The sequence below is a fragment of the Notechis scutatus genome, chromosome 4 (genome assembly GCF_049901735.1).
Source record: "Notechis scutatus isolate UNSWTSFEM ecotype Mainland chromosome 4, rNotScu1.2, whole genome shotgun sequence".
Taxonomy (NCBI): domain Eukaryota; kingdom Metazoa; phylum Chordata; class Lepidosauria; order Squamata; family Elapidae; genus Notechis; species Notechis scutatus.
Window position 1 is genome coordinate 46123185 of NC_142012.1, and position 144179 is coordinate 46267363.

At 36.4% G+C, this 144179-nt stretch overlaps 3 protein-coding genes across 3 annotated transcripts; 1 reads left to right on the top strand and 2 right to left on the bottom strand.

Moving 5' to 3' along the window:
• The first annotated feature begins 5852 nt into the window (after nucleotides 1–5852).
• Nucleotides 5853–54336, top strand: VEGFC (vascular endothelial growth factor C). Its single transcript, XM_026667194.2, has 7 exons — nucleotides 5853–7131; nucleotides 35069–35285; nucleotides 40631–40821; nucleotides 44753–44904; nucleotides 46289–46398; nucleotides 46695–47028; nucleotides 53838–54336. Exons 1-7 carry the CDS (start codon nucleotides 6985–6987, stop codon nucleotides 53950–53952), a joined length of 1266 nt encoding a protein of 421 aa, XP_026522979.1. The 5' UTR covers nucleotides 5853–6984; the 3' UTR covers nucleotides 53953–54336.
• Nucleotides 54337–58247: 3911 nt separating this feature from the next.
• LOC113411879 (protein Mis18-beta-like) lies at nucleotides 58248–59447 on the bottom strand. The gene has a single exon (XM_026667195.2). It carries the CDS (start codon nucleotides 59219–59221, stop codon nucleotides 58502–58504), a length of 720 nt encoding a protein of 239 aa, XP_026522980.2. The 5' UTR covers nucleotides 59222–59447; the 3' UTR covers nucleotides 58248–58501.
• Nucleotides 59448–130536: 71089 nt separating this feature from the next.
• SPCS3 (signal peptidase complex subunit 3) lies at nucleotides 130537–137640 on the bottom strand. The gene is made up of 5 exons (XM_087963323.1): nucleotides 137247–137640; nucleotides 135968–136043; nucleotides 134303–134377; nucleotides 132412–132527; nucleotides 130537–130948 (listed from the first exon to the last, which is right to left on the bottom strand). The coding sequence occupies exons 1-5, from the start codon at nucleotides 137387–137389 to the stop codon at nucleotides 130816–130818; spliced, it is 543 nt and encodes a 180-aa protein (XP_087819449.1). The 5' UTR covers nucleotides 137390–137640; the 3' UTR covers nucleotides 130537–130815.
• Between the last annotated feature and the right edge of the window lie 6539 nt (nucleotides 137641–144179).

Here is a 144179-nt window from a genome sequence, read left to right on the forward strand (position 1 = left end):
CCCATGCCCATGCCATCCACCCCGCCTGGGATGAGGACAGAGCAGGCCGCCAGCAGGTGCCTGGTGGGTAAGGAGTCCAGGGCTGCGTGAGGTTGGGAAGCCCAGGATGGTGCCCAAGCGGGATCAGAACGGAACAGCCAAACACAGAGGCCGTCCATGATTAGGAATTCCAAAAGCGGTGGGGGGGCAGAGAGAGAGAGAGAGAGAGAAGGTGAAAAGAGAGGAGGCGGGAGAGGCTGGGCAGCCTGGGCACGCCGGGAGCAGAAGCATGTGAAGAAGCCCAGCCCCAGCCTGGCTCTGTGAGAGGAGCGAAGGCACCAAAGACCGTACGCCACCAAGACCAGAAAGAAGCTCTGTGTGCCTCCCGATTGGTGACAGGTGTGGGAGCACTTAAGGCCAGGTGACTCCAGGGAAGAGTAAAGTGAAGGAAATGGAGCCTCCTCCAAAGGATTGCTGGGCCTGGTACCATTCCAGCCTGGGCCCTCGGTCGCCTCGTGGTTGGGTGAAAGCCCGTCTCCACCAAACACCAGCAATTACCAGCAAGGGGCATTGCCAAGGAAACACAATGTAACATGGACGGCTGGAAAGAGGCCCGGAAGCAGCTGGAAGCAGGAAGAGAAGCGAGTGGGGGGAGCTCCCCTGGATAAGCAAGTGGGCGAGAGAAGTGAGTAGGGGTCAAAGCGATGGGCTCCTCTCCCCCCTGCCTTCCTTCAGAGGGGAAGGCAAATGCTGCCTGGTCGGAAGGGCGCCCAGCCACTGAGGTGATTTCCTTTCAATTCATCAAAATCGCCTCCTGCCACTTTGAGGCTTATTCAAACGCCAGTCCTGGCTGACTTCTGACTATTAAAAACAGACCAGTGGAGTCACCTGCTAATACAAGAGATGCTGTCTCTCTGAAAGGAGCTCCCACTTTCTCCCCCTTCCCTCCCCTAATTAATCACCGAGGGCAGCAGCCCTTCTGTAGGCAGATGTGTGCTGAGAGGCCCCTGGAGTGGCAGCCAAGGGGCGCTGCCCCCAAGGAAAGCAAAGCTTCCTTTCTGCTTCTGCTTCTCTCAGCGGCAGTTGCCCCGAGGCCCCACAGCTCTCTCTGTGTGTGACTGTGTGTGTGTCTATAGATCCCGTAAAAATCTTACACGGGAAAAGACCCGAACACACAAATATATATATATATATATATATATATATATATATATGTATGTATGTATGTATGTATGTATGTATGTATGTATGTGTATGTATGTATGTGTATATTTATATTTTATATTTTATATTATTTTATATTTTATATTATATATATATATATAATTTGTTTTCTGAGGTTCTCGCGGGTATTTGTATGTGGATCTTTGGTTATTCGGGTTTTCTCCCGCGTAAGATTGGAAGTATCTAGGCAACGTTTCGATGAAGTCTCATTCATCATCTTCAGGCTTCTGTCTTCAGCTCTGTGCTTCTCAGAGTGATGTGAGCTTGCAGCTGCTTCTTCCTTTTAACTGCTAGTGGGGGTGTGACTTGATTGGGTGGGGGCTTGGCTGTGTTCTGATTGGGTGGGGGTGTGTTCTCATTGGTTGGGGGTTTGGACATGAGATTGACTTTAAAAATACCAGAACTATCGCCAAAACCGAACACTTCAACAACAGAATAATCAGAGAAGCCATAGAGATAGAAAAACGCCCACACAGCATGAATAAAAGAGATGACACCTCCCGCTTACCAGCCATTTGGAAACCTGCCCTCATGAACAGACGAGTACCTAACATGATGAATGACACCAGACCCACACCCACGAGGGCCACACAAGATGCCACCACCACACTTCCACGTAAAAAGCAGACTCACACCCACACAGAAGATGAGACACGACCACAGACCAGAAGCCGCACTGCAGCTGCATCACTACCCACTTCAAACCCCTCTGAGCCATACATGAAGCGAACTGACCCCCACCATGAAGATGCAGCACGACCACGAACTCGAAGCCAAACAGCAAGATCACAGCTCACCAGCTCAAATCCCCAGTAACTAAGACCAACCTGAGCACAACCAAGCCCCCCACCTGAACAGAACACACCTCCAGCCAATCAGAACATGGCCAACCCCCAACCAATCAAAACACAGCCAAACCCCCAACCAATGAGAACACACCCCCACCCAATCAGAACACAGCCAAGCCCCCACCCGATCAAGTCACACCCCCACTAGCAGTTAAAAGGAAGAAGCAGCTGCAAGCTCACATCACTCTGAGAAGCACAGAGCTGAAGACAGACGCCTGAAGATGATGAATGAGACTTCATCAAACGTTGCCTAGATACTTCCAATCTTACGCGGGAGAAAACCCGAATAACCAAAGACACACACACACACACACACACACACACACACACATATATATATATATATATATATATATATATATATATATATATATATATATATATATATTATTTTCTTGTTCGGTACTTACATGTATGGTGTTGGCTTGGTTGGTATTTCCGTCATTGTAGTTCCCAACGTTGCTACAATAAAGAACTAAATACGTGAAATCAACAACAAACATACATATATATATATATATATATATATATATAGTATTCAGCTTTGTTGGTATTTTCCCAAAATCCGAACAAAGCTGAATACCATACATGTAATGTTTGGGTATTTTCGACAAACACAATACAGAAGCCTGATGATGGCAGATGAGATTCTGCCGAAACGTTGCTACAACTTTAAAAGCACAACTATAATGACGTGGGAAAATACCCGAACAAAGCTGAATACCATACATGTAAGTACCCTGAAAACTATATATATATATATATATATATATATATATATATATATATATATATATATATATATATATATATATATATATATATATATATATATTATATTTAACATATTTTTTATATTACATATATTAGCTTTAAGAAATCATATTAGTGGTCCTTGGGATTTAAAAGTATGAGTTTGGTGGTCCCTGAGGTCCAAATGGTTGGCCACCCCGGTACAGAAGAATGTACTTGACAGTTGCCTACTGTACAATATAATAGTAACATGATTAAAAAGTTTGGATTTCAGTAGTGGTTCATAGTTTTCATTGATATAAACTCTTAAATTATTTTGGTTCAATCTTATATTAAGCAAAGTAAGACACCATATGCACAGTATTTTTAGAAATGTATTTATTTGGTTTAAGTACCAAAGTGTGCATGTGTTACTAACTTCCATTGATCTTAAAAATCATTATATATATGTAAATAGATTAGATATTCACCTTACGAATTATGACAATAAGTTAACTATGTTTCTTTCCAAACCATACTTGAAATATGAAATATTTGTTATTTGAAACAACATTCTTTCTCTGAATTATATAGGTAAGTTTGACTGATATAGCTCTATCTTCTTGTACAGTAATATATAAATCTTATTGGACTATTTAAATGCTTTATCTTGACAATAGATTTATTCGTGATATCTATTTTTGTCAAAAACAATATGAAATTAATGTTTTTAAAAAATAATTAAAAAAGAAAAATATTTTAAAAATCTTAAACCAGATACCATCAAAATAAATTAGTCTGGATTGTATCTACTTATTTGGTATAGTTTCTTGTCCCATTCCAAACCTTTATCACTTCACTATTGCAATTAGTATTAAAGCATGGAAGTAATTAGTAATTTATAAGAAAACTTAAGCCTAGGCCCTAGACCATTTATGGCTTTATTTAGACAAAACCAGCACATCAAATTGAGTGCAAATGGTAGAAAGTAGATAAAAATTATCTGGTGATCCCACTCCTTCTGAGACACGCAACAGGATTTTGTGCTAGCTGATGTTTCTCATCTAGCAAGAACATTAGAGTGCCAAATACCTGTGGTCCTTTAAATCCAATCACTAAGGAAATGCATGGACCCATATATTTGTCTAACAGATGATCTGTTACCTAAATCTTTGGTTCCTAAAAGAATCAACAACCCCGCCCCCCTTTTTTTAAAAAAAAGGAAAAAAATTATACCGTCTGTGGTATAATTTCTTATGAAGCTCTGTGCTTTCTTTCCAAAATGAGCCAACTAGACCCTGAGCTAGGCCAGATAGATAAAAACATCCATTGTTTATAAGATTGTGGTTCAACTTTATGCAAAAGATGCTATTCTGATCCAAAATAGCACTAAAATGTAAATATTATCATTAGGCTGTAAATGTTGTGTCCAAGATCAGTATTTTTGGTACACAGAAAAAAAATCACATAATGTGCAACTCTTCTGCGCATATTCAGAGAGGGTCCGGCACTGGGCAGCAGAGAAAGAGGACATGCCAGTCTCAATGCTAAGCGCACTGAGGCAAATGGAGCTGAACATCTCAGCAATGGGTTTCCGAGGCCAGAACTGAAGCAGCCTCTGAATTGCATAGGCTCAAGACATTGTTTGTATAAATAAATGCTTGTATAAATTATTTGGAGTATATTTCTGGTTTGAGCCTTCGCAACCTCAATCACTGCTGAATGCCCAGCAGTGGAAAATATTGCCAACAACTCTATTTATAATTTGGTTTTATAACTGAATACTACTTTGATGGAACCCAGATACTTATAACTTAAATGATGATGCTTAGGATATTAAACATGAACAACCTTTGCCTTACATTGGAGCAGAGGACTTTGAAATGAATCTTGCAGGATTGCTTTTTGTTATATTGTTTGTCTCTGATGGGAAAGGTACATTTCCTTACCAAACGTTTCAGGAGCTGCCATATATGTTCCTCAATCCAAGAAGATTAGAATAATTTCTCCTGTTTAATCCAGTGTGCATTTTTCCCAAAGAGGAGACCTTTTACCAAACCAACTATAGGTATTCCTCGGACCATTTGTTTAAATGGTTCAAAGTTACAATAGCCTTGCAAAAAAGGGACTTACAAGTTGTATGCATATTTATGACTGTTGCACCCCCCCCAGTCACGTGACTGCAATTTGGGCACTTGTAACCAGCTTGCATTCACAAGGATTGTAACATCCTGCAGCCATGTGATTTGTGATCTTTTTTGCCAATTTCTGTCAAAAGAAAGCCCATTGGAGAAGCTGGATTTGTTTAATGGATACATGATTCACTTAACATCTTCCATAAATATTGTCATAAAATGGGGCCTAATTCAATTATGATTCACAACAGAAATCCCAGTCCCAATTGTGATTGTAAATCCACAAGTCCCATATTTCATGTAGGACAAAGTGAGAGATTATTTCTTTTTGCTTTTATACAATCCTTGCAGTTTAAAAAGAAAAAAAAATGAGCAGAGATAATAGCATGCCTTCCATTGAGTCAAATATTCTGGACAGCCTAGTGGACCAAATATCCTATCTAAACAGAAAGCGTGAATGATCTTTAGAAAGCCTCATTATACCACATGCCTATCACCTCCTGCCATTTCTGCAGCTAAAATCTTCCTTGTGAAGAGGGTAAGGGGAGTTGTGTCTTACTCATGAGTGGGCATCTAAAAAGGTCTCAGGAAGTGATGTTTGTCTACATACACCCTTTAAAGTTTAATGTTTGGACTGCAGAGTTTGGATCTAACAGCGCTTTATTTGCACGAATAAACTGGATTACTATTAGAAATTATAGAGGTTAAAAATCGCTGTCCCAAATGGTTCATTGCTCAAATCTTACTAAGTGAACATGCAGAAGCTTCCACAACATTTTTTTAAAAATCAGTCCTCTAATTTCTCTTGCATGGCACAACACAGTAGCTATAGCCTGCCCTCACTATTGCACAACGCAGAAGACGACTATTCTTGCCTAAAACCAAATAAAACTCGTGTCCTTCAAGGCCGTGCTAAAAAGCAAAACCCTGGAACGACATACAGAAGAAGGCAGAAGCATCTTCTGAAATTGCACCCCTCTGCTAAGCTCCAAGGTACAGGTAGCTCTGCCGCGGGCGGCGCCAGGCGGTCCAGCGGAAGAAAGCCTTGGATCCTGGGCCTGGGAGAGGTGCTGGCCCAAAGGGCGAGCCTCTTCTTTCCTCCCCCTCCTTTACGGCGGCGCTCTTTAAGGTCCCAATAAGTTGAGAACCGGCGGAGTCTGAGCAGTAGAGAGAGATGGAGCAGCAGCAGCAGCAGCTTCGAAGGAAGCGCGTGCACTTTCAGCAGCGCGTGGCTCGGGTTTCTTGACTAGCCTTGGCCCGGGCCCGGCGCGCGAGCCTCCCGTCTCGCGTTTCCTCGCGTCTTTGGGGAAAAGTCTACGAGGCGAGCGGCTACTTGTGGGAAAGTGCAGCACAGACGAAGGAAGAGGAGGAGGGAAAGGCGGTTGAGGCAGGGAGGGGTGAGAACTCAAGAAACACACGACCCGGGCGCCTTCCGTCCTTTCTCTTTCCTTCCCTCCCTTTCCTTCCCTCACCAGCCACTCGCTCTCAGGCAGAGGGCGCTTTAGCCATGCCCGCCCGCCCTTGCGGTTACCGCTGCCGCACGACTCCACGCGTTGGAGAGGCTCCCGCTGCCCGTCCTCTGCTAGCCCGGCTGCCACTGACAAGGCACCCGGAGAAGCGAGGAGGTAACTGAAGCCGGCTGCTGCCCCTACCCAGCTGGCTGGCATAGAGCCCCCTGGCGGGGCCGGGGGGCTGAAGAGGACCCTTTTCCACCTTTCTTTTGCCTCGGAAACTCCGTTGACCTCCCTCAGCTACCGGCGGAGCCCGGTTCGGATGTCCGGTTTCTTAAGGTCCCTTTTTTCCTAATCGACCCCACGTAACTTTGGAAGACGCCAAACGGGAGGACAAGAAAAAAGAAAACGCGGCCGCCGAGCAAGCGAGCGAGCGGGCCAGCCAGCAGGCGAAGGGGCGGGAGGGGATTTCGTGGCCCCTTCCTTTGCTCCATCCCGGGGAACCCGCTGCTTAAAGGTCTGCCAAGGGAGTGCCAGGAGAGGAGGGGAGCACTACAGCGTCAACCACACGCTGTCTTTACGGCTTCTGCGGTCGCGCTTGCCGCCTTTTGCACAATGCACTTGCTGGGATTATTCTCTTTGGGTTGCTATCTGGCTGCTGCTGCTGTCGTGCTGTTAGTCGCTCGCGAGCCTGCGATAGCTGCTGCCTACGAATCCGGGCAGGGCTACTACGAGGAGGAGCCCGATTTGGGGGAGGCAAAGGTAAGCGGGGCCCCCAGTTACTGGCCTGCCCCAGGACGAAATGACTTCACTTCGCGCTAGCTCCCCAAGAATCATGTGATGCGATCACTTGATCTAGATTAAGCACCCTTTTCCAATACATACCCGCTCTGACAGCTGTTTTAAAACCACAACGATCTGTTGGTTGCAACTCCTGCTGGAACGTGGAATTAAGATTTAGAATCCTCTACACAGATATTGAATGTGGCTCCGAGGTCTGAGTCTACTCACATTGAGTTGATATTGAGTTCAATATTTGCCACATATTTTAATTTGATAATTCTTTGCTGTGTTTTTGTTAGGAGATTATAAAGGTATGCTCAATGAAAGCAAACAAACATTACAGTTCCTGAAGATGTGAGGATCAGTAACCCTAGTTATTTTTTCTCTTATCTATTGTTTGCATAAGACTGTAAGTATTAAAGATCCAGATAAAGTCTTGGAAGTCCCATTACTTTCCAAAGTATGCATGAGATGGTTTACACTAGTAAAAGTATGGGAATGTACTAATGATACCTCTGTGCTAGAAGTAATTGCTTGATGATAACTTTCTAGTGTCTTTATCAAGGGCAAAGCTGTAAGATTACATGCTGTTCCTCAAAGTAAAGTCAGTAGCTGCTGCTGACTTAAATTTGTAAAAGCTTTGGCAGGCTAGCATACAAAGCTAAATATTGCAACTTCAATAACAATTTCCAAACAGGAAAAAGTACTCCAGTCCTATACTGGCCTTCACTTTTTCCAGAATGTAATCAAAACTATGTCCAGCACGTTAACCTGACCTGTACATTTGACAGTGATACCCATCTAATTCTTGGTTACTCTGGTGTTTATTGGTGTTAGATAAAGAGTTCTACTTCATTGAACATGTAAGGACATTAAGATAAAAAGATGTGAAATTATATAAGTACATTTTAAAATGTGATTAGATTGTCTGCCAATATTAACTTTAAATATAGACTGATAATGATCTTTTCATATTTACATAAAAATAACCATCCAAGAAATCTATTATCAAAGTTTGTTTAATTTTTTCAATGTACATATTTTGCATATAACCCTCCATGTTTATAAAATAGGCATGTTTTGTGTAGGCCTGTTACAATTGTTAAGTGTTCATGAATACAGAGCTTTTCTTTTAACAGCACATTTCCATACCTGTGGACACTTCATTTGCTGTTGCTCTTTCCTATCAGTTTAAAGGTGATTTCTGAACTAGAGATATTGTGATATTTTTATACAACTTTAAATTATTTCAGTTCTAATAATAGAACAGATAATTAATCCACTTAGTTAATGATCAATCTAATTTACCAAGTTCCTAAATCTGAAAGTTAAAAATAAATTCTTTTTTACATAATTTTACAAATCAGTTGACATAGATTGTGTTTAATTACTAATCAGAGATTATCTTTTTTTAAAATTATATAGTTTATGGAATTTTTAAAACCAATTGGAAGCTGAAAAGTATCAGAGGAAGAAGGTGTTATATCATAAATTTATGTCAACAAATATTGTAGAAAATCTCCATAATCTGCCCTGTACTAAAGTGACTGCAATAAATTTAGTCTAATCAAAGACACTGAAGGAAGATGAATGGTAGACTTAAAATAACATACAGATTTCCTGGGTTAGGGATAAGAATTAATGGTTAGAATCCAGAGAGAGGAGGAATGTGTTTGAGGGGTTAAATGCCCATTTTTTTCAATTGTTTTCTAGTAGGCCGTTTCTTTTTCCATCTATTAACTGCCCATATCAATGACTTAAGTAGAATTTGAATGAAAATAATTTGAAGAATTAGCCATTATTGATTTTCCATATTTGCCTCTCTAAGATGAGAAATGACTAAAGAAAAATTCTGAAGGTATTAGAAAAGATTAGCTAAGTACACTGTAAGTAATAATTTCTTTTTTGAAAGTAATAAAAATGAATGCTTTGGTCTTCATCTTTTGTTGAGTTTATACTTTCCTTACCAGTTTCTCTTCATATATCCATTTTTTAAAATAGATATGACTGTTTAATTGCATTGTGTCTTCCATAAATGGATATTATTTTTATATAAGATATTATAGAGTTTCTGTGTTGTTTCTTAATATTTGTAACTACTAGGTATGTTAAATACTCATTGGACAGCACCTTTGCATAGCCTCTACAGTATATACTGAATGTAAATCATATTCATAAGGATAGCTTACAAATTATAATACCAAATTCTATCATTACAGTACCACATTCATTTAATCAGTTTTTAAGATTTAAAATAAAGTAAGACTCTTGTAAGATATCAGCGTTGTGTGATACTTTGAATGCAGGAGTCACTAGATTTTTCTCTGGAGTGTGTTATTTTTGTACTTTCAGGTCATGCTTCCTTTAAAAAGCTCACAAATCATGGATTTCCCAATAATTTCATTCTGGTATTAATATGATCCATGCTTTATAAGCTTCAGCAATGGTACTGTATAAAGACTGTCACAAGCCAATTGATGGACCTTTTCGTTCTTATTTTCAGTTGTTTTGTTGTCTTGTAGCAGAATGCCTTCTAATCATATTTGTGGATATATAGGTCGAGTAATTATATAGCATGAACTAAAGAAGTTTTTATCCTAATATAAAACTTTATTCCGTAGTAGGTTCAGTATAGCAAACAAATAAAAAACCTATAGCTCAGGAAGGGTCAAAGCTAGTGTCTTTGAGGTATATTTGACCAAATCTTCTCAGCATACTTCATCATGATACCTCATCATACCAGCCATGTTTCAGGAGTTGACGTTCAATATAACCTAGAAGAGAGCAGAAAATACATTTGCTTTTCCTGGTACATTGAGTTTTAGCAGATGACTTACCTTGGGACTATCTCTTGTTTGAATTATTATGCATCAAAGGCCCAAGAAGCAAGTATTGACTTATATATAACTTTGTGTTCTTATAAAACAAGCAAACAAACATCAAGCTAAAATCAACTACACTTGGTTTTATAATTCCACTGAGTTTTCCTTTTACTTAATTTAACAGGTTTTACATTTATAAAACATTAGCACATTTTTACAATTACAGTGATACTCACCTAATTATTTTTCCTTTTGCCCAAGTACTTTTCATTTATCTAGACAATCTGGAAAGAAAACAGGAAGGATTGGCCTGTGAAGAGCAATGGAATAATCTGGAACAACTCATATGTATTTTTGCTTTTCAATAAGGCATCTTCATACTTTGTTTTATGTATTATAGAAGCTGATCTCATGTAACATTAAGGCTTGTTCTATCATACAGGATATGCAACTCATGATCTTCCATATAGGTTGAACTTAATGTGATTTCCAACCAGGTGGAATATATTTCTTGGAGAGAGAAAATTCAGGAAAGGTAGCAAATGTTGTTTCAGCACTTCTGTACTGTCCGGTGGAATTTTGGAAACATCAGAATATACTGATATTGGATCACTCCAACTATCTTACTTTCTAATAATGATACTTTCAAAAGATGAAACTTCAAGTGGTCTTCAAAGGTGATATAGAGTGCACAGTGCAGTAATCAAGAAAATTAATGACTAAAGGATAAATGATTGTGGGTATGCCCTCCAATCTAGGGACTGGTGCAGTTGGTACACTGATGCATTTACTATCCATCCACTAGGCAGATTTGTGCAAAAGCCTTCCTGGCCACAGCTTCTGCTTGCTCTTTAAGCAGGGGCTGTGAATCCAGGAAAGTCCTCAAAATACATACCTGTTTGGTTTGGATGTGTGTGATTATGTTTAGACTTAAGGATAGAAAAACCCTGACAGTGTGAGAACGACCATGAACATAGAGTTACTGAGTTTTGTCAGGGTTGAGCCTATCCTTCCCTATCCAGACACTCCTTGGTGCTTTGGCACTAAGGCAAGATTTTGACAATATCACTCGGTCAACCAGGTTGATATATACAATCAATACATCAGCTTACCAATGACACTGACCCTGTGCTGACAAGTAATCTCATCCATAGCCTCATGTAAACAGGGAAAAGTATGTGTGAGCCTGCTGCCACACATACTAAGGAGATAGAGTCAAATTCCTTTCCACCTGATCAATACTGTCTGGGACTGACCCCTGAAGAAAGGAGAATCCACTGCCAAATCATGCCTCTCATTCCAACGTTTGTAGTCAGTCCAGAAAATATTGCTGCATATTATCCTAATAATGTCAACAACAACAACAATAATGATATCCTAATGTTTGGCATTTCTGATTCTGTTTGAATTCATTATTGGTTCAAGTGTAAACACTTTTCTTCAAACAAATGACTTGGAGGGTGTGATATTCAATCACCAGCAAACTTTCTATTAAAACCTTGTCAGAAATTTAAGATTCATCTTAAGTTAGTTAATTGATTCTCCCCTCCAAATTATTTATTATCCAAATATGAATTAATGGTTCTTATAACAAATTATAGCACTGCATGTTTCAAAAGAAAATACAAACATTGATGTGTATATGAAAGCAAGATGTAAAGGGTGTCATGATTTTCTTTCTTTAGGAATGTTGCAAACATATGAAAAGCCCCTCTCATCTTTTTTTTTTGGGGGGGAGGGTGTTCATTGCTTACAACTGTTTAGACAAATGTGAAGGTTCATAGATATCCCTGTGTTTCTTTCAAGGCAGAAGGGAGGTGGAAATATGCCATCCTGTTGAGGAAACATTTGAGAGGGACTAGTACTAGAATTTGAAATTCCAGCATCTTCAGTAAGAAAATTTTGCTGTTTGTGTACATTTGTATCAAAAAATTTCCACTTCAAGCATCCATGTAATTTTTTTGAACAGTTGAATGGAATATGCAAACAGCTTTTATGTCCCATGGTGTTTTTTCAAAAGGCAACTGGATGTTCTTTGTTTTAATATGTTTTCTTTTCATGTAAGAAGCTTCTTCAATTTGAAAAGCACCCTTAGAACAATCATGACCTGGATGACTGAGGATCAATTGACAATTTTTATCATTTGAAAATAAAGATATGAGACATTAGCTAAAGATTGAGTGTCTGTGGGGTTGTGTAGAGAAATCAAGAGCAATTCTGTTATTTACATAGGTTACAATTGTACACAACTTATCTGAAAATAAATTCATTAAATTTAGTGGCTGACTTGTGAGTACACTTTAATAGATAATTAAATATTTCCTTTAAGTCCAACTTGACTCATAGTAACTTCAGGAACATATTGTTGTCATTGGCAACTATGTGAAAATATTTTGCCATTGTCTTCTAAGTAGGCAATATAGAATGTACTTATCAAGTTCCTAGCCTTGATTTTTCTAGTGACCATACATTCAAATACAAGTTGATTTAGATGTTTGAGATTAATCAGGTCCTGCTACATGCTTTAGGCCTAACTTGTAAAGTATTATACTTTATTCTCAGGAGTTGATAGAAGCAAAAGTTTAGATCCTGCATGCCAGCCAATATAAATTAATAACTAATATCACATTTCCAAATAAATCTTACTGTGATTGTTTTCTTGTGTACTGAAATTACTTCTTCTTAGTTTGTAACTTCACTTCTGATTTCATAGATTTTAAGCTTCCCTGAGTGAAATACGCATATTAAAAGAATAGTATACATTTTTACATAAATAATATGCAATGTTTACAAATTATCAATTCCAACTGAAGGCCTGTATATTCATTCATTAAATCCTAATGCATTGCAATATGTGCAGTGCTATTTAAGCAGTGAATATTTTGTCAGTCTCTCTGTATCACACCAGTGCATGCAAAAATGATAAATCTTACTATTATGCAAAAATATAATTATCTGGCTGAACCTTTTCAAGCTACGTGTTATTGTTTAATATTCCAGTAAGGTTTTCTTCCCAATATGCTTTCCTGAAATTAAAAAAGGAATAATATCTCCTTCACCTTTTACATCTTTTTTTTTGTTTATTCTTAACAAGAAAATAAGTTTGATATTTACAACATAGTTATTTCTTTTCTGTCATCTTTGATTCTGTGTTCATTTAAGGATTGAATAATCTCAGGCTGAAATCACACATTGAACAGAAATGTATGTTATTCATTTTAACAAGCCACTTTGGCCAAATTCACAATTGTTGCTACACCAAACACCAGTTTGTGTTAATTGAAGCTTTGAATTACTATGGGGAAGAGAGAAGAGTGTTATATAACACATTTAGTAAAAGCTGGGCCAATCCATTTTAATTTAAATATATTTTGTTTGTAGTTGCTCATCTCAACTTCCCTTATTTGTGCTGTGATTGGTATCTACTTCCATAGGACCTTTAGTGTATATTTCACTTTATAGAGTTACATAGATCATAGAGATTTGTGAGTAGCTTTTGAAGAAACTAGAAGAAGACATGACTATTTAAATTATTCAAAGAAAAGTACTTTGCACATGCTGAAATTCCTGTAAAGCACTTCTTTGAAAGGATTTGCACAGACTTATGCAACTTTATTTTTTCTTAGCTGTGAGGATCAACTGGTCCCTAGTGCATAAAACATTCATTTAAAGTTAAGGATTATAGGAATTTATTTTGAGAATTAGAACCTGACTGGGACTCATAGTTCTTTTCCATATATATCTGCTCCAGTTGCCACAAATGTATTTATTTCAGCAATATAATTTTAAAAGAGTAGATTCTTGCCAATCTGCCATAAATCATCAAAAGGTCTACTAGTTTCATATTTTCCTAGTCCTGCAGTATCCTGCTAAAATAAATATTTTCTATTATTTTTTCTTTTGCTTTGGGAAATGCCAACTATGTTTTGTAAAGTAGCTGTGTCCTATAGGAATATATTTACATACACATGCATCTTTAAATTTTGTATTTAGATAAATCCATCATATGACAGTGCATAAATTCTGATATAACAGATATTCTTTTTGAATTTTTAAGTCTTGGTGTTTTTACGTAAGATTATTCTTACTGAAATATGTTTTGTTTTGTACTATATTTATGGTAGCAGAAAAATGTTGTAACCAATACAAATGCTATATGTTCCAATATAACTGTAACATATTTCAAAATGAAATCTGCAGGTTTTTAGTTAAAATGTTTAGCAGATATTTTGCCTTTATCTTTGATTTCTGTCATATCATAATATCATAATAATAAAAAATAATATAATAAACCATATCTTAATATCATCATTCTGGAATGTAACATATATAACCAAAATAAGTTACTGGTTTTATTCCAATAGGGGTAAAATGAAAAAATAACATCTAATATTATTGAAATAATGACTTTTGCTGGAACAATTGTACTGTTCGATTAAGTTTAGGAATCTTTACTACATTGTTCTAAGGTTTCCTGTCCAGGCTGTGTAATGCAGTGATTGTTACCAACTTTGGCTTTCTCTAAAACTGTTAGCAAAATATGTGTGGTGAAAGAAAGAAGTTTAAGCCTGACCATCATAGTGTTGTGCTCTGCTTATGCTAACAAGAAAGCTTAGCAAAATACCATCTGATAGTGGAATTTTAAAATGTTAAACTCAGTTCACAGATTTGGGTTTCAGCAATAGAAATGATGTACCCTTAGGGTAATCTTTTATTAGATGAAATGGGTAAATCAGTAGCCCTGTCCTATAAATTATATGGGGAATTGTGCCCATTTGAAATGTTGGCTCTATTATGCCATAGTAGGGGTGGGTGTATAAATGTGTGTGTGTGAGAGAGAGAAAGAGAGTGTGTGTATATACATACACATGTGTGTGTATGCATGTACACACACACACACACACACACACACATATATATGGATGTGTGTGTGTGACTAGGTAGGTATGTGTATACAAAATGAAGCAGGGCACAGGCTGATAGAATTTTGTCAAGAGAAACCATGGTCATAGCAAACACTCTTTTCCAACAACCCAAGAGATGGCTTTACACATGGACATCACCATACGGTCAACACAGAAATCAGATTGACTATCTGCTCTGCAGCCAAAGATGGAGAAGTTCTAAACCAGGGGTCTCCAACCTTGGCAACTTTAAGGCTTGTGGACTTCAGCTCCCAGAATTCCTCAGCCAGCAAAGCTGGCTGAGGAATTCTGGGAGTTGAAGTCCACAAGCCTTAAAGTTGCCAAGGTTGGAGACCCCTGTTCTAAACAGTCAATAAAAACAAACCAGGAGCTGACTGTGGCTCAGATCATGAGTTTCTCATTGCAAAATTTAGGCTTAAATTGAATAAAGTAGGGAAAACACTGGGCCACTCAGTATGAACTAAATCATATCCCTGATGAATATACAGTAGAGGTGACAAATAGATTTAAGGAATTAGATCTGAAAGACAGAGTGCCTGAAGAACTATGGACGGAGGTTCACAACATTGTACAAGAGGTAGCAACTAAAACCATCCCAAAGAAAAAGAAATGCAAGAAAGCAAAATGGCTGTCTGAGGAAGCTTTACAAATAGCTGAGGAAAGAAAGGAAGCCAAAGGCAAGGGAGAAAGAGAAAGATACACCCAATTAAATGCAGGATTCCAGAGAATAGCTAGAAGAGATAAGAATGCCTTCTTCAATGAACAGTGCAAAGAAATAGAAGAAAACAATGGAATAGGGAGGACCAGAGATCTCTTCAAGAAAATTGGAGATATGAAGCGAACGTTTCTTGCAAAGATGGGCATGATAAAGGACCAAAATGGCAGGGACCTAATAGAGATTAACCAGTACAAATGCTATATATCCCAATATAACTTTCATATTTCAAAATGAAATTCCCTGCAGGTTTTTAGCACAGTGGGGGGAAGAGGTTGGTTTGTGAGGGGCAGGCACGTGTATATGTGTGCATGCAGCTTCATTTGTGTGAGCAGTGTTGCAAGTATCAGTACATGAGTAGGGCTGTGTGTGCCAGTGCCAGCCTGCCAGTTGTCCAGTTGCAAATAGGCCATGGTCCACAGGTTAGGGACCCCTGGCCTAGGATATATTTGAATAAGAGACATGCCCCACGGTTGCATAATGTGTGGAGAAAGAGACTCAGAAGGGATGCTGTTTAAGTTTTCAGACTGTAAAGCAGGAGATTTGTACTTTCAGACTTGCAAGATGCTGTTGATGTAGCCTTATAATAACGGTAGAGTTATTACTCATAGTTGGGCTTCTTATCTGCACTACAGCCCAACAGTACTGCATTGAATACTCACTTCAGCAATACATGTATTAAAATTGGAACAATTTTATAGAAAAAATTGGAACATTTTTTTTGGAACAGAGAAACTTAATATGGTTCCTGCACACTGAGCAAAAGGTGGGATTGAAATCTGACACATCCATTAACAAATAAACTTTTCTTGGGGGTAATCTTAAAATATTACCATTTTAAGTTCCTCTGCATATATGTTTTTGTCAGCTTTATGATATTGCAAGTTTTATATATAACTTTAATAAATAATTGACAATTTTTTCTTTGCATTTTTGATAAATATTTTTTTAATATTTCTAAACAGATATTTGAGCCTATCAGTTTTTCCCCAAAAATGTTTTTATAGCAGTGTGCTTTTTATTGAAATGCTTCTCAAATGTTAAGAAAATTTATAAATATATTATTTGGCAATAAATTATTTGATTTGTGTCAACCAAGGATTTCAATATTCAATAAATATATTCTCTATTTCAACTGATTCAAGTAAAAATACTTGAACATATTTGATTTTCCTCTTCGTTTTAGTTTTATATTTGGGTAGCCAATGACGTAGGATAAGCTTTTTTTTCCCCCTTGCAGAAAATAAAACACTTCTGGTTAGACAGCTTCTTGAATATTCCAAATGTTGATGTTTGAATCATGAAATCATAGAAAGAAAATGGATTAAGAAAATAGAATTGTTTGGAAAAACTATGAATATTTACGCTGTCATTTTCACTCCTGAAATAACATTTCATTAAATATATAACTACTTTTATCCTATAGTGTACAGGATATACGCGTATATATCCTCTGCAAACCTATAAGATGTGCACTGAAGATGGTGTTTGATTTCATTGTACGAGGTGTAGTGACAATAAAGTAAAACTAAACTAAACTAAGGCTGTCCTTCAGATTAAAAATTTGTAATGCTTCCATATTTTTAAAAAAGATATTTCAATTATCATGAATCTTTTACAGGTAATCCCCAAGCTATGAACGTTCCCTTAGCAAACATTCAAAGTTACAAAATAAGCACCCCCTAGAATTTACGAACAAGTGCCAAAATTATGAATGTTGCAGCACCACAGCTGTTGTTCGCCATTATGAACGACCGCAGTGGCTCTGCAACATTCACCCTGCCTATTACACCCCACCGCACCAGGTCTCCACAGGCACTAGGCCTATGGACACTCACCTTGTGAAGATCTAGAGAGCCTTCATTTTCTTGGCCTGTTTTGGCACTTCAGGACTTCGGTGTGTATAGAGATAATAATAGAGGCCTAAAGTACTACACAATCATGCGAGATCAGTAGGACGAGATCTCACGCTACTGATCTCATGTAATCTCACAATACTTTAGGCCTCTTCTCTAAAAATGGAGGCCTGGACAAGATCTGCAGCAAAAGGCTTTTGCAAATGGAATGCCTGAAATATTGAAGCTTTTTCTTCATTTGCAAAGCCACTTGCCATGTTTGCGAAAAGCTCTGGGGGCTGCCTTTTCTTCAGCAAAAGCCTTGAGGAAAGTTGTTTCTTAGTGAAAACAGAGCCCCAGAGTGACACATGTTTCCTCCAGGGCAGGGATGGTATTCTACCAGTTCGCACCTATTCGCTAGAACCGGTTGTTAACATTCTAAGCAGTTTGGAGAACCGGTTGTTAGAAGAAATTACTGGCCTAATCCTGTAAGGAGGCAGGAAAGAAACATTCTGGTGTTGCTTACAGAAACTGCCTCTCCATTAACCCTTATTACATTCTTGGCAGGACTAGACTTCCTGTCTCAGGAACTTCTCTGGAGTTTTTTCCCCCTCCTTTGCTGGTACTTTGCTTGTGTGGAATGACCATTTAAAGTTACAATGGCACTGAAAAAAGTGACTTATGGCCATTTTTCACACTTACGACTGTTGCAGCATCCCCACAGTCATAAAAGGCCAGCGAGGAGATGTGTGCCTCGATGTGAGTGATATTGAGGTGGCCATGCCCAGCCAATAACATGACTACCAAGCCACGCCCAGCCAGTCACATGACCACCCAGCTACACCCACCAACTAAGCCATGCCCACAGAACCAGTTGTTAAAAAATTTGAATCCCACCCCTGCTCGTTGTTTTTTTCATGGTTATATGTGCCACTGTCAATTACAAAGCATATCTTATTCTCTTCAAATAACTACAACTCTGCATGGGTTCCTCTCCATGCACATTGAAAGTGTTGCAGGAAATTACAAGACTCAGACCTTAGAATCCAAAAATAAGTTGGTTTTATTTGTGCAAACAGGTTCAGAGTATTTTAGTGAGGGTCACTTCTGAACAAATTTCTTATAGAACAGCACATGCCTATATACTTCTTCAGAAGGGGCAAAACACAGTCAGTCATTCATTGGTTACTTGAAACACAGCTTCCCCCCTCCCCTGTTGCTAGGCTAGGATGGCTGGATGGCACAAACCCATCTTGCTAAACTCCCTAGCTTGTGGTTTTGTTACAAACTAGACTAGGTTTCTTGGCAAATGTGACCGATAGATGATCCTTGTGGTTTGGCTTTTCACACTTCCTTGTTCTTTCTCTTGCTAATACCACATATTTCACTATCTATAAAACTTGTATCATTATTTCTCTGAAATTAATATATTTTTATGTCCTGCCTTAAAAGTGCATTGCTTCTTTGGTCCTAGTATTTAATAGGCCTGATACTTCCCTCTTCCTCTTTTTATTTTTAAATTTAGGGAATACAGGCAGCTCTCATTTAGTTACCACAATTGGGAGTAGTAACTTGATCTTCCTTTTTTTTTACACACTTGTGAAGATTGTAAATGTGATGATGGATCTTAAAAATACTTTTTCATCAATGTCCTAACTGCAGTCATTAAAGATCCAATCATTAAATAAGGATTACCTGTATAGAAAGGCTAATAACATCTCTGTGTTGGCAATTTTTCAAGCTCTACATTTTTAGAATTAAAAAAACCCAAATTCTTATTTCAGTAAAATTGAGCATAACTATTTTAATCAATGTCTTCTCTTATCTAAAAAGGAATCTTTTTTTCTTTAGACATTTCTTTTCTTGTCTCTCCCCATTCCTTTGTAATAATGTTTAGGAATCTTTCCTTCCTTTTGGAGAGCACTTATACTGCTGAAAGAAAGGAAAGTTGATTGTCTATTAAACAGTTATTGCTATTTTTTAATAGATCTGGCACTCAATTCGAATTCTTGCATTCTGATTACAATAATGACTTATAACATTACTAAATTTGGAGCACTATTCACAAGTGCAGCAGAAAGGCACATTACAGATGTAAAAATGACTATAAGCAGACCATTTCTGAAGTGACGATTTCTACATTTTATTTTTTTAAAATCCTTTTAAATTGTACTCCACCCCTGTCTTATATGTTATGTTGTCAGTTGTTTCAAAATTAGGAATTCTTCTTAAAAACCCAAGGCAATAGAATAATAATAGGTCAAGGCCAATACTTTCTTCGTTTTCTTCTCTGCAATATATAAATTATTCACAATCTGAAAATGAAGGTCTGGTTGGACCTCTGACATCAATAACACTGCCTGACATGGCTTCTTGCACTTGTTTTGTAGCTAGCGCTTGAAACAGAGTACTATTGTAAATAGTTATAGAGAATTTCTGTCAAATGCTCAAAATATATCACAGGGGTATTGCAATCATTTTGCAACTTTAGGGTGGGTTACATTTCATTCCTTTTCATACTTCAGTGCATTAATCACTAAACTACACCAGATCTCATTTAATATGCCTAAGCCTAAAATGTGTGAGCTGCAAATTAAAAGCAAAGCTTCATAAGGAATAAAAAAGAAACAACTACATAATCTTTAGGAATTATTTTTTGACATCTGGCATAGTATATATGTCAATCCATAATTGTCAAAAAGCATAAGCTAATTATATAAAACAAGCCAAAATTGACTGATTGATCAAAATCTGCTTTCTTCATAATAATAATGTAGTTTTGATAATATGTCTGTATTTCTATCCTACTAGGGGAAGGGAAAAGAAATTGTTTCTGAATTATAGAACTTCCTTGATTTTAATTCTTAACAGCACTCTGGCAGTCCAGCAATATGAACGCTAAATAAATTTCAAAAAGTTATTCTGTATATTATTTATTCATGTATTACCTTTGTATAATATACTCATACATTACTTTAATATCTTAATATGAATAATATCTGTACAGAACAAAATGGAATTCAGTTAAGCAAATTGATATCATTGTAGATATTTCTAATTGAGTTTTTCCAGATTTTTTTTGCATTTTTCCAAGTTTATGTTTTTTTAAAAACTTTGTAAAATTAATTATCTAAGTTACATATTATATCTGCTATTGAGGTGCTTGTTATGAATTAATAAATTTATAAAAACATCCTTTAAAATATTTTTAAAAATTAAAAGGTTTTTAAAAATTCATACAAGAGAAAAGATTGGATTTTTTTTTTTGTTCTTTTGGCATTATACCAATAATGAAATTAGTATGTTGGGGGAAAAGCAGAAAGTTTCTTTTGGCAAATATGGTCTCTTATATTTTGTTTGGATTTCCCCAAAAAGTTTTTTTCTGTTGTATTGATCACTTATTAAGCAATGTTTGTTGTTGTTGTTGCTGCTGCTATTGCTGTTGTTAGTTAGATAATGAGTATATTTCTGTGTTTTGGTCTTTTTGTTCCTTTTTATGTTATTTTTTTAAAGACCATATGTGTCATATGAAATTTGAAATTAAATAATTGTGGATGGATTTCAAGAAATAGATAAAATAAAATCCAAGTAGCATGGAAGGAGTATAATTAAATGTGCCTTATTATATGTATATAAAGGTGTAAATATAAAAGCAAGTGAGCCATTGCTTCAGGAACAGTAGTGATTATCTTGATGAACTGGATTGTGGACTGAGTTTTCTGTTTTTTACTGATGGTTTTATTATATGATTTTATGTTGTTTTCTTTTTCTTATTTGTAAAATGCTATATTGCTCTTTGTTTTTATATTTGCTTTAATTAATTATGAGCCACAATTATATGTATGAGATGGGCTGCTAAATAAATTTGCTGAATTAAATAAATAAATAAAAATAACTGTAAATTAAATTATATCTGAGCCAATAGATCTAATCTTATGCAGAAATAGACAATTGGAAAACTAAATACAGGTAGTCCTCAACTTACAACAGTTTGTTTAATGACTGTTCAAAGATATAATGGCACTGAAAAAAGTGACTTATGACCATTTTTCACACAACCATTGCAGTATTCCTGTGGTCACATTCAGATGCTTGGCAATTGGCTCATATTTATGACGGTTGCAGTGTCCCGGAGTCATGTGATCATCTTTTGTGACCTTCTGACGCGCAAAGTCCATGGGGAAGCTGGATTCATTTAAGTGTTACCAACTTAACAATGGCAATGTTTCACTTAACAAATGTGGCAAGATAGGTTATAAAATGGGGCAAAACTCATTTAACAAATGTCTCACTTAGGAGCATAAATGTTGGGCTCAATTGTGGACATAAGTCGAGAACTACCTGTAAATCTGTATTGAGGTAATACCTTTTATCAAGCCAATTAAAGATGCACAAATTTCCTGGATGAAGTCAAACTACATAGGATTTTATAACAAACGTAACATATGTTGTAGCACTGTATAAACATTTTTATATGGTTTGATTGAAAGTTTACAAACATGAAAACTGATTTAGGAATGATGTTACAATGATAAATAAGATCCTAAGTTATTAATATAATGTGAAGTTGAGAAGGCAAAAGAGATTTGGTAATATTGGAGAAATCTCCAATCAAAAACATTTCAATAAAATTCCTGAAAGGAAAAAAATAGACTTAGTTTTCACATAAGCAAAACTAAACTCATATTTCTAAATAGAGATAATATGCCATCTTAATATATTTGAATTGCCAATTTATAATTCTATAGGCTTTTAAAAGAAAGGTAGGATTACTTTTGTAGCCATTAGAAACATGAGTGGTGTTTATTAATAAAACCTTCTGAAATAAATCTGGCTTTTCCAGAATCAGGCTTGAACCAGATTTGAATTTGATTCTTTTCCGTCTTCATTTGGAACATATACAGACACTTGATTGAAATGAAGCCACAGGAGATTAAAACCAGGCAAATATCCTGGAATACGGACAGAAGCTTTAGTCTCTTTTGAGTAATATTCTTGGACATAGTACAATTCCTGACATGGAAACAATCCAGAATAATTGTTATCCCAAAACTTAATAAATATCCCTAAATCTAAAGTTCAGTTGTCTAGCTGCTTTGTTAAATCAAGATGCTAAGCCCATGATAAAATCTCCGACAAGATAAATTAATCTATTCATTTCACTTATTGCTTTCTGCTAAAACAACATTCACACAAATTTTATTGAAGCCTCCATTAACTAAACAAATTTAAAAATTATTACATTCTAGGTATTGGAAAGATGAAGAGCTTTTTTTAGCACACATGCAGCTATTTTGTCCAATAGTAGCAGATTTGTACAATCTGATTTTTTTTCATAAAATTGCTGCAAGAGTGATTTATTACAAAATGTAGGATTTAAGTTTTCTGAATTTTCAGTGATACAAATGAGGCACTTAAGTTTTTTTTAGCACTTCATGCTTAGATAATGAATTTAGGAAAATAATATATCATTTGCAAATTCTTGTTGATTGTTTATGGTCTATAATAATCAGACTCATCACCTCAAGAACAATCCAATTTAAATTCTGGACAAGTGCCATTTGTATAAATAAATGAACACTAAAATACTTTAGGTCTCCCCCTGGAGATTTCCTTCTGCTTATTTCAGTCTGTAAAATAAAAATATAGTATCAAAATAATTGAATTCCTTAAACAGAAAAAAAAAATACTGTTTATAGAAGATGCTATGGTTGCAACTGTCATTTATTGTGAGAATGATGTTTAAAACATTGGAATCATTATCTAAAATACTATATATGTTATTCAGACACAAAGAGAACACTGTCATAATGTTGACAAGTTATCTATAACAAAGAAAATATTATTTTAGATTGTTGGTAATATGCTATTCATAGCTGTTATGTTAGCCCTGGGTTCTTTTTCAGAAGAGGATGTGGTGATATCATGAGATGAGAATAGATGTCTGTTTCAGCTCACAGCTCATTTAGGGATCAAAGCTGAAGTAGAATCAGGCCTTGCAACATTCTTAGACAAACAGTTCCAAGCCTAAGGAGTGCCACACTACTGAGTGAAGGGCTAATTAATCATAGGGTCAGGCATCTGAAACAATAGCCTTCTTGAAAGTCAAAGCCATGTTGAGTTCCAGCTCAACCTGACAGAGGTAGGTTGCTGTGGACTACTGTATGTAAGTCAATATGAAAGACTGAAATGGTTATTAGAGTTAGCGTTCATTTCATCCTACATTGAACTCCCATATTCAAAAATATTAATGTGATCTAGTTTTTGGATATATCAAGCTGCCTAGATGCAGTGATTCATACCTTTGACCCCTTATCCAGTACAGTACTTTTTGGCTTTCGATCCATAAAATAACTGGAATAATTCTCTGGCCTCTAGTGCAGATATTAGCTTATTATTCACTTAGTTCAGTATCTAACAATTGCTGCTCTCTTGGTCCCTGCACCTTCATGGGACAAAACAAAAACTAGGAAAAATGGGTAAGTTTTGATATATAAATCGAGATATTAGTACATCCAGTAAAGATTTTCCTGTGTTTGTGTGTTTCCTGTTTTACTATTTCACATATTCTCAATTCATAAGAATTAAATTCCAATGAGATTGTTCACATTTGTCACTTCCATAATATATTTGTATCAAAAACATGAATAGTATTTAAGTGTCTATGCTTGCACCTATCCAGTTATTTCAGTTGTCGAACTTTTGTTAATAAACATTAAATTTTCTTAGATATATGTGGAAAAAGTCATCATATAAATTGATTAAAAATAAACCAATCAGTAAATTTGAAAGACATGATGAGACTGGCATGTGGTGTAATCACCCATCAAAAATGGATCAATCCAATTTTAAACATTGTTTTATCAAACAACAATTCTATATCAAGCTATTAAATTGTTCAACAAGGAAGTATTGCGTTTAAAGATGGTTGTTTAGAGTAGGTATTAGATTATTGTTTGTAGGATGGCATATAGTAATTCAATTTGTTTAAATAATTTTAAAAATATTGTTTAAAATGCACAGAAGAATGTCCTCTAATTAGGAAAATAGAGAAAAAAAGGATTGAGTGGACAATAACTTTCAGCAGATGCAGAACATGAGTTCTTTGGAGAACAACAGAGGACATTAGCACTGAAGGACTACTATGATAGGCAAAAATGTAACTGTTCTTTTTGGAGAGTTGGGATCATAAAGTATAATATGTACTGTATATTTAATGTATGTTTTAAAAAGGGAAAGTGGGTAGAATCTTTTAATGGAAAGAATTAGTATTATATCTACTAGTGGCAACATCATTTTGAGAACATTGCAAGAAAGATAAGGGTATGATTTTAGAAGTATGTAGGCTAGGACAAAGGAATCAAGGAATCATAAGGAATTTTATAAGGAATAAGGAATGAGGAATTCATAAGTTCATAAGGAATTTTATGCTGCATTTATGTCGTCCAATATTATTATACTTTGGACAGCTCCACAAGTGGAAGGAAGCACCTTAATTGGGGTCTTGCTTTTGTCAATCATTTTCTTTCATGCTATTGACAAGGCAGTCTCTCAGTTAGAAACTTTTAAAAATCTCATGTTTGTAAGCAGTGCATTTTGATTCCTTGTTTAATATAATACAGATATTTAAATTCAAGTCACTTGGTTCCTACAGAATTAGTCACAAGAATTTTCATGCATTATTCTCAGAGGCCAATTGTATTGATTATATTATGTCCTTCTTTGCTACTTCAAGCAAAGTCAACATTGAAATATATTTCTCTTCAAGTTTAATTGTATGCTAATTTAACTTTATGTTTCTAAATGTGTAGATACTAGACCAATCAATTATTCTACTTAATATATAATTATGTATTTTAATGTTAAATGTGGCTGTTTAGTAAAGCATTAACTTAAAAGACAAATATCAGATACATATAAGGTAATACAACAGGAAGAAAATATTACTTCGTTTCTAATTGGGCTTAAATTTTATTCAAAATATTGAGTTTATTTTAGATAATTAAAATGTACCGTAGCGATTATTAAATATCTGACAGAGTTTCTATCTATTACCCTGTAGTAAGATGGACTACAAATAAATTTAATAAATAATAATAATGTATCACACTTTATATCAAACAAATCAACAATAAAAGAATCAAATATTATTAAGCTTTTTGAATAGACAGGAGACTGGCAAAAGAAATGATAGAAAACCACCTTAAATCCCCCTTTGCAGTCTTAATGCCATCTTGCCTAGATGTGCCTGCTTCATAGAGGAACATAACCACTGTTCACTGTTCTTTAAGATGGAACCATGAGAAAGTCAGAGAATCGAGGAACAGTGAACTCAGGACCTTTGAAAGGCAGGTTTCATGATAGAATGCTTGAATGGAAGACATGCTATTGGAGGAATGCAGCAAGTTGTTATAAAATAAATTGCAAGGCAATACATTAATTGTTATAAGTGATATGGTAGTGCAATACTAGTTGAGTAATGCATTTATTTTCTCCATCTGTCTGTCCATTCAATTATGGATGATGAAAACATGACAGACCTTGGAAAAGGAGTCTGGTATCACCAAATTGTTGTGTATCCATGCACATCTGGAATACTTCTATTAAAATATTTTATGGATAGCACTGAAAACATTCTATTTCCTTTGGTAACCTCTGGGATGAAACGAAAACAATCTTGCTCACTAAGAATAAGTATCAAGATCAACTAAAGCTAGGTATCCAAGAACTCCACAGTAAAAACATAAACCAAAGTTCCTAACTTCATCGTTTTTCTACTGCAGACAAGGACTTTTTTGCCTTTTCTATTGATGCAACAGAATGCATGGATGAACTTGGGAATGAAAATAAGAGATGCTTCTTAGGAAACAATGAAACAAGAAAACCAGGAGGCCCAGTGTCTTAATAGTTAGAGAAAGAAGCTTCAGAAGCTGCCCTAATCGAGCAGGCAATTAAAAGTGTGTGTGAGAGGAGAAAGTTTGTACTTTCAGGCTTGCAAGAGTCTGTTAATGTACCCTTGCAGTAAAATAGAATTAATTCATTTTGTTGTGTTTCCTGCCTGCCTTACCTGGGATGCCTGATAATTTGCAAGAGTTCTATAAGGAGGCAAAGGAAAGCAGAGAAGTGAGTGTGACAAAAGGCTGTAAAACTTTGGGACTTCCGGTTTGTCGGCTTCGCTAGCGGCAGGGATTTGTGATCCTGCGCGATCCCTGCCGCGCTAGCCGCTTTGGTGCCTCCGATCCACGGATCTGGAGGCTAAGGCTGCCACGAAGAGGCAGCCGAAGATAAGGGGGAGCTAGTGAGGGGTTTGGGGGTGTTGCAGACCCCCTTCCCAGCCGGCAAAACCCCCTTCTCCCAAGACGGTCGAGCGGCGGTCTGTAATGGCCGCCTCAAAGAAGCCGGCAGCTGGGTAAGATTGAGCAGGAGGAAGAGAGGAGAAAGTTGTCAAGAGAAAGTTTTTTGGCTGACCCAGGATTTTAAGAGGCGTTTAATCCTGAGAACTATGGTTTTTTGAACAACACTTCGTTTCCAGAGGAGGATTACAAGCGGCAAAATTGAGTGCTGAAAGGGAAAGTTCACTCTCCTTCCTTATGGAATCAACAAATGGCCATTGAGAAACCTTATAAAAGGTAAAAACTTGGCTTCTTGTTATAAGTGGGAAGGAAGAGGAATATATATATATATATATATATATATATATATATATATATATATATATATATATATATATATATATATATATATATATATTAATTAAGATTTTGTTGGAGGAGATGCCTTGAAGATTTTGAGACCAGAAATTAATTGCAATAAGGCTTTAAAGTATAGATTGGAGGTTTTTTCCTTTCCCTTTGATACCTCCCCAGGAAGAGAAAGTGAGAACTTTGTGTATTGTTTGGACTGATTGACTCTCTCTGGAACTTTGGGGAATTGCTCTAACTTTTGAAACATTTTGGTTGCTTTAAGAAGAAGAATAAAGAATGGCTTTATCTGTTGATGAACTTAGAGAATATGAAGAAAGAAAGGACGCTGTGAAAGAAGCCTTCCTCTTTTTAGAAAAGGCGCTTGTTAATTATCAAATACAACAACAGATGAATGAAATGGAAGGAGAAGAAGAAGAAGACGCCATCTTCAATGAATCTAAAAATTTAGTTAAGAGAGAAAGGAGAAAGAAAGGAAGGAAAATGAAGGACTTAAGACTTAAAAAAATACTTAAGAAAGGAAAAAATAAGATGCAAAACCAACTCAATGTTAATGTTACTGAGCAAAAGGAGAAAGGAATACAACAGAGAGGGGAAGCTAAAGGGGGAGGAAAAAAGGTTAGGTGGGATAAGAAAGGGAGGGAAAAGGGAGGGAAAAGCCACAAAGGTATAAAACAAGATGGGAAAAAAGGAATTTTGTTTAGGGATAAAGGGTAATGTATAATTTCTTTTAAAAAGAAGATTCTGCAAGGTACATAAGATGGTATTGTAGTATTTGTATTAGAAATAGAAAACTAGAATGTTATAAGAATTAACAAAAGATTAAAATATTGAAATGTTTAGTAATGATAGATTTAAAAAATTAATAAAAGATTAAAAGGAATGTTTAAAATATTGAGTTTAATTAAAAAGTTTAATTTATTGTTTTGATTTTATTATAAACTTATTATTGTAGCACTTGTTTCTTGAAATAGACAATTGGAATGTTATAAGATTTAAAATTTAGATTTATTATTTAATTATATTAATTATTATGGACTTATTATTTTCTCTCTTTAGAGGTTAGTAGGTTGAATGTACTAAGCGGAATCAAATTGGGTATTATGTGTTATTTTAAATATTTTTAGGGGGAGGATAGAAAGGCATCATACCTTGATCAGTGATTTCAGGAGAAATTCTTTTTTTTTTTACTTGCTGTAGGGAATGAGATAAATGGATAATTTGGAAAGAATGGAAAAAAAATATAAATATAATGATTTAAGTTAAAATGAATTAAATAAAATAGAAATAAGAAGAGTGAAAAGCGGGGAGAAGTTATATAGAAGATATAGAATGGTAAATAAGATAGGTAATGGTATATAAGATGAGCACGAATTTAATTGACAAAGAGAGGTAATCTGGGGCCAAACTACTTTCTTAAAAGAAGTTTTATATTTTTGTGTTTTGTGTGTCTATGTTTTCTTTGAGAATTAATAAAACCTCGGAGGAATGTTGGATGAGAATAATGTTAAACAAGACAGAGAGGAATGAAGATGATATTGAAAAGGTGAAAAACAGAATTATGTTGTATAAAATAATATTTTATTTGACTTGTAAAGTTAATAATGGAGAGGTTTTATGTATTTAAAGGTTAACGATGGTTTGTTTGTCTTTAAAATCAATAAAATTTGTTTCAAAAAAAAAAAAAAAAAAAGGCTGTAAAACTTTCTCCCTTTGTGACTTCCTCCATGTCTCAATTTTCCAGTCAGCCATCAATTAACATGAAATACTGCAGCAGTTCTTCCAGATTCTTATAGGCCCTGTTTTACTAATTTAATAATGTTGTTATTTCACCAGAAAGTCCTTCCCAGTATTGATTTATCATAGCTTGATTATTCTAGTCTTGAATGTCTAGCACATAACTGAAAATCAACTCACAAACATGAAGATACCCTAATCTCAGATTATGAAACTCCTGATTTGTGATCACTGTCCTGGTCATACATAAAAAGCAATTTTGATAATTGTCTAGGACAGCATTTTTCTCAATGAGTATAATTGCCATCTGGCTGCTCCTTCATAGCAGATTGAGGAGTGATACAAGTTTGGTCAGATTGGTAGAAAAGAGTGCCATCAGGCCCACCATGAACAGTTTAAACAAAGTTGTAAAATCCAAAAATTGGATTGTTCTCCATCCATCCACTCCCCCCTCCAATGTTTTCTAGGAACATGGAACATGACTGGCTATGCAGCAATTTGTAGATGTAGAGCAGCCATGTAGGTTGAGTAATGGACACTTTGCATTTCAATCATAACTATGGCTTTCCTGTTATATACATACCACATGACATCTGGACCAACTAGTGTTTTTCTATTGTATTTTATTCTTATGTGGGCTAACTATAATTAATCACAGTTTATAAAAGCTAACAACAGAACTTGTTTTGTATTTTGATAGTATTTTTAGATATTAATAACAATACAGTAGATAAAGAATCCTAAAAAAAAAAACACCCTGGAAGCAGTTGGTGCAGGTTCCTAAAACCCCCAGGAATCGAGCTTGACTCAAAGGATTCTTTATCTTCATTTGTTCTTGTGTTGCATTTTAATTCTAAAATGGGTAAAGAAAACAAAAAGCACTTTAGACTTTGGACATGAGCCATATGTAATGCCTCCTCCAGGCCCAACTCAATTTCTTCTATACAATTTGTAGCACATTTTGAATTATGTTTTAGGAGTTCTACTACAATTGCAAAGGTGATAGAAAAAATATATTGGCCAGGATCACCAAACACCCATATCTCTGAAAAATATCACTTTAAAAGAACAAACAATAACTTCAACCAGATAGTTTGCTTTATAAATAAACAATAAACAATAAACATTGTTATTCCAATAATCATTTAGTTCCTGACTCAAGTAGGAAGGGAAGTGTCATTCAATATCATTGATCAGAACACTAAGGATCTCAAGTATGGCTATTCTTGAAGAAAAGTAGACAGTTTTTAAAAAGTGTGTTTGATTTGGAATATGAATTTGTTCATTTAATAAAATTATGGTATGTGACTTTTTCAAAACTCCCAACTTCAAAATTTCCAAATCTTTGTAATTTAGGGTTATATAGACTGTCAAATTGCTTCATTAAGGATATGTTATTCTTCAGACAACAATTGTCTATCATGGAGAATTCTTATTCAAGTAGATGTTTGACTGTCAACTTTGTAGAAGTGCTATAGAAATAGTGGCTAGTGGTATTTCCCCTTCAAATAAATACTGATTTTTTAATGAAAAAAATAAACTGCTGAGTACAAGTGTAGTTATAAATTTGTTAATAAAACATTTTATCAGAAACAGTTCTAAATTATTATTCTGAAGTGTATGATCAGACACTTAAGTAAATAGCCTTTTTTGTTGAATTAATTAGCTATAGTTTAAGATATGGATGGATGGATGCATGCATGCATAGACGGACAGATGGATGGACAGGCAAGGTTAGGATTAGATATTGCTACCAGTACACTTGAATCTGTTACTGAGATTAAAAAAGTGATTGTTTTGCATACTAAAAGGCTGTCTTTGAAAGAAAAGACAAAAGATTAAATCCTTGCCTATGTTTGTTGTAATGTTTATTGTCTTTATGTTATTGGCAATAATCTATTAATCCCAACTTGAAAATTCAATTCTACGTTGTTTCTCTTTAAAACTCTAACATTCCCAGTTATGAGTCTTGCTATCTTTGAAATGTTCATAGAAAAATAAAATGATTGTTTTGCACAGGCTCTGCCTCTTACTCTCTTTATCTATATTTAGTTTTATTTGTGTGGGGGATTACTCTTGCATTTAGTAACTTTTTTGGCCAAAAGATTTTACAACATATGTGATCAAGGCAAAAATGTGAACTCATAGTTGTTCAGAAATCCATGTCATGCAACTTTGTAGAAGAATGAATTGTGGTTATAAGACAATTTGGCTTTCTGCCTGCTACTGCCTAATTTGTATAAGGCACATAAATTCAGCTTTCTAATCTATGTTTGCCTTAATCTGCTTGCCATCATTGTTTATATCTGCAGATAATAACACTTCAGATGCATAATTGTACAAAATAAATAATCATTCTGAGCAGTACAGATTGCTTTGACTGAAATGTACCATGTTGTAAACTTATGTCTTCTTTTATTGACTAACTTTTTTATTATTTATTTATCAGTTTCTTTTTTATTTCTGTTGCCACTTTAAATTCTTAACTGTACTTGGCATCAGCATCTGGTTTCATATTTATACTTTTAATTACTTCCAAATGTTAAAAAGTAACCTGTACTTTCTATTTAATGAAACTGTATGCTTCTACCCTCAACGTTTTATTTTCTAAAAAGATTACATTGAAATAAAGTTTTGTTTTGCTTTATATCATTTACTAGCAAAGCAATTGGAATGTAATGGTGTCAAAATAAATGAATATATATATATATTTAAATACACGGAACATTATTATAACTACTGTATAATTAAGATTGTGATATAGATTGCTACTACACAGTTTAGTTCTGGCCAGCATTCTTGTTTCCAAAATATAATCATATCGGTTATGTGTCATGTTTATTTATTTATTTATTTATTTATTTATTTTTATTTATTTGATTTGCCAATTGTATACAAGATAATAAGTATAAGTGTATACATAGTTGTGAATACATGAAATGGGTACATATAAGAAAAATAAAAGAAGAATAAGAGAAACAATAGGACAGGGACGGTAGGCACGTTGGTGCGCTTATGCACGCCCCCTACAGACCTCTTAGGAAAGGGGTGAGGTCAATAGTAGACAGTCTAAGGTTAAAGTTTTTGGGGTTTGGGGAAGAAACTACAGAGTCGGGTAGAGTATTCCAGACATTGACCACTCTATTGTTGAAGTCGTATTTCCTGCAATCAAGTTTGGTGCGGTTAACTTTGAGTTTGTATCTATTGTGTGCTCTTGTGTTGTTATGGTTGAAGCTGAAGTATTCATTGACAGGTAGGACATTGCAATGTATGATTTTATATACCATGCTTAAATCAGACCAAAGACGGCGTAATTCAAGGTTTTCTAGTTCTAGAATTTCAAGTCTGGTGGCATAAGGTATTCTACAACGAGTAGAGGAGTGGAGAACTCTTCTTGTGAAATATTTCTGGACTTTCTCAATTGTGCTAATATCAGATACGTAATGTGGGTTCCAGACTGATGAACTGTATTCGAGTATTGGTCTAGCAAATGTTTTGTATGCTCTGGTTAGTAGTGTGATATTACCAGAGAAAAAGCTACGTAGGATTAGGTTAACAACTCTTAATGTCTTTTTGGCTATGTAGTTGCAGTGGGCTCTAGCACTTAGATCATTAGAGGTGAGTATTCCAAGGTCCTTTACAGAGCTTGGGTCATCAACAAGATCTTGACTATTCAGCTTGTATTTTATTTTCTGATTTTTTTTGCCAATATGTAAGACAGAGCATTTATTTGTTGAGATTTCAAGTTGCCATTTGTTTGACCATTCTGATACATAGTCAAGATCTTTTTGTAGGGTAGCAGTATTGTCTGTGGTATTGAACAGCTTTACATCATCAGCGAAAAGAACGCAATTGCTCTTAATATGATCACAGAGGTCATTTATGTAGAGTATGAAGAGAGTTGGTCCTAGAACACTGCCTTGGGGGACACCACTATTGACAGGTACAGAATTTGATAGGACGCTCCCAATTTTGACCATTTGTTGTCTGTTTGCCAGGAATGCTTCTATCCAGTTATTCAGTTGTCCAGAGATACCATAGGATTTTATTTTTAGGAGTAGTTTGTCGTGTACCACTGAATCAAAGGCTTTACAGAAGTCTATGTAGATTGTGTCTATTGCTTTGCCCTGGTCGAGTTGTGTCGTCCATTTTTTTTTTCATTTTTTTATTTTTTATTTTTATTTTTTTGTTGTCAAGAGTGAACAATAAAAGTCACATATGAAAAGTTCAGTTAGCAATTTTATTACTCAAAACTATAATACAGAAATCTTCTCAGACTGGTGGCTTGCCCCTGGGTCAGACTTTGCTTTCTTATGCCCATGCAAACATTCCAGATAATTTCCCATTTGACTTTTTCCGTTGACTCGGGCAATCTCTGTTTGACATATTCATACAATAATATATAATTATTACATTTTATTATAGCAATGAATAATAATATGTACAATAATTTAATAATTTGTCTTTAACTGATGGAAGGACAAAGTGCAGTGAATGATTCTTTTCCTTTTTTCACCAACTGATCCTTTATTTCTTCCTTCCTTACCAATCTTGCTAAAGCAAATAAGGTTTTAATATCCTTGAGAACTGTTATATCTGTCTGCATATAAGCAACATCCAGTCTCAGCAGGAAGCTGTTATTTCAGCACTCTGTTATTTCAGAGTAGGCAGTTTCAATTAGTTCCTTTACTTATTCTAGAAGAGGCATTGAAATAATTAATTTCCCTTTTGTTTCTTTGCTTCCATATGGTATGAAATAAAAATATTAATGACCTCAACCTGTAGCATAATATGTAAAGGTATTCTTCATCTTCAAATATATTTTGCACCTTCACAATGTTCATTCTATATTGATAAAAACAAACCACAACTAATATGTTACTTATACATTCTCAGGAGTCAATAGGACTCCTGAACATGTATAAGTAACATATTTTATATTATGCATAATGTATGTGTATGTGAGTATGTGTGTGTGAAGTCCTTGACATACAACAGTTTGTGTAGTGACTGTTTGAAGTTACAATGGCACCAGGGATGGGCTTCAAAAACTTTAGCAAAGGGTTCTCTGTCTGGTTGCTGGGTGGGCATGGCCTAGTCGGCCTCCTGCACCACAGCGGGGGGCTCCGGAGGCTTTTCTTGAGCATCCGGGAGGGTGAAAACAGCCTCCCCGGGCTCCAGAGGCTCTCTGGAAGCTGGAAATGGACCCATTTCCAGTCTTCCCGATCTTCCGGGAGGCCCATTTTTCACCCTCCTCGAGCCTCCACACACGCCCTGCACTTACCTGCAGCCAAAACAGGCCTCATGGTGACTACTGGGAGGGACGGGGCAGGGTGGTAAGGGCTAGCCAGGAGTGGGATTTGGGGGATTCTGTGAACCCCCAGCAGCCCACCCCTGAATGGCACTGAAAAAAGTGACTTATAACCATATTTCACATGTATGACCATTGCAGCATCCCCATGGTCACATGATCAAATATCAGATTTTTGGCAACTGAGTCACATTTAGGACACTTGCAATGTCCTGGGGTTATGTGATCATCTTTTGAAATGTTCTGACAAACAAAATCAATGGGAAAGCCAGATTCACTTAATGTTGCCACATTAATAACTCCAGTGATTCACTTAATGGCTGTGTCAAGGAAAGTTGTAAAATAGGGCAAAAGTCACTTAACAAATGTCTCACTTAGCAACTGAAAATTTGGGCTCAATTGTGGTCATAAGTCAAGGACGCAGAAGCAACACAAGACTAAGCATTGTTAGCAGTTTAAAAAAAGTCTAAATAACATAAAAGCTAGATGCATTTTATTACAGTAAATGTTATTCCTTCCACTGGAATAACATAGTTTGGAATTTCATACACAGTAAATAACACATATAAATTTTCAACATCAGAACAAAACAAAAATTTAATTTGAAAAGAAACCTGAGATATACAGGAAGAACACTACAATTATTTTTGCCTAAATCTAATTTGTGGTCTGTGTTCGTATCTTAAAGGGCAGTTAATTTATAATAACACTAATAACATAAATGTTTTTCTTTGTAATTGAATATGTAACCTTAAAGGAATGACTTTATTTTATGTAAATTAAGCTATTAATTTGATTAATATTATCAATATTGCCCTAAAAATACAAGTCATTAAGTTGGCTTTTTCTTAATTTTTTTTTTTTTACCAGAATTATGCAAATAAAGAGTTGGAAGATCAATTGCGATCAGTATCAAGTGTGGATGAGCTCATGACGGTACTTTATCCAGAATATTGGAAAATGTTTAAATGCCAGCTGAGGAAAGGGGGTTGGCCACACAGGGAACAATCCAACTTTGATGGAAGAACAGGGGATTCAAATCCAATAAAATTTGCTGCAGCACATTATAATACAGAGATCTTAAAAAGTAAGTAATGTAATGTCTACAGAGTTTTTTTAAATCTTTATATAAAAATGCATGTGTTCTTTCAAATACTTTTTAAATTGTGTGTGTGTGTGTATTCATATATGATTTAACATGGTCAGAATAATACATCTGCTTTAATGACTTAAATGTTAATAGTTTTTAAACATAATTTACTATGATAAAGTATGTTAAAATATAAAATATAAATATGTATGTTATGAATGTATCCTGGGTTGGACTGTCAATGGACTATAGGACAAGAATAATCAAAGTAGGTAAATATCAAAAAGATATATAGGGAGCATCCAGTGGTTGGATTATACCAGTTCGGACCAGTTTGGGCGAACCAGATGTGAAAGTTACAGCTGGTTCGCAGAACCGGTATTTCAACCAACTGGCTGGCCCCGCCCCTCCCTCCCAGGAGTCTACACGTGGCCCATTTTCAATGGAGATAAGTGCAGGGTCTGCGCAGAGGCTCTGGGAGAGGGAAAACCTGGCCTTCTGGAAGTCCGGAAACTGGCCTGTTTCTGGCTTCTGGGGAGCCTCCAGAGGCCAGGGGAGGCTGTTTTGGCCGGAAGATGGAAACAGGAAGCTCTGACAGGCCACGCCCACCATGGCCACACCTACCCAGCAACCGGGCGGCAAACTGGTTGCTGGGATTTTGAATTCCACCCCTGAGAGCATCTAAGCTAAGAGTTAAGAACTAAAAAGAGAACTATGCCAGTTCCTTTGGCATAATTAACAGATTGTACAGTAATGAGAAATGAGAAGAGTTTAGACCAGTGTTAACAAGCAGTTTCACTTTTAATAAGTTTAATAATCTTTTGATCCAAGAGATTTAACAGTTCCAGTTTCTAATGAAGCTATCAAAAAAGGAACAAATTGGGGATTGTAAATCAGGGATTGAATACCCCTGATTTGAGGACAGACTAGTTTTAGGGTTACCAAAAGTAACAACAAGAAATGTTTATCTGAAAATAAGCACACCTTTAAGTACTTTCATTCTGGTGCTGTTTTTGTTAACTTGATTGGTTTGGGTTAGTCTTTTTTTCTTTTTTCCTATTTTTAGTATGTGCAAAGTACATTTACATGGGGTTTAGAACAATATTTGGAAACTTTCTAGAGCTCAAGCCAAGGAGATATGGTCATTTTCCAACTTGGCTTCTTTCATACTTGCCTTGAGAAACAGGACGTACCTTCTTAGTTAGATCTGGTTGACACCATGGAAAATATTATTAGGGAAAATTCCACGTTAATGAATTTAGTATTTGTGCTTCTGATATTCACTTTTAGACAATAATTTTACTTATCAGGTACTTATCTTTTACTTCTTTATTCAAAATAGATAATATATTTGTATTATGTAATAGATTTGCACTTTTAAAATGTGTTCAAAAAGCAGACTCATAGTAATCACTGATCTTATCTATGTGCTTTCTTCTGGAAATTTCAGAAATCACAGAAATTAGAATCGCTAAGATTTCTTCTAGGATGGAAACATCATTTTCCCATTATCTCAGCTGTTCATAAAGAACATCTAAAATAGGTTGCATGAACTATTTCTAAACTATATTATTTTAAATCCTTAGCCTACAGAAGCATCTATGGATGAAGTCTGAAATAGGAAATAAGTCCAATTAATAAATGTTACTTTTATTTTCAATGAAAAAAGATGATTATGAAGATGATAACCTACTAGCTAAACAGCAATTTCTACACTATTACAAATTCAATGTTGTAAGAAGTTTGCTAAAGTTACTCATATGCAACCCACTGTCTTAACTTCATTTCTCCAGGACTGTTAAAAAAATGTTTCATTACAAAAATAAATCAGTCCATCTATCCTTCCTTCCACAAAAGTATAGCAACTGGTCTGATTTGGATATACAAGTTAGATCTTTAGAATCATACTAATAGCAATTCTATTCTAATTTTGTCTCCTGAAAATATAAGACTCTACTTAGAGCAATCCCCCAATTCTGATTTTATGCAGATTTATGCAAATGCTATTTGCATTAGCATTTGGCTTGTAGTTTGTCAGTTTAACTTCCGGTCTCCCAAATGTGTACCTACACAGAGACTATGAAGAAGAAAAACAGATAGCTTACCTGTAACTGAAATTCTTCAGATGACCATCTGTGAAGTCACATAGTCCGTGCTCCTTTCCCGCTTGAGGTATCTTCTTTCTTCCTTTCTCATAAGATCCACGAAGGAGCTAGGTAGGAAATATACATACTGTCCTTGCAAAAGAAAATTATATCTCTTTGAATTAATGACACAAGCACCAATTTTGCTTTGAATTCTAGAACGTTTCAGGTAAGCAACTTCTATTTTCCCATTTGAAATTATAACAAGTTTAGAACTTCATTAAAGAGCAATTTAAAAATAAAAGAAATATGCTACACGATGAAACATTTCATTGGCTATTTCAGAATAATTTGTGAATTCTCACTGCTAAGCTCCAATAAATGTATAACACTCTGCCATATCTACTTTTAGGTTTTCAGTTTTCCCAGGCATATATCTGTTTCGTTATTAAGCGTTATTTAATTTACTCAAATAGTATTAAGTTTTGAGGCTGCAGTCTAGAGTCCTGCAGCTGTGGCATCACAACCATTTCAGGTCTATAATGACCTGATGCATAAGACAGCTTATCTAAATATTTTATCTTTCTTACAACATCACATGCTAATTTTAACTTAAAGAAGTTAAATTATTCTTTCCTACTTATAGGGGATTTGTGTGATACAAACCCATTCACTGATGCAAATCTCCCATAAGAAGGGCAGAATATTCTTTGAATAAAATAATTTTAGGAATTGTTATAAGCATTTTTAACTCTATGCCTATAAATAATTAGATGAAACCCAGACTGAATCCTGCAGATACTCTCACTGATACCTTGCTTAATTTGTTCTATTCTCTGAAACACATCTGCCTAAACAGGACTAAGTCTGGATTTCACCATGAATTATTTTATAATCAAAGATTGATTATGACTCTGATTTAAATTATTAAAAAGAACTATTTTATAAACTGTAAGCTTCTGACTTGACAGGTATTGATAATGAGTAGAGGAAAACTCAATTATTTTGGCAAATTGTTGCCAGGTCCTTGCCGGGTCATCAAGAACTCCCTCTCTGCTGTATTTCCAACAGAGATTGGGAAAACCATTTCTTGGCAATTTTCCAGGCGTCAACAAGTTCGACCGTGCTTGGGCCAGAGCTGCCTCCTGTAGTTCCTGACTGGCAGCCCGTGACTCATGCTGAGATTACCGAGCTTATCTCTGAACTCAAGTCAGGAAAAGCCCCTGGCCCTGATGCTATACCCCCTGATTTGCTAAAATCCAATCCCGAGTGGTGGATTCCTCTCTTAGCAAGACTCTTTATGCATATCAGTATCTCTGGCAGGATCCCTACCTCCTGGAGCTTAGCAATTATTGTTCCAGTTTTTAAACGAGGAAATAGGAACAACCCAGCCAACTATCGCCCCATAAGCCTGCTCTCCATCATTGGAAAACTGTATGCTAAATATCTCCAACGTAGACTCCTCACTTGGGTTGAGCAGTCCAATATTATTGGTGCTGAACAGATTGGGTTTAAAGCAGGCTGTGCCACACTGGATCACTGCTTTGTCTTAGCGCACCTGGTCGATAAATATACTACCATACCAGGTGGCAAACTTTTTACTGCTTTTATCGACCTAAAGTCAGCGTTTGACTCAGTCCCTAAGGGACTGTTGTGGTCAAAACTGCTCAAAAGTTCTATCAATAGACGTCTTCTGTTCCTAATTAGATCCTTGTACAACCAGACCTCTAGTCAAGTGAGGTGTGGTTTGCAGGGAGAACTTTAAAATTCTATCCCGATTAAGAACGGAGTAAGGCAGGGTTGTGTTCTGGCTCCTCTTTTGTTTAATTTATTCTTATCTGACTTGGCCTTTCACATTGGACGTATTGAGTCCCACGCCCCAAAGCTGTCAACTACGAAGATCCCGCTTCTCCTTTATGCTGACGATTCGGCCCTCCTTTCATTGTCAAGGCCAGGTCTGAAAAGATTACTTTCTGCATTTGGCTCTTATTGTGCTGAGAACCACTTGTCCATTAATTATGACAAATCCAAAGTATTGGTGTTCTCTAGAGCCCGGAAAGTGTATAACTGGGCTATCAATGGTAATGCTGTTAAGCAGGTTTTCCATTTTAAGTATTTAGGTATTCAATTTCAGAACACCAGTGCTTGGACAAGACATCGAACCCAGGTGCTGAATTCGGCCTCCTGTAGTCACCAGCAGATTTTAAGATTTTTTTATACCCAAGGAGGCCAGTTTATTCCTTCCGCTCTGCGTATTTACAAAGCCAAAACTTTGGCTCAAACTCTTTATGGAATTCCCATATGGATACGGGGCTTCAAGGATTGTATTGAAAGAACCCAGGCTGTCTTTCTTAGAAAACTTCTGGGTCTTCCTCCTTGTGTTGGTTTTGCTCCAATGTACCTGGAACTGGGCACTCAATCAGTCGAATGTATGGCGTGGATTAACACCTTTAAATGGTGGTTTCGGGTGCTCTTTCTGGCAGTTCCTGGTAGCTACCTCTCCCTGGCGTTTGCTGACTCTCATATTTCTTGTTGGGAGAGGGACCTGATGAAGAAATTACACCTGCTAGATTTTACGGGGGATGCCCTGGGAGATTATGGCCTTAAGGATGCCCAATTTAGGGTAGTCCAATGCTTGTGGACATTGACTTTCAATATCTACGAGCCAGAGCTAACAAAACTTGCTCCCCTCTGATCTTCAGCCAATTTAACAATTACGGACTGAGGATGGCTTCCTATTTTTACATTCTAACCATTCCCAAGTATAGAAGCGCTTTCTCCCTAGCTCGCTTTAATGTCTTGCCCTCAGCATTACTGGATGGGCGATTTAAGAGGCTCCCGATTTACGAGCAGCTATACCCCTGTGACAGAGCTGAGGTTGAAACTGGAGTATGTCCTTTTATATTGTCCTATGTATAACACAGGCAAATCTAAGTTACTGTCTCTCCTTGAAACAGACCCTTCTAGACCCAATGTTAGTAATTTGTTGTTATATTGTCTAGGGTATGGCTCCTCATACATCACTTGTCAGGTTTCCAAAATTTTTTTAAGAGCTATAACCATCAGAGGAGAACGCTGTAATTCCCCTTAGTCAAGTTTTGGGTGACCAATTGTTCATGACTAATTTTCCCATGTTCTTCTTTTGTTGTACTTGTGTTTTGGTCGTGACCGCAAATAAAGTATTATTATTATTATTAATTGTAAAGGCAAATTATTAAAAAGAACTATTTTATAAACTGTAAGCTTCTGACTTGGCAGGTATTGATAATGAGTGGAGAAAAACTCAATGCATGCCACGTGAAGTAACTGTAGATGTGGGGAAAGAATCTGGAGCAACAACCAACATCTTCTTTAAACCTCCATGTGTATCCGTCTACAGATGTGGAGGTTGCTGCAATAGTGAAGGGCTGCAGTGTATGAATATCAGTACAAGCTACGTCAGCAAAACAGTAAGTTGTTTTGACTGCATAATATTTAGATCTCTACTGTTTTTTGCATAAATTTAAAATAAATGCAATATTTTAAAATAAAATAGTAACAAAGTTTTCCTAGAACACAAATTGCTTTGGGTTAACAGTACAATAGACAATAATCAACTGCATAAATTATGGAAATGAGAAAAATATAATGATTAAGTACAGCATATGAAAAGATAGAATGGACGTCTGTGGCTCAAGAGTCTAATGGAGCTTATGAACTCATTCTGTGAGTCTAGACCTTATCGATACTCAGTGACTGATCGTTTTGGTATTTAAATCCTAGGATTGATTCAACATCTTTTTAAAAACAACACCCAAACAAAAATATCTAATTAGTGATAAGAATAATAATCTTTTACTCCCAAGAACTTTAAGAAGATGTGAGGACTCTAAGAAAGAGTGCACTCCAAAAATATAAATTAAGAATAATGTTTACATACATAGAAATAGTTTTTCCTTTTATATTAACCCTAATTTAATCCTGATACAGTGAATTACATTGAACAGTTTCATTCTGTTGCTGCCTCAGTTATGGAAACAGTTCATAGCACCACCTGTTAATTTACCTTGGATATAATATTATCTGCAGCCAGTATTTGAGATGCCAAGCCATATATCAATAATCACTTTCATGTTTGCTTTCCTGCACTTCTAATTCAATTATTTCTGCATATTTTGATTGGTTTAAACTTTTTCAGTAGCTTCTGTGATTTCCTGGAAACTACTGTATATAGAATCAGAAATGTAAAAATATCCTTTTTGTTTATGTATGATTTGATTTTTCACAAAATTTATTCACTAATCACAGACCCTCAAGCGGGCTGCTGCTCAAACTTAAAGCAGATAGAAATTTTTGTTGTTGTTGCAGTTTACTTTCTTTTGGCACAAATAATTGAGTCATGCACACACAAAAAAACAGCATTCTTTCTGTGAGGACAAACCATTCTATTGCTCCTGGAATCCCATTCTTTTTGAGCAGACAGTTATAGTAGAGAGAATCATAGCATCTCTTTCAATGGCTTTTCCCCTCTTTTCTAATAGACTTTTGGAATTCTAGAAACCTCAGAATTTCTTTGAATATACTGATCACTAGTTCATGAGGACGCAGTAGCAGATTAGCAGATGGAAAATATTTTCATTATGGTACACATTGCAAGAAGACAGGAAGGCATATATAAAGTATTCATTCCAAAGAAACACATAATTAGAAATTTGTGATCATACTATTATTTAGATATCAGAGCATTCTTATGATATCAGCAAGCTATGACATGATTTGGAGAATAATCTAGACAAGACCAGTTTAATATAGTATAATATATAAGGAAAGAGTATCTTCAGTTTTTTAAAAATTCTTCATATTTTATGATGTATCAAACAAAGAAAGAAAATAAGTATCTTATGAAATACCACAACTCAATCAAGTAGTATCTAACTAGTTACATTTATTTATCTGCTTGATTTGGAGCTTGCCTTCTTTTTGTAACATTGAGAATGATTTACATGCAGCTTTTCTACGATTTTTAATGGCACTAAGTCATATGCCACACATTAGTCAATGATGTAATAATTTGGGGGCCTTTAAGAATAAGCTAGTCAATGCCTTAAAACACCCTGCTTCTGAAATTATGTTCTACACACTGGTTGCTGATTTCTCATGAAGACTAAATTATTTAATCAGGCTTTTGATGAGTGATTTTCATAGCAATAGTATTCTTTACTAGGATCATAAACAATTGTCCTGATTTGGGAGTCACAATGTATCAAAATAACTTATTTTCAGACTACTAAGACCATTATTCTGAAAGCATTCTGCATACACCCCAACCCCCCTCCAGGGGTGGGATTCAAAAATCCCAGCAACTGGTTTGCTGCCCAGTTGCTGGGTGGGTGTTGCCATGGTGGGTGTGGCCTACTGGAATTTCCGGGAGGGCTATTTTTCGCCTTTCCAGGGGTCCAGAAGCTTTCTTGAGCCTCTGGGAGGGTGAAAATGGCCTCTCCTGGGCTCTGGAGGCCCTCTCTGGAAGCCAGAAACAGGCCCATTTCGGTACTTCCAGTACTTCCTGGAGGGCCATTTTTCACCTTCCCAAGGGTCCAGAGGCTTCCCTTGGGCTTCTGGGAGGGCAAAAATGGCTGCCTCAGGCTCTGGAGGCCCTCCGGAAGCTGGAAATAGGCCTATTTCCAGACTTCCAGAAGACCTGTTTTCCCCTATCCCAGAGCCTCTATGCAGACCCTGCACTTACCTGCATCAAAAATGGGCTGCGTGGAGACTCCTAGCAGGGGCGGGAGGGGTCAGCTGGTCGGTTCTAATACTGGCTCGGGAACCAGATGCAGATTTAACATCCAGTTCACCCAAACTGGTATAATCCCACCCCTGACCCTCTCTCTCTCTCTCTCTCTCTCTCTCTCTCTCTCTCTCTGTCTCTGTCACACACACCATGCACATGAGTTATTCAGCCTAATCTACTGTATGCATATATGAATAGTCCAGTTGGTAGGTTTTGTTGGAATTTAAAAGTTTACCATACTTTAACAAATGAGTTTATATGTTTGAATGAGCTATTAGAAAGAATATTTTTATCAATTTCAGCACAAAACTTTTCAGTATACAGTAGTAATTTTACATATTCATCTGTCAGGCATTACACAAACAAAAATTGTATGTAGTAATGAAATACTGTAATAAAGTTTTCGCTCATTGTATATTATGATTGCTGCATGATATATCTTCATCAAATACATTGATTTGCTATAAACCAAGATTGAAAGTAGCTAAATATATGGCTGCTCTAGCACCTTTTTGTTTTCTATTTCCTGCATCTTATTAGATAGTGCAAGCATTCCAATGTCTTTTTTCATGTCCTTTCCTTTTTCCCCCACCCATTCAGACACCCATTGCCTGATATAACCTCATATTCATTTATTTATTGGATTTTTATCCTACATTTCTTTACAAGTAACTGAAGGTAGTGAACATACCTAATGCTCCTCCTTCAGCCTATTTTCCCCATAACAGAACCCTGTTGGGCTGAGAGAGAGTGATTGGTCCAAAATTACCCAGATGGCTTTCATGCCAAAGAAGAGACTATAACTCATGGTGTCTTGATTTCTAGACCAGGACCTTAATCACCACAGCGTTTGTTTAGTATTTAGGCTTCTTTTATTTTATAGAAGAAACTGGGGAAAAGGTTTCTTACTCCTCTTCCTGACAGCTGTGTTAAGAAAAAGGAACAGTTGCTGCATGCATAGCACTCAAATTTCTAAGAGAGATATGCAATCCTTTGGCTGATGTATTAGAAAGGAACTGCATTGACTGATACAAGCTGCTAGAAGTGTTGCTTTACAACATAAATGAACTTTCAATAGAGATACATTTCATCATGCGCCAAATAGAGACCAAATATAAGAAAAATGGCTTATAATATGCAGCACATCTTATTTTTTATTACAAATTTTATCGGAATAAAACAAAAAAAAATAGGACTATATTAATTATTCATCATGTTACCTACTATTTATTTGAAACTTTTAGGGGTCTCCCTTGAAAAGGCTGTGCCTCTTGGTTATAAACTGCTTAGAAGAATTTTATAAGCAAAGCACACAAATGTACTGGTATTTTGTAAATATACATAAATTTTCTGCCCATTTTCAAAACCTGTAATCATAAAGTCTTGTGTTATCTCAATCATGGAAAATATACCGCTCATTCACAATGTATTGAGTTAACTGTTAAAACAAATAAGTATAAATTTTGTGGAGGGGAAAAGACTTTAATTGATGAAGGCATTTAGCTTTGAGCATTTTAACTGTTGAAAAAGCTCTGTGAAGGAAAAAGAAGGAAAATAAAGCATAACTACCATAGTCTTAACTTATACTTTTTTTCTTTTTGTGCTCTTCGTAGTTGTTCGAAATAACTGTGCCCCTGTCTCATGGTCCCAAACCTGTAACAATCAGTTTTGCCAATCATACTTCCTGCCGATGCATGTCCAAACTAGATGTCTACAGACAAGTTCATTCAATTATTCGACGCTCCTTGCCAGTGTTACAAGCACAGTAAGAAATTGCAACTATTTAAAACTATTTTTAAATAAAATATGAATTTTCCTATTGTGTTCTGAAGATCAAAACCAAGATGTGTAAATACCATATTTTTTGAACTATAAAACACTCCAGACCATAACACGCACCTAGCCTTTGGGGAGGAAAACAAGGAAAAAAATCTGCCTCTGCCTCCCAGCAATTTGCCTCCTTGCAGCAAACAGCCTAGTCAACTTCACACAGCCTGATTTAGCACGACCAGCTGATTGGCAGTTGGATTGGCCTTCCAGAATACCATCGATCAGCTGTTCCAAGCTAAAGTGGTCACTGCCCATTGCTGCTTCCATGTGCACCATTTTCGGCCACCGCAAGGCCCATTTTTGGCCCATTCCAGGCGGCAGGGATAACCGCTGCCAGCGGCAGCTGAAATGGGCCGAAAATGGGGCACACAGAGGCGGAAGATGGGACACACAGAGGCGGTGTTCGGGGGTGTGGCAATGGGCAGCAATGGCAGCAATGGGCAGTGGCGATCCCCACAGCCTGGAAAAGCTGATTGGCAGTATTCCAGGAGGCCAGTGCAACCACCAATCAGCTACTTGTGCTAAATCACGCTGTGCTGCAAGGAGGCAAATTGCTGGGAGGCAGAGGCCAAAAGGTGGAGGCTGGTTTGGAGGGGGCTTTGGCAACATTTGCTGTATAAGATGCATAGACATTTCCACTTACTTTTTTGATGGGGAAAAGTGTGTCTTATAGCGCGAAAAATACGGTATATGTTTAAAATAAATTGGGGGTCATGATTTGGTATATATTATTAAAGATTTGTTCTAGCTTGAAAAATAGTTTTCAACAGAATGTACTGTCAGGCACAAGGAACCAGGCCTGCATCATGAATTGGTCAAAGTTACTTTATCGTTGCAATGCCTATTTAACAAGGCTCTAGCCCGACTGATTGTATTCTTCATTATATTGTATTGACTTAATAAGAGTCAAACAGAAATGGAATAACGAAGTTGGAAGGAGCTTACAAGTCTTCTAGTCTAACTCCCTGCTCGAGCAGGACTCTTATACCATTTCAGACAAATGGCTATCCAGTCTCTTCTTAAAAGCCTCCAACGATGAGGCACCCACAACTTCTGAAGACAAACTGTTCCACTGATTAGCTTCAGGGTTCTGCCTCAAATAAGGCTTTAGGGCTTTGGAGTAGATAAGGCCTGCACCACTTTCTGCTGTGCAAAGACTTCTTCACATCGCCCCCTCTCTAGCTGGATATTCCACCACATGTGCTGGTGTACATACAATAAAAGATGTTATTTGTTTTCTGAAACACCTGTGTTACATATGTATTATCACTTGTGTTAAATTATCTTTGATATATATTGATGTTATGTTTCACTCTTAGGTGTCAAATAACAAATAAAACCTGTCCAAAAAGTCATATTTGGAATAATCACTTATGCAGATGTCTGGCACAACATGACTTCAGTTTCTCCTCCTATCCACCAGATACTGGTAGGAAATATGTAATAAAAGATTACTTTAGTTATTAGTTTAAATAACTAAACAGTTATTTAGTTTAATTTATAGAAAAGAAAAAAAATGCCCACAAGATCTTTTTATAGTTTTATAGTTCATTTTTATGGAACAACGTATTAATATTTGTTCACTCATATTGTGTAGTTATAAGTGCAGTGATATAGAAATGAATTGGAGAAATGAATAATTTCCACTAGCTACAAAAATTAACAGATATGCGTTCTACTCTTTTGCAATGCCTGAAGCATATTTTTCCTACTTCAAATGCTCAGATACTGCTGAAGGATTCCATGATATTTGTGGGTCTAACAAGGAACTTGATGAAGAAACCTGTCAGTGTGTCTGCAAGGGAGGAGTGACACCTTCTAGCTGTGGAATTCACAAAGAACTAGACAGAACATCATGTCAATGTACATGTAAAAATAAACTGCTTCCCAGCTCTTGTGGACTCAACAAAGAGTTTGATGAAGAAAAGTGCCAATGTGTGTGTAAAAGAACATGCCCTAAACACCAGCCATTAAATCCTACAAAATGTATTTGTGAATGTGTAGAATCACCAAACAAATGCTTCTTAAAAGGAGAAAGATTTCATCACCAAACATGCAGGTAAGCAATATAACCAGAAAAAAACAACAGATTTTCATAGCTTTGATACATAATTCTTCTTGAGTTTATAAATTACAGTGGGTATAGTTTCTTGCATTTTCTTGTATTTTCTAAGCTTGTTCCTTTTCAAATATCCGGTAGCTAACTGATGCTTGAGAACCAGTTTGGTGTATTGGTTAAGGCATCAGGTTAGAATCTGGAGAACTGTGAGATTCATACTGGGCACAAATCAGCTGGGTGATGTTAGGTCAGACATGTGCAGCCCTAGGGAGCCAGCAATGGCAAACCACTTTTGAGAAACCTTGCCAAGAAAACTTCAGGTATTCCAGGCAGTTGCCAGGAGTTGTACTGATTCAAAGAGATCAAATCTATATATATAATGACATAGTTTGCCTGATTTTCAGTGTGTGTGTGTGTGTGTGTAGGTAGGTAGGTATATGTATGTATGTATGTATGATGTATGTATATGTGCATATATATGTATAGTGTCACTAGTCCAGAATGAAACATGTCATACAATTTGCAGATGGTGAAAGAGGAAGAGATGATGTGTGCATTGGTTATATATTATTTGTCAATACTTATGATTATATTGGGATTATTGTACAAGAAGGTGGACTTTGAAGTAAATGAAGGATAAAATATAGGATGTTTACTAGGAAGTAAACATAAGATAAATTGAACTTTCAATGTGATAATATACTTACTATGTATAGCTGTTATCAAGTGATAGGTATTGTTGAATTATGCAAATTGGTAAGTGGAAAATATATAGTTATTAAATAATTAATAACAAAAATAACTTGCCTAAAGATGAGTTTCAAAATGAAGAAAGCTTAAGAGGAGAACAGCAATCCTTATATGGTGCTTGTGGATAAGATGAAACTGCAGGATTAAAAGTTCTGGCTGAACCATTAATCCATCATGTTTTCTTTTTTTTTTTTCTCATTTAACATGACCTTTAATATACACTTAATGATTGTATCTATGCCAGATAGTTTTGTTATAAATTTCCAAAGGCATGATGTAACTTGAGATTCAGAATTGTGTATAGCATATAAATTCGTCAAGCTAGTGTGGCAGGTTATACAAAAGTCTTTGCACAAGATGTGGCAGGCCAGGTCAAGATGATTACAGCTCATATGTCTTTCCCATTCTTTGGTGATTTCCTCATAACGCTGTTGATTTTTTGAAAACAAATTGGCTCTAACGTAACATTAATCCCGCTGCAAACATGGAACACCAATGTGTTTTGGTAGAACACAATTTTCTTTGTTGGGGGAGGAGTCATATGTCCTCTCTGCCATCATTAAATGCCTATAAAAATATTAGAAGATATACCAGTTTTTGTAAATAATGTAACATTTTAAATCAAACTCATTTGGGTAGCTCCTAAAGTGTGTTTGTTGCTTCAAGACTGTTTGCTTTACAGTTATTTTTGTTGAAAAAAATTTTGTAAGAAGCTTGATACTCTTTATCAAGCCTGTAAGAAGTAATTTGTACAGTAATTCAGTAATGTTGTTTTCTTCCCTTTTTGCCTGATATTATTTTAACAGCTACTAGATTTTATCTTGCTCTTTTATCTTTATCTTAGCTACTGGATTTTATTCTACAGATGGTTCTCGACTTATGATCACAATTGAGCCCAAAATTTATTTTGCTAAGTGAGACATTTGTTAATTGAATTTTGCCCCATTTTACGAACTTTCTTGCCACGGTTGTTAAGTGAATCACTGCAGCTGTTAAGTTAGTAACTCAGTTGTTAAGTGAATCCGGCTTCCCCATTGATTTTGCTTGTCAGAAGGTCACAAAAGTTGATCACATGATCCCAGAACATTGCAACTGTCACAAATATGATGTCAGTTGCCAAGTGTCTGAATTCTGATCATGTGATGATGGCAATGCTGCAATGGTTGCACTGTAAGTGTGAAAAACAGTCATAAGTCATTTTTTCAGTGCCATTGTAACTTTAAACAGTCTGTAAGTTGAGGACTACCTGCATTTTATCTCACTGAAGCTATTTTATTTCATTTCGCTCCACCTTTCTTGACTCATTTTATTGTGGCTAATGTTCATATTTGATATGGTCAGTTGATTAATCAATGAATTATATCATATCATATTGATACTGTTTTATATACTTTGATGCTGAAAAAAGATCCAGACACCAAATTAAAATGACTTTTTAAAGAGATACAATACCTTAAGTCTTGTAGAACATTTTCCTCTAATCATTATATTAGCATTGTTCAACCCTCTTCTAGCATCTGTCCATATATCTATAAGGTACAGCTATAAACAGTGATGGGATTCAAAAAAATTTACTACAGGTTCTGTGAACATGGTTTGGTGGGTGTGGCCTGGTGTGGTGGGCGTGGCTTGGTGGGCATGGCAGGGGAAGGACACTGTAAGATCTCCATTCTCACCCCGCTCCTGGGGAAGGTTGCTGCAAAATCCCATTCCCTCCCCACCCCAGTAACCTGCTTTTCAGATCTGTTCTCCTTTGCAGGGCAACAAAAGAAGACCCAGCCAATCAGCTGGGATTTGGGAGGCAGAGAATAGATGGGTTTGGGGCTTGTCAGAGGTGGTATTTGCCGGTTCTCCAAACTACTCAAAATTTCCAGTACCGCTTCTCCAGAACTGGTCAGAATGTGCTGAATACCACCTCTGTATATAAAGCCAAAAACTCTGAACATTATATAACATTTAATTAATCTGATAAGTCATAAGAAAAATAATAACATAATGTTGTTCCACATACTACATCTGTAGTGGAGTTGTACAAGTTTCTAAAGAATCCAGAATTGCTTCAAACCCCATGCAAGTCCAGCACTTCCCTGCTGTTCATTAATTTTCCAAGTAAGTCTTTAAAAAAGTCAGGCTTCGTACATGAATACAGAGAGACGTTGCACTTACATAAGGTCCAAAATAGTTCTTCTGAATCATTTTCCATGTATGTTCAGTAATACAGATTGGCTGTATCAACTGTTGAAGTTTCCTCTTTATTATTAAGTCTTAGAAAGTTTGTCTCATTTTTGCTGGGATTTATTTACCTGCCTCCAATTACTCATTATGTCTGGATCTCTAAAATTCTACAATCAATAATTTTGCAGCTCTTTACAAATAGGCAAAGGAAATTCAGTAAGACAGTGGTGGGATTCAATTTTTTTTACTACCGGTTCTGTGGGCGTGGCTTGGTGGGTGTGGCAGGGGAAGAATACTGTAAAATCTCCAGTCAGAAGGTGGTATTTGCTGGTTCTCTGAACTACTCAAAATTTCCACTACCGGTTCTCCAGAACTGGTCAGAACCTGCTGAATATCACCTCTGCAGTAAGAGTTTACAATTATTATTGGTTAGGTTAGAATTGGGAAAAAATGTAATGGCTACTTTAAAGTTATGATATTTCTATGTTAAAGACAGATTTCATAAGTGAATACTGTATTAAATCACATGGTAACTCTGCAAACATTTGACCAGCTGAATGATGTCATGTAGTTAGAGGTTATCATTGCTTCCTAGGAAATGTTTAACATATACATGGAAATATAATAAGTTATATTTAAAATGCCATTTAAAAGGAATTTGCTAACTTGCATAAATTAATAATGTATTGTAATTCATTATATAATTTATCAATTATTTGTCCCATCAAAAATATGTTAAAAATTATTTAGAAAATGGAAGGGGTAGATGGAAACACGTAGTGGTGCTTCTAAAATTTGCCAGTAAAAATTAAAGCACAAGTAGAAGCGTAATGGAATCTGAACCACTTGAAATGTGAAAATCCCTTTTTGATGCAAAATATCTCATATGTATAAAACAGTTGTTTTGAATGCAAAAAATAATATTTAAATCATTTCATAAGTGCTTCTAGGTTAAAATAAGTGTTTTGTACTTGAAATAGTGTCTTAAATCAAAGTGTGATGTTTCAAATATGAAATAGTCAAAAATCATAATGTTTTGCAATGTAAGTAAACAAATAAAATTAATTAACCAGAAGGAAAACATGTGGTTTGAACTTCAAGAGAAGGATAAAAGAAATGAACTTGAAAAACATACCTGCACTGGATCTTTTATTCCGAAAATAAGGTTTCCTTCTGGAGTATCTTTGTTGCTTGAGATATGGGTTATAGTATTTGCTACTGGAGTCAAATCTCAATTCTGTTGACAGGATGCATTCTGAATTAAGTTTAATGAGACAGGGAAATACAGATATGAAGTTGGAACAGAAGGAAGAATAGCAATTTTTTTTTTGTCCACCACGGAATGAAAGTAATAATATTTACAAACTGGAAGATATAAATGAGTTATTCATTATGAGCAATGCCCATTACCATTATAATACTATGCTGTATAAAAATAGAACAAAATTAAAAGAACTTAAACGAGTTGTGTTGAAACTTGAAACATATACTTTTCATTCTTGGTTCACTGCCAATGTTTAAAACACCCAAAGACTAAACTTTGTCTACATTATACAACAGAGGCTTTTTGGTTTTGTCAGTGTCAGGTTATGTTAGGTCAATTTGGTTTAAAGTCAGCCTTACAAAATTATCATGCTAATCATTGTAGAAGAAAATTATCTACCAATGTAAAATATTTATCTTGTAAGCATGAATTATTGGCTAGTAAAATATTGTATTACTTTCTAGACCAAAATTAATAAATGTATATGATAACACTATAAATTACTACTATCTTTTCATCTCCATTTCAGATTGCCCTATATATAAGCTTTGAACATGTAGTGTTCTTCTAATAAAACAAAAAAATCCGTGTGAGCAAACTATATATATGTAGCATTGGCTTCTGTCCAGATGTTATAATTAGGTATTTCCATGAAAATAAAACAATTCAGATTGGTAGGGTAGCTCATTCTTTTTAACAATGAAATATTTGGGCTAGTAGATTCTGAAAGTAAAAGCTCATTAAAATGAAAATAAATATGATTATTCGCTGTATACATGTATTTTAACAATATTTATTAGTATTTGTTTTGTATAACCTGATATAATGATTTAGGATTGGTAGTATTAATGGGGTACACTAATAATTATTTTTGAAAGATCTGATATTGCTCAGTTATTAGAAATGGTGACTTATATATGGCCTCTGCTTTTGTCCCCATATACATATAATGTTTCTGTGGCACTAGTCAGCACTCAGAATCCTCTGCTCCTTGGGAAAAGAAATGTTAGCAGAGGTTTTTTTAGCTACCATAGCAACCTATGATCCAGCTCCTTTCTTACAACCTTACTACAAGTAGTCCTTGACTTATGATCACAACTGAAGCCAGAATTTCCATTCCTAAGCAAGATAGTTGTTAAGTGACTCCTGCCCAATTTTATGCCTTTTGCCATGGTTGTAAACAAATCATGGCAATTATTAAGTGAATACAAATTTCTCCATTAACGTTGCTTGTCAAAAACAATCTGGGGAGGTTACAAACGGTGATCACATGACTGACTCCAGAATGCTGCAATATGCCTGTTGCCAAGTGCGTGAATTTTTATCATGTGACCATAGGATGCTGCAAGTTGTAAATGCAAGAACTGGACATATATCACATTTTTAGTGCCACTATAACTTTGAATGGTCACTAAAGAAACACAGCAAGAGGAATTTTTTTTAAAAAATGAATGATTGAATTATTAATATAGAGTATTTTATGCTGTATTGTTTCAAAAAATTCAAATACCTCTCATAGAGTTCAACTTGGACATTGCTAAAATTGGATTCCTTCATTTTATCTGAAATACCTTACAGTGCAGTTTAATACAGGAAGATTTGATTGATTTTTCAACATTTATAAGTGAGAATAAAAAAATACTAAGAGTTTATGTATACAACTGCATACTTAAATGAAAGTGTAACTAATAAATACTAATAAATTACCTCCCATATATATTAACATTTGCTGAATTAATACATTTACACAGTACATTGAATCATATACTGACCAAATATTCTGTATTTGTATAACGTGCTTATCCATTAAAAACTAACCAAGATTAAAAAATATCTGAGTTTGGCATGTAGGTCCTATGCTTTTAATTGCTTTGGTCAAACCTCTGTGTGAATCCAGCCCTTGAAATGGTCCTTTCCTTTCAAGTAACTTAATTTATAGGATTGCTGTGAATTTAAAAATGAAGAGAAACTCCTGCATACTGCCTTGGAAAAAGAGTCAAAATATAAATCAAGTATCTATAAAAATAACAGCTCCAGATATAAATAATTGTGGGATGCAATAATGTCCTTGGAATGTATTCTGCTTGTGAGAAATAAAAGGGAGAATCTGCAAACTAGATAACAAATCCACTGAATATTGTGTCCTGTTCCCTGAAGTGGCTAGTCCAGAGGCACAAGCAAACATGAAAGCAATGTCTCCATCCAGCAGTTGCCAGAGCACTTGTGTTCGGTGACATGCTGCCACTGAGCATGAGTTTGCTATAGATCAGTGTGTTGTCCCTGTTTCCTCATCCTCTTAGCAAGAATAGAAGGCTGATCTAGGAAAATCACTGCCCCCCCCCCAATGGCTATTATTGTGATTGTGACCTAATGGGTGTCAATGTCCACGACTAATACAGAGCTAAAACAGTAAATAACTTTGGGTTGTATGCAAAATTGCAAAGGCCAATATGCATTCCCAGTACAAAGAAAATAAATAAAAACATATGCCTGAAAACAAAATGAATTGAAATCTACAACTCACTTTACCTTATTTTCAATAGTTCTGTCCATTTTTTAAATGTGTATAACTTGTATTATACCTTTTTTCAACATGCCTTTTTTTCCCGTTTACTCTCAGTTGCTACAGACGACCATGTACTGTTCGAAAGAAACGCTGCGATTCTGGATTCTATTATAGTGAAGAAGTTTGTCGCTGTGTACCCACATACTGGAAACTACCACTTATCAATTAGAAAAGACAATGTCATTTGATGTACATTTTTTCCTGTTTCTACTTTTAAAAAAACTGCTAACGTGTGGATTTACAATGCAGAAGAGACGTTATAACATTATTGGAAACAGACACATTTTTACTCTGAGACACATGGGAAGTAATTTTTTTAAAAAAACTGGGATTTTCTTCATTATGAAGATCATAATTTGTCAGTGATGAAGCAGACTAAATTTTCTTCATTGTGATTTTTTTTAAAAAAAGATAATGATTACATAATTTATTTTCTTTTAAAGATAATGTATGCAATCCTTTTTTTATACCTGAAACAATTTTTAAATTTCACTGTGATCAATATTTTTATATCTTGCAAAACATGTTTTAAATAAAATTGAAGTGTATTATATATTGTTTGAGAAAATGCAGCATTCTGTCTTGTTACCATGTTTAAATGTAATTGATATAAGAATAACAGAGTTGGAAGGAATCTTGGAGGTCTTTTAGTTCAGCCCCTGCTCAGTCAGATATCATGTACCATTTCAGACAAGTGGTTAAAAACTTCCAGTGATGGAAAACCCACAACTTCTGGAGTCAAACCATTCCATTGGTTAATTGTTCTGTCAAGAAAGTTGTCCTTAGTTCTAGGTTGGTTATGCCCTTGATTAGTTTCCATGCATTGTTTTTTGTTCTGCCTTCAGGTGCTTTGGAAAATAGGTTGATCCTTCCCCCTACTTTGAGGCAGCCCCTCAAATATTCTGAGACTGGTATATCACTCCTAGTCCTTCTTTTCATTAAACTAGGCCAGGGCTGTCAAACTCAATTTCATTGAGGGACACACCAAGGCTGTGGTTGACCTCAGAAGGCCAGCTGACCAACTGGGTGGGTGTGGCCAACTGGGTGGATGTGGCCAACTTGACACCCCTCCCCAAACTGCTGACATGTTTCCTCTTCGCACTAGATAGACTGGGCCAAAGCCACAATGGCCCGATGTTTCCCTCTTCGCATTGGGTAGACCAGGCTGAAACGATGCGGGTAGACTGGAGCAAAGTGACGCAGGCCGGCCCATTACATTTTCCAGGACAACCCCGCGGGCCTTGTGTTTCACACCCCTGAACTAGACATATCCATTACCTACAACTGTTCTTCATATGTTTTAGCCTCCAAAACCTTCATCGATTTTGTTGCTCTTCCCTGCACTCTTTCTAGAGTCTCAAAAAAAAAATCTTTTTTATATTGTGGCAACCAAAACTATAAGTGAATATGTAGCACTATGTTCTTCTCTAAGATTCCTGTTTAGATTTCCTATGCAGTAAAGTGAGTGATAACTAAAATAAGAAAAATGGTGGCACAAGTCTGCATTTCTGATACATTACCAATATGACTGAAATCAGACAGAGAAAGAACGTTGCCTACTCAGGGAACTCTCCAGGTGCGCAGCAACAATTTGTGCTAAAAATTGTCTACCAATCAGATTGCACATGATTGTTATTACTAGTTAAATGAAAATAGGTTCCCACTCATAAATAGATAAATTTGGCTTGCCTTGAATTTTAGGAATGCTCTCAATGGCTGTTTCATCATCGTGTGGAGTGGAGAGATGTCCTTCACTTCAGTGTTCAGTGAACTAGATTTTTCCCTTGGTTTTTTTTTTCCTAATCTGCACAACTGAACAGCTAGAACCCTGTAACAAATGCTACCTTAGACAAAGAGGAGAAAATATAAATGTATTTTAATAGCAGTCAAGAAGATTAGAAGCCACTTCTTTACAATATTTATTTTTTCCTTTTCTTTCTTTTCCTTTTATTTTGCCTATTCTATTTTCTTTTTCTTTATTTCTTTTTATTTTTTTACAGGGCTTTTATTACATTAAAGAATTCTTTAATAAAAATTTTATACAAAAAGCAAAAAAAGAAGCCTGTGACAGGGGTGCATTTTTCCTAAATTCTGGCAACAGAGTACTTCAATAATTAGTTACATAACCTTTTTTCAATTATAATTTCTAAATCTTTTGCACTATAGTTTAGTCTTCTGTTCAATATCAGTTTTGTACACCAGTCGTTGGAATATAAAGATAATCTTTCAATTACCATTTCCACATAACTGAATAATGTATGTATGAATTTTTGCAGCAGCTAGTACCATGAACAAGAACTTCTCAATCTACTTGCACCCCTCATAAAACATCTGACATTCTAAGGTTTTGGCCTTAATTTTACACAATTTGTATACTTTTGCTTCTGGTGCAGCTGTTGCTGTAATGTTTGAAATTTAATTGTAGAAGACATGACTTAAGTCTCAATCCATACCAGTTATTGAATTTTAAAAAGATACTGCCCATATTTGAATTATTTTATGCAGTATATATATTAAATACCTATATTAACATTATCATGAAGTTTTAAAACTGTCCTTAAAAATATACCAATAATACAGATTCTATGAACAATTCATATCATTTTCTCTGAATCATGCTATTTCTATTGATTTCAATTTAACTAAGTATCTGCCAAATGTTATGTAAATACCTGATCGTCACTTATCAATGAAAATAACTAAGAGTAAGTTTAGATTTATATTTTGTCATTATTCTTCAAGATTTGGGGATGTCAATGTAGAAATATAGATGCAATGAAACTTATCCTGTTTTAACAAAAGAAAATGAATTTTCTTTTAGTATTTTAATTTTAGTTTATTGCACATTGGGAAAACTAATGTTAAAGATCATGACCTTGAATTTGCTGATGCATTTATAAATACAGCATTTTTTTTTTCTTTAATCTTTCCGAAGCATTTTACAAATCAACAGTGTGCCATCATAACAAATGTGATGCAGTCTCAATTTGTAATATGGCATGCAACTCCAACACTTCTTAACTACATACTTAGCCTATTCTGTGTACGCTTTCTATCTTTTCTCTCTTTTTTGTTTTCTGTGCACCCAAGAATACAGATGTCTTGTGCATTAACCACTACTTTAAAGGTGGAAAAGAGGCTTGGGGGGGGTGTCCTAAATGTGGCAGTTATAACAAGAAACAATATTAGAAAACATACCGAAGAAAGACTCTGAGAACATAGCAGTGTAAATATACTTGTACTTTAAAGAAGAAACAAAAAAATAAGTGTGAAACACAGAACTAGATATATTTGTGGCAAATATACTTAAAAATATAAGGTGCCACCACAGCACCCAAACCTTGCTAATTGAGGAGAAACCATAATTTCCTGAGAGATATTTTAATGATGAACAGTTCTTATCAATGGAAATATTTAAGATTTAATTCAAATCCCATTTTGTTTTAGTCATACAAAAAACAAATTTAGTCTATCTTCTGTTTTTGATGTACGCTACAGTATTTGAAGCTTGCTCTTGTGGGTCTTGTTAATTTCTTTATTAAGCAAAGTCATCTCACTGCTAATGATTTAATCATGATAATTTTGTTTGGTTTGTAAGATTTTGGCCAATTCATTGTAATTTTGGATGTTAGTTATCTCTATCTAACGCCTCCCCCTGACCCCCGTCTAAAAGCTGCAAGTCCCTGATTGGATGGTGTACAATTAAATCTCATATCCATTAATGTATGTTTAGCTCACCGATAGCTTGCCTTATATGAAGTCATACACCAATTTTCAGCTTATCAACCAAAATCAAATGGAGCAGACTAGACAAAAGTAATTTGGTTGTATAATCTCACTTCTTTCTTCTCAGTTTTTATATGACATAAAGCAGTAATCATTTAATAAAACATGTAGGTTAAGGAAACAACCAAGGCCCAATATTCTGTTTTCATTTGAGGTTATGCACAACATTCAACCCATATTTTAATTATGAGAAAGCCAAAGCTGTAATTATGCCACATGGAAGAATTCATTTCATGAAAACTGCTCTAATCACAAAAGATGCAGACCAGTAACAACAAATTATGACCAGTCCATATTTTGAAACAGTTTTTTAAAAAGCACAATTCTGTGTCCTGTTCTATAGAATCTCTTGCATTCTATAGAAATCAGCTTAAACAATCATGGTATTCTTCAAGGGCATCTTGCAAAGACAGTAAAATGAGCAACATTTTATAGCATTTGTAGCCTTATTGCTACAATGATGATAGAAGAACTACATGGGAAAGGTGGAAACATGGACCTTAAAGATGTCTACAAGGATAGGAATTAGTTTTTGGTAAAAAGCCTTATCAGTTCTTGAATGTTGCACATCGGCTGCCCTAAGGTCATAAATGACAAAAGATATACATTTTTTGTATTTTTTATTTTTTGAATGTACAAAGTAAATGTTTATTTCTTTCAGGTAGACTATCTAGTTTCCAATATGTTCACAATGCAATCTTATGACAGTTGTGCAATGTTTAAAGATTTTTGTTAGAGAATATATAGAAATATTTACATGTAGGAGTTAAATGATTTGGGATAGCTGTTCATGCTCAAACACTATATGCCCTTGAGCATGATAGAAAAGAAAACAAATTTGTATCAAAAATTTGCCAGTCTAAAGCAATATTAATTTACATTTTCAATTACACACATAAAAACAATTAGTTGAGATAGGCAACTCTAAAAAGTTAACTGTTCAACTTTCTATTTGTGTGTCCATACAGTCTTCCTTTACAGATCTCCTTCTCGGATGTAATCCTTTGACTGAATTCTTCTAGTTTCTTAATTAGCAATTCCATGCGTACATGAACTTGTACAAGATTCTCTTTTAATTTTTCTACATGTTCCTTTAGGCTCACAACAGGACAGGTTACTTTTGAAGCTTCTACTGTAGCGGTAGTTTGTAGCAAGTAACATGTGATGTTGTTCTTAAAAAGGCAGAAGAGGCCAGGCAGGTAAGCCAGTGACTTTGAACTATAGAGAATAAAGCCAATGTCTAGTTCACAGGACTGACAACACAATGTGTTGTAGGTGCAACCAATGAGGTCTCTTTCAACACAGACCATCAAATTGTCTTCCACAACATCTTTTGTGACCTTGAAGCAAACAAAAAGCCGGAGTTTCTCCTCCTGCGCGCACAAGTGGAGAGAGTCTCCTAATACGACCCGGCAGCGTCGGCACTGATAGACCACACCGTCCTCCAGCCTGAGTCCCCAAATGCCTGGGACTCGCTCCCCATGGCTCTCCCGCTTCGTTGCGCTTTTTTGGCCTTGGCAGCCAGGCCGCATCCAGGGTCCTGCCCGCTCTACCGTGATTGTGCCGCCCACCTGGGACTCCTCAAACAAAAGCCGCAGTTTCTTCTGTATGGACATCACGGCCTCCCACCAAAGATTCCAAAAGATATACATTTTTTATGGCACATTTTTTACCAGGCCTTCTCTGCTCTTTTAAGTATAGCTAATAGCCAACATAACAAAGTATGTCAGGCCTTATTATATATTCATATAAAAGACATTAAATCTTATCCATGCTCAGCAATAGGGAATTAGTGTGGTGTTTCAATGTGTCTTTGAGGGAATTACTAATAAAAGCTGAATGCTTACTATTATAAACCCTCATTGATGGCTTGATTGGCTGCTATATCAATTAAGAAAACCAAGTTCCAATCTCAGTAAATCTGATCAAAATGGACTTTTAATTAAAAAATCTGTACAGGTATTCAGATATTATCATATCCTCATTTTCTCATTCTTTAAGATGCTATATTGAGATTAACTGTGCCAACTTCACATTCATTTTGTAGTTTCAGCAAACAATTCACTGGTTTTTATTTATTTTTTGTTATTGTTACTCTAAAAAGACTGGTTCATCCACTGGCTTATGCATTTCCTGCTTTAAAAAAAAACCTGAAAGCCTTCAGATATGAAGAAGCATGCTTTCTCATATGATAAGGCATCATACATTCTTAAAGTGTGCTTGGTTTAAGTGCTGAGATCGATGTATGCGGGTTGTAGAGCTGAATTCCAAGATCAGAGTAATAAAAAAGGCTGAGTGTCAAAACAATACTAAACAAGGTCTCCAGATCTCTTCCGCTATTCACCACATAATTTTTTGACATGAATTCAACTATTGCTGTACTTAAAATTGGAATGGTGGGGCTGGTTATTGTCAGAGACAAATTAAAAGGAGCAACTGAAAAGATTTTTGGAAGGAGGTCAAAATAATAGTCATAGCACTTTGATTTAAGACAAAAATAGTACCTCTTGTCTTAGAAAGAAAGCAGTATCTTTTGTATACTCTAGGCCAGTGTTTTTGAACCTGGAAACTTTAAGATGTGTGAATTTTGACTCACAATTCAGAATTCCCCAGCTGAAGTTAAGTCCACACATCTTCAATTTTCCACTTTTCAGAAACACTGCTATAAACAGTGTCTCTTCAGCTAGTGCTTGACAGTTCTGACCATTAGTCCTATTTCTGCACCACAATTACAACATATTTTCAAAGTGGAAAACACTGTGTATATACTATTAGTCAAGCACAACTTACTTGTCTCATAACATCTTTTGAATAGAAGGGTGGTTATGCACTAGACCTCCCTTTTCTTTGCATTTGAAATACTTTTCACGCCTCAGTTCCAACTCATTTTCATGATGAAAATATTTTTACTCCTATTCTTTTATTTCCAATTATTTTTCATATGCTTTTTTTTCCTCCCCACCTGTACAAATGCAAATACCACATTTCTGTGCAAGTATCAGCACTGGACCCCAAGTATATGACTAATTCAAAGTATTTGAATACAGCAATAACAATTATTATGTCAGAAGGAAAATCACCAGTTATCTGATTGTGATTCAGAGCAATTGGTAATTATCCAAATGACGTCTAGCCTCCATTTTTCTAGAGAAATCTTCAAGTACCATAGATTCCAATCCTCGATGAGTATTTTTTTTCCTAAAGCAGGAACAGGAAGCAGGAAGATCAATTAAGATTGGCTAAGAAAAGTTGTTTAGTGGTTCTGCCTATTTCTGGCTGTTCTGCTCATTGTGAAAAACATGGCAAGTAAGCAGCATATCTAAAATGATTTAATCTGCTACTTTATCTGTTCATAGAGAACATAATGTTTATATCAGGTCATGGAGAATCCTAGCTTTTCTACATCAATCTCAGTGTTCTCTGTATTACACCAAACAGAAAAAGTAAAGTACAGAGCAAATTCTACTTGCTGAAACATACAAATACCAGAAGTTGATTTTGTCCACAGGTTTTGGAAGAACTGGTTCATGTCAAGATACAGATGCATTTTATGCAGTTCCTTCAACAATGTATATATTTGTACAATTTATTTTATTTGTATTTATTTATTTTATTTTGTCAAGCAATTAAGAGATAACAGGTATAAGTATAAACATAGTTATCAATACATGAAATGGATACTTATAAGAAAAATAAAAAGAAACAATAGGACAGGGACAGTAGGCACGTTGGTGCGATTATGCACACCCTCTACAGACCTCTTAGGAAAGGGGCGAAGTCAATAGTAGACAGTCTAAGGTTAAAGTTTTTGGGGTTTGGGGAAGAAACCACATAATCAAGTAGAGTATTCCAGACATTGACCACTCTGTTTCTGAAGTCATATTTCCTGCAATTAAGTTTGGTGCGATTAACCTTAAGTTTGTATCTATTGCTTGCTCTTGTATTGTTATGGTTGAAGCTGAAGTATTCATTGACAGGTAGGACATTGCAATGTATGATTTTATATACTATACTTAGATCGGACCGAAGGTGGCATAGTTCTAGGTTTTCTAGGTCTAGAATTTCAAGTCTGGTGGCATAAGGTATTCTGCAATGAGTAGAGAAGTGGAGAACTCTTCTTGTGAAATATTTCTGGACTTTCTCAATTGTGTTAATATCAGATACATAATGTGGGTTCCAGAATGATGAGCTGCATATAAGTACTGGTCTAGCAAATGTTTTGTATGCTCTAATTAGTAGTGTGATATTACCAGAGAAAAAGCTACCCAGGATTAGGTTAACAACTCTTAACACCTTTTTGACTATGTAGTTACAGTGGGCTCTAGCACTTAGATCATTAGAGATGAGTACTCCAAGGTCCTTGACAGAGTTTGCATCATCAACAAGGTCTTGACTATTCAGCTTGTATTTTATTTTCTGATTTTTTTTTTTGCCAATATGTAAGACAGAGCATTTATTTGTCGAGATTTGAAGTTGCCATTTGTTTGACCATTCTGATACATAGTCGTGGTCTTTTTGAAGGGTAGCAGTATTGTCGTGGTGTTGAATAGCTTTACATCATCTGCGAAGAGAACATAGTTGTTCTTAATATGATCACAGAGGTCATTTATGTAGAGTATGAAGAGAGTTGGTCCTGGAACACTGCCTTGGGGGACACCACTGTTGACAGGTACAGAGTTTGATAGGACGCTCCCAATTTTGACCATTTGTTGTCTGTTTGACAGGAATGCTTCTATCCAGTTATGTAGGTATCCAGAGACACCATAAGATTTTAGTTTTAGGAGTAGTTTGTCATGTACCACTGAATTTACAGAAGTCTATGTCAATTGAGTCTATTGCTTTGTCCCGATCGAGTTGTGTAGTCTCTATGTTTTTGCAGTGTAAGAGTTGCAGATTACAGGATAGTTTTTTTCTAAAACCAAATTGTTTGTTAGAGAGTAGGTTGATTGTCTCTAAGTGGAGGAATAATGGATTAGTTAATAATTGATTCCATGACTTTACAGGTGATGCAGCATAAAGAAATTGGTCTGTAATTTTCAACTAGGCTGGGGTTTCCCTTTTTGAAGATGGGGATGACTATGGCTTGTGACCATAGTTTTGGCAAGGAGCTGGTCCTGAAGGATTTTTCAAAGATTATGCTTAGAGGTTCGGCTATGGCAGAGGATAGCTTTTTTAAGAAGGCTAATCAATTAACCTTTTGCAGGCTGCATTCAAAAATGTTTCTACTAGTATTTTTTCTTAAGGAAAGATGCTTTCTGGTAACTGTTCTGGTTGCTTTGGCCTAATATACGTATAAATTTCAATCTAGCTGTGTGTTTATTTACTTTAGTAAAGCTAATATACTCAGAGCTCAGTTTTACAATATTAATTTCAGCTTTCCTTAGTAAACAAATAGTCATCTTTTAACTTTGTAACCTAGCGTATTTCTAAATTGACAGGTAAAGAAACCCTCTAATTATTGACCCCAAAAAAGTTCCGAACTATCCTGTGAATATTATCACAAAACTTAAAACAAAGTTTTATGTGTTAGAAGTTTTATATATAATTGAGTTGAGAGCTGCCACGAGCTATTGTATTACAGTTAATTCCATTGTTTGTTATTACAGTATCTAATGCTATGGTAAATGCTATGGTAAATGTTTCCACTTTATTAGACAAATATCATTATTTGTTTTATAATTGAATAGCAGTTCTAAGCTGCAAACTCTTGAAAACTGGTGGCTTAACCAGTGCCTTGCTGGTTGTGTTCTATTCAAAAGCTTGCTGGTTGCTTTCCTACCTACAAACTCAAACCACATAAATATATTTATCTTTCTCCAGTTTACAAGAGCAGCTGGAGATGAATTATAAAAAAAAAAGAATACCAAAAAGGGGCAAATTGTTAAGAAGTCCCTCTTTTCATTTTTTCTCACTCATTGCTTTCTTCAAATCCATATTAAAACTTTATTTCTGATTTGAAAAAAAAAAGTAATAAGGAACAGTGCAATGTTTAATATGACCCTCATTGCCCAGAATCGAACTGAATTGTTATTTTTGAAAACAGAAGAAACTGACATGGTAATTTTTCACTCGTCTTCTCTTTCTGCAGAAATACAATGTTAAGTTATGACTTCCTGCTCTAATGTCCATAATACATAGATTGGGTGTTCTTTGGTATGTAGCTTGATTATTCTAAAATGGCACTTTTCAGCATCAATGTGTCTAAAAGAAACTTTCTTTGGTACCAGCCAGGCTCCTGGGTAAGAAATAATCAAAATTCCACTGTCACCCAGAAACTAAAAGGATTCTTAGCAAATAGTTGTAGCATCTGAGTGCGTTACTTGAAAACATATGCACTTACCTGAGAAAGCCAAGATGAGTGTACAGAAGCATCCCAGCAGAATAAAGATGCTATAGAGAGTTTTATCTCTAGTTTGGTTTTTCATTAACTTCATTTTTGTGGCTTCAAATTTCAGCCATTTTATGGAAATATCTTGAACTTAATCCCAAAATTCTTACCATACCTCTGTGCATACCAGTTCAAAAATAACAGTGCAGAAAACTGTTGATAGCTGCAACAAGGACTGTCTCTTGCCAGTAGATTTTTTTTGACTAGTATGAACCAGCAGGATGGGCATACTCCTGGTTCCATCAATTATCGAATGTCATCTTATACGGCCTAGGTAGGGTCCACTTTTGCATGATCTCCCCTCACAGATTTGTGTGGCTTCCACTGTTAATGTTGCTCAGGAACTATTGAAGACCTAATTATTCAGGCCAAGAGGATGATTGTGGAATCTTCTTTTTGCTTGGGTTTTTTTTTATTCCCTTGGTTTATTTTAATCTTGTTCTGAATACTTAGGTTTTGTTTTTGTTTTTGTCCATTGTATATTTCATCTGGTTTTATATGTCTTGATTCTTAGTTGTAAGCCATCTAGAGTAATTTGTGAGTTGAGCAGCCAATTAAGTAAAAATAAAAGCAATACTTGGGATTCCAGATAGTTATCAATTGGTCTTGAGAAGGATGGCAACTTGGCACCCTCAAAATATTATCAACTATATCTGTCATAACCTGTAACCATATCTATAGCCACATTGCTTATGGAAATTGGAGTTTACAGCATCTGGAAATCACCAAGTTCTCTGCCCTAATCTATAGTAAATGGAATTGGTATGAAAAAACATATGTAGTTTCACATACAAAACAGCAAAAGAAAAACAATTGCTGATCATATTCTCAGCTGCTGAAAATTACATAACAATGAAAACAGAGCAGAAAGTATAGATGTACATATATAATATTGTATGGAATGAAAAGAACAGAAAAAAGAGATTGCTAAATGATAATTTCTGTAAAAAATCGGGCTCAAGGCATTGTATTTAAGACTGGGAGCTTTATAAAGCAGCTCTAGCACTGAGATACTACACTGTTCTTATTTTCTTAATGTTAGTGTTTCCCACAAAGATCTTTGACTAGGATATATTTTTCCCAAGAGACTCATGTCTGGTGGTATACTTGAAATTTTTCAGGAAAGCAGCAGTAGCAGCTATTCCTTGTTTTCATTAATTCACAAGTTAGTCCAAAGAGAATTAAAATGTATTCCACCTCTGCCTTTCCTATACCTGAGAATGCACTTGACCACAAAGTTGTGTTGTAATCTATCCTTTGCTGGATTTTTATTTATTTATTTTTTTGTAAAAATGGCATGAGAATCCTAATCCTCTGAACATTTTAGTCATTCTGAGAAACCTCAGAGTCCCCAGAGAGTGTTAAGGAACAATCTGTCTGCAACAAGGAAGTAAAAAAGGAAATGCCAACCCAGTGGAAATTTATTTATATGTTTAACGCCTGCTGAAATAACAAAATGTCTGGCTTTACAGGCAAACGTGGCATATGCCAAAGCAGTTGAACTAATGTAACTTTGAACTTGTAAACATTATTGCTTAAAATTTTCATTTCCCTCCTCCATACTTTAGTTAGAATAAGTGCCTGAAAAATGCAACATGAAACTAATTTTCATTTGGAATGGAAGTTTTCTTTCTTCTCTGAAATACACTCAGTGACATTCCAATATGTCAAAAAATCCAAAAGCACACAAACAAGATTTTTAGCTGTTTCTTACAATAGACAGTGCTAGGTCTAATAACATTTTGAAACATCTGCCTAAATATTGATTGACTGAATGAATAAAATCCGAAGTGAATAGGAAACATCTAAGTTTATAGGTCTATAGCCGCCCTTTAATTTATAGATCTAGTTAATGTACCATATACTCCTCTTATTTTTCTTTACAATACCAATCCAGTGAAGCAGGCTGGGCTGAGGGAAAGTGACTCTTGAAATTCATCCAGTAAGCTTTTATGGGTGAGAGTGGACAGTGGAATCCTCTCCCTCCTACTCTACACTTTTAACAACCGCATTTACGTGCTCTCAGTGTGTTGTTAGTTGGTAGCATCTCATTCAGATAACAATTCTATTACACATGATTAAATGCTAATAACACAACTGAATTTGGAAGATAGGCACACATTACTACTGCTCTGTAATCATTGCATCAGTTGCCAGGAGTATAATCTAGTGCTAAAGCCAGTACTTAACCATGAAAAACACCCAGACTTGGATACCTCAGAAATAACCTCACCCAGGGATGGGATTCAAATTTCTTAACAACAGGTTCTGTGGGTGTGGTCTAATTTGTGGACATGGCTAGGTGGTCATGTGACTGGCTGGGCATGGCTTGGTGGTCATGTGACTGGCTGGGTGTGGCTAGTGGGTCATGTGACTGGGGTGGATGTGGCTAGGTAGCCATGTGACTGGCAAACCAAATATAAGTGGTCCTTGCTTAATGGCCAATTGCTTAGCAAGTGTTCTAATTTACAACTGACCTCCCCAGAGCTATTTGACCTGTTTTTGGTGTTTTGACAGCAATTCACACACACACACACACACACACACACACACACACACTTATGACCAGTTACAACATCCCACACAGTCTTGTGACTGAGGTTTTCTATGTTTTTTGCCAGTTTCCAACAATTCCTTCTGGTTTCCGGTTAAAAATGCCCATTGGGGAAATTGGACTTGTTTAACAACCACAGTGTTTGCTTAATGACCACAAGGTTCACTTAATGACCATGGTGTTTGCCTAACCCGGGGTCTGAAACCTTAAACACTCAGAGCCATTTTTCTATTTTCTTTTAAACAGCTCTCTCTCTCTCTCTCTTTCTTTCTCCCTCTCTCTTTTTCATCTCTTTTTCTTTCTCCCTTTCTCTCTCTCTCTCTTGTCTCTCTCTCTCTCTTTCCCTCCCTCCCTGTATCTCTCTCTCTGTGGCTCTCTCTCTGTGGCTCTCTTTCCCTCCCTCTTTCTCTGTCTCTTGTCTCTCTTTCCCTCCCTTTCTTTCTCTCTCTCTCTGTCTCTCTGTGTCTTGGTCTCTCTCTTTCCCTCCCTCCCTCCCTCTTTCTCTGTCAGTCCCTGTGGGGGTGGAATATAAGTCACTTTTTTCAGTGCTGTTGTAACTTTAAATGAAAGCTAAACAAATAGTTGTAAGTCAAAGACTATCTGTAGCTGCTGTTTTAATCTTCCAATTAGCATCTAACTAGATTTCAGCTGCATCTCTGTATCAGGAACAATAGGATAATTTCCTTATTCCCAAAATGCAGGAAAATAACCCAGGCTCACAAGAAGTTGTATTTCTGAGTGTTTTTCAAGCTTAGCAACTTTAAGACATGTGGACTTCAATTCCCAGAATTCCCCAGGAAGCACGAGACCTGATCATTTGATTACTCCCAAGTCAGTAATGAAAGAATTACCAACTTTAAAGGTATTGAGCATTGTATCTCTGTATGAATGGATTTAATAAAATTCCATACTTACCACGCTTGTATCTCTGCTTGGACAGAACCATCAAGGCACTTCTACTGGATTTCCCCTTGTACCAAGGCTCTGATTTAATATTGCCTCCTCCTCACTAAATGCATGGATTGACCTCAAATGGATGTTACCTATTTTCTACTGGTGGATTAATCTATAAAATATAAACTTCCCCTTCATCACAAGGACACAGCTTTAAAGAGTAAAGTCCCCCAAAAAAAAAACATATCTTCCAGGATGGCTGTTCCTAGTCCATTAAAATGTTCTAGGGTTAGTGCTGTCTTAAATTTAGAGGTAGGTATTTGATTTAATTATATTAGTAGTGTAAAGCAGCAGAGACTGACTACTGAAAATCATACCTAGGAAGGCCAGCAAATCTAATTGCCTTTCTACCTACATAACATAATTTTAAGGCTGAATATTACCTGTTCATAGCCCATCATAAGCACTACATCCCATGAAAAGCCATAACAGCAATTTCCAATGAATTAGTCAATTAAATAATATTAAACTACTTTCTCTCCGGCAATCTGGGCTGAAGCAGAATTAAACCATATCTGCTCCTTTGTTTTCTGAATGGATGTTATAGGAAGGAGGTTTAGTTTCATCTGCACACACACCAGCCATTTCCCACTCAATCTATCTCATTTAGGAAGCATGGAGGACGTAGCCAGCAACAGCAAAACAAACTCAATATCTTCCAAATGGACTAGGCGCAGACCCCAGGGGTAGGGGAAAGAGAAAGGGATACTTGCTCCAGGCTACTTTAAAATGCTTTAAAGCCCCGTTCAGCTTCAGCAACGCTTCCTGGAACTTCTTCTCCTTGGAGCACTGAGCACCTTGGTTTTTATTTTGAAATCCAGCATTCTTGGATTTCAAGAGTGCAGCTGGAGAAGCAGCGCTGGATTTTAAAAGGCAAGCAGCTCAGTGCCACAAGAAGCACCAGGAAGCCAATGAATTAGTCAATTAAATAATAATTTTAAACTACTTTCTCTCCAGTAATCTGGGCTGAAGCAGAATTAAACCATATATGCTCCTTTGTTTTCTGAACGGATGCTATAGGAAGGAGGTTTAGTTTCATCTGCACACACACCAGCCATTTCCCACTCAATCTATCTCATTTAGGAAGCATGGAGGAGTAGTCAGCAACAGCAAAACTAACTCAATATCTTCCAAATGGAATAGGTGCGGCGGTGGGGGGGGGAGAGAAAGGGATTCTTGCCCCAGGCTTAAAGTCCAGCAGCTCCAGCAACATATCTTCAGCCTCACCAGGCAAGTGGCCAGGAAAAGAAGGGGCAGGGCCAGCCAGGGGCACGATATGCCAGTTCTCCAAACTGGGCAGAATCTTAACATCTGGGAACTGGTAGAATCCCACCCCTGACCTCACCATTAACAAACGTAACAGTGGCAGCAGATATTTAAACTGCAGCTGAAGCAGGCCCCTTTCCTTTTGGCTTTTTGGAAAGCAACTAAAATGATTTTTAAAATTTTTATTTCTTTTTAGTGTAGACTATTACAAATTTCTAAAATCAACAAATTTGATTTTTGTCGGTATGCTGAAAAGGCAAAGTCACTTAACTCAATTACCAATAGCAATAGTATTTAAGACTTATATACCGCTTCATAGTGCTTTATAGCCCCCTTTCTAAGCGGTTTACAGAGTCAGCATATTGCCCCCAACAATCTGGGTCCTCATTTTACTGACCTCAGAAGGATAGAAGATTGAGTCAACCTCAAACCTGTCAGGATCAAACTCTAGTGGGTAGAGTTAGCCTGCAATGCTGTACTTTAACCACTGTGCCACCAGAGCTCTTCTACTGAAAATGGGACCACTGGAAAATAACTGTGTCATTTAGTGTAACAATTTCCAACAGTCTTTAAGGTCCTACATAATGTGAAAATTATAATGTATCTTCTCAGAATTTGGTGGGCAGAATGGCATCATAAAGGTTCAATGTAGTTATAATTATCATATTAATTGGATGGTTAATCTATTATTGATAGATCTAATAAAATTATCTTGGTCTTATTCAGGTCATTTGGGGGGCTATTCCAACTGTTAAAATTAGGCGTTATTTTACTTTCCTGAAAATGTCATATACATTAGACTACACAAGTATTGTTTATGGAAGAGGTCTATTCCATATTTCAGAAGTTTATAGAAATTATGCATTATTGAATTGTGGCTGCTTTTTAAATAATTACAATAATCAAAAAAATTACTTTAGGTAATGAGCATAGTAAAAGAAGAAACAAGTTAACACATATTAAGAGTAATAGTAGTAATAAGGCTTATTATCACTTATTATCAATACTATTATCAGTATTATTAAATGGTACTGCTTTTTCTCCAGTTTATAATTTTACAAAACTCTTTTTGATATACTAAATAAATTAGGATATCAAGCATATATTTTATTTGAAGCCAGCTCTGCTTCATATAGCCAAGAGCTTTCTCTTATGTTCAAAAAACTCAGTATGTTCCTCATTGCAATTACTGCAAATTGCAAAACTCCAATTAGGATTACAGCACCACCTAGTGTAATCTATATTATCCTTCTATTTTAGTTGTAATTATTGTTTTGTTTTCCATTTGATACTGACTTATTAATTGTAAAATAATAATCCAAAAAGTTATTATTCTAACTCCCATAAAGTCTGTCCTAATGAAACAATACATTCACACAGTGTAATCCAACATTTTTATTCTTGAGAGATTATAAAATATATAAACTCCCAAGTATTTCATTGTCAAAGACAATGAATATAACTTTGTTCAAAAACTAGCTTTAATGGTCTTCGCTGTAAGTCTCGAAGAACACTATGAGTGCTGCTCTTGCTGACCTAGAAAAGAATCCAAAAAGGCCATCCAATCAATGCCCAGCCTGCTGAACTACTATAAGCCCTGGCAGGAACTATCTCACACACTTAAAATAAATTGTACATGTTTCCATACCAGATTGCTGTTGTAAGTAACTGTGAGAGAGATTGTAATATGTAAAATAATAACATATCCGAGCCGCCTCACCACCTCGCTAGATCGAGTGTAAAAGCATCTGAAACTGCAAAGTGATGTCATATTTCCACTTTGGCAACCAAGTGCAGCTCCAATATTTCTAACCATCTTGGCTATAATGACAGGGTGGATAAATGCACATAGGCTTATTCTGCAATAAAGACAGCCAGGCTTGATCTGAGCAATTCTGAGTCCTTGCAGTGCTGCATTTATAGCCTAACCCTAGTGAACAGCAATCTACATGAATATTTTGTTGTGTTTTCCTCCTTCTCTTCAGCAAGGAAGCATTAACCTGCCTATAAAACTTTGTTTCTGTGACCCTCAATTGACATATCTTCCTTAAAGGAGAAGACTTGCTTATGTCCAGAAGCTGGATATTGGGGGACACATAACTTAAAGAGAAAAGCCTTATGCCAATCTCAGATGAAACAATGAACAAATGAAGTGCAAAGCAAAGCAAATCATCTCTCAGACGAAGCCAATGTCACATAATCAGAAAGATACAGGTGATTCTAAACTGGAAATAAAATTTAAGATTGTCTTAATTTGAAGATCAAGAGATAATTTGGCCTGTGGAGAAGACAACAATCAACCTAGTTACAATAAGTGTGTGTGTGCCTTTAAATCAATGTTGACTCTTGGTGACTGCCTAGACAAGTCCCTGCAGTTTTCTTGGCAAAATTTTTGGAAGTTGTTTTCTTAGGTTGAGAGAGAGAATGATTGGCCCAAGGTCACCCAGCTGGCTTTGTGCCTATGGTGAGACATGAACACACAGTATCCCAATGTCTATCCTTGTGCCTTAATCACTACACCACACTGTCTTTCCACTGTAAACAAGAGAATTCTATTATAAGTCAGTTAGGACTAGATTTCATATTACACAAATGATATAGGTTTTTTTTTACCATAATAAACTTATGAAAGATAAAAAGTGACATTAGATTCGTACAATTCAAGATGTAACGATATGATACTTAGGGCAGATTGACAATAAGAAAGGAATGCTAATCTCTGTAATTTCCAATGGAGTCTCAGTTCAAAAGACAAAAAGCTACATTCTTCAATAAAGAATTTGCCTAAGTGAAAAGATGATAAGAATAACCATAATGTAAATCCATTTACTTTTTATTTTGATTGAATCTTATTATTTTAAATCTCACGTTAAATTATTGTCATTATTAATAGAATAGAATCATTTTTAATAAAAAGAGGAATCAAAATATTTACATTAAGAAACAGTGACTGAACAAAAGTTTCATTTTAGCAGCATTTTAAAGTACATTAATATTTACAATAAGACTTTTCTGTATGTACCTAATTGCTTCATCACAATCTTATAGCAACCTCAAAAATGTTAAAAATTAAATCTACCAAATCTCACTCTATTCTTATTAAATTCAAGTCACTGTTTAGCCAACAAAAAGTAAACAAGATAGAGAAAATATGCAAAGCATGGTTTATTGTCATGTGATAGGAAAGATGGGCTTAGAATGGAAAGTCAGCACCATTGCAAGCAACTCTTCACCTGCATTTCAAAGAGGAATACCTCAGGGAAATCTTTTTTTACGTATTTCCCACAACCCACAGCCAGATACAGTCCATTTTCAGGCTCAACTTTTCTTTTTCTTATATTTAGTTATATGTTTATATTATCTTTTCTATTGCCATTTCCCTGTTGAAACATAGATCTTGTAATTCAGAAGAACACTTTTCACCAGATCTTTAAAATATTCTCCAATTTTCTGAGATTAAGTAATGAGGAACTCATAGAGTTTACTTCTGAGGAGATACGTGGAAATGGAAAATGGAACCACGTATATTACTTTCTCCAAGTGTATCATACATGTATTGTAAGAGTTGAAAGAATGAGACAATGAAGAGTGAATGAAACATGCATATAATCAGACATTATATGTACAATAGCTCTCAACTATTTTTGCAATATTTCAGTGTTAATAGATCCATAAATGGAAAGGAAGTACATTTTGATTTTGTATGTTATCTTGTGGCAGGATTTCAAAATTTATCTTGGGACAAAATGGCTAGCACTTCCTAACCTTGAGAATTTTCAAGGCAACCGTAAGAACTTTAACAAAATCCTTACTTAAAAATAAACTAGATTTAATTTACTTTGATTTGCCATGATTGCCATTTCATGGAAAAATTATCTTTGAGCAATTAATGCTATTTTCAGTTGATTTGTGTGTGTGTGTGTGTGTGTATTGTGACCCTTAAGTCTTAAAAAAAAACTTGAATGATCTTAAGAACCAGAAATAAAACTCAAAGAGTGATACAGAATTATTATTTTTTAAATACTCAAGTTTTTCTACATAAATTGTGCTTCAGTCACAAAAAACCCCAGCTTGGACTGCCAAATGTTGAATATTCTAAGGCAGTGGTTGCCAAACTTTTTCAGTCTACTGCCCCCTTGGTGCTACAAACTCATCCTCAGTGCCGCCCACCCAGGGGTGGGATTCAAATTTCTTAACAACTGGTTCTGTGGGCATGGCCTAATTTGTGGGTGTGGCTTACTGGTCATGTGACTGGGTGAGCATGGCCAGGTGACTGGCAAACCAAATATAAGTGGTCCTCGCTTAATGGCTGGTTGCTTAGTAAGTGTTCTCATTTATGACTGACCTCCTCAGAGCTACTTGACCTGTTTTTGGAGTTTTGACCGCCATGCGCGCACGCGCGCACACACACGCACACACACACATACACACACACTTCTAACCCTGCTGGAGCAAGTGGACTGGATATCTCATTCGCTTTCTCCTCCCTCCCTCCCTCCCTCCCTTTCTTTCTTTCTTTCTTTCTTTCTTTCTTTCTTTCTTTCTTTCTTTCTTTCTTTCTTTCTTTCTTTCTTTCTTTCTCCTTTCTTTCTCTTTCTTTCTGTCCCTTCTTCCCATCCTCCCTCTTTGTCTATCCTTTTTCTTCCTTTATCCCTTTTTCTTTCCCTTTTGTCTTTCTTTTCTTTCTTGTCTCTTCCTTCTCTCTCTCTCTCTTTCTCTCTCTTTCCCTTTTTCTCTTTTTCTCTCTCCCTCCCTCCATATCCATTCACTTTCTCCTCCCTCCCTCTTTCTTTCGCTCTCTCTCTCTCATTCCCTCTCTCTTTCTCTCTCTCTTTTCTCTCTCTTTCTCTCTTCCCCCTCTCTTTCTTTCTGTCCCTTCCTTCCATCCCCTCTCTTTTCTTCCTTTCACCCTTTTTCTTTCTTTACTTTCTTTTCTGTTCCTTCTCTCTTTCCCTCTCTTTCTCTCTCTCTCTTCTCTCTCATTCTCTCTCTTTCTTTCCTTCCCTCTCTCTCTTTCCCTCTCTCTCTATCCCTTCCTTAACCTATCTACCTATTTTCTGTCCATGCAGGCATGGCCTAATCTGTCAAAGGCCTGGGCTAATCCTGCATCACCCCGTTTCCCCTTTCAGAGGCCCCAGTCCTTAATCTCCCCATTTCCTCCCCCATGACCGCCTCTTTTGTCATCCCATGGCCGTGACTTTACCTTCCTCCTATGGCTGGCTGCCAGGGAAGGAAAGCCAGAGTTACGCCATTGTTGTCGCTGGGCTCCCTGCCAGCCCACATCGCCCTTGTCGCAAATGCCTGAAGCCGCTGCATGTTTTTGCTGTTGCTCTACTTCTCCAACAAACCGCTGTGGCCACATTCTAGGCACCGGCCCTGCAGGTCCACCCCATTGAGCCTGCTGCACCAGAGGGACTTGCCCAAGCAAGTCCGAGCAGAATAGTGCAGCAGTCAATGGGGTAAGCCGGCATGGCCGATGCCTAGAACACAGCGGTGGCAGCACATTGGAGAAGCAGAGCAAAGCCAGAGGTCAGTAATTTTCACTGCAAAAAACCTCCAGATACCACATGTTTTTTTTTGGTGTGGCTGGACTCCAGCTGCATCGGAAAAAAAACACGGCATCTGGATGCTTTCTGCAGCAAAAATTACCAACTTCTGGCTTTGCTTGCTCTGTTTCTCCAATGTGCCGCTGTGGCCATCATCAACTGTTGTGCAAGTGTGTGATGTCACGCATGTGCAATAAGGACTGACTAGGCAGGGAATGGAGAAGCAGGCGGATAGAAGCAAGGCCAGCCAGGAGCCCGTTTTACCGGTTCTCCAAACTACCAGGAACGGTAATGAACCAGTAGAATCCCACCCCTGCATTGCGCCCTGCAAGGGGCCCACCTCCAGCAGCCCCCTGCCGCCTCTTAGCGCCCCCCTGCCAGCCCCGTTGTCTCTTAGCGCCCCCCTAAGGCATCCCACCATCCCCCAGGGGATGGTACCACCAACTTTCTAAGGGATGTTCAAAATCTAAGTCATGAAGGTCATCCAAATTTTGAAAGGGAAATATACTGATTGGAATAAATTAGCATTTCAATCAAATCCTGACAATTGGCTTCTCATTAGGCCCATTTTACTGTCTTCAAAATGTCATGATGTCTATTTGTCCTGGATACTGAGGATAGTCAAAAATTCTGAAGTTTAAGGAGCCTCAAATAAATCTTCAGAGTGTGCAGCAGCTGAAAAAAATAAATCAACATTTCAGCTAGTATAAGCCTTCTCTGGGTGTCAGTGGCATAACTATGACATCTAGAACTACCTTGTTTTATTTATTTTTGTTTAATAAATAAATCTAGAACTACCTAAATAACACGGATATAGTGATGGTTCTTCATATGCATTATAGCTATAGTCTGCATAAACCTCAAGATTAATCAAAAGACTGACAGGTTGCTTCAGGCCTGGTCTAAATCATTCCAGATCATAAATTGTTCAGTCTGTTCTGATGTTGATATTAGAGCAATATTAATTAAAACAGAACTTCAATTCATACTACTGTCTAGCATAGAAATTTCAGCAAACAGATTCAAATCTATTAGCAATATAAAATGAAAATTGTGATTAGTATAGATGTAAAAGTAGAATTTGGTAAAAATTTGTATTAACAGTCACATCTGGAAAGAATACTAATATCGAATTTAAATAGAATAGAGTTGTATGTAATGATGTCTCTTTCTTAATTAAGTGTTGCTGGTTGTTAGGGATTGAGCACAAGAAATGCATAGGCACACAAGAATTGGAATGTCTTTGGATTCATTATAAAACAAATTTTCTTACATTAAGTACAGAAGGAGAAAATAAGATTAGTAGTCTATAAAAGTAGGCTTAATTGGTATGAAATGAAATGTATGCAGCATTATTATGGGAATTTCAGAAAGATATTCAACCAGTATTTATAAAAGCCAGATGACTAGATAGGTAATAAAATAGGTGATGCTTGCTGAAGAGAAGGAATTACTCTTAGAATTTGCTGGCTGTGATTGAGAAGAGCCACATGGACCCAGTCATAATAAAAAAAAAATCCTACTTTACTATTATGATCAGGTTGATTAATTAAAAAAATAAAATGCCAGGTAGACTACAATATTATAATATTTCTACTTGGAATTCCAAAATCACTGCCATGAGATGGGTGGCTATATAAATTTGCTTATATGAATATATCAATAAATAGTCACTAGCAAACTAGTCTACCATTTCCTTGCTCTGGTATTATAGAACCCAACTTAGTATTTCTTACAGAAAAAAAACTCCTTCTGTTTCAATAGAGGCTTTTTTAGAAGTGAGAAATTTAGGGCTTATAACTGTAGAGGAAAGTATGATGAACAGGATATCCTGCCTCCCTCCTATCATGTAATTTCCTATCTAAACAAAGAACACAAAATGATTTACACCCCTTAAGGTTAATTGGAATCATTTTTATATTTCCTTTCTAATTAGAAGAATCATTATAAATATTTTAAAGTTAAGGTTCATTCACTTTGAGATTGCAAAAGTAATCAGCATCTTTGCCAATCTTCTACTTTCTACACACTTACTTCATCCCCATTTTTTCAAACTCCTAAAACTGATCGACTATTATCTTCAGTATAAATGGATATTTTGTACGAGCAATATAAGTTAATGGTGTAGTAAATGCTATTGGATGAATCATAGTGTTAAGTATTTATTAATTCAAAGGAATAAAGAGGAGAAGGAGAAGGAGAAAAAGGAGAATGCTATGAAGCCTGTGGTATGCTGAGATAGGAAACTTACGTATAAACATCCAGTTCCTGAAAAAGGAAAATTATATTTTAATTGAAGTGTGCTTGGCAGTTCTTAGCATACTTATGTCAATATGATAAAAATATTATTTGGCTGAGTGGTTGATCAGTAATTCCCACATTGGCTGGGTTGTTAGGAGTCCACCTCAAAAAGCCAAACAAAGACTTGTGAGACGTAGCTTTGGGGATGGGTGTTGATGAAAAGGTTTCCTTGTATTATTTTCCCTATGTTTCCTGCTAGCCTCATCACTAAGGACTGTGCAGTGAGCCAAAAAATATTAAGTTGTGAATGTCTTTTGTTTCTTTTTAACTTATCTTAAAGAATTATTCCTTTTATAACTTAAGCTCCTGGGTGGTAGTTTATAAAATGACAAGGAAAACCAGGATGATCTAGTGGGAACCAAAGCTAAACATTCAGGCAGAAAGCAGGCGATTTGGTTACATAGCAATAAAAACAGGTCAGTGTAAATATTTTGAAATAAACAAAATAAAATATACAGTCCAATAGTATTATATTTACTTGGTTTGAATTTTCATGTTCTGCTAAGCCAGAGTGTGCTTAAATAATAGACTTTTGAATCAATTACAGTTGGCTGGTTTCACACAATAAAGTTTCAAGTCCCAAAGAGATATGCAAGAGGGGAACCAATCTGTCCACAATTCTTATGATAGGCTTTTGACAAGACTTTCTGCTACATTTCACATAGAAATACATGTCTATATACAAGCACACAAACACATACAAATACACACATGTGCATATTATGTTTGGGTGTGTGTGTGTCAAGAAGCAAGAAGCAATGGGTGGAAACTAATCAAGGAAAGAAGCAACTTGGAACTAAGGAGAAATTTCCTGACAGTTAGAACAATTAATCAGGGGAACAACTTGCCTCCAGAAGTTGTAAATGTTCCAACACTGGAAGTTTTTTAAAAGATGTTAGATAACCATTTGTCTGAAGTGGTGTAGGGTTTCCTGCCTAGGCAGGAGTTGGAGTAGAAGACTGCCAATGTCCCTTCCAACTCTGTCATTCTATTCTATTCTATTATCTAGAATTGAAGGTATCGCAGAGGTCATCTAGTCCAACGCCCTAATCATTTCAGGGTCTGCTAAAGGATTTTATTATACAGTTTTTGCCTGAAGATCTCCAAAGAACATTTTACCTTTACAGCATTGACATTATTGTTTTTTCATGTTCTGCTTCTGATATACTAGAACACCTCGATCAATTTTACAAATACAACTGTGAAGTATGGTCTCTTTTAGAGCTGTGGTGGCACAGTGGTTAATTGTTAATGCAGTATTGCAACCTTATTCTGCCAACTACCAGGAGTTCAATTCTGATAGGCTCGAAGTTTATTCAGGGCTCCATCCTTCTGAAGTCAGTAAAATGAAGACCAAGATTGTTGGGAGCAATATGGTGATTCTGTAAACCACTTAGAGAGGGTTGTAAAGCACTATGAAGCATATATAATCCCAAGTGCTATTGCTATTGCTTTCATATGGACCTATGTTTATGCATTTACTTTCTTTTTTTAAAAGTTTTTTTATTTTTTTAAAGACAAACACAAACACAAACATAAAACATCAACATAAAACCATCTTCCAAAATATAGCATTTCGGTTGGTACATTTCTTTTGTGCAATGTGATAGTATCAGCAGTCTTACCTTTCCAAACATACATTCATATTACATAAGTCAACTATACATATTATATTGTATTATATTATTATTATAGAATTATTAGACTCAACTACAATTTCACATAGTTCTTATCGAGCAGATCTCAGTTTTAACCAATCTGAGAACATACAATTCATTTCATTGTATTCAATTATATAATATCATTACATTATATTATCTTGCATATTATGCCATTCCTTTTTTATAACACATTTTACTTCTCTGTTTTCTTATCGAACCATTGATAAAATAGATCCCAGATTTTGTAATATTCTTTATCCTCTTGCTCTCTAATTGCTAATGTCAATTTACTCATTTCTGCTATGCATTTACTTTCTTATTCCCAGATATTTTCCCTGATAAATTTCATTCCAGTTAAGTTTCTTCAAGCCTTTCTTGATCCTTGTTAAGGGTTCAATTTCTGTTTCTCCTTTCATATTCTTATATTATTCTACATATTCTCCAAATATCACTCTCTAAAGCTCTTCATCAAGATAATTTATGTTGATGTAAAAGGTAAATAGCATAGAATACAATGTGGCATGTTTTGGATATTGAGCCTTTTATGAACATACTTATGAACATACTCCAGTGTCTTTCATCCAGTTATGAATCTAAATAATATGATCAAAAGTTATTATCATGAAAGATGTTATAATGGGAAAAGAAGAAGAAGAAGAAGAAGAAGAAGAAGAAGAAGAAGAAGAAGAAGAAGAAGAAGAAGAAGAAGAAGAAGAAGAAGAAGAAGAAGAAGAAGAAGAAGAGGAGGAGGAGGAGGAGGAGGAGGAGGAGGAGGAGGAGGAGGAGGAGGAGGAGGAGGAGGAGGAGGAGGAGGATTTATTTGTAACACATTTCACTTGTACTGATTATTGTTAGTTGTTGCATTCCATCTTAGTGCTAAGAAATTTATTGCTTCATAATCTCAACATGCCAACATAAACAGCAAACTGACAGGCTTGCCATTTCCCAGATCCTCTTTTCCTTTTTGAAGATAGGAAGATATGTCCTCCTCCAGTCCCTGGGGACATAGCCAGTAGTCCAGAAATTCTCAAAGATAACAGTCAATGGTTCTACAATCACCTCCACTAATATCTCCAATATCCTCCAATGTAATTCATCTGGTCCTCAAAACTTGAATTAATTTGAATAGCTAAATGTCCTTTTACCCTCTTCTTTTCTGTCCTGAGACATAAAATAAGACATAAGACATTCTGCCTTCTCACCATCAGATGTGTCCATTATATTTTTCATACTTGTAACATTTCCTTTTATTTCTCATGAGAGAGAGAAATCAGAGCAATTTTTATTGTTTTGGTCATCTCATCTCAACTCTACTTTAGTCTTTCTGATTTGGTCCCTACAATTTCTGTGACTTCCTTGATTTTTCTTTGTCTTTCATTTTCTAGATATATTCTTATTTGTGTTTTCATCCTTTTAGGAAGTTCAGATAGAAAGAAAGCATGCTGCAAAGTTCCAGGCAGTTCTGTTTGTCTCTTCTGCTACTTCTTTCATTTCTTAAACCAACCTGAGAATATGCAGTCCAGGTGTGAATTTACTGACAAAGGGACTGGTCCAGTTCAGCTCATGGCTAGTCCATTCGGTCATTGCCTTGCTTCTTGCTTTTTCCATCTGTGCAGGGAAGAGAAGCCTAATTTGCTGGTTTCTGTGTGAATTATTCTACTGCCATTTGTGTTTATGTCACTGTTTCCTTCCCACTACTCTTCATGCCATTCCTTTATTTTCATAGATGGTTGCACACAAGAAGGCCTTCATATCCCATCCCCAAATTATCTTTTTTGACTCCATCCATCCATCCTTCTATCCTGCCATCCTCCAATTCTCCTATAATTAATCTGACTTTTTTTAGCTAATCTTTTTGTAGGTCCATTGTAATGTTATAGCAAGAAAGAACCAATAGTTCAGTTCCATAGAAATAATGTAGCAAAATATTGTGACTTAAACATATTTTTAAAAACAGAAAAAGTAGGATGGACAGTGAGTGGAAAACCAAGGGAGCAGCCGGCCTGGACAGAAACTAAAAGTATGCTTATTGAGAGGTGCAGTGGTTGGGTGGAGCATAACATTCTAAATTAAGGATAGCTCATGGATTATAAAAGGAAACAACAGCAACTGTTGACTATCAGAGAATATAACTACCTGGTAAACCACGATAAAAGGATTTGAGCAGGTGGCCTATTTGACTGCATAGGATAGGCTGGCTTGCTCACTTTTCCATCTGATTTCTTTACAGCTCTCTCTAAGCGATTTACAGAGTCGTCTATTGCCCCCAATAATCTGGATCCTCATTTTACCAATCTCGGAAGGATGGAAGGCTGAGTTAACCTTGAGCCGGTGAGACTCAAACTGCCAAACTGCTAGTAGATGATCTGAGTGAGGGAGCCAGTCTTTGGTTATCATTAACTTGTTGCTGGCCTTGGATATTGGCTCAGCAGTACAGGAGCAGCAAGAGCAGAATAAGATTAGGCAAGAGGCCTTTGACAGCAAATGCTGTGCCAAATAAATTGAAAAAAGGGAAAAGAAAAGCACAGAAATTTCAATAGCAATTAAGCTATTTCTACTAACAGAAATTTAAACTATTGTTTTTGTTAGATTATATTTGCATAATTTAACATACAGCTATCCTACCCTGCACTTTTAAATCATAGTAAGTATATATCAAATCCTTTTTTATCACAGTTTGTTTAAATGATATTTATATTTATAAAAATGCTACAGGCTTTCTGATGTTTTAGAATATTGGATGTGAGACAAAACAAATGGAAATCCTCCCTGCTTGATATTTTAATTATATTTCAAAGTAGCCTTTTTGGGAAGTATCTGCATCCACCATGTGCTGCTTCAGACATAAGATAAGCTACTGTGCTACTCTTAAAGGAAGGAAAAGGGATGCTGGATCAACTTTTGTATGTCTCACAAATTTAGGGTTGTTTTTAACAATCAGGAACATTATTGATCTAGTAATGGTCATCAGCAGAAATTATCAAAAAAAAGTATTAACATTTTACTGGGAAATAGAAATTTTAGTGATATTTCAGACCAGGCTTCGAAGCAATTATTGAAGTTATTCAGAAGCAAAGAACCGGTGAGAATGTCTGTGCGTTTTAATATGTTTGTCAGTTTCCATTTAACTGGTTTCAATGGAAGCATTTTGCAGTCATGATTTAAACAAAGAATATCCAACCCTGACAATTTTAAGACTTGTGGACTTCAACTTCCATGATTGGCTGGGGAATTCTGGGAGTTGAAGTTCATAAGTCTTAAAATTGCCAAGATTGGACACCCCTGATTTCAACAGTAGTTCCTTGATCAACAGTTGACTCTTCTGTATAAAAAGATAATAACATATTTTTAAAAGCATAGCTCTACTTCCATTTCATAATCCAAATGTCATCCCAAATCATCTTGCTTATATGGACTTCCATTTCTTCTTTTTATTTTTCAGGGAAACTATATTAAGGAAAAATCCATATCAAAATAATTTGAGGGAAATATTTTTTTTCCCTCTGAAATCACATTTTCTCCACGAATGTTCTGTTTAATATCCACATTCTCAAGTATCTACTTATATTTTGCTCTATTAGTCACAAGGAAAGAAAACTGTCGAATTAAATCCTTATATAAAAGAAGTATGTGGTCCTGGTATTGCCATTACTTTTAATTGTTATATTGGCTTTGCTTCAAATGTCCAAGTTTTAGTAATCATTGTATTAAAATTAAAAAAACACACACTGGGGAAATGTTTAATTAGTTTTGATTATTTGGGTTTTCCACATCTGACAATCATTAAATGGCCATATATTTTGTTGAATTTGGTGCCAAAATAAACTTAACTGAAGCGGATGCTAATTCTCACCAGATTCAATTGTAACTTTCAGTAAGGTACCATAAGGTACCATACATATTAACTGAATTGAAGAAATTTTAAATGAACAAGAAAAAGCACCAATTTTGGAACCAATATCTCACCAAAAGAAGACACACAAGTGAATTGTAAACAAAACCATCCAAAGGTGGTTAAAAATCAAGCAAAACAAAAGTCAAAATAAATAGACAGAAAGTGTTTTAGCTATGCTTATGCTTAGTTATAGACATGGGTTAGACATGGGTTAAGGATCCCATAATTGCCAGTCCAGACTGGATCTACAAATATTGTCTTTATGTTCTATTTACTGTCCTCTATCTTTTTCCTTTATTATTTCATATTGTAAATGATTTTTCATATGATATATAGGAAGATGAGATGAGTCTTCTTCATTAATTAATGTAAATAATTATTGACTCTTGTCTCAAATTTCTTCAAAACTTTAACAAACCTCTTTTGTAAATACAGTAAGAAGAAATTATTCCAACTGCTCTCTAGGATTGGTATTTTAATTTTATTCTTAATTTTTAAAATCTCATGAGATGGTAGATAGATGATACATGAAAGATATAGATGATAGATAGATGGATGGATGGATGGATGGATGGATAGATAGATAGATAGATAGATGATAGATAGATAGATAGATAGATAGATAGATAGATAGACAGTTGATAGATAGATGATGATAGAGATAATAGCAGTAGATATGATAGAGATAGGGAGGGAAATATATGTTTATCCAGTAAGAAATTCTTTTCCACATTGTTCTCCATATTTAAGTTAGATAAGTTTTATTCCAAATCTTTTTATGTAACATCTTATTCTGGGAACAGATTGTTTAGAAGAATACACAAATGGTCATCTTGTTATAACTCCAATGTTGAAAATTCATCAAAATGCATTTATTTGATAAAAAAATATATATTCAAAGTTAATATTTAAACTCAAATATTTCCACATTTTCTGGGCTCTTAATCCATTTAAAACTTTCTGTAGCTAAAACCTTGTCTTTCTTCTTGCTCTTTATTTTCAATCCTTATAGTTTATAAAGATATGGTTTCTTTTTCTTATATTAAGGATTGAAAGCAGTCAGGCTGTTTCCAACTATATCATTTAAACTTCTGTAAAGCAGTTAATAGGCACTTTCCTAAAGTCATTAGCAAAGGAAGTACAAACTTTGTGTCCTTTCAAATCTCTGTCTTCGGGTGGGGAAAGATGGTAAATTTCCTCATATCCAAGTTTTCCACCCTGTGAAAACTGCTGCCTTGCAGTCTTCTCACAAGAAACAAATGTATGGAGAACAACAGGGGCGATCTCACATCCTCCCTTTCTCCACAAAGGGTCAAAGAAGCTGATCTGCTCTTTGGCTCTTTTTTGTAGCTGTAATCTTCAGCTCTGTATTCATAGACATATCTTCAGTCCACCATCTTCCTGAGGAAGTATTTTGTGTAATAAATGCTTATTTTAAAAATGCAAGAAATATAATTCATCAATATTTATTTGGGTTTTTAAAATATCTACAATATGACACTGTTAAGGCCTGGCATGTGACAGAGAATTTCTTCATAGATGCCAAGAGGTAACTTATGCATCCCACCCCATTCCATCATCACACAGATTACAGGGATCATTGCCATAAGTGTATATTACAGGCCACCCAATCAATCAAAAGAAATAGATGAACTCTTTGCCAACCACTTAACAAATGTATTAGGAAGCATACTACAATAGTAATGGGAGACTTTAACTATCCAGATATCAATTGGGAGACCAACTCTGTAGCAAGTGGGAGATCAAACAGATTCCTAAACTTTATCATCCAAAAGCTAGAGGGGGGAACTAGAAGTAAAGCTATACTGGACCTAATTCTTACTAATGGAAAAGAAGTAATAGAGGAAGTAGAAGTTGCTGGAACCTTGGGTGAAAGTGACCATGTCATACTAGAATTCAATATAATGCAAACAGAAGCAATAGAAAATAATTCATCCAGTGTGTAAGTCCTTGCCTCTCCTCTCCGCTGAATAGCAATAGCACTTAGATTTATATACCGCTTTATAGTGCTTTACAACTCTCTCTAAGCGGTTTACAGCATCAGCATATTGCCCCCCAAATTTTGGGTCCTCATATTACCCACTTCAGAAGGATGGAAGCCTGAGTCAACCTTGAGCCTGGTGAGAATCGATCTGCTAAATTGCAGGCATCCAGCAGTCAATAGAAGTAGCCTGCAGTATTCTAACCACTGCACCACCATGGCTCAAGAAAGTAGAACTCTTGAAACAATTGGTATTTTAAAAGGAAACTTTTACTGAGGGAAAGTGATAGCAAGACAAAGAAAGCAGGTCCCCTCACCACCAGAATGGCTGCATCCTTATAGGGATCTATGGGACCTGACTCAGTATCTTAAACTTTAAAAGAGCTGATCTTAATAAACTGAGAGAAAGTGTAGGAAAGATTCCATGGATGAAAATCCTAAAGGGGAAAACAACTCAAGAAGCATGGGAAACTCTGAAAAATGTGATCATAAAAGCCCAGTCCAGGACAATACCACTGAAAAAGAAAAACAAGAAATTCAAAAAGAAACCAGGATGGCTGCACAAAGATCTCTCTGACACACTGAAAGACAAAAAGGACAAACACAAAAAAAAAAGGAAAAAAAGGGAAACATAATTAAGGCTGATTATCAGCAGATAGCCAGAACATGCAAAGATGAAGTCAGGAAAGCAAAGGCTCAGATTGAACTAAGGCTTGTTACAAAAGTCAAAGGTAATTTAAAAAGTTTCTTTCAACATATTAATACATCCCAGAGTTCTGAAGGAGCTGGCAGAGGTTATGTCAGAACCTCTGTACCATATCTTTCAAAAATCCTGGAGCACCGGGGAAGTACCTGAAAATTGGAAAAGGGCTGATGTAGTTTCCATGTTTAAGAAAGATTAAAAAACAGAGCCAGGAAACTACAGATCAGTCTAATATCAATACCTGGGAAGATCCTGGAAAAGATAATAAAAAAAGATTTGTGAACAACTGGAAGCAAATTAAGTTAAAGTTATAAAGCAAATAGTAGTCAGGATGGGTTTGTTAAAAACAGATCATGTCAAACCAATCTTATTTCATTCTTTGATAAAGTCACTAAATCAATAGACTGGCGAAATGCTATTGGACATAGTATATTTAGATTTCAGTAAGGCTTTTTAAAAAGTAGACCACAATCTACTTCTTGGTAAACTAGAAAAATGTGGAATATACAACATCACCACCAGATGGATTTGTAGCTGGCTGACAAACCGGACTCAACGAGTAGTCTTTAATGGTAGTACGTGCACATAGAGAGAAGTAAGCAGTGGGGTACCACAAGGCTCTGTTGTAGGCCCAGTACTCTTCATTATCTTGACAGATGATGGAATAGAAGGGGAACTCATCAAATTCACAGATGATACTAAACTGGCAGGAATAGCCAACACCCCAGAAGACAAGTTCAGGATCCAAAAAGATCTTGACAAACTTGACCAATGGGCCTTATCCAACAAAATTAATTTTAATGTGGAGAAAAGCAAAGTTTCACATTTAGGTAGGAAAACTCAAAGGTATAAGTACATGTTATATGAGACCTGAATCAAAAGCAGTAACTGTGAGAGGGACCTTGGAGTCCTAGTGGATGATCACTTGAATATGAGCCAGCAGTGTGGAGGAGCAGCCAAAATGCTAATACAATCCTGGATTGTATATACAGAGGCATAGAATCAAGATAACATGAAATATTAGTGCCACTTTATAAAATCCTAGGAAGACCACACCTGGAATACTGCAGCCAATTTTGGTCACCATACTACAAAAAAGACTTGGGAAAAAGTTCAAAGAAGAGCAACTAAGATGATCAAGGGCTTGGAGACTAGACCTTATGAAGAATGGCTGCAAGTTTTGGGTTTGGCTAATCTAAAGAAAAGAAGTATGGGTGACATGATAGCAGTATTCTAGTATCGGAGGGGCTGCCACAAAGAAGAGAGAGTCAAATTATTCTCCAAAGCACCAGAGGACAGGACAAGAAACAATGGTTGGAACTAACCAAAGAGAGAAGCAACCTGGAATTAAGGAGAAACTCCCTAACAGTGAGGACAATTATCCAGTGGAACAGCTTGCCTTCAGAAATCGTGAGCACTCCATCACTGGAGGTTTTAAGAAGAGACTAGACAGTCACTTGTCTGCAATGGTATTGGTTCTCCTGCTTGAGGTTGTCCCAGATCTTGTGTTAAGATGAATGGAGCCTCTTTCTGGATGTGTTTTTGTCAATAACTTTGTATTGAGCAATCTGTCTTTGTTTTGTATTTTACTTTCATTGTATATTTGGTTTTGTAGTTTATTATATTATGAGCTACTCAGAGTTGGTTTTGAATTCGATGGCACCTCAATTCATTGATTAATTGAAAAGTATATTATCAAAACAACTTCTATTTCTACTACTACTAATGTATGCTTATTGGGACAGTTGCCTAAAAGTTGTTTCATTCCATTTTTGTAATTGTACTAGGGACCAAGGCAATTTTTTGTTCTGGTAGGAAAAATATTGAAATGAAACTTGAAAAGAAAAAGAAAAGGCAATGCTGTGTTGTCATAGCTACAAGAAAGCATGGCCTAGTCTACTAAGCTTATGTTTCAGAAGTGGAGCTGTTCTTTGTGTCATTCTAAACCATTTATTTTAAAGGGTATACATTCTTCAGGAAAGAAATTAATACCCAACACATGCTTCATAAACATAGACTTCATGATCATTGAATACTTTCAATATGTAGAAAATAAGGTAAAATACTTACAAGAATTAGTCAAATATTGTAATTCTTCCCAGCAGGACTGGCCTTGCAACCTGGAGAAGGAGATGACTTCTTCAGCAGCTGACTGGGGAGAGCAAATAGAATCTTACTATTGTAAAAGAGATGCTTGTGGGAGTTTCTGACAAATGTCCTGCAGTAAATTCCTTGACCTCAGATAAACTTTTAACTTAAAGTTGAGGTAAATTTCCTGCCCCACCTCAGGCAGGAATTATTCATGCACTTATATTCTATGTATCTTCTCTTTTTACCCTGAAAAACTTCTATTATGTCTCTCCCACCCCCACATTCTGTCTACTGATGTTGGCTGCATCTCTAAGATCAGCAGCAATATTCATTTGGAAACAGCACGGTAACTTCCTGATGGCTTCAGGGATTTTGGCCAGAAACTATGTTAACATCACTGAAAAGGTTTGGGATGGAGACAACAGATAAATAGATAGATAGATAGATAGATAGATAGATAGATAGATAGATAGATAGATAGATAGATAGATAGATAGATGGATGGATGGATGGATGGATGGATGGATGGATGGATGGATGGATGGATGGATGGATGGATGGATGGATGGATGGAGAGGGGGAGAGAGATGATAGACAGAAAGATCAACCATTAAAATAATCTTAGAAAGACTTTGGTATAAACAGTTTTTAAAAAACTTACATCTTTCAAAAATTCTTCAAGTTTGAGTCCTGCCAATCACTTCAGGTTCCTATGTCTTAGCCCATGTTTAGGGACAAACATGAAAACACTTAATTAGCTTCCTCATAGAGACCTGTTAAAATACAAGTGTTTTTTTTTAAAGCCAATGCTTGTTTTTAGAAAGAAGTATAATTGTGTGGAAAATAATGGATTATTTATTGGCTGGCATCCTAGGTGAAAGGGAAGCACTCAAAATGTGGTCAGCCTGCAGGGAGCAAGAGCAAGACAATCACCAGGGATGCCAGACCCCGCATGCTCACTGCGTCCTGTAGGTGCTCCCTAAGGGAGCGCCCAACTGGCCAGGAATGGATTGGGGCAGAGGGAGTAGGGGCTGGCCCCTCGCTGTCTCCAGGACAGCCCTGGAGCCCTGCCAAGGCTGACCATGTTCTGGCCCGGGTGGCTGCCATGAAGTTGTTGTAAAACAGTGCATAGTAGAGTTCCAACAGCCTTGCCCGTTGTCCATGCAGCCCATGAGCACTTCCCTTTTATTGGGATGGCCCCTCTCCCACCTCCCACCCTTTGGTGGGAAAGTCATGGCCACTGGCAGTGCTGCCACTCTCTCCCCCTCCCCTCATCTCTTCCTGAGCACAGAGGGAGGGAAGGAGGGGGGAGGAAGGATGGAAGGAAGGAGATGGGAATAAGAAGGAAGGAGGGAGAGAAGGAAGGAGGGAGGGTAAGGGTGAGGAAGGAAGGAAGGAGGTGGAAATGAGAGAGACGGAGGGTCTGAGGGAAGTTCTGCCTTAGCACTTGGCGACCAGCAGCCCTGCTGCCCTTTTGCCATCCCCTTCTCCCCTCCTACTAGCCTCTCCTGTTGTTCTCCCAAGCTGTCGCTGAAAATGCTTTGATTACAAAGCTGGGTCTGCTCACATGGAGAGGAAGCGGGCCTCCCTCTGACCCATGCACTTTGCCCTACCACACCCACCACGAGCAACCTGGCTCAAGAGACCGAGCACAGCAGCAACCTCAAGGAGGAGATAAGTGCATTAGGGCACCCCTCGGGGAAGTGGGACTGGGCTGGGCTGGGCTGCAGGATCCTGGTGCCCTGGGAGCTCGAGATCCAGGCTGGGCATTTGCCTTCTGCTGCCCAGGGTTCTGGGCAGCCCATGATGTTGTCCAGAGGTCTTCTACATGGTCTGAGAGGAATGGCAAGGCTGCTCTGGTGGACAAGGCTTTGGTGCTTGCCATGGTCTCACTTTCGTCCACTGGAGACCACCAGTTTCCCCCTCCGAGCCTTACCTGACCCCCCACAGGCAGCAGAAAGCAACACTGCTGCAGGTGGAAGCATGGAGGGAAAGTTTGCAGGAAGCCGTTTCCTCCAAGTCCAACTTCTGCCTTGACAGATATATGGAGTGGAGGAGGGGATGGTGGAAGCTGCATTAAGGACACTACCCCAACAAGCTATCATCCTTCCCACACACTATTGGAAACTGGGTTGTCCTTTTGAGAAGGGCCAGCCTCCCTCGTGGAGGACCAGGGAGCGCTGCTCTCCAGTCTCCTCTTTCTCTCCAGAGATCTGTCAAAGGCAGAAGTTGGACTCAGAGGAAACTGCTTCATGCAAACTTTCTCCTCCACACTTCCACATGCAGCAATGTCATCCTCCGCCTGCTGGGAGTGGGCACCGGACAGGGCACCAGACAGAGAAATGCCAGCAATGTCTGGGATTGGGAGAAGAAAGTCTCCTTTGGTGTGCTGTGCATCCACACACACACATTCCACCACTGCCAATCATGCTTGGGCTTGGGGAGAAGGCCCTCTCCTTTCTCTGAATAAAAGTCCCCAAACTTAAAATGCGGTGCATGTGTGTGTGTGTGTGTGTGTGTCTGTGTGTGCACACACGGTTGGCTGCCAGCAGTTTGGGGAGGCAAGGAGCTTGTGGATTGTTCCCATGTCAAGTTATCCAGTGCAACTTATTGCTGTCCTGAGTCAGCCATGCCCAGTGAGCGGTGTCATTCCAGCCACGTTCATTCAGCTATGCCCACCTAATCACAGAGAGCCAGGTATGACCACCCAGCCACGCCTACCCAGCCATGCCTACCTGCCACTGTGAGTTGTCATAGTCTTACATGCAACTGGCTCTTTAAGGACAACCATAATGCTGATGCAGCCCTCAGTGAATTTGAATTTGACACTCATGTTCTATGTTCTAAATGCAGTGCAGGATACTGTATGAAACAAAAAAATTCTGGAAGACAGATGGAAGAGCATAAGTAAAGCAAGATAAATACTTGGATTGCTTCCTCCTCCTTCTCTCCCCCCACTTCTCGTCTTTCTTGGACAAGTGCTTAGTTTGAATTCTCTGTCCCTAAGATGGGGTCTGCAGGCATCTATGCAATATGCCTGAATTGTATTTTGTTTCTGAGATTCCTTTAGTTCAAAACAATGAATGGAAATAAGCATGATGCCAAGAAAAGTGTTACCCTCTAACATTACTTTTATTTCCAAATATGGAATTGGGCTTTATATGGGCTGCATACACATTCTTGGAAATTGAAATGTGGCTAGCTCTCACTCAGTGCTTAGTTTGGAAATCTGCCAGAAGAAAGACTGAGGTGATGAAGCATCTTTGGGTGCCTAATGGAGTTGCTGGAAAGTTGCAGGTTGTCCTTGGAAGACCAGCAGTCCTCTTTGAAAAGTAAAACCTCTGCTTTGTATTTAGTTGGTTTAGACCTAGAGTGTATATAACATTTGACCTCAATAACCTCTTTGTTCATCTGCCCCAGGAAGGACAGACAGCAATGTTACTTGGGAGTGATAGTGGTTATTACTGTGCTCTGAATAGAATAGAATAGAATACTTTATTGGCCAAGTGTGATTGGACACACAAGGAATTTGTCTTGGTGTAAATACTCTCAGTATACATAAAGAAAAGGTACATTCGTTAAGAATCAAGAATCATAACATACAACATTTAATGATAGTCATAGGATACAATCAACAATCAAATCATACTAGGAAACAGTCAAGTGGGAGGGGATGGGTGATAAGGAGTGGTGAGAAGATTAACAGTAATAGTAGTGTACACTTTGTAAATAGTTGAACAGTGTTGAGGGAATTATTTGTTTAGCAAAGTGATGGCTTTCGGGGAAAAACTGTTCTTGTGTCTAGTTGTTCTGGTGTGCAGTGCTCTATAGCATTGTTTTGAGGGAAGGAGTTGAAACAGTTTATGTCCAGGACGTGAGGGGACTGTAAATATTTTCACAGCCCTCTTTTTGACTCATGAAGTATACATGTCCTCGATTGAAGGCAGATTGGTAGTAATTGTTTTTTCTGCAGTCCTAATTATCTTCTGAAGCCTCTGTCTGTCCTGTTGGGTTGCAGAACCAAACCAGAGAGTTATAGAGGTGCAGGTGATAGATTCAATAATTCCTCTGTAGAACTTTATCAGCAGCTCCTTGGGCAGTTTGAGCTTTCTGAGTTGGCGCAGAAAGAACATTCTTTGTTGTGCTTTTTTGATGATGTTTTTGATGTTAGGTGTCCGTTTTAGGTCATGTGATATAGTAGAACCTAGAAATTTGAAGGTCTCTACAGTTGATGCTGTGTTGTCTAATATTGTAAGAGATGGCAGTATAGGAGGGTTTCTTCTAAAGTCTACCACCATTTCTACGTTTTTGAGTGTGTTCAGTTCCAGATTGTTCTGGTTACACCACAAGGCAAGTTGTATAACCTCCTGTCTGTATGCAGATTCATCGTTGTCTCAAATGAGACCAACTTCAGTATTTTAACAGATGGATCGTTTGAGATGCAGTCATTGGTATATAGGGAGAAGAGAAGTGGAGAAAGCACACAGCCTTGGGGGGCCCTGTGCTGATTGTACAGGTATTGGATGGGATTCTGCCTAGCTTCACCTGCTGCTTCCTGTCTGTTGGGAAGCTTATGATCCACTTACAAGTGTGTTCAGGTACCACTAGTTGGTTTAATTTACTTAGAAGAGTGTCTGGAATGATGGTATTGAATGCTGAACTGAACTCTACAAAGAGGACCCTTGCATAGGTATTTGGAGATTCAAGGTATTGTAGGATGTAAAGCAGAGCCATGTTAACAGCATCATCTGTCGATCTATTTGCTTGGTATGCAAACTGCATGGGATCTAACAGCGGATCCGTGATGGTTTTCAGGAGGGACAGCACAAGCCTTTCAAAGATTTTCATAACTACAAATGTTAGAGCAACTGGTCTGTAGTCATTCAGTTCCTTGATGGAGAGCTTCTTTGGCACTGGGATGATGGTAGAGCATTTGGAGCAGGAAGGAACATAGCACATCTCTAGTGATCTATTGAAGATTCGGGTGAAGATGGGGGCCAATTGGTCAGCACTCTGTAGCTCTCAACTGAACTTCAGCAGCTACTCATCTCCTGGTTCTTTTAAGTGCAGGCACTGGAGAAGGAACTTCTATTTCCTCAGTCATTTTCTTTAGCTTATTGTTGTTCCGAAACCAATTGCAGAATATTCTGCAAAAATTATGCATTCTATGGTACAAAACACATCATTGGTTGCAAGACAAATTAGGAGATAGAATTTTCCTGAAACCTTAATAGCAGCCCATTAATTAAGGATTAATTGACATAGGTAGGAAGAGAGTTTCTATCCACTTCTCCTGTAATCATCTTTCTTCCTTTGTTGAAGAAAATTCTGATCGGTGCATAGGGGGTTGTCCTGAATTATGTGAGAGAGGATATTGGGGAGGAGGAAAGGAGGCTGGGAAACTTTCTTTCCATTTACTTCTTTAAGTTACCGGTAGTTTAGAAAAAAGAATTCTTATCCTCTTTTCTTCCAGTTCTGAGAAGCATATTGTGCCTATATTGTTTTCTCCCTGCTGCTATTAGCAGCTGGAGATTAAGGGACTGGATCAAGAAAATGCCATAGGGGAAAATGGTTAATCCCTTTCTCTCATGCTTGGATCCAAGTACTAATAAAGACCCACAACTGTTTTTTAATACTATACAAAAGCTATTCTATAAAGGCAATCGTTTTTATTGTTTTCAATCAAAAATGGCAATTGTAATGTCAAAATAAAAAGCCTTGCACTATCATTACAATTTTGCCAGCAAATGTGCTTAGCATGGTCTGCATTTAATCATAAAGCTGTATAGAAATTACCAAGAACTAATTTATCTTACTAAACTACAGAAAGAAAGTTTCAATAATTGTGGAACAAGTTGGGGAGAGGAGGTTTCTTTGTCTGTACTGTAAATTACCATTCATATTACTATTCAGTTTCTTTTGTATATAGCAGTCTTTCAAAGAGTTTATCTACAGAAATGTTCTGAGATGTCCAGGATGCAATGAAAACTTTTTAAACACATTTTTTTTACTTCCTCCATCACACTCAATCTAATAGGCAAGCTATTTTGAAAGGAATGGTTCCATATTTTGATATGTTTCAGTTTTGCCGTCACCTATTACTTCTCTAAAATAGCCAGAATTAACAACTCCTTTAGGCCTTTCATCAGGTGGAATTCCTGCTGTTTTCCTTGGACTCAAATTCAAAAGGCATCATTTGGCATGCAACCATGAATAATATTTGCTAATCCATCAATATGACAACACAAATGAAACTGAAACCCTACTGTCTTCTCTATGGCTCAGTGGTACAATAGTATTTACAGATTAAAAGCAGCTTATACTTCACTAGCTCTCAAAGTTTATTCTTTTTTCCTGAAAAGGAGAAATAGAACCTCTCATTCATTTGTCAAGAACTAATGACTTGAAAAAAAAATCAGAAAATTGAAGATTTAATGAATACCATTCAAGTTCACCATGGAGAATATTTACAGAAATAGACCGGATCCTTAAAAGTTACCAAAACTCATGTAAACTTATTAAAAGCTGATAAAAATTATGTGCAAATGATTTCATGCATTATGAATAGGCAAGAGTGACCATAATACTACTATGTTTAGAAAAATGCAAATTGGAAATTACCAGCTAGCACCAACACATTCTCCTTTGTTTACAAAAGAAGAATTTTCTGGACATGGAGACACCCAAGATGGCTGCTGAACAGTATGAATTTTTCTCTTTCCTGCTAACTGTGATTTTGCTGCCAGAGCTGGTTTTCTGTCAGTGCTGCTCCCTGGATTAGAATGGGAGCATTTATGAATGACCCAGATGACTTTTGAATGGCCGTGGACCCATCTGGGAAGGGGAATATTCCAATTCCCTTTGGGAGTTGTCAGAAAGTAGAGCATACATGTTCCTTTCAGCATTTCATTTTCTAAGCATGCCTTAGTATTAACTTTCACTTTTTGAATTTCTTAAACTTTCACTATTGAATTTGAAGTTGATTGGCTGCTTGAATGCTGATGTACTTTAACCCCTTGCTGCATTTTAACTGTTTTTTTCCCTCTTCCTTTTGATTTATGTTGTTGTTTTGAATAACTTTTGCTTTTTCATATGGACATACAGCCTGTCCTTGGATGGTAAAGTGCTTTTATTTGATTTACATCAATACTAGATTTTCATCACAGGGTATTTGTACTTTATTAACTTGCAAAATATTTGGAACTTATCTTTTTATTTTTATTTTAACTTTGGATCTGCATAACCAGAAAATATCTTCCTTGTTCCTTTAATTTATATCTTCACTTTGCTTTAGTATTCTTTGTTTCCTGACTAACTTACACATAGCAACAGTGGATTGAATTGCAAATAAACAGAGCTGACAAAAGACTGGTAACATACAGTCTTTAATTGAAATCTTCTTTAAAAAGTTTGATGAAATGGTAATGGCTATGGAAAATATTATTTTTACTTGAAGTCAAAAGAGTCATCAAACTATATGTTCCAACAACAACTCCCAAAACAAAACAAAAAAGCAGATTACCCATAACAATAAGGAAACTTCAATCCAAAAAGAGATCACTCTGGCGGAAAAACAAATCTGGTCACGTTGCCAATTTCAAAAGCCGATACAAAAATTTATGCCACCAGATAAAGACCGAATGCACCAATTATCACATTAAACAAGAGGAAAACCTTCTAAGCACCAATTCCACCCATGCTTTTTACAATTTTGTAAACAACAAACTAAAAGACTCAAGGTCCATCCCACCCTTGATAGGACCTGATGGTAAAGACTGCAACGACGACACCATTAAAGCCAACCTCTTTAACACATTCTTCGGCTCAGTATTTGTAAACAGCAATGGATCATGCCCAGTATTTCCTAGCCGTACCACAGATAACAACAATGATCTAATACATATCGATTTTACAGAAGACAATGTTGTAAAAGCACTACGCAATCTAAAACCATCTCTATCTATTGGACCGGATGGAATATGTGCCTACTTCTTAAAAAAGCTATCCACTGCCATAGCCAAACCTCTAAGCATAATCTTTGAAAAATCTTTCAGGACCAGCTCCTTGCCTAACCTATGGTCACAAGCCACAGTCATCCCCATCTTCAAAAAGGGAGACCCAAGCCTAGTTGAAAATTACAGACCAATCTCCTTATGCTGCGTCACCTGTAAAGTCATGGAATCAATTATTAACCAATCCATCATCCTCCACTTAGAGACAAACAACCTACTCTCCAATAAACAATTTGGTTTCAGAAAAAAACTATCCTGTAATCTGCAACTCTTACACTGCAAAAACATATGGATGACACAACTCGACCAGGGCAAAGCAATAGACGCAATCTACATAGACTTCTGTAAAGCTTTCGATTCAGTGGTACACGACAAACTACTCCTAAAAATAAAATCCTATGGTATCTCTGGACAACTGAATAACTGGATAGAAGCATTCCTGGCAAACAGACAACAAATGGTCAAAATTGGGAGCGTCCTATCAAATTCTGTACCTGTCAATAGTGGTGTCCCCCAAGGCAGTGTTCTAGGACCAACTCTCTTCATACTCTACATAAATGACCTCTGTGATCATATTAAGAGCAATTGCGTTCTTTTTGCTGATGATGTAAAGCTGTTCAATACCACAGACAATACTGCTACCCTACAAAAAGATCTTGACTATGTATCAGAATGGTCAAACAAATGGCAACTTCAAATCTCAACAAATAAATGCTCTGTCTTACATATTGGCAAAAAAAATCAGAAAATAAAATACAAGCTGAATAGCCAAGATCTTGTTGATGACCCAAGCTCTGTAAAGGACCTTGGAATACTCACCTCTAATGATCTAAGTGCTAGAGCCCACTGCAACTACATAGCCAAAAAGGCATTAAGAGTTGTTAACCTAATCCTACGTAGCTTTTTCTCTGGTAATATCACACTACTAACCAGAGCATACAAAACATTTGCTAGACCAATACTCGAATACAGTTCATCAGTCTGGAACCCTCATTACGTATCTGATATTAACACAATTGAGAAAGTCCAGAAATATTTCACAAGAAGAGTTCTCCACTCTTCTACTCGTTGTAGAATACCTTATGCCACCAGACTTGAAATTCTAGAACTAGAAAACCTTGAATTACGCCGTCTTCGGTCTGACTTAAGCATGGTATATAAAATCATACATTGCAATGTCCTACCTGTCAATGAATACTTCAGCTTCAACCATAACAACACAAGAGCACACAATAGATACAAACTCAAAGTAAACCGCACCAAACTTGATTGCAGGAAATACGACTTCAGCAATAGAGTGGTCAATGTCTGGAATACTCTACCCGACTCTGTAGTCTCTTCCCCAAACCCCAAAACTTTAACCTTAGACTGTCTACTATTGACCTCACCCCTTTCCTAAGAGGTCTGTAGGGGGCGTGCATAAGCGCACCAACGTGCCTACCGTCCCTGTCCTATTGTTTCTCTTATTCTTTTATTTTTCTTATATGTACCCATTTCATGTATTCACAACTATGTATACACTTATACTTATTATCTTGTAAACAATTGGCAAATCAAATAAATAAATAAAATAAATAAATAAATATTCAGACAATTGGGACTGGCCAACTTAATTTCTGCTCTGAGCAAATTAGTGAAAACAGTAATATTTTTTTTAAATTAACTATAGAGAAACAAACTTTCCTGAAAGAAAGTCAGCATGAATTCTACAAAGATGAATCATACTTCACCATTTTTTTGGAATTCTTTGAAAGTGACAACAAGCATATTGATGGGAATGAATTGTATATTTGGACTTCCAAAAATCTTTGTTATAATTTCTCTTCAAAGATATAACTTAATAGCCATGGGATGAGATCACCTGTCTTTTTATGGACTGCGAGCTGGTAAAAAAGGAGAAAGTAAGACACAGCAATCAATGACTTTTCTCAAATGAACTATCTCTTTGACTGGGATAATACAGAACTACAGTCAAACAAATGCAGAAAAGGCAGAGAATTCCTGGAAGACCAGCACTCAGATAAAGGCACCATTAAGAGAATAGTTGGATTGGGTTCAATTTTAACCAATCAGATGCAATATCCAAGCCATTCCTATCAGATTGACAAGGCAATCCGATATGAACAGAACTACAAAAACAACACCACATGCAGTCACCAATCAATGGACACTTTCCAAAAAAGCATCCAGGCACCAGCCAACCCCACGAAATTGAAGCATGGCCAGATTATAAATGTGATGAGACAACTCCAATTTCTGGACCACTGGTCTGGTGAAACTTTGGTGGAACATATAAGGAAACCCCTGCAGCAGTCATGACATTTAGGTGTAGATCTTTTTGCCTCCAGAGAATACCAAAGAAAGTATGCTTTTTTTTTCAAACAGCAAATAATTAGCTTATGAAATCATTATCACAAGTGCTATATGACAACTTGAATGGCTTTACACAGTAAGATAATTTCCTGGAGAGCAGATCTATTAAGAGACACCAGTTTTGAAGTTTTAGTTAAACCTCCCTGTTGGAAGTGAATACAAATAAGTGAAAAGGAATGGAAAAAGTCTGTCTGTCTGTCTGTCTGTCTCTCTGTCTCTGTCTCTGTCTCTCTCTCTCTCTCTCTCCCTCCCTCCCTCCCTCCCTTCCCCTCTCTCTTCAGAATAACAGGCTTTCCCCCCTATGTTTTTATGGTAGCAAGTTTGTCATATAATGGATAAATCAGTTATTATTGAAGTGCACTGCTGGGTAGAAATTCCACATGAATAGTTTATACCAATAATTTGCATCGTATGGCTTTTGGTGCTTCATTATTCTTGGGTTTTTGTGTCCTGGATGAAAAATAAGAAAAAAATTAAATATATGATTTAGTTGGAAAAAGAGGATAAACTATTTTATATTTCTGTACTCCAGCTAAAGTGGCAAAATATATTGCTTTAATTAGCTTGTCTCCTCTTGATTATATTTGAACACTGCCATCTACCTTTGAGAAATAAAAGGCCACTTGAGTAGTATAAAATGTAATCTAGAAACCTTAAATGTCAAAAACTTGTATGTAAATGCATTTGTTTCTATAAGCAGGTTAGCATGTAGACAGATAAAAGATAGATTGAGTGATAGAGGAGAGAGTCAGAAGGCTCTTGGAGGAACTGTAACTGCTTCTCTACATTTCGACAAATTAGTTATCAAAGTTTGCAGGTTTGTGTTTTTTTAACCTTATGTTGATTGACTTAGTGCCATCAAGTCAGTGTCCACTCTTAGTGACATCATAGATAGTTTTTCTCCATAATTATCTGTCCCTAATCTGGCTTTTCAGGTTGTCTAATGGGGCACCCCATTGACTCTGTCAACACTAAAATGTATCAACTCATTTCTTTTTACCAATTGGTAAAAAAGTGGTAGCTGACCATTCAGTTGGCAAAAAGTATTTGTCAATCATGTATTTGGTTATCATAATATTTATCAGAATCACCATCTCACTTTCAGTATTCTTTGCAACTCTTTACAGCTTGTCTTTGATAATACTGGCAGGTGCAGATTCCAGAGGATGTAACTCAAAGTTGTTAGATCTTGCATAACTGTTGCTTAGTGATGATTTGGAATTCCTTTACCTAACTTTCAAAGAAAAATGAGCAGTTCAAACCTAGGAACCAACATATAACTTTTATGCTTATTGTCTTCCTTTCAAGAAGATACTTGGATAGAAAAAAGCAGTTTCTTTTTTGCAGATTCTATTAAACATATGAAACACCATGACAAGATTAACTAATAAGTTGATGGAATTCTTTCACTTGGTCCTTCAGTCACATCATATCTAATGTCAGGCAATAAAATTAATGTTTACATTAATGTATGCACAACAGTGGTCAATTGTAACAGCAGTGGTCAGATAAAAAGTTTAACAGAAAGTTCTGGAAAAAATAGGATAGAATGGACAATATGGAAAGAAGTTTTAAAAATTGCAAATAAAAATGGCAGACTTCTTCATCCAAGCATAAGTCTATAACTAGTTACTGTAGCAATCTGAATCTGGATATGACATTGTTGGAAAAGTGTTTCTGACTCCAACATTTTGGGCAGGTAATATACCAGTAATAAATGTGGTTATTTGGTTAGGAATGAAAACTTACCATTGCAACTACTTTTCAATTAACATAAAACCAGCGGTTTTATTATTTTATTAGGATTTTAATTTTCTTTTATCCTAATTTTTACCATGGAATAGCTCAATTATTTAAAAATTCAAATAAACTTTCAAATAAATATAAAAAGTGTATGTAAAGCTGAATATAACTTACACTGTATCTTTAAATATATATAGTGTTATTAAGTTGCATGGAAACCTTGAAATTTACTTTCAAGTAAACATTAATAAATGCTAAATTGAAAACTTTCCTACCCAGATATTTAGCATAAATCCAGATGGTAGTCTCTTTCGGTTTAGGACTGAAATGAATACATTGCACAGTTCTGTATTGGGTATATAAGTAACAAACAATTTCTTAGCACTCCCTAAAATGAAATTAGTAGACAAGCATGATAAAGTCTGATGCAATCAGTTGTGAATTACAGAATCTTTATGGAAATCTACCTTATTTGGCAAGAAAACAGCTGTATTAGATCCCAGTAAAAACAATATATTTAGTGATTTATTTAGTACAGAGAGGAACCTGCCCCACTATATATCGAGGGGTGTGTGTGTGGAGAGGGTTTCCTCTTTTAAATTCTTGGGAGTGTTTATTAGTAAAAATTTCACCTGGAAATACAACACGTACCTGATGGTTAGAAAGGCCCAACAGAGACTTCATTTTCTTATAGTACTGTGGAAAAACGGCAGATGGAACAACGGCTGATTATTTTTTTCTATTGGCCCACGATAAAAAGTATCCTCACATACTCTATAACAGTAAGGTATGCTGGTTTAACAGCTGCAGATAGGAAGACACTACAGAGAATGATCAATTCAGCAGAAGAAACCATTGGTTCCCTCTAACACCATTGAAGGACATCACCAGGTTTCGCTGTTTCAGCAGAATAAAGAAAATACTTAGGAATGACTCACACCCTGTCCAGTGTCTTTTTTCACTTTTACCATCGGGCAGAAGACATTGAAGTATAGTGTGATAACCCTGGGGTGGCACAAAGGCAACATAGTCAAATAAGCAAGAAGTGCCCCTTTAATACCTCCAACTTTGACCCCAATGTCTAGGTTACCTTCGGCTGGACAAAAAAACTCTCCCAAGAACAGTTTTTAAGTGGAGAAAATTCAGTCCAAAAACAGTACCAGCTGTAAATAAAAATCCACACAAACCACACTGCAGTAATTAACTTTACAGGGCAGGAGAAGGAATTATAGACTTGAAAGCCCAGCAAAACACACACAGTTGGGAAGATGCCAGGAACCCAGATAAGCCTTGACAATACCAGATAATTCACAATTTGCTCCCAACAACTTTGCTGTGCACAGCTTTCCTTTTTAAACAGTGTTCCCAGCTGCAGCTAATAAAGGGAATCAGGGCTTTTTCCTCCCCCGTAAACCACACAACTCACATTGCTCCCTTCTCCATTCCTCCCTGCCTGCCCTAGAATGAAGAGAGGGTGGGCCTGGGTCTTCCTCTGAATTCCCTCTCCCTTGCTCTACCTCTCCCCTGCTCTGCCCAGTCAGTCTTTGCACTTCCCCAGTTTCTTCCACAGCCAACGGAGCCACACTCCCACTCCCTGTCAGCTGTTTGGCTTCCCCTACGAATCAGATTCCGACAGGAGCATGGCACATAGCCAGCCGGGCAAACAGGTTTATAAACAGCTTCTACCCATGGGCTGTCAGACTCCTAAACACAATCACAATCACTCCACCTACAATCACTCCACCTATATGGGAAACGTATGACTAGAAAAAAGAGAATAAAGAAAAAATAAGAATATAATAAAGAGAAAAGAGATATATAAAGAAGTAACATGTAGCCTTTATCACAAGTATAAAGTATAAGCTTTACACAATTGAAGATAACGTATCAAGGATATGTCAAAGGAAAAGATATCAGAGGAAAAGGTAAAAAAATATGTGAAATGCACAAAAAGAATGTAAAAATTGTCCTCACTTTGCTTTTCAGTCTAAAAGATAATAAATGAATGTTCTTGTGGATATTCACACTCTTCAGATTCATGATATAGGTTAAGTGGCTATTCTACCCAAGCCCAGGTCAGTTATAACAAGATTCCCTTAAGTTTTGTAAATGAACTCATTTGTTGAATATCCATAGGTACTAGGCATTGTGTTTCATAAATTGCATCTCCCCTAGGTCAAGAGAAGATCATTTCTGATCCATCACTATGTGCTTAATATCTCCTAGCATTTTTTACTATTGGCTAGTTATCTAAGTGCTGAAATTCAGTATTATTTGGACTGCCACTGGCTGCTATTTCCTGTTCTGGGTAGTGTAGATTAACAAATGTTTAATGTTTACTTTGTTTTCAAAATAGCTCCTTATTTTCCTATTTCCTTTTTTCTATACTCCTTAATACTTACCTTTTTATCTAGAGGTTTTTGGGTGTGAGTTTCTGGCAAAATCCCAAAAAGAGTTTTATTTTAATCTGCTTTTTAGTCTTTTTGAATTACTTTATTGGGTACCAAGCTGTAAGGAAGGTGGTTGGTTTTTAAAGAGGAACAACTGCTGAGGCTTTACCAGTTGGACATCAGTAGGTTTGTTGGCACTTTTCCTTATTTTAAAGCTGTTGCCCATTCCAAATAAACATAATAGGCTTAAAAACATATGTGAATTTATAGATTTATAATCAAGGACCAAAACCAAACAAAATATGTTATATCTTATAAAACATTATGAACTAAAATAATATATTGAAAGTGCAAAATGAAAATTGCTAAAGTTACATTATTAAAGGTTGAATAACAATGAAGACATAAAAGAATTTGCTGATCCTTTTGGAAATCTTTTAAATAGTAAAAAAGAGAGATTATGCTCTTCCTCTAAGCTACAATCACTATGAATTAGTAGAGGTATTTTTAAACATATCAGAAATAGCTGTGTCAAAAAAGTACAGAAACATTATAAAATTTATTTTATTTCCTTTGTGGATGGGAAAAATTGTACAAATATTTTGTTAAATATTACTTCCAACAGTGAGGACATTAAAGTATTAAACTGAGTGAATGTATGGACCAGTGATGGATTTCAAATGTTTTACCACCGGTTCTGTGGGCATGAATTGGTGGGTGGGGCTTTACACATGCATGTGTGTCTTCAACAGCTGATGTACGGCAATCTGCTGTGCCGTGCGAAGCAGCTGAGCTTCAAAACCAGGAAATAAAGGTCAGTTTAGAGCCAGGGCAGTTGGAAGGGCCCAGCAGCTGATCGTCGAAGCAAACTGGTTCATCACAGATGATCCTTGGAGCTACCGGTTCGGCGGAACCAGTAAAATACCACCACTGGTATGGACTTTTCTTATCCAGGAAAGAGTACTTGACATGGTAAAAGGATCTTTCAGAGAGAGGCAACATACATTAAATTATAAAGAGAACAAGAAAATAACAGGCAATACAGAGAAAGCAGAGCTGTTTAACTCATTCTTTGCATCTGTCTTAACAAAACTATAGTCCAGCCTACCAAAAACGTAACTGTAAAAGACAGAATCAAAATTAAATTAAAATAAGCAAGAAAATGGTAGGAGAACCACTGTTTCATCTTGATGAATATAAATCACCCGGATCAGACGAATTACATCCCAGAGTTCTGAAGGAGCTGCAGATGTCATCTCAGAACCATTGTACTATATCTTTCTAAAATTCTTGAGCACCTGGGAAATACCTGAGGATTGGAAAAGAGCTGATATGATTCCCATCTTCAAAAAAGGGAAGGGAAAAAAAACAGACCTAGGAAACCACAGACCAATCAGTCTAACATCAATACTTGGGAAGATACTGGAAAAGATAATTTTTAAAAAAATCTGCAAACATCTAGAAACAAATAAAGTTATAACTAGATGTCAGCACAAATTTGTTAAAAATAGATCATGCCAAACCAATCTTATTTCATTCTTTGACAAAGTGACTGCATTAGTAGACCAGCAAAATGCTGTGGACATAGTATATTTAGATTTCAGTAAGGCATTTGACAAAGTAGACCACAACCTACTTCTTGGTAAGCTAGAAAAATGTGGGATAAATAGCATCCACAATCAGATGGATTTGTAACTGGCCACCAAACTGTACTCAATGAATAGTCCTTAACGGAGGGAAGTAAGCAGTAGTGGTAAGCATTACTGGGCCTAAGATAGAACTGGTATAGGGTCTCCTGTTTGAGCAGGGGTTGGACTGGTAAGCACTAGCCATGCTGGTAATAAAATTCTTGCCTTCCATATTCTTCAAATTCGCAGAAGTGTGAATTCCCTCAGCAGCAATTTCTGTCTGGAGGCCCACAGCTTTAGTTGTTAACAACTTAGTATTGTTTCTACTTTTATTGACATTAATTCAATGAAGCCTACCTTCCTTCTCAAGAATATCAGACAATTTCTTAAAGGATTGACATTTGGATGTGGTGTTTTACAGTAGATTGCAACAAATATCACAAACACCTCCAGAAAACTAAGAAATGTTTGTGTTAACATCATGGTGATTTGGAATAAGAATTTAGCTTGTATTTATTATACTGTGTTATAATTATTTCATCACATGGCTTTGCATGTGTGTTTTCATATTACCTTGAAGGCTCTGGTAAGTATAGAATTCTTGTTATGGTGCCAATTTATTATTAAATCCTTGTAGAATGAATGCCTAGAACAGAGGCAGCAGATTCATGGATGTACAGTGTTTATCTCTCTTTCCTTCTACAGTGAAGTGCCGTGTCAGCTTGTTGAAATAACTATGAGAGCCTTGACACATTTTGTATATCAAAGCTGGTATGTTTCACTTCAAAGCCTGCATTTTAATGTTTTCCATTAAATGAATGAACACCCATGTTTGCCTTGGAGTTATCTTGTTTCCTCATTGGTCAGTTTCCTTGTTGGTAATTGTCCCTATAGGGTCTCCTAGTAATGTGTGTGAAGGCTCAAAAATCCCTTTCAATTTCATTTGCACTTTATTATAAACCATAGCCCAACATATATATCAAAACATTTTGATTAAATATATTATAGTAACAGATAAAAGAAGAAATAAAAGAGGAAAAATATTATACAATAAAATGGAGTAAAAACAAAACAATATACTAGTGCAGGGTTGTCAAACTCGCATCCACAGGCCAGATGTGGCCACACCCGGTTTAGCGAAGGGGAAATAAATCCCAATACATCACATGATGCCACCATGACAATGTGAGTTTGACACTCCTGCTCTAGTGCTTTATGCAGTATCCTACATAGTATAGACAAAAAAGAAAATCAGCCTCAAATTCCTTTTCCATTAATAGTACATAATGTTGTGGTCAGCCGGCAGCAGGTGCAGACGGCTGAGGAGAACGAGGACTCAGATGAGGGGCCAGGACCATTCGGGATTGGACTGCTGCCTTCAGAAATTGTGGGGCTGGCAGCAGTGACGAGGAGGTTCCCAAGGAGCCTGTGCCAAGTGCGTGTGAGCGCAGGATTAATTGGAGGAAAGAACAATTACAACAGCACAGGCAACTCGGGAGTAAGGCTGCAAGGTAATGGCCCCTCCTTTAAGAAGATAAAAGCCAGCTGTGAAACTAACCTTCTTTGCAGAAGGCAAAGACATTTTGAACTCAGCCTCGTGGACATTACAGTTGGTATTTGAAGACTCTTGTAAACTATTTCTTATCTGTTGTTTTTTGGCAGACTTGAAAAAACTTGGCAAGCCTCTTTCTTGTTGGAGCTAATTAGTTGGAAGCAGCCTTTTATCTGTGAAGAAACAGGATTCTTAGCTTAAACATAAGAAGGTCATACTGCTGCATTTGTCTTGTGTTTGCTCTCTTGGAACCAGGTTTGGGTCAGAACACATAGTTTCTACAGGATACAAATGCAAACTTTGCAACAGAAGAATTAGAAGAACCCTACTGAACTTTGTGCATAAGAAAAAGGCAACATGGCTTCCCTGAATATTGTATCACAAAAAACAAGTATGAGGCACAGGATGCTCATTCAATACATTTTCCATCAAAAATCTAGGGCAGTTGTTAACAAGTCTTTGCCAAGTGTATTCCCTTAATTTTTTCATAGTTAATTTGTAGTAAATGCTTTTTGCAGAAATGTGATGCCTTCATAGCCTTTTTCAACACAATTGGTGACTGTGGTAGCATTAACAATAATAATTATGTCTTATAAAGCAGTATAGATATAAACTTGTTTACCAGTTTAGGAGGTTGATGTTCTTTTTTATTTAAAGACCAGATGATTGTATTCATGAAACAATTAAATAATAATGGAGCCATTATTATGCTTGATTTTCTTGCTAATTGGCACTACAGCTAAAAGATGGCCTATTAGATTACATCACACATTCACCTTAGTAGTAATGTGAAATCAAATGGTGAGAAGCTATCTGTCAATTATAGCAGCTGGTGAGAAGCTATCTATCAATTATAGGACAGATATGATCCACCTTACTTGGATGGTACTCAAAAACTTTTCCAAGGTTGTGCTCAGTCTTGCTGACCTGTTGAAAGGTTTACTGGAATGATGCATATAGATATAGAGGTATATATTCCATATTTTAAATCGCAAAGTAATAACACACTGATGTCTGTAACATTCTGATAAACAAGGATATATAAATCCACCTATCCAAAATCACACTGTTCAGTTCTCAAATAAAGTCAATGTATTGAAGTCACAGAGGTTTGCCAAACATTTGATGCAGAACTTTAAAGAAAGATGTGAATTATTACTAGCTTTGTTGCTAAATTCTAGAGAGATACTGCAGTTCAGATGAATTCCTAAAGTAAAAGAAATATTCACCGCACGTGTCTACTGCAAGGGTGGTCCTCTATCGTTAGGTTGGTTTGCAACTTCTTATTTTTCAATCAGAGACTTCCTGGTGTAAATATCACACATCATACACTATGTTTTGGATTCTACATTTCAGGACATACATTTTCAGGAGCCAAAGAAACAGCTGAATTTTAAAACAAAAACATCTGTACTTGTATACTGGACAAAATTCAAAAGTAAGATATAGCAACAAAGCCAAATGTCAAATCTTGTTATATTAGAGTATGAATTGACATTTAATAACTTCTCTGCCAGAAACATATATTTAAGAAAATCCCAGTGAATGATTTGTCATTGAAGAAACTGGTGAAAAGAAAAGGTTGTGGAATCCAAAACATCTACCCATAAGCACATTCAATGAGTATTGATATGTTTTTGTTTATTACTTGTCAAAGTCTTCATCTTAAATAAATGGAAAAAATTATAAATCTTTCTCCACACTACAGTACACTTTCCAAAGCACAATAATAGTATTTACAAGTCAAAAGAATAGCAGGAAATATCTAATAGACTTACCACTTGGACTCTAGGAAACAAAACAAAACAAAAAAACAAAAAATATCTACCCACACAAAATGCTGTGCTAATCTTAAGGCTTTTCCACTGCTCTTTAAACAACTTCTGCTTTCCCATGCATGTCATGCACAGATTAAATGCAATGTTTTCTCACACTTGTTCAACACTTTATATATATAAAATGAACAGAATCAGTCACAAGTGACAAAAGGAAAAAATACTCAAAAAGTCAAATTAGCGTTATGTCTATTGTTGCATTGTTTATTGTAGGTTTAAAATGATGATCATCACCATCTTTTTAAGAGAGAATAATTTATACATAAATTATATGTAAGAAGACAACATGCTTATTTATATATAAAATTATTTACATAATTAAAATTGGAAAAATCCTGGGAGGAGATTTTATACGTCCAAAATTATTAAGCCGGGAAAAAGGACTGCTGGACTCCTGTGCTGGCTTTGCTATTCTTCCATTATGCTGTGCCAGTGAAGTATGGTATCGTATTCTCTCTCTCCCTCTCTTTCTCTCCCTCTCTCCCTCCCTCCCTCATCTCTCCTTCCCTCCCCCTCCCCCTCTCTTTCTTTCTCTTTCATTCTCTTTCTCTCTTAGGAGTCTGTTCCTTGACAGGAATTGAAGTAAGTGACAATGAAGATGATTATTTGAATAAATTATTCTTTTAGATATTGACAATAAATTCATTCCTGTAAAATGACCCATAATTCAAAATGAATGACTGGTCTTCTGCAAAACCCTTGTCCTATTGAATATTTCATGTATCTCTTTCTTTAAAAATAGATAGTAAGCAAGTGGGATTATGTGTATCTCAGTCCTAGGTTTTGTGTGTGTGTGTGTGTGTATATGTGTGTGTGTGTATGTGTGTGTGTGTGTGTGTGTGTGTGTATGTATGTATGTATATATATATATATATATATATATATCCTTCCTTTTGAGTTATATGATAAATAGGACATGTAGTTGAAACTCTTGAAAACCAGTACCATTCTTAATCCCAAGTGGTCTGCTCCAAGATTCCTTTTGCGCTGATGTATTTTAGATAGTTCCCAGCTGTTGGACATGGGAAAAGACCTGATTAAAAATTCACAACATAAAAGAGTCAAATGATCAGAATATTTTTTTAAAAAAAGCTATTAAAACATTTGCATCTTTTTCTTGAAAGGACCAATTAGTTAGTTAGCCAATGGATCCCATACAACTGCAAATCTGTAAATTAACAAAGAATATGAATATACAGGAAGGGGAAGGAAATAAAACCTATCACATACTATAAATCTTATTCCAGGACCAAGGATATCCTTTTCTAGTGACAAATATAACATTAGTACCTCTATATATATAGGTTTCCATAGAAAAAGTATCACTTTTCTATGGTAGAGAAAGGTTCAATTGTTGCAAACTGCCCAGAGTCACTTTGCTGAAATGGGCTGTTTAGAAATTAGATAAACAGATAAATAAATTGCTCCTCTGCGTAGACCAAAGCTTTTACTTGCTTTGATAAAGTAAGGTACAGGTGTTTTCCAGATCCCATCTCCAGTCTCCAATTGAATTCTACTGTGGAAATGCAAGCAAGTACTGACATTGTTGCAAGCTATTCACAGAACTGGGTGCTAGTGTAACTTTAACAACTTTAACAATTCCAATCTATAATATTGATTTTATTTATTTATATTTGTTTGTTTTCTTAAGTTTTCGCAGGTATTTATGTGTATGCTATTCAGCTTTGTTTGGGTATTATCCCACATCATTATAGTTGTGCTTTTAAAGTTGTAGCTTAATGTTTCAGCAGAATCTCATCTGCCATCATCAGGTTTGTGTATTGGGTTCGTCTGTGTGTCAGGCTTTTGCAGCTGTTTCTGTTTTAAATTTGGTGCTAGCCTCGTGCTTTGTTAGGATGGTTTTTTTCTTCATCCTGATTGGTTGGGAGTCTTGGTATGTGTTTATTGGTCTTGGAGTTTGCTGTGTTCTGTTTGATTGGTGTTTCTAATATCTTCTGTCTGTTTTGTGGAGTTTTGCCAGCCAATCAAAACAAAAAAATGCTGTATAGTGCAATGTTGGTGTAGTGTCGGGGATTTTCAGTTCAATGTGTGAAGGGTGAAGGATGTGTGTTTGTGTTTATTTTCATGGTCATGGTTATGATGTGCACTGAAGATGGTGTTTGATTTCGTTGTACGAGGTGCAATGACAATAAAAGTAAACAAAACTAAAAAAAAAACTGAAGTAAAGAAATTACTCTTGAAAGCCAATTGAAAGCCATTTTAATTACCTGGGTTAAAGAACCACAAAAGAATAACAGAAGATTAACTTTATGAAGAAATGACATCTTTCATAACTACATCTAAAGAGCAATATGACAGCTGAACCTTCTGGTTATAAGTATGCAAGAGCATTGATTGGTTTATACCATAGGATTTTGGTGGCTACTTTTTGTACAAATATTGTATTCTTTTCTACATGCTTCTAACAACTGAATATCATTTATCTAAGTTATTTCAGTTGAATTAGCTGCTTGGACACCACCTTATGTTTCCTATATGAATATGTAGCAATATAGTCCATGCATTCCAAGTACAAGGCCTCCCAAAGGGTAGACTTCTTCCAAAATGTACTAAAATTGACTAATGGTTATTCCAAACCAGGCATTTAATTAATTACCAAGGATTTTGGCACTGACATTAGAGGCAAATCACCAGATTTGCAGACTAAATATTTGTTCCATTTGTAGTTTGAACACTTTTATAGGTAAAAAGTAACCTAGATGCAAAACTCAGTCCCATTGACCCAAACTTCTTTGGAAATCATTACACCAAAGACTCCTTAATATTATCATATTTATTTTATGTACATTGGCAGTTGTTATGGAACTGGATTAACTTTAAAGGAAAATTCCATCCTGCAAATTTATGTACATTAATACCAATGAGTTTATTGAGTCAGTCAAAACCAGATGCTGATCCAAATTTCATCCACAAAACATACCTATTTCTGATGAAGAAGGAATAGCTTTATACCTGTTACTTATACTTTTTTATAAATATGCTTCATAAAGCAAGGAAAATATAAGTTGTAATCAGTAAACAAATTTATTGAGAAACTAATATATTATGCTTACATAAAGATTAGCAACATAAAACCTCATACTGGATTTGATTAAAAGGCCAACAATTTGTTCTCACAATAGCCAATATACTTTCATAAAAAAATTAAGAACAATAATGAGAATGAATAGAAAACTAAATGGAAAAGAAGTTAAAAACAAAGAAATAAATGAAAAAGCTAAATGTGCATAAGAAAATAGAAGAAAATTTAAAAAGAACAATCTATAAAGAATGATACATAAGCATATTCTTCCCAGCACTTGTAAGTACAATTATATTTTAACCTCTATGTCTAAAGTTATATCACAATTCTGTCCTTTCTATAATTTATTTTGTGTAATTATAAAAATCATAAATCAGAAGTTTATCTTTTTCATTTGTATGCACAAATTTCCAGTCACCAATAAATATAGATATTTTTCTAATCAAAGATGATTAATTTATCTATCTCAGGTAGATCTTCAATTCACCAAACTTTCCTCCATAGTGAGTAGTGTCAAATCTTTCCATCTTTTTTTTTTAATCCAAACAATTGGCAACTATTGCAGTCAATTCTTTTGCTAAATTCCTCAAATATTTTCTGCACTAAATCCAGTGAAATGCTTTATCTGGAAGTTGTTCCAGTGACGCTTTCTGTTCTTTTCCTAACTTTATAGCTTTTCTTGTGGTTACTTTATGAGGAAGTGAAAACATGTCAATTACTATGTTGAAAGTCAAAGGCAAAGTTTTCCTTTTTTCTCTCTTTTGTGCTCCTCTGTCTTTTGTATGAATTAGCTCTCTAAGTTAGTTACATGGCTTAGCCTTATCTTTCCCTTATATTCTTATTTTGTAAAATTCACTAATTACAGGTGAAACTCGAAAAATTAGAATGTCATGCAAAAGTTCATTTATTTCAGTAAGGCAACTTAAAAAGTGAAACTAATATATGAGATAGACTCCATACATGCAAAGCAAGATAGTTCAAGCCATGATTTGTCATAATTGTGATGATTATGGCTTACAGCTCATGAAAATCCCAAATCCACAATTTCAGAAAATTAGAATATTACATGCAATCAATAAAACAAGGATTGTACACAGAACCTCTGAAAAGTATAAGCATGCAAATGTACTCAGTACTTGGTTTGGGCTCCTTTTGCAGCAATTACTGCCTCAATGCAGCATGGCATGGAAGCTATCAGTCTGTGGCACTGATGAGGTGTTATGGAAGACCAGGATGCTTCAACTGCGACCTTCAGCTCTTCTGCATTGTTCGGTCTCATGTCTCTCATCTTTCTCTTGGCAATGCCCCATAGATTCTCTATGGGGTTCAGGTCAGGAGAGTTTGCTGGCCAATCAAGCACAGTAATCCCACGATCATTGAACCAGGTTTTGGTGCTTTTGGCAGTGTGGTCAGGTGCCAAGTCCTGCTGGACAATGAAGTCAGCATCCCCATAAAGCTTGTCTGCGGAAGGAAGCATGGAGTGCTCCAAAATCTCCTGGTAGACAGCTGCATTGACCCCGGACTTAATGAAGCACAGTGGACCAACACCAGCAGATGACATGGCTCCCCAAATCAACACAGACTGTGGAAACTTCACACTGGACTTCAAGCATCTTGCAGTGTGTGCCTCTCCATTCTTCCTCCAGACTCTGGGTCCTTGGTTTCCAAATGAGATGCAAAAGTTGCACTCATCAGAAAAGAGGACTTTGGACCATTGAGCAACAGACCAGATCTGTTTTTCTTTAGCTCAAGTAAAACGCTTCTGACATTGTTTGTTGTTCAGGAGCGCTTGAAAAGAGGAATACGACATTTGAAGCCCATGTCCAGGATCCGTTTATGTGTGGTGGTTCTTGATGCACTGACTCCAGCCTAGGTCCACTCCTTGTGAAAGTCCCCAACACTTTTGAATAGCCTTTTCCTGACAATCCTCTCCAGGCTGTAGTCACCCTGCTGCTTGTGCACCTTCCACACTTTTCCCTTCCACATAACTTTCTATTAATGTGCTTTGATACAGCGCTTTGGAAACATCCAACTTCTTTTGCAATTACCTTTTGAGGCTTTCCCTCCTTATGGAGGGTGTCAATGATGGTTTTCTGCACAACTCTCAGGTCAGCAGTCTTTCCCATGATTGTGATTCCTACTGAACCAGACTGAGAGTCCATTTAAAGGTTCAGGAACCCTTTGCAGGTGTTATGGCTTAATTAGCTGATTAGAGTGGGACACTTTGAGCCTAGAATATTGAACCTTTTCATAATATTCTAATTTTCTGAGATTGTGGATTTGGGGTTTTCATGAGCTGTAAGCCATAATCATCACAATTATGACAAATCACAGCTTGAACTATCTTGCTTTGCATGTAATGAGTCTATCTTATATATTAGTTTCACTTTTTAAGTTGCCTTACTGAAATAAATGAACTTTTGCATGATATTCTAATTTTTCAAATTTCACCTGTAAGTCCTGACCTGGAAGCCCTCACAGTGGTTAATTAGGTGTTTGTTGGAAGCTTACAAACAAACAGCAGATAAATGCAATTATATCATCTTTGTTATGTTATTCCCAAATTATTAAGGGTTGTATTTCATCCAATACTGGCATAGAACTAATAGTCTTTATAATCTTATTTTAAAATCATTTAAAATGATTTCATCATACATATCTGAAAAATCTAAGCTGTGCTGTTTGGAAAATACTTCCTTTATTTATTCTGAATCTCATTTAGTTTACCAGGTTCTAGTGTTATAAGAAAGGAAAATTAATTCACATTTTTAATTAATTTGATTATTCTTTTATGCATTGATCCTATTTATAATAATATTTTTGAAATATGATGATTAAGATGGAACAAACTATAATGCTATCATTTCTATCGAGTTATATAATGTGTTCAGTCTTATTTTAACTAATTTCCTAATGATATTTAAGTTTATTTTTTTTTCATGGCAGCCACACACTTAATTAATATTTTAATGTTCTGGTCAATAAGAATAGAGCCAATTGGTATGGTTGTTAAAGTAGCAGGCTACAAACAGGTGAACATGATTTCTAACACTGACTTAGGCACAAAATTAACTGAGTGATCATTGGTCAGTCACTTTCTCTAAGCCCTATGAAGGAGACAATGGCAAACCCATTGAAATATTTATCTATTCATCTAAAAGAAAACAAATTGTTTAATTAAAATCATTATTTACAATTGAATTGTGGAGGATGTAATCTTAAAAGTTTTGCATTGACCTGGAGTCCAAATATAGATATGGATTGTTCATCCTTAAACTTGCCATTCTATACTATTTTTCTATAATAAAAAATAGGATCAGCAGGCAGGAAATGGTTATGAAATTAAACTAAATGTAGGATACACAGAAACACAAAGAGAAAATAGATTTACATAGCTTTTGTGAAAATCTGTTATTCTTCCTCTTCTCCTTCCTCCCATTCTGGATGTGTAATGAAACATGAAGTTTAAACTATTTAGATTCTTAACTGCTGTCACCATTATTAGTAAAGTAGCTTTATTAACATTGCTTTGTCTGTTTTCTAGTGATTTGATAGCTTGGATTTGCACATATTGCCAATGCATGATGTATTTAGAGCATATTGGGCTAATAAGTATCCAGCTTCTGTTTAACCAGAGAAGAATATACCATATTTCCTGAGATAAAGTGTTCCTTTATCAGCAGCTGTTATCTCTTTGTGCTTAGTCTGAACTCTGCTTTTATTATAGTTTCCAGATTGTTGTGATAGGTATAAAATAAATTTATTTTGTAAATTTAAGGAATACGAAGGGCAATAGGTGGACTAAGTAAGAGAACAAAACCTATATTGTGCAAATATAAATAAATAGTTAACATGTGTGATTGAAACATGTTTCCATTTTGAATGGAAGTTTTCTATGTTCCTCATAGAAACTTCTACATGCTGCCAAAGTCCCTTAAGGAATAAGTGTTGACTTAAAGATTTATGATGTATATACATGCAAGCAAACACTCATAACTGTATAAGAATTTCTGTTCAATTCTTCTCTGTGTGAAAACCATCACATGAATAATGACAATGAAAACTAGCCCTTTGGAGACTGAGGAACTCATAACTCAAAGGAACTAAGATCCCTGAACTGAACAAATATTTCAAGAATCTAAATGTGGTTTGTGAGAACAGACAGTTATTACTCCATGTGGGTAAAGGGTCATTTGTGAGGATAATTACCCTTAGGAATCAGTGAATCAACTTCACATTGCTCGATTAATCCATAGCATTATTGTGCCATTCTTTGAAAAAAGAGAGACCAAATCAGTGCAAATAATTTATATGTAACTGAGAAATTAAAACATTTAAAATAGAACTGGTGCATTATATATAAGAAGGTGGGATTATCTAATACACAATAAATAGAAAGCACATGTATCAATAAAAGGTAAAATAGTTTATGTTTAGATATAAATAATTAAATATTACATTTCCATATTCAAAATTATACCTTTATAATCTTTTAAAAGTATATGTTCTAAGTTTAATTTTTACATACAATATACTGATTTAACCAATCAATGAAACATATGTCTTAATTCCTACATAGTTCACAAAGGTTTTTAATAAGGTATCCTATAAATACAGTGCATTCAGAAAGTATTCAGACAGCCCTCATTTTTTTCATTTTTGTTACGCTGCAGCCCTTTCTACAGTTGTTGAAATTCATTTTTTTCCTCATTAATCTATACTCAGTACCCCACAATGACAAACAGAATTTTAAAAATGTCTGTAAATTTATTAAAAAGAAAAACTGAAATATTACATTGACATAAGTATTCAGACCCTTTGCAATACTTGAAATTTAGCTCAGATGTCTCCCATTTCTCTTGATTATTGCTGACATATTTCTACATCTTGTTTGGAGTTTACCTGTGCTAAATTAAATTGATTGGACATGATTTGGAAAGATACACACCTTTCTATAGTGATGCCTCATAGCTGACAGCGCATACTGTAGTAGAGCAAAAGCCATGGGGTCAAAGTAACTACCTGCAGAGCTCAGAGACAGGATTATCACAAGGCACAGATCTGGAAAAGGCTATAATAAAATATCTGCTGCACCAAAGATTTCCTAAGAGCACAGCGGCCTCCATAATTCACAAATGGAAGACTTTGATACAAGCAGGACTCTTCCAAGAGCTGGTTGTCCCTCTATCAAGGGAGATAGGCCTTAGGAAGAGAGATGACCAAGAACCAGATCGTCATGACTGAGCTCCAGAGATCCTGTGTGGAGATGGCACAAAGTTCCAGAAGAATAATCATCACTGTAGCCCTCCACCAACCTAGACTTTATGGCAGAGTGACTAGACAGAAGCCTCTGCTCAGTGCTAAACACACAAAAATCTGCTTGGAATTTGCAAAAAGCATCTGAAGGACTCTCAGGCTGAGAGAAACAAGATTCTCTGGTCTGGTGAAACCAAGATTGAACTATTTGCCTTCAGTTCTAAACATTATATTTGGAGGAAACCAGGTGCTGCTCATCATCTGCACAATATCATTGTGAAGTATGGTGGTGGCAGCAGCAGGAACTGGGAGACTAGTCAGGGTTGAAGGAAAGCTGAACGGAGAAAAATATAGGGATAATGAATACCTATTCCACAGCACTCAGGACCTCTGGGCTGAAGTGTCACTTTCTTTTTCTTTTTTCTTTTTCTTTTTATTGGTTTTTAAAACAAACATAAACAAACAAAACATAAAAACATCAAGTCATCTTCCATATATATACATACAGTGTGCCGGTTGGTTTACAAATAGTTTTGTGTTTCCATTTCGTAGTCTTCAATTAAAATTACATTGTATATAATCTTGTATTTTCAATCAAATATTAAATACATTAATATCATTATTAATCAATCATTTGACTATACTTTTATTCATTCATGTTTTACTTAATTTGTTTTATGACAGTTCATATTATCACCCCAAATCTATCCTAGAATCATTTTGTAGATATAATAAGAAAAGAATACATCTTTATATATTTATTATTTTCTAAAAGTCTACTTATTTCATTACTATATTTTATTGTCTAACCATTGATAAGAATAGATCCCAAATTTTATAAAATTGTTTATCCTCTTGTTCTCTAATTTCAAATGTCAATCTACTCATTTCAGCACATTCCAATATTTTCTTAATGATTTCCTCCTGTGATGGTGTTTTCTCATTTTTCCAGTTTTTAGCAAATACAATCCTAGCCGCTGTTAATACATTTACAATCAGGTATTTCAAGTCTTTACTATATATTTCAGGTAAAATTCCCAATAAAAATATCTCTGGTTTCAAATGTATATGTTTTTTTGTCATTTTTTCCAACCACGTGGATTTTAGTCCAGTATTTTTTAGCGTCCGCACAAGTCCACCACATATGGTAATATGAGCTAGGTGTCTGATGACATTTCCAACATTTTTCGGATTTATTCTTGAACATTCTTGCTATTCTTGTCGGGGGGAAATGCCACCTATAAAACATCCTATACAAATGTTCTTTATATGCTGTTGACATTGTCATTTTATAATTTTGAGATCACAATTTTTGCCATTTCTCTAAATCAATCCCATATCCAAAATTCTTCCCCCAAGCAATCATAGTTTCTTTAACTTGTTCTTCTTCTAGTTTAATTTCTAATAAATATCCATACAAATTTTTAATCACCTTTTCATCAGTACCTGTCAAAATCTTATCTAAGTCGGTCAGTTTATCATAGAAACCTTCTGTTTTAGAATCTTTATCATACCTTGAATGTATTTGCGCATATGAAAACCAATTCATCATTATACCTCATTCCTCTATAGATTTAAGTTCACCCTTTTCATTCAATATTTCACCATATCTAACTGTTTGTTCCTTTTTGTATATTATAGGATAAGAAAATGCTTCAATAGTCGATAGCCAGACTGGAATTTTCAAATAACATTGTCTTTTAATCTTCTCCCAGTTTAACCACAGAGACTCCTGTATATAATGTCTTCTAAAATACCCCTGTGTTTTGGTTCCTTTATACCATAGAAAAGCATGTCACCCCAACAACAGATCATGTCCTTCTAATGTCAATAATCTAGTATTTCTTAATGTTATCCATTCCTTAACCCACATCAAATTTGTAGCTTGGTAATGCAACTCCCAATTAGGCAAACCAAATCCTCCTCTTATTCTAGCATCTTGCAAAAGTTTTTTTATTCTCGCTTTCTTACCTTGCCATATATATTTCAACACAATTTTATTTAAATCTTCAAAGTAGTCTTTTCCAAGCCTAATTGGAATTGTTTGAAACAAATATAAAATTCTGGGTAATATATTCATCTTGATTGTTGATATTCTCCCTATTAATGACAGTTGTAAATTTTCCCATTTCGCCAAATCTAGCGCTATCTGCTGTTTAAGTTTGATATAATTATTCTCTTTTAGTGTACTGCATCTTGCTGTCAAGTATATCCCTAAGTACTTGATCTTATTCATAACCTGAATTTTCAATAGGTCTGCTAGTTCTTCCTTTTGTCTTGATAGCATATTCTTTGTCGAGATCTTTGTCTTATCTTTATTTATTTTCAAACCAGCCACCTTTCCATATGTCTCTATCTTTTCTATCAATTTTGATGCTGTTTCTAGTGGGTCTTCTAAGATGAAAACCAGATCATCTGCAAATGCTTGCAACTTAAATTTTTCCTTTTTAATTTTCATCCCTTTTATATTCTTTTCATCTCTAATATTTCTATTTAGCACTTCCAAAGTTAACACAAACAACAGAGGTGATAGTGGGCACCCTTGTCTTGTTCCTTTTCTTATCTCGATAGAGTCTATCAGTTCTCCCTCTATCATTACCTTTGCTGTTTGCTTATGATATATAGCTTCTATTGCTTGAATAAATTTTCTAGCAAAGCCCATCTGTTCCAGCAGTAATAACATGAATCACCAATTCACATTATCAAATGCCTTCTGTGCATCTAGAAATATCAGAGCCATTTGTTTTTCAGGATGTGCCTCGTAGTATTCCAAAGTATCCAAGATTACTCTCATATTGTCTTTAATTTGTCTCTTTGGCAGAAATCCATTTTGATCAGGGTGGATAAAATTATTTAAATATTTTTTAAGTCTTTCTGCCAATATTGAAGCAAAAATTTTATAATCTGCGTTTAGTAGGGAAATAGGTCTATAGTTCTTGATTTGTAATGGATCGGTCTCCTCTTTTGGAAAAAGTGTGATATAAGCTTCTGACCATGATTTAGGTATCCTCTTCTTTAACAAAACTTCATTCATAACTTCTAGCAATGGAAGATTCAATGATTCTTGTAATGTTTTGTAAAATTCTGCCAGAAGTCCATCTGGGCCTGGTGCCTTTCCATTATTTTGTTTCTTGAGTGCTTCAGTTAACTCCATCATCGTTATATTGCTTTCTAACATTGTTTCAATCTGTTTAGGTATCTGGGGTAAATTAGCATTCTGTAAATACTGTTTAACTCTTTCCTCATCAATATTCTCTTGTGTGTATAGTTTCCCATAATAGTCTCGAATGATTTCCTTCTTCTCTTTACTACCATAGCAAACTTGGCCTTGGTCATCTATTAATTGCAATATTTTCCTTGATTCTTTCTCCTTTCTCAATTTATATGCTAACCATCTACCTGGTTTATTTGCATCTTCAAAGTAGTTCTGTTTAGCACCTCTAATTTTCTGTGCTAATTCTTCTTTTTCTATTAGACCCATTTTATGTTTGGTTATATCCACTTTTAACTTAATGTCCTTTTTCTGTGGCATTTTCTGTAGCTCTTTTTCAAGTCCTTTATACTCATCCTCTAATGCCTTAGAGGCTAACCTGAAAATGGCTGTCCGCCAGCAGTCACCATCCAACTTGACTGAGCTTAAGAATTTGCAAGGAAAAATGGCAGAAAATCCCCCAAACTAGATTTGCAAAGTTTGTTGCATCATACCCAAAAGACTCAAGGCTGTAATTGCTGCCAAAGGTGCTTCAACAAAGTACTGAGGAAAAGATCTGAATATTTATGCCAATGTGATATTTCATTTTTTTTTCTTTTAAACTAAATTTACAGACATTTCTAAACTTCTGCTTTCACTTTGTCATTATGGGGTACTGGATGTAGATTAATGAGGAAAACAGAATTTCAACAATAGTAGAATGAGGCTGCAGCACAACAAAATTGACAAAAGTAAAGGCTGCCTGCATACTTTCTGATTATAATAATTCATATAATAACATTATTCGGTATTCAATTCAGGATATTGAAATGTTTTACCTTTCCCATAAAATCCATCAATTTATCTGAAATTAAAATTGAACATTCTTGAAAAATATTCTCTTTTGATAATTGTTGGAAGCCCCCCCAAAATGTGCAATGTCTCCAGGAAGAGAAGCACACTTTTTTCTGCTTTTATTTTCTGCTTTTATGATATTCGTGGCAATAAAACGTTCATTCTCACGCATGCCCTACTTTTCATGTCTTTCTACGTTTACTGTTTTTTTCTTCACTGATATCAATAGGCTAATCATTACTATAATAATATGAATATACAACTGGGAAGATCCACAATACTGGCATAACTATCGGGGATCTATTTTATTTGCTTGATTGATACTGAATGATCCTGTTAATTTTCAATGCCAAACTATGCTTTTTAAGCTCCCCTGCCACCAGGCATTCAATGCTTGAATTCCTCTATAAAGAAAAGAAGGAAAAGAAAGAAGAAATCTGTCTATTGTCAAAATCTAATGATAGAAAATTTGCTTGTGTCAGCAACAGAGATATTTCCTTTCTCAATCAGTTTCAATTATTGGAAGGTTGAACACTTTTATGTGCTCAGGGTAATAGCATCCATCAATGAAAATTCATAGCAAATAAAATATTTTACTGGATCTGCATTATTCAGAAGTATGTGTCTTTTCACCTTTCAAGCCAAATTGATTTGATTTGATTTGAGTATTCTCATGGTAAATCTTTATCTTGACAGAATAACTGATATTACAATAAAATGCATTTATAAAAGAAATTGAGTTTTTGGGGAAAAAATTAAAATTCAACATCAACCTTAAGAATAGAGAAAGTGAGTTAGCAGTTTTACCTAGTAGAAAGCAAAATGAGCTTTATAAAGATTCCCTTTCAGATTTAATGGAAACATGAGAAACCAAGAGAGAGCAAACATTATACAATGAATGAACTCACATAATTGTGACATAATTTGGACCTTACATATTTTCACCAAAATGTTTCTTCCTCTTAAAAATGCCATAGCAATTTCTCCATCAGATGAATAAGAATACTGTGCTAAAAAAGAAAGCAACCCTCCCCCCGCAAAAAACCCAACTCTGAATATTCACAATAAACTACTGTTAGGAAATAGTTTGTTGACTAAAATGTTCAGTGAGCCATATTTTTGCCTTGTTTGCCTTGCCTTACTGTCCTGAAAGTATGCTGCATGAATTATTAGAACCATTTTGGAAATGTCATGGTGATCACAGAAACCCAGAAAAAGCTAATGCTGGAAGAAAAATAAAAACTTGGGAGAAGAACTGAGAGCCTCCTGATATATCTAAACTTGGCGAAAAGGAGGTGAACCTAGAAAATTGTTTCCTAATGTTTAAAAATTAATTATGACTGTTTAGAAAACAGAACCATGATTCCTATCTACAGGAAAATGTAGTGTTATCTCTATAATAATTCAAGTGAACAGCATAAAGGCAGGAACTCTAGTCTGCCCATTTGAAAAGAAAGGATTTGTTTTAGGCAATATAACTCTAATTAAAAATAATTGCCTTCAGTTTTCTTTAGTTTATTTCACATTAAAAGGTCTGGTATAATGGGAATCTATTCAACAGACTCCTAAATATGACTCATTACTATTGTTTTCTTCTGCTTTTCTTCAGCATCTTATCCTGCCCCATTTCCCTTCTTTGCATGAATGAAAAACATCAAAGAAAAATAAGTATTATAAAATGTTCTTAATATAGTTTTTGAAATTATCTCATTTCCATTGACTCCCAAATTCCATTATATTGCAGTTAAATACCTACTTAGTTTTATTTTACATTATTAAGTAATGCAAAGACCACTTATTACAAATATCTCCAATCTGATGCTCTTCAAGGCATAAGAGTAAAGAATTTCTAGAAGTCAGTGTTTTCCCCTCCTTCTCCCTTTCTCTCCCTCCTTCTTTTTTCTCTCCCCTTCATATCTTCAAGACAAAAAGAAAGTTTAAATAAAGGAATAAGTGTTAAAGGAAAGGAAAGATTGAAATGAAAGTATATAAAAGTAAATAGAGAAGAACACATTAGGGAAAATAAGGAGTAAAACATAATAAAGAATGGAATATAAAATAATAAGGAAAGAATTTAAGAGAAAACAGAATAAAATAAGGGCAAAGATGAATAAGAGAGGAAGAGAGCAAAAGGAAACAAATTGGAAAAAGAGAACAGAGACACAAAAAAGAAATAATAAAACTTGATAAAAAAATAAATAAGGTAAGAATGTAAAGTTTAAAAAAAACTTTCTTTTAGATTAAAAGAACAGAATAGAAACAGCATGAAATGGGGCGGAGAATACATTTATGCTAACATATGTAGAAATAACCTTCATTTACTTGTATAGAATAGATTTATTTTGTTGGCCATTGCATGATCTTTCAATCATTCTGGTACTTAGGGGTATTATGAATTGAAATATCAAAAGTAGAGCTTGATGTGATGCATGCTGCTCAATTAGGTCCAGTTGGTTAACTGAATGTTCACCTTGAAAAGGGAATCACAATAACTCAGCTGAGGGATAAGGCACTACAGCAAGGTTTAGGAATGCCCTCCAGAGAAAAGTAAAATCTCTTGAATTGAGCTCAACTTCTGGTGACTACACGTACCCATCCATATAATTTTCTTGGCAACAGAATGAAAATGATTTGCCATATCTTTTTCTTGTATATTTTTTTCAAGTTACCTGAGAATTTCTATCTTAGAAACCTGAGAATTCTAATTGGTCTACAGTCAAGCTTGAGAGCCAGTGATTGAGAGCCAGTTTGGTATAGGCATTAATACAGCAGGCTGGAACAGTGGTGGGATTCAAAAAATTTTTACTACCGGTTCTGTGGCGTGGCTTGGTGGGCGTCTCCAGTCAGAAGCTGTATTTGCCAGTTCTCTAAACTACTCAACATTTCTGCTACCGGTTCTCCAGAACTGGTCAGAACCTGCTGAATACCACCTCCGGGCTGGAAACTTGAAGACCATGAAGCTATAGTTCCACCTGGGAACAAAGCCAGCTGGTGCCAGTCAGTTTCTGTCAGCTCTAGAAAGGATGCAATGGCAACCCACTTTTGGAAAGCCTTGTTAAAAAAAAACCTCCAGGAACTTTGTCCAGGCAATCTCTAAAAATTGGACAAGATTGAACAGAAAAAGTAAAAAAGGTCTGACAGATGGTAGATGGGCCTGATAGAGAAATTCAGATTAGAACTAACACTGATGATGTTACATAGTTTGAGTAGTAAAATGTCTGCAAGAAAACAACCAAGATCAGAGAATACTGAGGACACCTCAATTCAAACTAAGTTATTGTTTGTTTTCTGGAATAAAAGGCTTCATGATGTATCTGTACTGATGATTATATCATCTGACAAGCTTTTCTTCCTATATAGCAGGACTGTCAAACTTCCAGCCCACGGGCCGGATGAGTCACGTGCTGGCCACGCCCACACCTGGTTTAGCGAAAGGGGGAAAAGCCCCGATACGTCATGTGACGTCACCATGATGACATAAGTTTGACACCCCTGCTACATAGCATGTGCATTTTTATACAAGCAATTTTCCAAGATGATATAAAACTTGGAAGCCATTCAAGAAGATAGAGATATGGATGAGACATCCATAGAAATGTGAAAATTATATCTCAAAGATCATGAAAGGTGGGGAAAATATGCTAGTGTCAGAGAATAAGTAGTTTTAAACTTACATGCTAGCATGCTCCATGGCATCTTAACCAAACATATTTTATCTTGAACACTTATTGGAATTATAATTTGAGTAGTTTCTACTTAATTAAGAAATTTTCCTATCTCCTCTTAGATATTATAGTTGGTAAGAAAATAATGTTGTACATTTATTAATGAACACTTTCTCTTGAAAAGCATGAGTTTAGTCTAAACCCACTTGTATATTTACATTTTGGTTTTGAATGAAACCTTCAGCAATCAGCTGCAGAAATAGATATCTAAATAATATTCATTTTTTGGAGGAAATGGGCTGACATCTACTGGTGAAAATTAGAAATTGAACAAACAAGTTTGTAAATGACATACAATTTTGCTTTCACTTTTAATTACTTTGAACTATTTAAATAAATGGTGCATCAAACATGAAGTCTTAATTGTCTAATATTTTTTATTTGTCATCTCATTTTTGCATGACTGCCATTTTGAAAGCACTTGATGTAAGAAAACTATATGTGTTCCAAAAACAGTAATAAAAGGCACGAGAAGAGGAAAAAACATGATTAAAAATCCTTTTTCCATTATGTAATCACTAGTTCAGACATATTTATTTATTGTTTATTTACTTATAAAATATATCAGCCACTAATCTTTCCTCAAGGTAACCTTAGACATATCTACTTCAAATCAAATAGTTGTGTAATGCTGGAGTTCTTGATATTAGTAGAAAAAGATAAATCATGGACAATGTTTCTTGGACTGTAAAAATATAAATTTTGGCACACCCAAAGAATTTTAAGTTTGATTGTGTTGCAACAGAAAGTAATCTGAGGAAAAACAAAAAAGTTAGTAAAATTATGTCAGTTATGGAATTCTAATTGGATAGTTAAAGGCATCCAAAAAGGGAAAACCTGGTGTGGAAGACACCAATATGGTTATCTTAAATCCCTATGGAAAATCTGATAGCAGAAAAATACTGATACAAGAAATTAAACAAAGAGTAGGTCACAAAGGAAGACTGCAGATATTTACTATAGAAATCTGGTGCATGAAAGTAAAAACTCAGAAGTTGAGGTTGCCTTACACATTTCCTTACAAATTTGTAAGGAAAAGTGTAAATTGTTTCTATTTTCTTACAGATAGCTCCTCTGAGTCATAGGACTGGGAAGAGAGTGAGAAAGAAACTTAAAATATAGATTCGGTAACATTCTAAGCCACTGCCTAGCAACCTCTCTTTGAACAATGCATTGGGGATATTTTTTTCCTTAATTAATTGTCTCAGAGATTCTTTTCCAAAAGGCAACTGGATTTTCTTGGTTTGTTCCAGAGGTGGTATTCAGAAGGTTCTGACCAGTTCTGGAGAACCGGCAGCGGAAATTTTGAGTTCAGAAAACCGGCAAATGCCACCTCTGACTGGAGATTTTACAGTATCCTTCCCCTGCCACACCCACCAAGCCACGCCCACAGAACCGGTAGTAAAAAAAATTGAATCCCACCACTGGTTTTTTCCTTGAAAACATTTTGCTTCTCATCCAAGAAACTTCGTTAAAAACTGAAGAAGCTTCTTGAATGAGAGGCTAATTGTTTCCAAGGAAAAATCCAAGAAAATCCAGTTGCCTTTTGGAAAAGGACCTTTGGGACAACCATGACCTGGATGATTGAGAATTTCCAGGGGCTACTGGCCATTTTTTAAATCTGATGTTTCTTTTTCTGCCTTCTCCATTTTCTGATTTTTGCAAAATTGACCCCAATCTGTTCAGATTTGGGAGAGTTGCCCTGCCCTTAATATTATTGATTCTCAACCTTGGCAATGTGTGAACTTCAACTCCCAGAATTCCCCAGCCAACATGAGTCACACATGTTAAAGTTACCAAGGTTGAAAAACACTGCTTTACATAATTCCTTTCCAATGTTCTATTGGGTTGGAAAGGCACAAAATAAAAGGAAAATAATTAGTATACAAGCTGTTCTTTGAGGATTGCACAATGGGAACAGCTAAAAAGAAAAGACAAAACCACTTAATTTCTATTTCAGTTGTCTTTTTCAACAAATATATTTTATGAGCCATAAAAATTTGAGGAGAAATATAAAGTAGCAGGATTCAAGATTGATTAAAAAAAACATGGTTGAGGTAAACCATTAGTTTAAATCTCCAATCAGATAAATGGCATCCCAAGGCAATTTTTTAAAAATATGATCATCTGGCCAGATTCCTAGTATTATCATAGAATTGGCAATTGGAGAACTGCCAAATTATTGGAAAAAACTAAATGTCCCTATCAGAAAAAGGGAAGGGTGTACAAGATATAACAAACAAGGGATTGTCAATCTGACATGTACTTAGGAAGATTCTAGAGCAGATCATAAGCATACTTATCTGTAAACAAACAAAAAAAAACAATGCAGCAACTTTAGAAGAAGAAATTTGTCCAAAAATAAGCCTTGCCTGCTTTTCTTATTTAGCAATGCAATGATGCCACCTAATGGTTCTTTGTTTAATAGTTAGCATTAAAAATTATAGCTGTGTAAATTACCTATGGAGATTCTCAGTCATCCAGATCATAGTTATCCCAAAGGTGCTTTTTCAAGAGGCAACTGGACTTTCTGGTTTCTCTTTGAAGACGTTTTGCTTCTCATTTAAGAAGCTTCTTCACCTCTGACTGGATGGTGAGGAATGGAAGGATTTGTACTCCTTTCAGACAGCTGGTCATTTGCATCCTTTTAGAGAGTTGTTGAGGCCACCTGGACATTTATCTGTGTCATCAGGGTCACCTGAATAGTGCAAATGGCTTCTTGAAACTGTTGAAAGGACTGGGTTGTAGACTGGAGATGGTATTGTATCCCTCCCTCTCTGTTGAGAGGGAGCTGCTCAGTTTTGACATAGATGGCGTCTTTGACCCCTTTCAAACCAGGGGTCTCTCTGTCTAAAATGTGGACTGTGCTGTCTTCAAAAGAATGGCCTTTGTCTTCAAAAGAATGCCCATGCAGATGGACTGATGAATCTTGTCCTGATGGGTTTGTTCTCCTATGTTGTACCATGCGTTTATGAAGTGGTTGCTGTGTGGTTGCACACAGCTCATTGCATTGTATTGCATATAGCATTTGCTCAATTTGTGTCTGGGTGTTTTATCCTTGGGGTGGGCAAGCTTCTGCCTTAGTGTATTCTTGTGTTTGAAAAATGTGCATGTATGTTGTGTTGGCTGAAGATTCTCCTAAGCTTTTCTGCTATTCCTGCAACACATGGAATGGTTGCTTCATTTATTGTTCTCTTCTTTGTCTGTTATGGAAGAGCTTATCAGTTCAGATCAAAGGAATTGAGTTCCTGGCAGTGTGAGCAGAGTTAGCCTAATATTGCATTCTAACCACTGTGCCACCACTGCTCATTTTCATGTTATCCCCACCACAGCTGTTGAAATAGAGAGTAAGTAAGCCAGGTGCCAAGATGTCAATATCTGTAAACTTGTTTACAGGTGAAGCAGAGATTACAGACTAGTCATTTTACTTAAATACGGACAAGTTCATCAAATGTACCCCTATGGCAGAGGCACTTGGACAGCTAATTTAAATGTCACTAACAACTCCAACTCTCTCACTTCATAATCTAGAGTATATACCATGCAGCCACTGCCCGTATGTAGACAAATACACACTCACACTATGTTATTTCATCACACAGAAGAATATTTATTTTATATGTCATCCTCTAACCCAGGCTTGTACAACCCGCGGCCCGCGGGCCGTATGCGGCCCAAGTCGCCTCGTAATGCGGCCCAACGCCCACCCCAACCTTCATGAAAGATCCAGCGAGGAGGAGGAGAGGCAGGCGCGAGGCGGGGCGAGGCGAGCAACAGAAAAGGCGGGCAGCCGCAGCCCAAAAGTCCCGCCCCGCCACCTCCTGCTGTTGCCGCCGCCACCGCTGCTGCTTCTGCCCCCGCTGCCGCCACCACCGCTGCTGCATTTGCAGGAGGAGAGGTAGGCGTGAGGTGGGCGAGCTTTCTTCCCCCCTCCCCCCCACCCCGCAAAATTTGGCCGGAAAATTAATAAAAAATAAATAATTTGCAGGAGAGGTAGGCACGAGGCGGGCGAGCTTTCTTCCCCCCCCTCCGCCCCCCGCAAAATTTGGCCGGAAAATTATAAAATAAAAAATAAATAATTTTTAATAAATAATTAATTAATAATAATTTTATTTTATTATTTTATTAATTATTTAATTTAATTTAATTACTTAATTTAATTTAATTTAATTAATTATTTAATTTAATTATGTGCGGCCCAAACCAAATTTTCATCTTCTAATGTGGCCCAGGGAAGGTGAAAGATTGGACACCCCTGCTCTAACCAATAAGGCCACACCAATACAGGTGATCACTGGTCACTGCTAGTAAAGAGGTTGAAAAGACATCCACAAATCATGTTGTGCATGTTTTCCTTACCTTCTCATCCAGCGGAATATTGGAATTAATTGTTTAAAGTGCTTGAGACTCTGTAATTACACACACAAACATGTATGGAATAGAACCAGAGGAAAAAGATCCAGAAAAAAAATATGTTTTTAAATAAAAATATGTTTTAAAATAAGGCATCTGAATCAATGAAGACATTGACAACTTGGATTGGAAAGCTGCTGACTGCTCCACATTAAAGCCCTGCCTCCCTTCCACCTTCAACAGTGGAACTGCGATTAAAGAACTGGAAAAAAAATTAGAAACCATGCTCTGTATGCTTTTCATATCTTGTTTCAAATAGAAACAAGAACAGGCGAAAAAGTTATCACCACCTTACAGAATTAGAAAATAAATAGATAGCGGAGGGAGTCTATTTTCCAATAGTTCTACTGGGAAAGAGCATCAGAATGGAGTGAGGTGCCTTCATTTTGCCCTCTGCTCCCAGCTCCTAAAATCTTAATACTGGTAGTTGCTGCATTCAACAAATTGGGCTAAGTTTATCTTTAACACCAAGTTAACAATATAAGTAGAATTTTGCAATCAAGACCTCATGATTTCAATTGTAAATATTAAAAAATAGACAAGAATTATTGAAAAAATAGAATTGAAAAATAATTTAAACTTATAGTGATGTATCGTTTGATAGTTTCAGGCCCATTATAAGACTGTTGTTGCCAACTTTATTTTACTATTACTGTAGTTATTTTATTTCATTATTTATCCATTCTATTCACTTTTATTAGTACAATTATCTTGTGCATTTTTTTACAAAGTAGTGTATCAGTATTTATATTTTATTTTGGGTATTTAATTTTGATTTTCTACTGTGGCTGTTTTCATTGCTGATTATTACTGCAAACTGCTGTAAATCTGTAGCTGATTTAGCAATATACAAGTGGAAGGAATTAATGGATGGGTGATAAATTGTGCAAACTAAATCTCAAAAGCCTATTTAGAAAAGGCAATTTGATCTGATGAAGATACGCCAATAAAGATCTGGCTAACTCTGTAAGAAAACCAAAAACACTTAAGATTTTAGTGTCTAAACATTACATTATTTTGTTAGGAAAAATAATTAAGAAAAAAAGTGGAAATATCAGTTTATCTTCAGCAGAAATTGGACAGCATATGTATAATATATTTTAAGTTAATTTCTGCAGGATCTAGAGTCTCTAGAACCTTCAACTAAGGCAAATATTATTTCCATAAGATAGACTTTGCTCTTTCAAAATATTTTTTTGTAGAAGAGAATTCCAAGAAAAAAATAAAAAGGGAAGAATCATTAAAAACAGAATACCCTCCCTTTTGCAACATAGGAAATTAAAAGGTTCAATTAACTACAGTTATGGAAAAAGTACAGAAGGAAGATTTGCTTCCAACAGAAATCTTTTCTTACTGATGCATTCTATCAACTTATTTCCTGTAATAAAGACAAATTCCTCATAGCTATACAGATAATGAAATTTCCATGTATATGGAAGGAAATAAAACAAAATCTGCCAACTATTAACCCATCAGATTGATTAGTATTTGCTACAAATTATGTTACATCTATCCTACTCTATTTGATCAATTTTTAATTATATCTTGTACTTTTGCCACTAATCTAGTTGTTCACTATTGTAACTGAATATCAATTAACATACTGTAGTCTTATATAGATAGCATATTCTAGGACAAAAAAAATGCTATATAAAAAGAAAGCAGGCACTTGGGAAGCGTCTGAAGTGAAATAAAATGAGTCTACGCAACCAAACTGTTTTCCTTAGACCAGCAGTTGCCAACCGGTGGGCCGCGAGAAAATTTTGGTGGGCCGCAGAGAAATCTCACCCCCAGAGCACCCCCACAAAGCAATTAATCCAGGCTGCACAGAAACACAAGGCTGCGTGACCCACATGGCCCGCGGGAACCCTCCCTGCACACTCACTCCTTACCCGGTAAACTTGCCTGCTAAATTGCTATTTTTCCTTTTTCCAACCGTCATCAGTTCTGCTGTGCCCGGAGATTTAGACTAGCTAGAAAGCAGGAAATGGTTGGATTTCTTGCTTTCTAGCTAGTCTTTAGATCTTCAACTCAACACAGCCGAACCTCCCTTAGGACTGAAGGTTTGCTTGCAAGCAAATTCAGTGCACTCACAGCAAGCAAATTTGAGAGACTGAGCTATCCAATGGCAGATAGATAGATCTCTGAATGAATCTGTGATTCTGTGAGCAACTTAATCTGCTGCCTGCTTTGCCTGATTTTGGGTAAAAGTTGCTCTTTTTTAAAATAAAAAATTTAATATTTACATGCATCGTGTGTTGTGAGTTAACTTTGTGAGCTTGCTTGCTAGCAAATTTTATGAGTTTGCTTGCAAGCAAATTTTATGTGACAGACTGAGCTAGCCGATGGCAGATAGATCTCTGAATGAATCTGTGATTCTGTGAGCAACTCAATCTGCCTGCCTGCTTTGCCTGATTTTGGGTAAAAGTTGCTCTTTTTTATAAAAAAATTCAATATTTATATATTTATATTTACATACAAGCCATGCCCAGCCAGTCACATGACCACCAAGCCACACCCACAAATTAGGCCACTCCCACATAACCAGTTAGTGGTCCCTGGGATCTAAAATTATGAATTTGGTGGTCCCTGAGGTCCAAAAGGTTGGGAATCCCTGCCTTAGACACAATAAGCAACAGTGCCTTAGAGAAATCTAAAGTCTAAAGGTTAAATCATGGCAAGTGGGCTAATTTTAAATAAATTAGCCTTAAAGAAATGAAATGGTTCAGAAAAAACTTTTCAGAATTTACACATACTTTGTCCCTCATCCATACATGTATGCAGAAAAAAATGTTTATTCTGATCTATAAGCTACATGTGCATAAAAGAGATTCTGCAAACCTCTCACTTTACGGTGCTGTTTGGGGTGTGTCAAGATTTAATTAATTATGTGTGTTATTTGAAGTATGTTAGGTATGTAAGTAGTGTAATTGATATAAAAGAAAATGTGTAATTTTTAAATCTCATTTGTCAATAGGGATGAATTAAAAATACTGTTCAAATAGATGAGGAATTGGATTAGATAGTTTGATCACTGCATTAAACAAGTAAAAAATGGAAAGTATAAGATTTTTTTAAACAAAATAAGCTGTTAATCTATTTTATATATCAATATTGCATGAGTTGTATTTTTGCTCAATTTTATCTATGAATTGCAGTTTTATTTTGAAATTCAATGATATAATCCCATGGTGTATCTTCTCTTATCTCAACCACCACAGTTTTTGTGAATGCTACTTTAATCTTTGTCTTAAGATCAGATTCAAAATTGATTGCACAAAGACAGGCCACCTGAAATTTTTGTACCAATATCAAGCCAGAATGTAGATCCTAAAAACTGTGACGTACCTTTTTTTTTCTTTTAAAAACGATGCTATATCATTTTGAGGAAGTATATTCATGTTCCATTTCTTTTATAAAGGATTTTTACAAAGGAATGTGTTTCAGTAAATGTTCAGTTTGAGTAAAGTTACTCAAAATTTGTTTCTATATAGCAATATGCCATGTTGGCAATACTGAAAGTTCAAATAAGGATGCACAGATAGGAGAATGGAAGTAAAAAAATAACTCAGACTATACCAAACCAAACTGTTTCTGATTTCAAAAAGTTTATTTATAAGAAAGGTATTTTTCTCCCAATAGTAAACACAAAATCATTTGCTCAAATTTAAACAACCACCTTTCCTCGAGATTGGAATTTCTTCTTTTTTAAACTGAAAACAAATCTTGACAAAATGTCCCTCCCTCTCAGCTAAGCCTAAAGAAATTAAGTACAGTACCTTTGAATTGCAGCGGGCAAGAGACTAAAAATTGATAAAATTTATAATGTACAAGTATAAAAATATGTTACTCAAGGTACAGCCCAATAATTTAATAGCTTTTGGCCGTTTTATAAGTATCTGGAAATGGAACAGATATGTGTCCTGCTCCTGTTACAAGAGGTAGGATTCCTGCATTTGGTATGACATTCCATGAGAGAGTCAAAGTGACATTCCTGTTGCCCCTGCAATTTGAACAAGAGTTAGAAGAAACATTTAAGTACCTTAAGCTACAGGAAAAGCTACAGTAAGTAAAATGATGCATAACTGCTATGCAAAACATTCAAAAAGGGTGTGTCATGGCATTTGTGTAAGGGCCCCTCCTCAAAGTGTTGAGGCATCAATGTTTCTAGAACATTTGGTGTGGCTGATTCAGGGGTCTTAATTTCTTCATGCACATGCATGCACATGCACCCAAGGGCTTCTGTCTGTATACAAACAAGTACATATACCCAGCAATACCCTTGAAGCAACTCAACCTTTGTCAGACCTTTGAGAAGCACTTTGCTTGTGACTTTAGTTTGTGAAACATGCCTTTAAATGCTTTGCATAGCCATATGTGCATGCCAACAGAAAAAATCATTAATTTGATTTAATAAGAATTTGACTATGAACTGTAATGTTCACTTTTCATATTGAGAAACGATGAAAACTACATCTCTTTATTGTGGTCATCTAACACAGGGGAACTCATTAGACATTCAAGACTTATAATCAGGCTAATTCATAAGCAAGTCTATCAAATACATAAAAAGAACTTCTGAAAATTATATTAGAGATACAGTAGATACTTGTAGCATTTGTAAATATATGGTCAACATATAGTGAATTATCTCAAAAGAAAAATTTATCTATTTACAGGTAGTCCTCAGTTAATGACCACTCATTCAGTGACTGTCCAAAGTTATGACAGTGCTGAACAACGGTAATTATGACCAGTCCTCAAATTTCTAGGCATCCCAGCACAACAGCTGTTATGTGATCACCATCCAAGTGCTTGGCAACTGGCTTGCACTTTTGACAGTTGCAGTGTCCTATGGTCACGATTACCATTTTGTGACCTTTCCTGTCAACTTCCCACAAGCAAAATTAATGGGGAAGCTGGCAGGAAGGTTGTAAGTCACTCCTGTAAGTTGCTCTCCTACACTTTTATCTCCTGAAAAGCCTGGCTGTGAATTGCATGAGTCTGCACACAATCCACCTGCCCACCAGCCACACTTTTGAAGCACTATGGAAGTTAGCTATGCACCTTCTCACAGGAAACAAGAGTCATCCCCATGAGGCCCAGCTATGCTCATGCTTGCAACTTCCTGCCGGCTTACCCATTGACCTCATTTGTTAGAAGCTGGCAGGAAGTATCAAGGAGATCCTTGCTTGTGATCATTGCTTAACCACAGTGGGGGACTGCCAGAATTGTCAATGCCAAATGATACAATCACATGATATTGTACTTTACAAGCATATTGCTTAGCAATGAAAATTCCAGTCCCAATTATTGTTGTTAAGGTTTACATGTATTCCAGGGAAGAAGCTCAGATGCAACAGACATATACTGTAGAAGACTGTGTAAGACTGTTTTGAGTTTTATCCTGGGGTGTATATATCACAAATATATATCAATAAATAAAGTAAGGGGACATTTACTCACTTGAGGCCATTTCCATCATCAAAGAAAAAGTATTTTGATTTCAGATCTTTCAAAAGCAGCTTTGGGTTATCTCCTCTCAAGATAATTTTGTCCCAAAGGACAACTTGATTCAATGCCTACAATTAAAACTAAAAAGTTATTATCAACAAAACCAATATCAAATATTACTTATTACTAATGTATTGTTTTCTCACTTGTTTTTCTTTGCAGTATCATTATTTTATATCTTTTATATGCATAGTTTACTTTCAATTGTTTTAATACTTTTTATAAATTCTGATTTTATGCTCATCTTCTACATGAAAATCAATAAAATTGTCATTTAAAAAAAAACAAAGGAGACCATATGCAATTTGCAGGTTACTCTTGTGCTCTTGTAGTGCAGCATTTTCTAGGACTATTAAAAGCTGGGAAGTAATATTATCTTAAGAGTTTATAGAATTAGAACTGTTTTTCTGAGCCAAAAAATAACTACTACTTATTTCAGCAAAACTATAGCAGTACCAGAGAGATTAAACATGTTTCATCTAGCACACATCATTGTCTCACATACATTGTTATATACTGTCTTTCTCTGGATATAGATGGTTGAATTTACATGTAACAGTAGCCATACTTTTTCTATATAATTTCCCTGAAAGAATCATAAAAAATCAATAAAGAAATAAACTAAATACTTAATGCTAAAGCCTATTTGTTTTGAGATATTAGTATGAAAGTGATCACTATGAAAAATATTGCAGTAAGTGTACCTTTCTCAACATTATTCAGCAAATAAAATTAAATGTTTACACATTCACTGTGCAAATACAGCTGTATCTGGCAAAATGTACAAAAGTATGGAAGTATGGAATATTAGACCTTTTTTTTCTAAGGAAAGGTATTTCTTATAAAGAAAGGAAACAGTGGCATTGGAAATTTATAATAAATGAAGAAAAATTATAAACAGTTGCAATGATCCTATGGACAAGATCATGATTCAAGCCATAATATTGTAAACAAAAAGATTAGGTATTAATTAATTTTTTTATTAAATTGATATGCCACTCATCTCCCCAATAAGTCATGGTGAACTACAGATTGTAAAAAAATAAATAGAAAAGCACTCAAACATTTAAAACAACGCAGAAGTCTGTTTTTATAAGACGACTTGAAGCGAGGGTCTCCAACCTTTCTGGCTTGGCAGACCGGTGGTGGCAGTGGTGCAAGGGGGTGCAGAGGGGATGGTTTCGTATGCACGTGTTACTTTCACAAATACAGGTTCGGACTGATTCCGAATAGACTGTGGCCAGCACCGAGCTGCGATTCGGGGATTGGGAACTCCTGACTTGGAGGATTCATATAAAATGTTGCTGTCCTTTCTGATTAAGATAGCCATGAATTAAATTTTGGAAACTTAAGTTATATGGTATTGTAATGCCAATACATGAAATCCTTTGCTTCTTATTAAGAGAACTTTTGAACAGTATTCAAGCTAGAGCTGTCAGATAAGTTAACTTTCAGAATATGGATAAACTTTTATATATATTTTATAGTTTATCTTTGTAAGCCACTCAGAGTCACTGACAGGGAGTGGGCAGCCATATAAATTCTCTTAAATAGTTAATTCAGGAAAATGAAACGGTGCAAATTACAATGCATCATACATAATAGCTTGTCAAAGAACAACTTCAAAATATAATCAACTGCTGTTTTTTTAATTATTGCCAGAATATGTTCTAAGATTTATTTTGGTGATTGAGGAGAATATAAGAAATAAAGTATCTGCCCATGTATTATTGTCATGTAGATAAGTAATTCTAATAGAATTACTAATGAAATCTAATATGATTTCCCATTTATTTATTTATTTATTAATCTCCCATTTATTCACTGTTAAATGCACACTTACGTTGTTCTTTGTTGAATATTCTGCTGATAAATATAGAAATAACTGTTTCACGTTCCAATCAAATATACTTTGCAGATGTGAAAAAGATAAGGAACATATGCTGTTTCAGAATATGACTCTTTTCAAAACATTCACATTCAGTACAAATCTCAACAAGCCAAGCTGCTATTTAAAGAAAGAAAAAAATTATACACACAGATTGGCAAGCCTGAACATTATTCAAACTCAAAGCATTCCAACAAGCCCTAAACCCTTGCTGGTTACAAGTTGGTAGAGTAGAAATGAAAACAGAGAAAAGTGCACACTAGAAGTATACAAAATATTCTGAACTAAGAATGAGAATTTTGAATTTTATGAGCTCAGAACATACAGTCCACAATTTTACTTTGATTTGGAAACTGAAAAAGACCATTTCATTACACAGTGTTTTGAGCACTCTAACATCCTCTATTTAGCTTTTTAAAAAAATCTCAATGCCATAGACCAGGGGTGTCAAACTCAAGGCACGGGGGCTGGATCCAGCCCGTGGGGTGCTTAGATCTGGCCAGTGGGGCCACCGTGGAAACAGTGAAGGACTAGCCACAGTGCCTCTGCCAGCGAAAATAGAGCTCAGGGGGGCGTTGGCAGAGGGTTGCAGGAGGCAGTCGTGGCCGATAATTGAGCCCAGGAGCACTGCGTTTTTGCTGGTAGAAGGCTGCAAAACATCCTCGTGACATGAGTGATGGCAAACTGGCCATGCCCCCCCCCATGCTCCACCTTGGCACCCCGAGGTCAAAAACAACCCTGATGAGGCTCTCAATGAAATTGAGTTTGACACCCCTGCCATAACACTGGTATTATCCAATAAAACAGCAAGTAGATCTGTTCCTGCCATTGATTAGACCTAGTTGAAGGGAAAAGGGGAAGCATGAGAATCATTATGTACTTTAAAAAAAGATTGTTATCTATTTGGTTATTAAGATTATTTTTCAATTTATCTGCTTTTTGCATTCTTTGCTATTTGTTTTGTTGTTGCATTCTTTGCTATTTACAATGAATGCAACTGACTATTTTTCTTGCTTTTTTCAGACTTTTTTCCATGCTATATTGCTGATCTTTCACGTTGCCATGTGCAAAACTGTGTTACTTTGTTCATTGAGCTTTGTTTGCAGACAGTCAAATGAAGGAAGTATGCACGGTATAAGCATGATCATCAGCAAAAGTATCAAAACCATAGCCAAAGAAATAAATATTGGTGTTATATTGTTCACTAAACTTGCATATAAATAAATCTACTACTACTGCATCTTTGCTGTATTCAGTTCTATAGTTACAACTTCAGAAATTATGCTTAACTATTGCTTTCACCTTTTCTTATAAATGAGGAAGCAAAACCTGAGTTTTCAGTTCCCATTAATATATATTGCAGAACACCCAATATAAGATTTAAAATACAACCAATTTGAAACTCCTTTTCCATAAGCACGTTTGAACTGTCACATTTGAAATTAAAAGCATTGTAGAGTTTTGTTCACAAATTAATATTCATATCTGTCAATTTTGGAGGCAGTGTCCCTTGCACTGCTTGCTATGAGTCAAGGAGGTAGAGTTGATGTCAGTTTACCTGTTCTGTTGAAGGCAATAAGGCATTCTACTCTCTTAATGCTAACATTTGTAATAAAGGATATCTGCACTAATGTCAAAAGTAATGATTCCAAGGTCACTTCTTTCACCTGGTCCAGTGAAATCTTCTACATTTTTTCTACGAAATAAAATAAAAGTATTATTCAATATTATTCATGTATTCCTTTCTAGCATTGTCTCTTTGAGAAATAATTTATTCGGTTAAATAACCCTAATTTGTAGATTACAAAAATAATTTATGTTTTTGTAAAATATCTTAAACATTTCTTATAATCAACAAGTAACCAACCATAAATATCCAGTATAATCAACACAATGTAAATTGCTAGTTAACTTGGAATCAACATTAAATTAAGGAGCTGTTATAGGAACTCGCTCACTGTTAAGAAAAGATCATACATGTATTTTCTCTGTATTTCCATCATTTCATTGATGCAGTTCAGTTTAACATGACACACTTTAACCATGGTAATCCATAGTTCATAAGGGTGTCTACTGAAATTTTCAGAAAAGTGTATTGAAATAGGATTTATTTTGCTAATGCAGCAAGATATTACAAAATAACACTCAACGTTTTACACTTTTCTAACTTCTTACAAGCTGGGATATGCTTAGCAAATAAGCGGTCAATATAAACAGCAATTGATGTTTTTGAACTGAATTGCCTTTCTGTGCTTCCACTCTCAGGGGAGCTTGGCAGAAGGCAGATTACAGCACTGGAGGGTTCGTGTTGTTCATTCATTGGTTTAAAGAAAAAGGAAATGACAGAACAGGAAGGAAAGGCCACACTTCTGAAACTGACAATCTAGACAGAGAAAAATTAGATTAAGACCTGACAGAAAATAGAAATCTAGAGAAGTTTGCAAGGGCAATATAAAGAGTTCCTTTAAACGTGAACTAAGCAGCTACATCTTAAAGGAGTTGGAATGACACGTAATAGTCAACAATCAAACCCTGGTGTCAGTATTATTCTCCATCAGCTCCTGTGAGACTATATAAAGGCTTTTATATTAAAAGCAAACATCGGGGCAAGGGGAGAGATTTAGAAAACGGGTAAAATAAAGGGGGAGGGGGCGGTGTTACTTCACCACTACAACTCAGCACCCGCAAAACTCAGGCCACTCCGTGACAGCTGGAGCAGCCAAGCCCCACAAAGGCTAACAAACGCCCTCAAGGACTCTGGAAAGCAGAAATGCGCCTCCGATTGGGTTTCCCCTCCATTCCCCCCTCTTCACGCCGGAACGAGGGCTGCTGGTCTCCACATCTCCGGGGATAGAGAAGGGCCGCCTGTGCCGCTGCCCTCCCTCCTTCACACACTCACAGCATGACCCGGGAGACGGCGAGGCTGACGGGCACGGAGCGCTCTTTGAAAGCGGTGGTGATGAAGCAGCCGAAGGTCAGCGCCGCCATCACGCTCAGCGAGAAGGCGAAGAGCGAGTTGGCTCGAGTTAGGACGGTGTTCATCTCCCCGCCGTCCCTCCAGCCCTCCTCACGACACACACGCGTACGGGCGAGCAACTGCCCGCTTCTTTTGGCCCTCCGGGACGGCCAGGCCTCAGCTCCGGAATAAACGGAGAGGGAGGCAGGCTCGAGCTAAGGAGAGGCACGAGGACCTGGAAGCCGAAAGGAAAAGGCTGCGACTGGGACCGCCGCTGTCCGCGATTGAAGAGAAAGAGAGGCCCACCGCAGCACCTTGCCTGGTAACGAACCCGCCCAACCACCCCGCGAGAGGAGGGCCCAAAGAGCACCCGTCCGCCTCAGCCCGCCCATAGGCGGAATATCCCCTCTCGATCCCACTGCCTACAAGTCCCATGAGCCTCAGCAACCACCTTTCGTCCTACTTCCTCCATAGAGATAGGAAAGTTAGAGGGACCGGAAGTCCGCCTGATGCGAAGTACTGCTTTTAAAGCTTAGTTTAAGTGAACCTGCGAGGACGCCGAATTGAGGAAGGGAATCTTTTGCCGGATCGGGAAATCCTTCCCCGAGCCTGTACCGGTGGGGGAAGGCGGGAAGCAGTGTCGGAATGGTTGCTAAGAAAACTAAATACTCCGACGCATTAAAGCTCATTGAAGACTAGTTTTACCCTAACTCATAGTTGGAAGGCGCTGGTTGGAGAAGGCGGAGTTTCTCTACGCCGCCTGGATAGCCCGTGAATTGCGCCTCTCCCTCGGAAAGGGGTGCTGCGTTCCCCCCCTTGCGACACAAAAGGCTCTTAACTGCCTTGCTCTTATTTATTTGTGATTGATGCTACTCGAAAGGGGCGCAGCTCATTGGAAGTACGGGGAGGACCATACTACGACTTGCATGCTTCAAGCTAAAGCAGCGAGGCGGAGCTTATTGTGGAAGTTCTGGTTGAGCCTTCCCGGCCATGTTCTCTGCTGCAGTAACTCAGTTAACAAGTAGACATTGAAATGGCAAGTTTTCGACAGGGGACGCTGCTACTTATAGCACAGTAAAAGGCGTTTTAAAAAGAAAAGAAATCTGACTCCCAACTTCGGTGTGGAGAGTTCGGTTGCAAGCTTACTAAATAATGAAACACTGTATACCTTTTAAAACTTCTTTTTCAATACAGTGCTCTAATGCATTAGTGCTCATGGTGTCAAAAATAACTATGGAAATCGAGTATGGACAGCAAATAGTTTTCCAGGAACCGGTGATGCTACCTTTCTGCTTGCCAAAATAAGTGTTAGACAATAGACTATAATCCTAAATACATTTGGGGGAGAAAAAGTCTCTATGAGCTGAAAGATGGGGGATTGTCTCACAAATATAAAACACAGTTATAAAGTAGATTTTGTGTTTTACTCTAATTTTTCCTCAACCTTCCATATATGCTTTAAAAAGGAAGTCCTATCAATCCCCACTAAACTGATTTAGGAGTTACCAGAAAATCTAGAAGACACTGCTGTGATGAAATGTGAGACATTGATGAATTAATATAAACATATTTTAGCAGAACAACTCCAAATAAACACCAGATGGTAGCAAAGAAGGGCAGAAAACTATTAGTTGCCATATTCTGTTGGAAATTACAGCTCAGATTGTCCTAACATACCTAAAGTTTTGTGAACAAAGACACAGTACTTTGCCTTCTTATTTATATATTAAAGCAATAGTTCTTAGCTTATAGCTTTTGATGATCTGACTATGATTCCATATTGAACAAGCTAACTAGAAATCTGTTTCAATAACATATCAAAGGAATTGTCTTTTATTAAGAAGACAAATGGAGCCAGAGTACACAACAACTGTAATTACAGGTGCACACTGAAAATAGCTGGTAGGTCAGAATACAGAGCCGGAAGTACAACTGAGGTCCACTAGAAAGGAAAATAGTACCAACATTTTTTACATATAGAGAGGTACCTAATGCTAAGGGAGAAAAAAAGCTGTCACAAAATTAACATGTAGCATGATACACCAGTGAACAATTTCCTTGCTACCCAGCCAGCAACAGATGGAAACTGAGTGGAACAATAGACATATGATATTGATGACAGCTGACTTGTAAATTCTTAGGGCTATAGTCACAACATATCTGGGTGTGTGATTCTCCAACAAATTATATTTGTGAGGTAATTCTGCAAAAAAAAAAAAAAAAAAGTGTTCCACTAGCAGTGGAGTATCCAAGAACCCAGCGAACAGCGTCTTTTCTGTATCTGTAGGAAATGGGTCCAATATTTCAAGTTTCTTGGAAGAGGGATAAACATTAGAATATCTTTAAGCAAAACATATCCATAGAATTTGAGAAGAAATGATTGGCTAATTCTTGTGTTTCAGTTAGGTTTCTTGGAGCAATCTCCTCTTAATTCCAGTAAATATTAATTGTCCTGCTTTCCACTACAGCCTAAACATGAGACAATTTTGCTTTTGTTGCACGAAACTTATTCTCCCATGTTTCAGCTGCAACTTTCCCATCCTGAATATACAGAAAAGAGAAACAGAATTGGGGAACATGACTGGTCTCTGAGAGATACCCAAAGATGTTCACTATAGGACCATTTCTTCACTCTTGCTGACCTGTTTGAAAAATGGAGAGACACGGTCACTTCCTCTCTCAGTTCAGCAGACATTTTGCTAACTGGACTTAAATCCACAGATGCCTTCAAGCGGCACAGTTTGAGAAACACATAATCCATGAAAACAGATCTCCATTCAATCTATCCTGACTTCCCATTTGATTCTGAAGGCATACCTCCAATCAAAAAACTCCAAAGCAGTCAAAATCAACAATCAATTCAGGATTGGGGGAGAGAGGGAGGGAGGTGGGTGGGGGACTTGCCGCCTTGTGTGCCAGGTGAGTCTGGCCAGAGTTGGATCTGGGAGCTGGAACAGAGCAACCGAATGGGCTGAGCAATCGGGGTCCAAGCAGCCTGCAGGAGAGGCGAAGAGAAGAGAGCAGCCAGAAGCTGAAGGGAAGTGCAGGGGTCCCCAGGAGAGGCCTTGGGGGAGCAGAGAGCCCCGAGGCAGCAAGGCTGAGGGAGCGGGTGGCAGAATGGGAGGACAGGGCTGGGTGGAGGGTCTCGGGGGCAGGCAGATGCCCCTGCTGCTCCAGAGCCTCTCGGGAAGCAAGAGAAGGAGGAGGCCATGCCTAACATCTACCTGTCCTCTCCTTCTTCCCTGCTGTTTATGTGCCCACTTTTGAAAGAAGATTAAGTAAAAACAAACCTCCAATAACCGAAAAAGCTTTGATATATACCTATACTCTGTTTTTGCAATATGTTATGTATGTCAAATGCTTTACAAAGGTTATTACTTAAAAATACTTCCAGGAACTCAAAAATCTTAATATATGGTTATACTCTATTTCCCTTCTCTATTATATGGGTCCACTTTTTGAAAAACATTTTTGGTTAATAAAAACTCAAGTGACTTAACAGATAATTAAATTCGATACCTGTACTGTACTCTAATGTGTCCAGTTTAATAAAAAAAAGCCCTCTGGTTGCTAAAAAATAATAATCCTCTGCTATCTGCATAAACTGAAACCTCAGAGTCTACTCTTCCGCCCAAAGAAACTGGCAAGTATCCCATTCAACCTTTCTGGCTCTCACCCTTGGGGAAGACCCCCCCCCCCAAACACACTTAATCCAGCACAGGGAACTTAAGCAAGCAACAATAACAGTATAAGAAAGTTGGAAGGGACCTTGGAGGTCTTCTAGTCCAAGCACTGCCAAGCAGCCTAATAGTTTAGCCTTTGAGAGAGCTGACTTCAACAAGGTAACAGAGACTAGGAAGTGGATGTCCAAAAAAGAAAAAACAGCTCAAGACGATGGGAAACCCTGAAAAATGAAGCCATTAAGGAGCCAACAAAAATGATACAACACGAAAAAATTAAAGATACCATGTGATACCAGCATGTCTGCACAAAGAGCCTTCTGACAAGAGGAGGGACAAAAAGGTGAAGTAGAAAAAATGGAAAGAGGGCACAGAACTAAAGCGGAATACCAACAAGGAGACTGAATTTGCAAGGAGGGAATCGGGATAACAAAGGCCCAGAATGGGCAAAGACTGGCCACTAATGCCCAAAATCAGAAAAGAAATGTAGGGAACAAGAAGGAAGTCAAGGAAACAAGAGGTCCACTAATGGAAGCAGAAGAGAAGAAGGAGACAGGCAGCAGGGTGAACCCAGTAATGCTTAATTCCTTCTTTGCATCCCTTTTGATGCAAAAGGGGGAAAAAATATGAAAAGCGACACTGAGGGAGATAGAATCGGTATATAATTCCAAATAGGCACGAAATTACTAAGAGAAGTACAAATCGTGTGGACCAGATGGCTTGTACCTCGGGTTCAGTCAGGAGAAATTTGTGGAGAAGTGGAACAATTAAGAAATTGAAAATTGTGAGTTCTCAGAATGCAACCTTCCTGCAATGGTGCATTTATTTAAGACACATTTATTGTTCTTTTATCTGAAGGAAGTGGTCACGACATGAGGAACAGTCAACACTATCATGTGTCTTTTTAGGTATATAATTCTTGGTAGATGGAATTGCAACCAATCCAATCCAATCCAATCACGTTTATTACAGTCAAAGAGCAGAGACCAGAACAAATAAAAAATACTCAAGGAATATCCAGTTAAACATTCTAGAATAGAATAATAAATGACAGATACAATCTATATTAAAATTTCAATTTGGCATCCAATGTGTCAGTTACATATTGTCTAACTATACTTAAACTGTGAGTCTCACAACCATTCAATACTAAAATGCAAAAGAGTAGTAATGAAAAATGGTTTGCTACTTTAGTTGTATAAAATAGCTATGGTGGATTAATCACCCATTTCCCATGAATCCCCAGTGCTGCTGTGCAGAATCTTGCCACCTGCATTGTAATCACGGTCCGTTCATCCTTCAGCAGCCACTGGACATAAGCAGCATCGGAATAGCCAGGGTACCAATCGATTATTGGAAGGATATATTTTTTGTTGATGTCATGCCCCTGCTGGAGACTGACTCTGAGGAATGAGGTTTGAATGAGGTTTATCTTTGTTGGCGTTCTTCCCATGGACTCTCTCCTTTCTGTTTTCTTTTGCTTCGTTATCTACTTTTGGAATTTAAACTGTGACTAAGCGAAGTTAAGTTGAAGGCATTGCAAGACCTTGATTCATGTTTTAGTTTTTGTGTTATTTTTGAGACACTACGGGTCATCACAGTAGAATATTCTCTATAGAAAGAATATTGAAGATCCAGGAAAGGATGGAGGATTTGAGGGAGAGTGGGAGGTTGGTGGGTGGGAGACTTGCTACCTGGTGTGCCAAGTGAGTCTGGCCAGAGCTGGGTGTGGGAGCCAGAACCAAGAAGCTAAATGGCCCCAGCGCTGGGCTGCAAGCGGGGGGAACCTTAGGCATGTGCACTATCAAAGAGGATACTTGGCGCTGCGCTCAATGGAAATGAGAAAGGGAGCTGCCAGCATGGAGGAATGATGAACGGCAGGCAAAGAGAAAGAGGCACGCCAAATGAAAATGAGACCAACCTAGCACAGACATGCTTTTCGGAAAGCTCAGCTGAGGCGCGCCAAACCAAGTGAGTCTAAGACCGACAAACAGGTATTTCTACCCTGTTTCTACCCAACAATATGGCTTCCCCCCAATAGGAAGTTCCAGCATGTTTTATAGGCATGAAATGAAATTAAGCCCCTCCCCCCAAATTAAGGCCTATATTAAAACATGCAAAATGGGGGGGAATGGTGGGGGGCCTTGCTGTTAGGAAGTATTTTTGTTACACACCCGGATATGGTGCTGCCTGCATTGACCCCGATACGAAGTGCCCCACCAACGTCGAGGTCAACATACAAGCCGTCGCCGCCCGCCCGAAGATGCAAGGGGGGGGGGATTAAGTCACCCCCAAAAAGATGGCCTAGCCATTTTTTCGGGGCTCAAAAAAAAAAAAAAGACCCAGCCTTATTATATGAGAAACACGGTACTTACCTCTGCTGAGGCCCACTAAACGCACAATTCAGATGCATGCAAATGAGTCTAAGTCCGACTACAGCTGTTTTTTAGCTCAGCTGAGTCACGGCAATCCACTCTGCCACTCGAATCAGCTGAGCTAATAAACAGCAGAATATAGGATAGATGAAGGGGGACAGGTGAGGGGGGCAGGGGGGCAGCACTAGTCAAAATTTTCCCTACCAGTTCTACAAACCACTTAAAAGTTTTCCCTAGAGGCTTACCCAAACCGGTCCGAACCACCCCATCCCTGTTTTCATTGCTATTATACTAAGGGCTAGTCTGCTGCATATTTCTTGACTGCTGATTCATTTACTGTTGATATTCAGTCCCAAAGGCAGGAGATATCCACCACAATAGCTTTGTTGTTGGTTCTGCGGCTGCTAACTACATCTTTTGTCATTAATTTCAGTTAATTTTTCCCTAATCTTTTACGGTTTTAACTTTTTTTTATTGGAGTTTTTAGCAGCTTAAGTTGCAAGGAAAATTTCATTTTGAAGAGTCCCATATGCATTTAAAAAATTATAATAAAATAAGTAATAGAATACAGCCAAAAAAATCCATTTCGTATTAACAGCCATACCATCCTTTGAGGGTATTAAAGGAATCTTGTCCAACATTCTAGTGAGTAAAATTAAGACAATGGAGAAAAACCATGACTATACACAGCAATATAAGAATAGACAATCCTGCATCAGAGTAGGGATACTTGTATCTGTATGAATAAATTTAATTGAGAACATTCTCATCTTGGCCAAAGATTAAAAAAACAGTGACAGTTCATAATGGGGCATTTTAAT

Excerpts from the sequence above, each read along its gene's own strand:
- LOC113411879 (XM_026667195.2), bottom strand. The coding sequence starts at position 59,221 with ATGTATATCTTTTGGAATCTTTGGTGGGAGGCCGTGATGTCCATACAG.
- VEGFC (XM_026667194.2), top strand. The coding sequence starts at position 6,985 with ATGCACTTGCTGGGATTATTCTCTTTGGGTTGCTATCTGGCTGCTGCT. Across the intron at positions 7,132-35,068 it reads CCGATTTGGGGGAGGCAAAG|AATTATGCAAATAAAGAGTT; the intron begins GTAAGCGGGGCC and ends TTTTTTTACCAG. Across the intron at positions 35,286-40,630 it reads TAATACAGAGATCTTAAAAA|GTATTGATAATGAGTGGAGA; the intron begins GTAAGTAATGTA and ends CTGACTTGGCAG.
- SPCS3 (XM_087963323.1), bottom strand. The coding sequence starts at position 137,389 with ATGAACACCGTCCTAACTCGAGCCAACTCGCTCTTCGCCTTCTCGCTG. Across the intron at positions 136,044-137,246 it reads GCCGTCTCCCGGGTCATGCT|AAAAAATGTAGAAGATTTCA; the intron begins GTGAGTGTGTGA and ends TTTATTTCGTAG. Across the intron at positions 134,378-135,967 it reads CTTTTGACATTAGTGCAGAT|CTGCAAAGTATATTTGATTG; the intron begins ATCCTTTATTAC and ends TCTTTTTCACAT.